Genomic DNA, 144,179 nt, shown 5'->3' with positions numbered 1-144,179 from the left:
ACGCCTCAAAATTATCTTACAAAACCATGCCCTACCCTAGAGATTACATAATATTATACATCTGTGCAAACCTTTAACAATGTTTCAGTCAGGAGACTATACAGACTGAATCAAATTTCTGTGTACTCTCCCTGGGGTCAGTGACAAACCAGCAGCTGCTTGTTTCCATCAATAATATTCCGTCTGCTTCTTCTACTACAAAAAAGACAAGTCTGAATTCTTGTGATTCAGATCAGGCGAGGCAGTGGGGTAGGTGACTGGGTTTACAGATTTTAGACCAGGTGCATTGTTGTCAGCTAAGCAGAATGGATGGTGTTGATGCTTAATTTTTGTGTACTTGCATAAGTCACAGATCACAAAGTAAACAGAGGAAGAAAGATTCACAAGGTAAGTTGATCTGTTTAAAATTATCTATATAGCAACATTGTCTGGAGATTAGAAAGTTTCTAAGTTTAGATTTGTGCTGCTTTACGAAAGCTACTGCAGCATTTGATTTCTATATGATTTTCTGCAATGTGGTTGTATGCAAGAACTTACTAAGTTGCCAGCCCAGGTAAAGACGAATGCATTAAAAATTTCCAATGGTGGTGATAATAATATATACTGTTTCTCCTTTGGGGAGTGAAACAGTGGGAGCTTCCAGAAACCCAGTTATAGTCCTTCAATTCTCAAGGGAAAACTTCAGTTTTAATAATTTATAGCAATCTAAAGAGTAGCTTGCTAGAGTCAAAGTGCTTTTCTTTCCATGCTTTTCCCTGTTCTTTGAACAGCTGCCTGCTAGGAGCTCTCAGAAGGGGTACATGGCTCTCCCACAATAGTGACATTTCTGCATGGACAGCCCAAAGTGAATGTCATAACACAGCAATGTTCCAACAAAACAAATAATACTGTAAATAATCTTCTACAGATATTTATCATAGCTCAAGGGGCTTGGATACATTTTTTAAAAAATGATGTATAGCATCCTTTTATTAAATATACTATTCCATATTACAGATAACTCCATGCATTTTTTATTTGTGTTTTTGTTTGTTTGTTTGTTTGCTTGTCTGTTTTTAAATAACATCTTTTACAGTCAGTCCAAAGCCCTTTTATCTGGATGGCTTCAGAGATTCAGAATAAGAAGTTTAATAAGATTCCAGTCAGGTTATGGATTTCATTCTGCTATCATTACTAGAGAAATCTTATTATGATTTAAATTTCATATATTTGGTCTTTAAATAGAAAATTTTTAAGATCTCTTGGACAAGATGTTTTCTGATGCAAGACTCAAAAAGGTCTTGTCTTGAAAATACTGTTCAAGAAGTATTTTGTGTTTTATGTAAAGCTCTATCTAAAACCTGACTTGACCTAGAACAGTTGTATTAAATTTATTGCCAACGGAAATGTGGTCTATGAAAAAAAAATCCAAATAACATGCAAAAAGTAACACAGAAAAAAACTTTATTATAGATAATGCCACTCCGCAAATGGCTTCCAATCTTTTTTTGTTGTTGTTGAAGAGTGTTTAGAGTTCTCTGATAAACAAGATTAAGAACTGATGTAGCTGATAAAGAACTGATAAAGCAAGATTCTGAAGAAGTCTCTAGGAAAATTTAAACCTATGATACTTCTAAGTGGCTTCAGGCTCGTAAAAGCAAATATTTCGCAAGTTGCTTGATATGTACATTTGATTTACAGGATGTGAAATCCATCACAAAGCTTTGATGAAGATACTGAATTGAAATTAGAGGCATTTAGCCCTATTTCAAATACCTAATATCCACTTTCTGTTTCATTTGAGTGAAGGTATTCCTTAAGTCTACCCCTAGACTTTTATAAATGTTTGCGATACCACTAGTTTTTGATATTACTAGATCATTCTCGATGTCATTTAGAATCTAATAACAAAGTTTATAGTTTATTTTAAAAAAATAGATTATTTTTAGGTAATTAAGTAGTACAAACATTTAAATGTCAAGTGGACAGGTAATCTTAACTTCATACTGATCAACTTACTACAATTTTTTTTTAGATGGCAAAAACACTACATCATTTAATGGGGGGGGGAGAACATGAATCTGAACAGTGAGTCTGACACCTGAGAAGTCCTAAGCATAGATCCTAAGAAGATATAATTTAAATTAAACTGATCCAAGCTCTAGATCTACTCACATGTTACAACAGAGGAAAGGACAGTTCATCTAGATCTAAGCAATGAAGGCATTAGAAGTTCAAAAACATCTCTTAACTGCAAGTGCAGTTATTTAACTTTTGTATGTGTTCACAGTAGGATTTCCTCCATAATATTTAGGAAACTGCATTCATAATTTCTTTTAGCTTCCAAATGATGCACTACTTGAATCAGCTGTGTACTCTTGAAGTGATGAATGCTAATACCAGACTGCACTCACAAGTTATTTTCAGTTGATCAAGTAAAGTGCATATTTCCCTAACACTGACACTTTTGAGACTTCAGCTGAAGAAATCTGTCCAGTTTGGGGCCCCCAATATATCAAAGTTGTTGACACAGTGAGGCAAATCCAGAGGACAGCAACCAAAGTAATAAAGGAGCTGGAGCTCATGAGGTGTATGGAAATGCTAAAGTCCTTAGAAGGGTCCCAAGAAGAGAAAACAAGAGGAGTCTTCGGGATGTCTTCAGCTGCCTGGAGGATACAGAGAAGGTGGAACCAGTTTCCTCTCAAAAGTTCAAAATAAAAGGACACAAGTTATAATGAATAATATTCCACTTAAATATTGGGGAGGGGAGGGGGGGTAATAATTTGACTCTCAAATAAAAGGTGGTAAAACATCACACAGGTTTTCCAGGGAGGCTATGGAATGGTCCTTCTTCAGAGACATTCAGAACGACTATATATGACTCTCAGTAGCCTGATCTAAATTCAAAGCAAGATCTAACTTTAAGGGTGGCTCTGCTTTGAGCAGGGACTTGAACCAGATTACCTCCATAGGTCCCTTAAAACCTAAGATGTTCTATGACTCTGTGATATAGAACTACATGCTTCCCAGTTCAACTTTGTTTATAATCTCTCTCTACCAGAACTCCCAAATGCTTCTCTAGACTTATGAAAGACCTCACTTCCTAGCACAATAACTCATAGCAATCAAAAGTTTTACATTTTATGTCTCACAAAAATATCCCCCAAACTACTTTCTTTGCTATTTTCTCTTTTTTTTTTTTTTTTTTAAATATATTAAAAAACTGAAATACTCAGGCACCTTCTCTTGTCAGCGAAAATACCTACAAGCTGTGTTCAATATGTTTCTAGATAAGGTCTCTGACTCCAGACAAGACGGCTGACCTGGCTACGTTTTCGACCTAATTACATGCTCTAATGTCCAGTGTGGATCTTTTTCTAAAACATGTTTGATGGGATATGGATTTGTTACCTCCTCCACATACAAAACATGGAAATCAATGTGCACGAAAATTATTGGTCTCCTAATAGCTGATAATAAAGAATGACAGTTCAAAATACTGACCATACATTCATATCTATTGTCCAAAATGTGGTCTGTGCAGTGTGGAAGAGTCGTAGAAGGGGACTGAAAGTCACTTGTGAATTTCGAGGCAAATCATCTGCTATTTATTAAAACATCCTTGAAGTCAATAGAGCTATGAAAATTTACAGCAGCTACAAACCTGTCCCTTCTAAGTCTTAATTTTCCACATTTTAGTTTATTTTTGAATCAAAGCACATTAAGAGTCTTCTTTGGAGCTCAATCAAAGCTCACTGAGGTCAATGAAAATGTTCCCAGAAAAGGCAAGGAGCTTTTGATCAGAACTATTACATTTAAGTTACTTTCATTACACTTACCTCAAGTCTGTCAAAATTAATTTACATATTTGGAAATATATATATATATTCAGGAGCTCTGGAATATACAAAGAAATTATTTTAATAAATATTAATGAAATAAACTAATAGAAAGATTGAGTCAAACGTCTTTGAAATTTAAAGAATCTGATGTCATTAGTCAGGATTTGATGCTTTCTGGAAATTATAATGTTTCTTTTTCCTCTCTTGGTCACAATATCCCAATATATAGCTTTTTCCCCTCCACACCAGCATCCTTCAGCCTTTAACATTTTTTTTCTTGTTGCTTTTCTCTGTTGTATGGTTTGTTTGTTTCCTTAAGGTCCAGTTTCTTCAATTAAGTTCTAGTGGACATGTATTTTGATAGCAGCTTTATCAGCCAAGTGACATATTGGTAGCTGAGAGGCAGTTCAACATCTCACCGGAAACGATGTCTCACAGAAACAGGAAACAAAGTTCTGTCAGTGAAGCCATTCCATTCTGGGTATGGATAATGGAAGAAAAACAATATTAAAACATGTATTTTTCTTGTACTGTTACAGGGAATATCTCTTACAGCCTATCTCATTCGTTTATTTATTTTCTTTTAATTATTAGTTAGATGTCAAACTTGAACAGCTTCTCAGGTAGCCATAAGGAAAGGAAAGATGGGATTAGAGAGGAGTGAGTATTTCAGTTTTCTGTTGTTGTTTTCAAGACCAATTACACTTTAGTTCAAAATATTTTAAAATGTTAAGTAATAAAACTACCACATGAAAGCTGGATATGATACTCCATAGGACCTTCTCTGACAGTCCAATTTTTTCACCATATCATAAATATTTGACACTAATTTAACACAAAAGAGTCGCGTCATAACAGAAATAGTATTGGAATTCGTGTTCAGTCTGCTCTGATGATGCATAACTATTAAGAGAATGATAGACATGTAAAACAGCATGAAGGGGAAATGAAAATTTATTTAAAAATATATATATTTTTTCTGTCTAGAGAAGTTCTGTCTCATTATTCATACTGTTAGAAATATTTATATAAATAAAGGCACATTTTTAAATTTCAAAAGACAACTTTTCAATTCCCTTCATTAGAAGAAATCCCACATGGAAGCAGCAATTGTCTCCTCCACAATAGCTTTAGATATTGGAATAGTTTCAAATTGTTGTTGTTTTCTAATAATAAAAAAAAAAAGACCTTGTTAAATGTAATGAAAAATGAACATTTGGAGCTGTCTAATTTCAATGGGATTATTCTCAAGGACTAATAATGTCTGCAGTATTAAGGTGACAATTTATTAGCCCTTAACGTAGGATTGTGAAAGAAGTTTCTTGGCTGCTAGAACTTTCGCTACTACTAAAACTTCTCTGCAATAGATTATGGATATATGTATATTTTTTTAACCATTGACCATTTGTGTTGTGTACATTTCTGTAATATTGCATTACAGTCTTGAATAATGACAGTTTTAATGAACAGCTTGTATAATAGATATAATGGTCCTTTTCTAAAAATTGACTCTTTGTTCTAATATTGATATACTATATAAAAAATATCCAATTAATTAACTAAATTTATTAGCAGAGATATGAGTTCAAGATGTCTGGAACAAAGAAGGAAATAAGGAAGTAATTTTTATTTTTTTTTAAGTTACTTCTTTAAAACTTTTAAGGTAGCTTACAGATTCTTCAGGTATGATTTCAGCTATATTTTGTTCATGGACAACCTTGTAGGGAAGATGGATCCAGTCTGCTGTTCAGTACTGCCTGTAGAAGACCAGGTTCAGTTTCACTGGCTTGGTATTTTTTGATAGCAGAGTTCAGATATCCTGAATTTGTAAGGGTTGTGCTACATTTTTAATGGTTTCCTTTTTTCAACAGTGTAGGACAAATTATTGCATTTGGAAGGGATTTATACTCAGTTTCCTATTCTAGAAGGTCAATGTAGACAGGAAGCTGATGCTGACTAGCTGGTGTTACCACTGATAATATTTTAGGTTCAAATGTGAACAAATAAGACAGAAACCTGTGTTCTTCAACTGTGGTAAAGTCTGCCTGATGCAGAGCACAGTGACCAAAAGTGTCTGATTTGTGACCAAAAGTGACTGATTTGTACACATTGATCCAGAGAAAGATTTGAATCTGCCTATTGAAACTAATGCCAGCTGTCTGCAGCACCCCTGGGACAAACATGCCAGATGGAGTTTGCCAGAAGAGTATAACCATGTCCTTTCACTGCCAATATGTTCCTTTACACCAGTGGGACTTGGGGAAAACATTTGAGCTCACCCTGTCACAGGGGAACTCCTCAGCTGGGGTTTTCTTATTCCTTGATCCAGGAGATGGAATGGAAATAAATATACAAATATACACACAGTTATATGTATGAAGCCAGTGAACACATCACTACATCTTCCTAACAATTAGCAAATTATCATCATCAAAATTATGGCACAATAGTATTGAGGATGGCATTGCAAAGCTGCAAACATGTTTCCACTTGGTTCTTATTCTGACATTTTCCTTAGCATTTTATCACTTAATGTAGAATTTCAGTGTGCTTCTTATAGGTTGTTTGTTGTGTCAAAAAATAAGGCTGCAGTTTGGTCTCAGTACCATAGCCTGTGGTTTTATTTCTTTCAAAATCCTTTACATATGACTTTTCTCAGGACTTAGCTTTCTGAATTTCAAAATAGTTCCACTTGAATTGTACTTGATTTCCAATTCATCAGACAGTGGTTTCTGTAAATCCACTAGTAAATGTGGTCTTTCCCTATTCCTCTTCACTTGTATGTACCTCACTTTTAAAGGCAATGGAGCTGTAGCACAGGCTAAAGAGTTATGGACAGACAGATCTCTTTAATGCTCCTTAACCAGTGATGGGATAGGGCTATCATGATTGTCATTTGGTCTGGTTTAATAGAGGTGCTGTTAACACAGTCAGACCTAACTCAGTTTTAAAATACTTCATACACGTTCAGTTCTACTGTGTCCTTCTGGGACCCTGGCTTTCCACATTTCTAGAAGGGTTCTTTTAAATTTGCTGTTCTTTGGAAAGCATGGATGTTGTTTCTTCTTGTCCCTGACATGGGTACATGGGAAGAGGTAATCTAACAGTGTGTTATTATGCTAAAAATTGTGCTGTCTGCTTCTTAGGTGCAGATCACAAAAAGACTAATCCTGTATGGATTTTCCTGTTTGTTATCAGAGGCATAATAGAAGTCCAATATTCAGCTGTAAAAAAAAGTGTTTTTTTCTTTTTTTTTTTCTTTTTTTTTTCCTGCATTCTGTAGGGTGTGAGAGAAGAAGTGTATGTTACTTTGATAGGAAAGAAGTAATTTAAACTAAAAAAATTTGCTTATAAATTGGAAAGTCATCTGTCTTGCAAGTTAACTGCATTGTGGCTGAGATGATGCTCTGCATTGCAATGCTTTCAGAAACAAGTTATCGTTTCCACGTAACTGAGGTTACCTGTTGTCCATCAATGGTGTGTTAAGTTTACTTTTCTTACTTTTTAATTATGTATTCTTACAATCACGTTGTACTCTGTTATCCATGTTTTTGTATTTTACACACATTTGTTTAGTGAACCTGCCTTTACCACATCTTACTGTGAGTGTTAGAAACCTTCCACCAAGAGCAGAGACCTTTATGAGGAGATCATGGTCCCACTGCTCCCTTCTAGATGGAGACAAAGCAGCTGGGAGCTCCATGGGCTTAGAGAGATGTACATAGGCAAAGCTTTAAAGGCTCTTGGGGACCGGCAGGCAGCTACTGACCTCCAAGTAGCAAGGAATGGCCATAGATGGAATATTTTTATATTTACCATTTTCTATCAATTTTCACATTTGTGTGAAAGACTTTGTTGAAGTTCTGCATTCTCACAATAAACCCAGCTGCTGTTTCAAGGCAAGAGACTGCATAATAAACTCAGTCTCTGCTGCAGGATCCTTATAAGTGATTATTCATTACTGGAAGTGGTATTCAGTTGCACAGCTAGTGTCTCCCGCCCTATCACAATGATTTTTTCCTACCTTGTTGTAAAACAATAAATAAATAAATAAGAGTAACATCAGTTTCAAACAGTAAAGTATATCATGGTGACTTCAGATTTTGCACACTGCTAGGTTTTTGTTTCCTCCCTGCCCTCCCCCTTAATGAGTGGTAAGCTACTGGTGATCTATCTGGATTGTCTGGCACTCTGCAGGCTATTTCCTATTACTTCACTTTTCATTTTGAAAAATATGCAAACTTCCATCTGTTTCTTGAATACAATCCTTCTGAGATCCATGCATGTATGAGTTTTTTGTGCTGAAGAGGCAGGTTTCTTAGGACTGTCATTTTATGTAAATGCATTTTGACATTAGTTTTCTGTATCCACAGTCATCCTACTGAATATTGTGTTTTAGGTGCCACTCAAAGTAATCACTAAACTTCTATAGTGTTCATAATGCAATTGGACAGAAATGTTATGTACAAGTGAGGGCAGACCTGATCAACAGTAAAATCTCAGGTTTCTGTTTTTAGCCGGGGTGTATGTGCTGGTCCTCTACAGCAGATGTTTCTGCTTTTGACACAGCTGTAATGCCGAGCTATTTTAAATTATTCTACATGAACAAGTAAATTCATAATTAATTCTACTTTCAATTTTTCAAGACTTTTTTTTTCTTTTTTTCTCACTGAAGGAGAATGTGTTACTTCCTAAAACATAATCCCTGAGAGTTTACATAATCCTTGTTTCATCAGATGATGTTTCAGCAACAAAGGATAATGTGTTCTGACCAGAGGTGGCTTTGATTCATACCTAACACTGCAAGGTAGGGCATGAGGCAGATAACTAAAGACTGTCACTATATAACTTAAAAAGTGCATATCAGCCAGACTCTATTAGAACACATTACCTAAAAATTCTGTATCTCTCTGAGATGGGTGATAGAGACAAGACTTTTCTCTCTGCTGTCTGTCCATATAAACTGTGTTTATTAATTAAGCTTGGGAAGAGGCTTGCTTTGTTTGGAGACCCTGATCATGCCACATCTCCTCAGAACTCTCTGCCAATTTCACTGAAGTTTCAGGGTACCATCTCTAGGTGAAGAGAGGCCACTCTGCTGAACAGAAATAAACGATACTGGCAGCTCTCTGTATGCACTTGGACCTTTTCTGAAGGGATGTTTTTATGGCATATCCTGGTGTGGTAAATGAGTTGTTGTGTTGACTTGTGATAGCACGTGCCTGTTCCGGTCTTCTGGAAGGAAGACGGGGGAAACTGTGGAACTGCAAAAGGCATTATCATCTCTGGAGTGGTTTAGTGTTATGTCTTGATCCAAAATTAAAAGTTACTGGTCCAAATGAAACTCTGTAGATTTTAGGCAAGTTAGCACAGGTTTGAACACAAACAGATTTAGATAAAATTTACTGAATAGACACAAACAAAAGGAAAAAGGCACCTGTGAGAGTGTGGAAAGAGCTGTCTATTCAGCAAAGACTACTGAGATGCATCAGCCTCAGGTGAGCTGATATATCTATATAGCTCTGTGCAGTGATGTCTGATTGTATCCCAGGGGCACCAGGGTGGCACAGGGAGATGTCGGAACAATTACCTTTGTCCTCTAGGATCTAGGACATCTCTTGGATGTAGGATATCTCTGATCCAGAGGTGTAGGTCTTAGTTCAAGCTGCTGAGTGAAGTGACACACTTCACAGATATCCTATGACTTGAGATACTATGTTCACGCTATGTTCACATCCTCACAACTATTACCTTGCCTTTTTCCTTACCTCTGGGATGGCTGGAATTTTATGTATTATTATTGTTGTTGTAGTTGTTGTGTGTGTGGTATTAAAGTGATGGGATCATGGTTTTTTTGTTTGTTTGTTTGTTTGTTTTTTCATTTAAGGGTTCTCAGTAACCAGATTATAGTATTTGTAATAACTATTATAGTATAAAACTAACTAGAAAAACAAACAAACAATCAAACAACAACAACAAAATTTAACCTGAAGAATATGGTCTCTTGGATAAAAATACACCATTGAGTAAGGCAAAGTAAGTTTTGGGTCATGAAATAGCTTCTTTTTCACTACTTCAACATAATCTAGTGGTGGTGTACAGTGTTAGCAATCAACCCTTAGGGAAGAAAGGAACAATCATTAATGCTGACAGCAGGAGCAATTGTTCTGCATGGCCTTGTGGATTTAAATTTCTTTTTCCTTGCTCCGGTGTGTATATTTACATTGTGCTTATTCTTGAGGATTTGCATGTAGGAGTACAAATGGATCTTCAGACAATATAGTAACATTTTCTGATAAAGGATTGCTAAAGCATAAAAGCTTCTACAGCTAATATATTTTATCTTTTTATATTCTACAATGAGGGGAGAGGTGGGGAGGGAAATTTGAGATTTTATGGTTCTAATTCTCTTTCATGTAAGTCTGTATTGGGTTTTAATGGCAAGCCTTTGGTAGCAGGGGGGCCACAGGGGTGGCCTCTGTGAGCAGAGCCCAGCAGCTGCCCCGGGTCAGATCAGAGCCAGCTCCAGCTGGCTCCAAAGGGGACCTGTTGCTGGCCAGAGCTAAGCCAGTGGGCGATGCTGGGTGAGCCTCTGGGAGAGCAGACTGAAGAAAGGGGAAAAATCTGCAAAACAGTAGCTGTACCCATGTTGGAGCAGTTTGCTCCTGACGGGTGGACCCTATGGTACGGACCCATGTTGGGGCAGTTCTCGAAGAGCTGCTGCCTGTGGGAAGCCCATGCAAGATCAGTTCGGGAAGGATGGCATCCCATGGGAGGGGCTCCACGTGGAGCAGGGGCAGAGAGTGACCGTGAAGGAGTGGCAGAGACAAAGTGTTAGGGGCTGACCGCAGCACCCATTCCCTGTTCCCTTGTGCCGCTCGGGGGAAGGACATAGATCAAGTTGGATGGAGGGGAAGGTGGTTTTAGTTTAGTTTTCACTTCTCTAGCTTGTTAGTAATAGGTAATAGATTTCTTCAGTCTCCCTATGCCTGTCCTTATCCTAACCCTTGAACCCTTTTCATCATATTTGCTCCCTTTTTGCTTTGAGGGGAGGAAGTGAGAGAACAGTTGTGGTGGAGTTCAGCTGCCCAGCTGGGTAAAACCACCACAAAGTCAAATGTTCTTTTTCAAATAGATATACCATTTTTCCATAAATGCTAAGGGAACATTGTCCTGATAATCAAATAAAAATTATATTAGTTAGTTTCAGGTCCAAAGTGGCAGAACAGAAAGTAACAAGTGAGGTGAAGAAGATGGGGGATGGTGGAATAAAGAAACAAAAGCGTTTTTTGAAAACACAAACTGTGTGTCAATTGACTAAAGCAGGAAGTGACAATCAACTATATTTTATTAAATATATATGGAAATGAGCAAACTTATAAATGCTGTGTTCACATAGCCCCAAGTCAATGAATGACTCAGTGTCAAAGACTTTGTTTTTCATTTCAGGAAGTGATGTCTCAGACACAGGCTAATTCCTGGAGGCAGCCATTTATCTAAACAGAATTTGTACATAAAACCAATGGCTTTTAGTCCATAATAGCAAAGAAAAATAAAAGTGTGTGAGAATACCAGATTTCTTCTCTTTCTTTCTTGAATAAAAAATAAAAATAAATTAATAAATAAATAACTTTTTCTTTGACTTGCCTTTATTAATTGTCTATGGAATTAAGTGCACTGTCAAACTTCTTGTCCTGACTGCTCAAAACACTATTTGGTCAAGCTGGCAGCTATTATAAAAGCCTTTACTTGAGTCCAAATCATCTTTTCATTGCTGCTGAAGTACCTCAGAGAATATGAAACAAAAGTGAATGTGTTGCGTTTTATAACTATTAATGAGCCTTCTTTCTAGATGTGTAAACTGTCAAAAATGGTAAAACATTGTACAAAATCTCTGCCTATTTAATATTTCCTAACATTGCCAGATCCCATCATTTTTTTGACAATCATTCATGTTATGTCAGTTTTAATGCTTTTGAACATGGTAAAGGATTTCCCTTGGCTTTAACCTACTTTTACTATTTATGTGAAGTAATTTTCCTTTAATGTAAATGACAGCACCTTCTTTTCAAATGTTTTGTAACTTATTTTTATTTTTTTTTCAGATACAGGTTATATTGTAACATTATTTTCTACTTACTTCTTCAGTAATTTATTTTGAAAAACTTGAATGAATTAATTTGTAGCTGTTAGATTTATATAAATAGAATCTAAATTAGTTTGTGCAAAAGGCAAAGTCCCAATTCCAGAAATTTTGTGAAAATGTCCTTAGATCAAAGTACTTAAGACCTACTTAAGTGCTATTCATTCCTGTTCACATCCTTGGTTTATATGAGAATTTAGCTCAAGTTTAGCTTAAGCTTCGCTGTTCAAAAATCATGATCTAAAAATGTGGCAAAACAAGCCACCAACATTTGCATTTTTGTTGCGTTTTTTTTTTTTTCCTTCTGTTTTTATATACTCTGATAATATTTTCAGATTTTTAACACGGCTATTAAGACTAACAATATGCTTAGCAATTGTAACCTAATAATTAAGCAAGCATAACTTCTGGAAGCTAGTTCTTTAAGAAAACCAGGAGATACGCAAAAAGTTACAGATGCTCTCAATGTTATCTTGAACAAACTACTTGATGTTGAATTATGGATTATATCTGATAGCAAAATGAGTAAGCAAGTGTTTTAACAGACTTCTTATGCCAGGCTAGCTTTTTCCCCAGGCTTCTGTTTGGCTGGATATGAATCAGCTCTGGTCCAGGAACTACATAACTATGTCTGTGTGTTGCTAATTTGCTCTGCTATGTCTCACTTACTGTCTCCCTGGCCTGGGAGGCTGGTGGGTCTGCCCCCTCTCTAAAATGCCATAACTAAAGGTTTTCATGTTTAGAACACTTAATCTGAATATTTTGGTAATTCACATTTATTTCCCATTATTTTAAAGCTGTTCTGGTTCTCATTAAAACATGTAGCCTATGTTGCGGTTGGTATTTTTTCAACAGTGACTGTTTTGAATTGGCTTCTTTTTCATTACAGTGGGTAACAAATCACTGTGCTGAGGAGTCTCACTAACTGTTAATGTTTTATAAATACATGGTCATTATATTGCAGTATGTTACTTTAAAAATAGCTCTTTTCATATTATTCTTATAGTACAAAGGGGAGAATAAAAGGTAATTATGTGATGCTTCACAAATCTATATTTAAAGTGATTAAAAATTGGGATGATGTTTTCCATTGTGAGTCTTCTTAGTAATGACAATTGATAATGAAAATGCACAAAGAAATGGAATTAAGTATTCTGCATTATTTTGCATATCCTGTTTTTTTTTGTTTTTGTTTTTGTTTTTTCCCAAATGTCTAAATAATAGCTTAGTTTTTGAATAACATTTTTTTCATGTTTATTTCTCTTTGTGTTGTGGTTAATTACTTTTATAGTGATCAAAGAAGCTTAGGAATCTTGATTTACAAGTGCTAAGCTAGAAGTTTTGTTTCTCACAGTTCTGATTCTTCTGTGATTAGGGTTTATTAATGTTGCCAAAGACTTAAAAGTGCTTTTGAAGCTGTGGCTTACTTTCAAATAAAGCAGAAGCTGTGGGAAGTATTAGAAAGAATGAACAAAAGCAATTAAGTTAAGTTATTCCACTAGCATAGGCTATAACCCTATTGCTACATTGTGTTGGTTAGTGTCTTCAGGACTGTGCACATCAGCTAAGCATTTAAGTCAGATGTTAGCAAAGGGCTCCTGCCAGTTCTCCTTGGCAGTACTGCCTGAGGGTGGGATTTGTTTCACCTAACTCCAACTGTCAGAAAATCGGGTGTCTAAAAAATATCAGTCACCTATTGTGGCACAAATGAGATAAATTCACATGTGTAGAGATTTATCAGCAGGTCCATAGCTGCCGGCATACATTGACAGTTGAAGTTAGATTTGGGGGGGAAATAAAAACAGAAGAGAGAGACAGGAAAGAGAAAGGAAAAATCATCCCCAGTGGGCATAAGGGGAGAAAACTGACAAAGTCCACAGCTGAGCGCCCCATGGTCCCAGCTCAACTCTCATCAGAGCAGGTGTTTCCCAGCACACACACACAAGTTTCTCTAGTAACTATCTTCCTTCAAGACCTCCTCAAACATCAATTCATTTGTAGGCATAGAATCATGGAAAAGACCTTCAAGACCACCAATCCCAACCATGAGACTCGGCCTGCTAAGTCTCATCACTAAACCACGTCCCTTAGTGCCGCACCCAGACAGGGACTCCAACACTTCCCTGGGCAGCCTGTTCCAATGCCTAACCATCCTCTCCATGAATAAATTCTTCTTATTATCTAATCTAAACCTCCTCTGGTGCAACCTGAGTCCTTTTCTTCATTTCCTGTCACTTGTCATCTGAGAAAAGAAACCAACCTCATCTTAACCTCCTTTCAGGTAGTTGTAGAGAGTGATGAGGTCTCCCCTCAGCATCCTCAGACTGAACAGCCCCAATTCGCTAGGTCAGTCATCACGAGTCTTATTTTCTAGTCCCTTCACCAGCTTTGTTGCTCTATCTCTGCATATACTCAAGCAACTCAATATCCTTCTTGTAATGAGTGGCCCCAAACTGAACACAGTAGTCAAGGTGGTCTCACCAGTGCCGAGCAAAGAGGGGCAACCAATTCCTTAGTCCTGCTGGCCACGCTATTTCTGATGCAGGCCAGGATGCCATTGGCCTTTTTGGCCACTTGGGCACACTGCTGGCTCATATTCAGCCAGCTGTTGACCAACAGCCCCAGGTCTTTTTCTGCCAGGCAACTTTCCAGCCACTCTTCCTTCAGTCTGTACAACTGCATGGGTTTGTTATGACCCAAGTACAGGATCTGGGTCATAACCTTTGCTGAATGTCATGCAAATGACATGATGTTTCTAGCACTGACAGAAGCACACCTTGAAGGACAAGGGGTATGCTTTGGTTAAGCTATGTGTTATGTGTGTGCATACATGTTACTGTGTGCACTGAGTAACAAAAAGGTATGTGGAAGAAGGGTGATTCTCGCACTGGTGGAAGTTGTTTCCCACAAGAACACACAATAACATTTTGTGAGCTTAGAGATGCAAAGATATGAGAAAAATTACAGGATAATACTGCCACAAGGCTTTGGAAAAACACTGCCATGGGACGCGACTTATGTGAGAGAGTGAAAGGTTGACTTCAGAGTTGCAAACAGAAAGCCATTGGCAATAGAAAACCCAAAGGTATCGTGTTGCACTAAGTAGGGAAGGAATGGGCACCCCAGGGGAGCTGCCTGTCTCCTCTGTCTGCAGACAGGCTCCCATTACCTACCTGAAGTTTGTTGCTTAGCTTTTTTTTACTGAAAGTTTAATTCTATTCCATATACACCTGACAAAATGGCTCTTTCAATGTAAAATGCTGTTATATATCTGCCTTCAGGAATCTTCTTACGTCATGCTACTGGTAATACTATATATATATTTTTGTTGTTGTCGGTATGCTTATAGCTCTCTTTAACTTAGCAGCTTTCAGTAGAATACTTTAAGTTATATCAAAATGAAATATTGTGTAAGGAATTGACACTCTTCTAAAATAATCTGAGTAGATGGCCTCATCCACGCACACCAGTTATAGCACTTCAACTCTGTCTGGAAGCTAAAAAAGGCTTGTGTGCAATAACTGAAAATGATGCTTAAATATTTCAGAAGCTCATGTTGTTATGTCATCAGTTATATCTTACTTATCCATGCCTATTCTCAAAGGTTTTAATGAACTGCTTATACTGGTAGTATTTCAGTCCCATTAGCAGCAGGAGAGGTAAAAACAATTTCAGTGGAAGGAAGCCCTTCCATCATAGAAATAGTTACACAGGCACAATATGTCATGTAGAGCAGGGCTAAGAAACCATTGTAGGATGATTTACTGACTAAAGCACCGTGTTGTTTTTTTTGTTTGTTTGTTTGTTTTGTTTTGTTTTGTTTTTTAATTCTCTTCCCTGTCTTCCACCACCTGCTGTACCCAGTGTTTGAGTTGGATTCTTCCTTTGACAGAGCATCACTCATGCAGATCACTGTCCTGTTACAGTTATTCTGATATATTCCCTTTGTGTGACTGTGTCTCTGAAGATCAGACCCTTCACCCAAGTCTTCCAGGTTGAACAGCTGCCTGCTGCTCCAGCTATGATCTCTAGTTCAGAAGTGAAAGGAATAGCAGGAATAAAACTAGTCCCTGGACTTTTTAACATGCAGTACCTCCAGTACAGTGAACTGGCTTATCTGATCCCAGCTCTTGTACTACTCATCTCTGTTTCAAGCAGATACTGTTATCTTTCGGTGGGTGCTACATTAATCTGAAGTTCACTCTGCACCATCACACACCTACAAACACATGAATGCCAACACACACTGCAACATCCATGACAGAAGCTCTAACAGTCAGACTGATAATCAGTAATCCACATACCTATAATTTTTATGATTTGGTGGCAACTTCTGCTCTCAAGGATTAAAGATATTCACTATTTCTATCAGCAGTAAGACATGCACTTGATGACCAGAAAAGGATAGTAGTAGCAATAGCAATAGCAATAGCAATAATTAGTAATAGTAATAGTAATAGTAACTAATAGTAATAGTAATAGAACATATAACACAAATGATGCACAATACAATTGCTCACCACCTGCTGACAGATGCCCAGCCAGTCACTAAAGAGGGACTGTGTCGCCCCAGACAACTCCCCCCAGTTTTGTTCAGCATGATGTCATACGGTATGGGACATCCCTTTGGCCAATTTGGGCCAGCTGTCTTGGCTCTGTCCCCTCTTAGCTTCTTGTGCACCCCCAGGTTCCTTGCTGGCAGGGCAGCATAAGAAGATGAAAAGTCCTTGACTCAGTGTAAGCATTACACTGCAACAGCTAATACATCCCTGTGCTACCAACATTATTCTCTTCCTAAATCCAAAACACAGCACCATACCAGCTACTAGGAAGAAAATTAACTCTACCCCAGCTGAAACCAGGGCAGCTGGTTTGTTTGAAATATGTATATTGTGTCTTTAGCAGTCAGGTAGTAGCACTTTTTAAAAGGTTTTTTGACAAATAGTTACCAGTTTTGCAGGTATAAAACTTTAACAGAGTAATGTTTTTTTGACAGTTTAACTAAGAAAGAAAGCATCAAGCATCGGCACTCAGATAATGACACATGCAGGGATGTTTTTACTGCACTAGATGCCAATTAAATTACTGATTTCATAATTATAAATCAGCATGTTGCAGTGGATAATTAATGTTGTCACACTCAAGCTGAAAAACGTTATATAAGCCTAAGCCTTTCCTCTGTTGATTTGCTAATTCAGGAACCAGAAAATATTGCATATCATCTTTTAATATTTGAATACATATCTTTTAGGATTCCTGTTCCTGCCTGCAGCCAGGGTATGACACTCTGGCATTTAATGGCTCAATTTAATGAGTGCGGACAGTGTTCAGAAGGGACATAATGATCTCTAGAGAGAATAGTGTTCATATAAAACTAAGACTAGATTTGAGTGGGGGAAAATAAAAAGAAAGAAAAAAAAACTTTAAAATAATTGACAAATTTATTGTTTTACCTATAAGAAAACCTGTTGGAAGGAAAGGCAGTTGGCAATAGCAAAGACTTGGTACAGAAAGTTTTATCTGTTAATGTGGAATTGTTCTAAATTATAAATGAGAGGGTGGAGAGGAAGTCCTAGAATGAGGACTTATAGTCCTTAGACTTAGAACAATGAAATATAATGTCCTCAATTTTCTCATCTAATTGAACATAGTTGTGGTCAAGCTGATGGGTTTTCCATTGATAAGTCACACTAATAAATCTATACAGATCTTGACCAAAGAATACAGGGTAAACTTAAACTATACAGTAAAACACTATTGTCCATTTTCAAGCAGATAATAGGGTTTGATAATACATTTTGATTTTTTTTTTTTCTCGCAAACAAAAAAGCAGTGGTTAACCACTCATCAGCATAATGCTTCTAGTTGTAACCACAGATGTGTTCTATTGATTTGGTCTAGGAAGTGGGAGGCCAAATCTCAAGGCCTTTCCTGTTGTCAGGGAGTTTAAAATCACAGCTGCCCCCACCAGGACAACACTGACTAATGGACTTTCTTCCAACTCTCTCTTGAAATTGGGCCAGTGTGAAACTAAGAATGCAAAAGTGGTGAGCTTAGGAAAAATACTTCAAGACATTATTTCTGGTTTACAATTGAAGACACTCAATTTACATTAGCCAGATATGGGGTTCCAGCCTCTTTGAACTGTTCATGCCCAAACAATATTGCTGTATTAAAAATATACTATAATTGCTCTGCCATTATAAGGAACGAACCTTACATGGGCCCATCCAAAACTGCACTTTCTGGGTTGCTATGGGATCAGGCATGCATGGGATCAAAATATAATCAGAAGTTTCCTTAGCCACCATTTGTCTTCACCATCTACTGTTTCTAAGGCAGTAGAACAGTAGAACCCTGCAGCACGCTTTCCAATATTCCTTAGTATTGCTTTAGTTTCTTAGCTATTGCCTTTTTTGTTTGTTTGTTTCCCTTCTTTATCAAATTACTGAATTCTGTTCATAAAGTAGAACCACACTCCTGACTGCTACACTGCTTCCTGAACCTTTGAAACATTAGTTTTTAAATCATGGAACACACATAATCCACAACTTTTGCAATTGAAGACTGAACATATTTTTCTTTATTGGGACAAAAACAACACTCTCGTTATAAATACGCATATATACCCAAAGTTAATCAGTTCACTGTTCTGGAATTAGCTGACTTGTTTGCCTTGGTGTGTCGCCAATTAACAGAAACCCAGGGATACTGTCAGCTGACAGCTGGAAAGAGATCCCCAGCTCTGCAGCATACTGTTCGCTGTGTTAAACAAAACCCTGAGCTGATGGTATTAATGCTTTAATATTACTTATTAGAATTTTCATCAGCAATCTGTCTGCTACTTTTTAATGAGCAGAACACACTGATAGAACCCTGGAAAGAGCTGTTCTCCTCAAAATCATACTTATTTTAGTGTCTGAAATGCAGCTTTTGGGTTGGTATAACTAAAAGGACTTGGTGACAAGAAAAACAAAGCTAGAAAAAACACAACAGATAAATAGAATGGAATGACAGGGGGAGGAGGAGAAGGAATGTTTTTTGCTGTCCAGGAAGTTGTATAATTCAGACTGTTTCCTGAATAAGAACAACTTCAGATTTTTAAGTTAAAAGGGTTTATTCAGAGCAATATAGTTTTAAAAGAAAAATATGTACTTTAAGAATTAAATGTTTATTATTACTTAATGAGGTTATATTTTTGAGGTCTAAAAGTGGATTCAAATATTTTCCTCAGTAAACAGTTGTGAATGGTTGACTTTTTCTGATATAGCATATAAATGCATAAATATTTTACTAACATAAAAAGTGTGATATAGAAACACAGTTTGCTTCTGTTAAGATTTAGAATGAATCGTAGTTATTTTCCAAATGTGTTTATGCTTGAAGGGCTGGATAAATAAAACAAAATCATCTTTTAGGATCAGAAAGTTAAGCCCCACAGGAATAAGCAACACTGAAGAGACATTATTTATTTTCCATCCTTAACTTTATTCTTCTCTAGAGAAGAATATATTCTAGAGAATATATTATCTATATATCTTTATATGTACTTATATATAGAGAATACACTTGTATATCTTATATAAGCCATAAAAGCAACCATAATGTTGTATGCTCCCACAGTCACTGCCATGGCTCAGAAAGCACAGCCAGTCAGAACCTACAACTCAAGATGTAGCTGAAGTTATAAATAAGAGTTCTGTGAGAATTATACATAAACAATTCAAGATTAGTATTGATCTATTTTTGCATTATTTACAGTTGCCCTTGAGTCTGTGTGCACAGTTTTAATGGAGCTTAGCTGTGTTAGGATTCAAGCTAAATACCACATTAGAAACCCCCCAGGGAGAAAAGCTTTTTGAGTACAGTAATAATGGAAAACACATATCTGTGGAGTGCTAAAGACAACTATATAACCCCCTGTGTTGGATGCTACATGGATTAATGCAGCTGTATAAAGTAATAGATATTTGTTGATAAAATAGGAGTAATATGTGTAGTTAATGGCCTAAAATTAAAACGTCTTGCTTTGTCTATAGAAGTTTAATCACTGAATTAAAACATTAGGAGACTAAAATAGAAGTGAAGGAAAACTTTTTTTTTTTTTTCCCCCCGTGGAAATTTGAAAAAAAAAATGTGATGGGAGTGAGTGACCTTGCATGTTCCACAAGCTTAAAGAGGCTCCTGCTGGCAACATGCTGTTGAAGGGCAGATAACAATCCCACTGTTATCATTAGGGATTGCAATCACTGTCACAGAGCTTGTCATGTGCTGTCTGCAGGAATGGCAGCAGACAAAAGTGCAGATTTGAAATCAGCATTATCTGTCAAGAAAGAGATTTCTTGGTGAGTTGGAGTGTTTTGAAACACATATCCTGCATTTGTGTTTTGGCAGTTTGAGCTGATCCATGAACAGGACTGCTATGTCAGCATTTTCCCTGAAAAAGCTGCACAAAACCAGTTACATAGAATTAGGAAAGATGTGTATAACCTATGAAAGGAGGAAGTGAACAGGTATGGGGGTGCAGCCACAGAGAAAGTAGTGTCATGTGTGCAGCAGCAGTTTAAGATCTTGCATTTTGGCAAGGCAGGTCAGCCAGTCTTTTTGATGGGATAACTGGAGATGTGGTATTGGCACCTCACCATTTTCCAGGTGTACTCTGCTTTTTCAGTATGCGAGCTGCAAGGGTAGCAGTCAGCAGAGTAGTCTGACTCCACCATAGGATGTTTTCCCTTGCGTGGGACAATTTTCTAAAGGTATGATAATTTTAAGGAGCAGTATATGTGTAACTAAAAGCAGCTCCAGCTTCTGAGTTACAAATATAAGAAAAAGGCAAGTTCATTACTAGGTCAGAGCAGAAGACTTGCTAGTGTGGGATTTGTTAGCAATTTTTAATAATGAGTTGCTACTGAACAGATGTGTAATATATCTACTTTTATATAATCATAACTGAAAAGCAAACAGAAGACAGTAAGCTGAACACATAAGTTATTTTACTTGGTACCATATCGTGGTTGTTGTGAGTGTTGTATAATGGCATCCCCTGCTTAAAGCTGAGAGCCTTATCTTTCTAGCCCTATCTGTTTGTTGTACTTTTACAAATCCTTGTAGCTTGGGATCTTGCTCCCTCCAGCTAATGGATCTTGATGCATTTATATTTCCTGAAAATTGGATAGCTATCACATAGAATCATAGAATCATCTAATCATAGAATCATCTAAAGATCATCTAATTCCAACCCCCCTGGGGTGGGGAGAGACGCCTTTCACTAGCTGGTTGTCCAAAGCCCCATACAACCTGGCCTTGAACATGTCCAAGGATGGGGCATCCACAACTTCTCTGGACAACATGCCAGTGCCTCACCACCCTCATAATAAAGATTTTCTTCCAAATATCTAATCTAAATTTAACCTTTTTTTTTTTCTTTTTTTTTTCTTTTTTTTTTAACCATTAGTCCTTGTCCTATCACTACACTCCCGGACATAGAGTCTCTCTCCTGCTTTATTTTAGTCCCCCTTTTTAGGTAGAAAAAGGCTGCTATAAGGTCTCCACAGAGCCTTCTCTTCTCTAGGCTGAACAACCCCAACTCCCTCAGCCTGTCTTCACAGGAGAGGTGCTCTAGCCCCTCTGATTTTGGCCCTCCTCTGGACTCATTCTAAGATGTCCACATCCTTCTTATGCTGGGGGCCCCAGAGATGAATGCATTACTCCAGGTGGGGTATCACAAGAGCAGAGCAGGATGGGGAGAATCACCTCCCTCAACCTCCTGGCCATGCTTCTTTTGTTGCAGTTTTGTAGTTTTGTTGGCTTTCTGGGCTGCAAACTCATCTTGCTGGCTCATGTTAAGCTTCTCATCAACCAACACCCCCTGGTCATTCTCCTCAGGGCTGTTCTTAATCCATTCTCCACCCAGCCTGTATTTATGTTTGTGATTGCCCTGGCCCAGATACAGGACCTTGCACTTGGCCTTGTTGAACCTCGTGAGGTTTGCACAGGCCCACCTATCAAGACTGTCAAGGTCCCTCTGGATGGTATCCCTTCCCTCCAGCGTGTTGAGCACACCACACAGTTTAGTGTCATCAGCAAACTTGCTGAGGGTGAGCTCAATCCCACTGTCTATGTCATGGGCAAAGGTGAGACCAGGACGTCAAGAATTTCATGACTTCTTTTTTCACTTTCATTTTTAACACAAACTTGATGACTCTGAGTGAATGTGGAATTTAGGTATTTTCGAGAGTGAAAGCTATATTTAATATTTGGTCATTCATGGGCATTGGGTTGCTTTGAAAAAAGATTCAGATCACTTTTCAAACAACTAAATTTAGGCATCCATACATATGTATTCAGATGAAATAGATTTCCAAGATCTCGTTATTGTCAACAGGTCATTAGTGAAAGGCTTAATACAGTCATTGGATCCTAGAGAGCTACCAGTAGATATTTACAGCAGCCAAAAGCATTATCACTGGTGTAAAAATACCCTCTCTCTGGCTACTTGGCCTATTCTAATGATGCTGATTAAAAGTTTCCCGCAAGACTTCACCTGATATCAAAGCCCTGAGGAACTAGCCCTTGCTTTTTAGGGATACAGGTGTTTTTGTTGTTGTTGTTGTTTTGTTTTGTTTTGTTTTGTTTTGTTTTTCCAGATCCAATAGAAATTACTAATGAAACTTAGCCATCTTAAATAGCATTTATTGGGTATCTATTCAGCAGAAGAGCTATACTGTTGAGATAAACTGCTGCAGGCAAAGAAATTGCATTAACATACATGTTCAAGAAAATGAACTGTTTATTCTAAAGCTTGTCTAGTACAGAAACACTTTTTTTTTTTTTTGGTCCTATTAAAAATTAACTAACTGCTCAGAAGATTTAATCATATTTTGTGAGGTTTGAGTGTTTGTTCATCTGCAAATCTTCGGTGCTCAGCCTTCAAAGAAGTAGTGTAGTTGCATGTCATGTCACCCAGTATTTGGATAGCAAGAGCACTGGGACAAAAGTGAGGTGCCTAAGAGAGAGGGGTGGTAGAGGAAGAAAATAAAAGATGTGATGGGAAAGATAGTCAGAAGACTCCTATTATTTTGGGGTAAGAGTTTTGTCTTCTCTTTGTTTTCATTCTGATCCCAGATGCCTAAGGCCCTGGTGAAAGACACTGAAGGGGAGAAAAGCTACAGAAATTTATATGGTGGTGATATCCTATCCTTGAGTTGAGACAATGCATTGCTTTTCAGCAATTTGGACATTCTGTGGAAGGCACATTTGTGCTAAAACTAATACATTCTGCTAAGCAAGCCTGACAGCACAGTCATGACTACACTGTTCCTTGAGACAGCTCTAATGCTTCTACATCATGTAGTCCAGCACATATGGCTCCAAAATTATCTTTAGACAGACAGTGGAGCAGAAAAGGAGTATCTATCTGTGCCCTCTGCTTAGGAAAGCCCTTTAATGTTATGCAGGTTTTCCTTTCTGAAAGGCATACTAACATTTTACTGGCTACAACATCCTAGGGAGTTATGGCAATGGAATCAGCCAAAAAGTCCTTAGGAAGTCAGAGAAAGGTCACGAAAGACTAACATTTTTCCATCACCATTGACCCTGCATTGTAAGTCAGGAGAGCTGAGACTGCTTGTTGCTGACCAGTTCTTCTACAAGGCAGTAAAGTATGTCAGATTGCAGGGAATGGGTGCTGCAAGACAGTGTTCAATAACGGCACCTCAAACATATTTACTATTATTTTTTTCTCACAGTCTTCCTCTCCCTCTCCTTGGAAAGATATCTGTAAAATCTGTGCTTACTAGTAGTTTCTTCTAAGACCACTTTAGTTCTTTCATCCTTTGTGAACAACACAGTGGAAATTCTGTGTAGGAGAACACTGCCAAAAAGGGAATGTTAGGTGATGTGTACTGTGTCTGAAATGTCATTTCTTCTGTCTCCTGGAAATGGTCCTTTGCTTCCCACAACACCTCACAACTCCCAGGGTACATACTCACCATCAGCATTCATTTTTATGTTCTCTGAATGTGATATGGAACCTCAGCTGAAGTTCAGCCTTCCCCCACTAAACCAAGGATCCACTTTGTCAAGAAATCTAGCTGGACATGGTGGTAAAATGTGAAATGTGTTTGTGAAATGAGCATCTCTAAATAGGAAGACCAAAAAAAAAAAAATGTGCCAGAAATAATTGTTAAAAATTGTTAAATTCATTTTAACATCCCAACATATGCAGATATCACTTGCATTTTCTGATTTGTTTTTCCAGCCTCGATGCATTTTTCTAGCATCTGTTTTTATTGGTCACATCTTGTTGTATTCCCTTCTCATTTTTCCTCAGTGCTCTCTTCCTTGTAGGCTCACTGTAGTTTATTGCCTATATTACTGTGCTTTGCATACATCCCTGCCACGTGCAGGAACTTTTTATGGATGTTTTCCAAAGATTGTACTCCTACTTTGTCTCTAAATATTTCTTTCACCAGTAGGCAGGATCTAGTCTTGCTTTCTGTACAGTTTTCCCTATTTAACCCATTCCCTATTTAACCTATTCCCTATTTCTGGTGCTTTTAGTAGGAAGATTGTTACATATATTCTGAAAATGAATATCACAGATCCAGTGTTCTGGGAGAACACACAATTACTAATCAACAGTTAAAGAGTAATTTTAGCATTAATTTACATCTAAGCAGAAACAATAAATTCTTGCACTGAATTAAGTTTTCTGTGGGATGCAAAACACCCAAAGTGTACTTCACAGTTGGCATTTCATGCCGTAATTATTATTTTGTAAATATGCAGTAACACTTGCTAAGTATTACATAAGAAGGCATTAGGGACCTTAAACATGTGTAATTGATATCATCAGATGACATCACCAAAACTTTGACTAAGATTGTTTTTTAAATTGATCCTTAGCTCTCTAAGCCTAACGTCTGACAAAGCAGTTCAGTTCAGGGAGATGCCCTGTTTAGAAGATATCTTTCATTAGATGATTGACTGTCATCACAGGTTTTGAGGTTTTGCACTTATGATATTCCAAGCTCCACAGAAATTCTTTGAAGAATTCATCTTAATATGTTTTCAGATTGCACTAGAAAACTATAACGTTACCTTCTGTCTTTAAAAAACATCAGGCAACAGATTTCTTTCAACAAATTTTTAATAAGGTGGTGCCAGGACAAGGGAAACAAATAGCTGCCTACCAACTGATCTCATAAGTCTGTGTTCACTGTTTAACTACTTGCTTTGTAGAGCTAAACCAGATCTTGCAAAAACTCCCAGCAGATCCATGAAAAAGGAATATATTTTGACTTATATATTATTTACTACTGTAAAGCTTCTGCACTTTTCATAATAAATTAGATCCTAGTTTATTTAAAAAAAAAATCAATAACGACTATTTTTTCATTACTTAGTTTTATCATTTAGTTCTGTCCTGTATGCAAGTGTCATATTAGACAAGCCAAACCTTCAAATAATCATGTTTCTAGAATGTTTCTACCAGCTGGTCTCAGAGCTGAGGTTTCCCTTGGGAAAATGCCAAAGAAATCCTAGGGGTCCTTCATGCAGTTACTGATGCACCTGCTGGATCAGTCAAGCTCACACAGCCCATGGACTGTATGCGTGCGTTGCCATGCAGTTCTGTTTTATACCACCCAGCCTCTTTGGAAACCTTATTTCCTTTTTGATAATAGGAATAAAACAGTTCCCCATTTGTTGTAGCTTTACTGGTGGACAAAGTAGAAGATTGCCTATCAGTACACAGCAAAGAATTTAGCTGATTTATCTGTACAAGCTGCATTTCACTATAGTAAGCCTGATATACTGTATTTCTAGATCCTACCTATTCCACACACAAGTGTCCATTTTCTTACTGAGGAGAAAAGTTAAAATAAATAGAATATTGTTTCCTTAGTTTTTATCTGTCTTCTGAAGATATGAAAGCATGTTCAGAGAATATAACAAAAAGGTAGATAAAATGTGAGCAATATTATGGAACTATCACACACACACACATACACACACAAAAAAAAAATAGAAACAAATCATTGATTTCTAATCTTTAAATCCAATCAATTCAGCAACAGTATTGAAGGAAACATGGTTTAGTTGTTTTTTTGTGTTTTTTGTTTGTTTGTTTGTTTTGTTTGTTTTTGTTTGGTTGGTTGTTGGTGTGGGTTTTTTTTTTTTTTTGGTCTTAATATTTTCTCCAAAACTTTTAGTAATCTTAAAGGAAAAGAGTACAATTATTGTTCTTTTGAGGACAGGTACAATAGGACACTAAAACAAAATAAAACAAAACAAAAAAGTTTTCTGTATTATATAATATTATTCTGATAGAAAAAAAAAAAAGTAGGTGGTAAAAGAAGTTAAATAGCTTTAAGAAAAAAAAAATCATGATTGACTACTCAGAAACTCTTGTATTACTTGTTACAGGGACTTTTTTATGATGATTCAGAGCTTTGACAATTCAGCCTATTGATATCAAAACCACTTTGTGCAAGTGCTGTGTGCTCCTTTGTTCCTCTGACAATATGCAAAACCTTTCTTATACCACTCAGGATGTTTTACTTTTTGAACTTTGAAATTTCTAGCTTCAGTCACATATTTAATCCTTACATTTTATAAAACAACAATGCTTTAGGGTTGTTTTCTGCTGTTCCAGACAACACTAGCATAAGTAATGACAGTATTTTTGTGGGTTTAAGTTTAAAAGTGTGTTTTTACTGTCTGTTGCTGAAAACTACAATTATATTTCTTCTGTGTTTACATTCTGGATATGTTACAAAATGACTATAATTATGTAGAGAAGAAAGTGATGATTATATGGTCGGCTTTTTACATTTCAAAACTATTAAAATTTTATAATAACATTACATGTCTGAGTTACTCTTATTGAAAATTGAAGGGTTCTAGCCTTAAATCAGGCTGTTTGTGGTATATTTAATATCAAGTTCCAGCAAGTACCGCAGTGTTTCAGTGTCTACATGATGAGCTCAGTGGATGTTTTAGGCACCTAATAGGTGTAAAAGCAAAATAACTTCGAAATATGACTTTTTTTTTTTCTATTAAAGATATTAACTTAGCAAACAACTAGACACTGATTTTTTTTATCTGGCCTGACAACCAACATCCCATTCAAATTTCACCCTCAGCTGGATTTTGATCACTGACAAATTAAAATAAGATTTCTCCTTTGTATTATTGGTTAAGAAATAAAAGCATGGAGGCAAATTGGGTGTGTGCGTATTATTAACTGGTACCTGGACAGGCAAATTAGTTTCTCTTGCATAAATTACTTTCATAGGTTGCTCTGTTGCATAATAATTTTACACATGTTACACTAGGGAAAGAATTTTTAAAATGAAAAACACTCTTTCATCTGACCATGTTATAGGTTCCAGTTCAGTCAAGGTGCAAGGTTATGACCAAGGAAACAAACACTTAGTAAAATGTTTTCTTTAAATACAGGCACAGCCATGACTCCTAGTCATGGCAGATTCCCAGCTTCTAAACAAAAGAAACTCAGTGCCTCTGACAAGAGGCAGGCAAGCACACAGGGTGCCTGGGACTTTGTTCTCTTCAGTGAGGAGAGTATGTGAGACTCTCTGTTCATAAATTCTATGTTCTGGATTGGGCAGTAGTGTCAAGCAAGTAGTTCAGCAAATGCTTTGTTTGGGAAAAGGAACCCAAAAGGAAATTTCAATAGCAAGAGAAAATTGTGTCTTTAAAAGTGTTCTTTTTATTTTTTCCATACTCTTGTATGGAACCTTTTTTTCTTTTCTTTTATCAGCTTAGCTTTCCGTGTAAGCATAGAGTTCAAAATTTAACTGGGGAAAAAATACAGAAAAGCTTCTTTCCTAATGTCAAGATAATCTTTTAAACATAAAACCCAGAGGATAATTATAGGAATGTTACCTCAGAAACTGGGTCACTCACCACTCTTCTTAAGAAAAGTTGTATGTTATGCTTCTTTTTAAGTCTAGAAGAAAAATAGAGTACTTTGATAAGAGTAAATGAATAAATAAATAAAAGAATCCTACTAAAACAGCAGGATAGATTGAAAATTATTTTAATTATTTCATCTCACCTGGTTTTCTCTGGTTTTCTTTTGAAAACTTTTTTTTTTTTTTTTGAGATTGAGCCAAATAAACACTTTTTCGTTATTCTTTCTTCCTAAATGTTAATGATGAGAAAATAACTTTATTTGTACCTGGAGTCATATAATAAAACTACATAACTTGTTTCCCAGTTACTACCATAGGTTTTCTAAACAACAGGATTTTTTACTTTTTTTTTCCAGAACACTTTCTGTGTTGTTCTTTCTTCATGTCTATGACAGTGATTGTCTCAATCCATAGTATGGAGAGGAACAATTGTGAATTTCTTATGTCCTCCTCTTATACCCTGCCTAGCTCAAAGTATAGATGCTCATTTGCTAATTCAATACTTCTGCTCCCCTGGAGAAAAGCTAAATAAAATTTGAAAGAAAAAAAAAAAAAAAGGCATTTCTTTGGTAAATAAATGCAGCATTTTTTAGGTCAGACCCTCATTAGTGGAAATCAGTGTATCATCATTGACTTCCATGGAGCTATGGCAAATTACATCAGCTCAGTCTATATGGAGTGATGATATTTGTTGAGGCTTTGAACAAGAGCTGTAACGCTTTCATATGGAACAGATTTGTTGCACTGGGAGTTCTTAAGATATTCTGTTTGGAGTGTTTGGAATTTGCTCTTTTTCAGATTCTCAATAGTTCTACAGAGTATCTTATTACTTGCTCTGCTGAGATTTCCTAATTAGCAATGCTGAGAAGGAATTATTTTGAATGTAGTAGAAACTGCTGCACCTCTGTCCATTTTACACATTTTAAAGTGAATTTTTTTTGATCAGAAATGTGTCTATGGAGAATAATTAAATGACCACATCTGTTATACCTGAATTCTTGAATCTAAAAGTTTGTCTATGCAAGTACTCATTTGAGAGATACAATTCATTTGCATAAATATATTTGTGAATAAGATTATTCTTTTGTCTTTTCAGCAGTTTGTTTGAAAGGTTTAAGATTTTGACCCCCAAAATGTAGAAAAGTATTTTTCCTAAATGATTTTCCTTTTTTTCACTATGTCTAATTTTAAGCTTATTTTACGGCTAATCATCATTGACCATATGAATAACCATGGGGCTTGTAACTGGTGAGCAAGCTGAGCTTCAGAAAAATGTGAGTGGAAGTTATCTGCATGCTGTGACAGTAATAAGCCCAAAAGCACAGCCTTCTGTTCTGGAGAAATAAGGTTTAGGTTCTTTGAACCACCTGTCTCTTTAGAGAAGAATGTAAAAAAATAAGAAAGCGCTTTTTGACATGGATCTTCTCAAACATTGATTTAAGAATGATTTTTTCTGCTTCCTTCTGAAAATGTTCCTCCCAATAAATTAAGTACTCCTAAACAGAATAAACTTAGTAGAATAGCCTCTTTCTCATATGTCTGTCACTTTGTACATGCACTGAGACCATACATGGCCATAACTACCTGAGCTCACTCTTGAAGTCTATTGCCACTGCTGCAGTATTATATTAGGTGCTGGTAGTGTCATTTATACCTGCTGGGCTATGGGACTTGGCTGCAAATACGTCTATGACTGGACAGTATTTAATTCACTTCTGACAGGTGACTTTCTCTTGATGCTTCAAGATACTAGAGGTAGAAGTGGAAGATTTGCTGAAAGTCAGTAGTGTCACTTTAGCCTGAGCGAAAGGGAGTTAAAAAAACAGCTGAGATTTTGCTAGTCCCACAAAACTGTTCCCATTTGCTGGCATCCAGCTGTCTCTGATATCCATTGTGGTCTTTGCTGCTTTATGCAGAATGGTTACTGATGAACTTTTTGGGTCACACAGTGGCAGATCAAACCAATCTGCTGATAGCTTGTGTTGTGTAGTGCAAAATTAAATTTAGGCGGAACTGTAAAACAAAAATTCTCTCTCCATAAACACTTGCTTTGAAAAGATGATGTTTTGCTGATGAATAGTTTGTTTTGTGTTTATTTTCAGTGTTACCAGTGTTCTTGATTTGATTGTAAGTCCTTATTTGATCATAAATGATCATAATATGATCATTTGATCATAAGATCACAGTCCCACATGACATCCTGGTCTCCAGATTGGAGGGAGATGGATTTGATGGGTGGACCATTAAGTGGATAAGGAATTGGCTTGAAGGTCACACCCAGAGAGTGGTGGTCAATGGCTCTATGTCCAAGTAGAGGCCGGTGATGAGTGGTGTCCCTCAGTGGTCTGTCCTAGGACCAGTATGGTTTAATATCTTCATCAACGACATAGACAGTGGGATCAAGTGCACCCTCAGCAAATTTGCAGATGAATGATGCAGTTGATGCACCAGAGGGAAGGGATGCCATCCAAAGGGACCTGGACAGGTTTGAGAAGTGGGCCCACATGAGCCTAATGAGGTTCAACAAGTCTAAGTTCAAGGTGCTGTACCTGGGCCAGGGCAATCCTGGACATGAGTACAGACTGGGAGAAGAACTTGTTGAGAGCATCCCTGCAAAGAAGAACTTGGGGATTCTGATGGATGAAAAGCTCGACATGAGTCGGCAGTGCACGCTTGCAGCCCAGAAGGCCAACTGCATCCTGAGCTACATTAAAAGAGGAGTAACCTGCAGGGCAAGGGGGGTGATTGTCCCCTTCCACTCTGCCCTTGTGAGGACCCACTTGGAGTATTGCATCCAGGTCTGGGGCCCCCAGCACAAGAAGGATGTGGGGCTGTTAGAGCAGGTCCAGAGGAGGGCCACAGAGATGAACAAAGGGCTGGAGCCGCTCTTCTATGAAGACAGGCTGAGAAAGCTGAGGCTGTTCAGCCTACATAAGAGAAGGCTCTGGGGTAACCTCATTGCAACCTTTCAGTACTTGAAGGGGGCTTATAAAAAAGGTGTAGAGCAACTCTTTGCTCAATCAGATATTGACAGGATGAGGGAGAATGGTTTTAAACTAAAAGAGAGGAGATTTAGATTAGAGGTTAGGAGGAAATTCTTCACTCAAAGGGAGGTGAGGGACTGGAACAGCGGTTGCCACGAGAGGCTGTTGATGCCCCATCCCTGGCGGTGCTCAAGACCAGGTTGGATGAGGCCCTGAGCAACCTGGTCTAGTGGATGGCGTCCCTCCCTGTGGCAGGGAGGTTGGAACTAGATATCTTTGAGGTCCCTTCCCAAACAAGCTATTGTATGATATGATTCTATGATGAGCCCAATGACATTTTGTGATCTGTTGTGACTTTTGTATGGTCACTAAAGCACGTAGTCAAGTGAGCATATAAGAACCTCAGCTTTCGTTGAAGAACAAATTAAAATTTACCTCCTGTTTCAGGAAAATTAAAACCTAGAAAGCATGCCCTGTTTGCATGGAGAAGGTTTGATCATCTGAAAAGGACAGAAAATAATGCCTGTTTTGTTACAAGGTGGTGGGAAATTCTGTTCTCTTTTTATTTTAATTCAAACTTTTTTTTTTTAATCCACACATTATTTTATTTTGCTACAACAGTGGTGAGAACAGGTAGGAAAATGTGTATTCTATGTGTCCTTAGAGCTCATGGGTACATGAACTTGTAGAACACATGCAGATCTAAATCAGTGTGCTTTATGTCCAGCTTGAATGAGGGCTAGCAAAGTCTTACACTTTCTTACACTCCTTTTGCAAGATCTCTGTGCAAAGTATTCATATTAATGTAAGTGGAAAGGCTTTTACTGCAAAAGGTATGGTAGGGTTGCCTTTAAGGCTTCTTGGCACCGTCATGTAACTTGCAGTTTAACAGATTAATTAGGAGATGCTATGGCTGAAAACTAAAGCTGAAAGAGCAGATTTGTTGACCGAGCTTTGTGGCCAAAAAACCCTTCTATGCATCTGCAGGAGCTCTACCACACTTCTGAACAGCATGCTGAAACATTATCACAAGTGGCATTATTTCAATATATTTACGTTCTACTCATTTCAAGTTCCTGTGTTGTTCTTACCACACTAGTACCTGAACACCCTAAAGATATACATTTAATTTACAAAACTGACATGCATGAAATGTAATATGGTTACTTACTAACACTAATTGGCTTCTAAAAACAAAGAAAGAAAAAAAAAAAAACACAAAAAGTGTTTCAGATGGTCTTGATCATATGATGTTTAATGGAAAATATTCACCAAAGTGGGAAGAAAAAAAAAAAAAAAAAACAGCGACAAAAACCACCTTTATTCAAACATTCATCTTCCTTTCTCAGTGAAGCAGCTTCTGTCACTCACTTCCCTTTCCTTGACAATCTTCATTTATCATATCCCTCTTTTTCATTTGTTTTCCCAGCCTTCCTATCAGTTTCAGCTGATGAAACACCACAAGCAAAAGGCAGCAATCAGTGGTGGTCTGTTCTAGAGGATTCATTGTTTTTTACAAGAACTGGTAACATCATGTGAATAGAAATAAGACTGGAAGTGTTCCCATTTGGGGAGTGTTATCAACTGGGGTGAGGTTAAGATGATGCTTTCTCAATTTTTAATGAGAACTATCTCCCTTTTTCTGAAGGAAAAAAAATATATATATATTTCTTAAGCAGCATTGGATAAAGAAGATCCAGTGCTTTCTATTGCTCTCTACAACTACCTGAAAGGAAGTTGTGGGGTTCTGGGGGTCAGCCTCTTCTTGCAGGTAACTAGCGATAGGACCAGAGGGAATGGCCTCAACTTGCGCCGTGGGAAGTTCAGTTTGGAAATTAGGAGACATTTCTTCTCAGAAAGAGTAGTCAGGCATTGGAAGGGGTTGCCCAGGGAGGTGGTGTTATTACTGTCCCTGGGGGTGCTTAAGGAAAGTTTGGACATGGTACTTAGGGACATGGTTAGTAGGTAGTACTTGTTGTAGGGGAACGGTTGGACCAGATGATCTTGGAGTTTTTTTCCAACCTTACTGATTCAATGATTCTATGATTCTAAGATCATATGCGTATGTGAAAATGAACAAGCAAGTTAGCTCAGTATTTTGCTGGATTAATACTGTTCTCATTCTTCCAGGTAACCACAAAGAACAGCAGGCCACCTTAGAGCAGATAGTTATTTATTAATTGATTAATTTTGCATAAGACTGGATGGTATATTGCAGCTGTCTGAGCAAAGTATGTATGTATGTATGTATGTATGTATTTATTTATTCATTTTGTATTCTTAAGTAAAGCAAATATGAGAATGGGGAAGAACTATTGTATCCCAATAGGCATGATGTTGATCTTTTTTGTACCAAAGTAAATCAAGAATATTTTTACCAATGTCAGTACAGCCACATCAGTAAAATTCTAGTGGGAGTATAGAATATGGCACAGTATCTCTGTAAAGAATAATGAAAAATTGCAGTGGGAATCGATGTGCCTTAGTATCTCTGCAGGAAATCAGTTGGGTTTGGTATTTTAGATAGTTGAATAAAAGAAACTTCTAATCTTAATTAATAAAAACTGAGTTAATTAATTTGACATGTGACAGGAGAACACTGTGAAACTTCAACCATTTCATCTGAGACTGGACTGAATACCTCTGGTCTGGAAAGGAAAAACACTTTTCAAATCTGCTGTTAATATGATAATGGTTGGCAGTGTTTGGGCAGGGATGGGAACTGACATAAAAGCAAATTGGAAATAAAGACTTCTGCTCTGTCTCAAACATGGCTGTTATGTGGTATAGAGCAATTCTTCTGTGTGTGTTTATTAAGGAAACCAGGAAACAGCAAGATAATTCTGTTAGCACAGGCAACTTTTCTGCATTCATCATGGCTGACAGTGTTTCAGTGTAAAATTCACTTGTGAAAAGGTGGTCATTTTGGCTGTTTAAACAACTGACTGGTTAATGACAGGCTGTTTTAATGGTTGTGCAGATACACAGTGCATACATACCCACAGCACTACCTCATGCACCTGGCAGTTGTCCTTTGGCATGCCTATGGAAAACTCCTGCCTCTCCACCAGCTGCAGACATTGCATGGGGCTAGCTGCAAAAGCCAAGAGAGGAGGGGTCTGCAGGCAAGATGCTGAGATCAAAAGACACTGTCTTTGGGCAAGGGGTATTTAATCAGATCCCAGGAGGTTCTATACAGGATTAGATTGTTTTTACTGCCTGTCTGGAAACATAATAATACCATTCCCAACCAGATACATAAAGGAGAAGTGAAGCTGATGAAAACACGGGTGAAACAAATAAGTCATCCAGTCAGAGAAATTAGAGCTAGAAAATATAAATTAATCTAATTTATATGCTCAGCAGCTTAGGGAGGGAAGGTGGCAAAGGAGAGCCATTTAGCTCATTTTATGATTGGCTTGTGCTTAGCACAGTTGCATCCCCAAATGAGAAAGAAAATTTAAATGAGCAAAGGTGCTGAAAAGATAAGCCATAATGATACTTGCACTGAGAACATATTGACTGCTCTCTAAAACCTGTACATCTTTGTGAGTCAGCTCAGGTCTGCAAATAGTATAGTTAAGTTTGCATGAGGTTTGGGATTTCGAGTACTTCACTCAGAAAGATAAGAAACTCTTTCCTCTGTAGAAATACCCAAGATTTTGTGGGAAGCAGTTCTGCAACAGTGTTTGATCTGCCAGAGAAACTAGTAGTTCTGCTCAGCAGAATTATCTGTGGGGTAAGATGCCTCAGGTAAGAGGCCTTAGGGCATCTCTTGTCCAACCTCCCACTGAAAGCAGATAGCTCAACCTTGTCCTGCTGAGCTTTGAATATCTCCAAGGATGGAGATTCCATAACCTGTCTGGGCAACCTGCTACAGCTTATCACCTTCACAGTGATTTTTTTTTTCTTTTTATTAAGGCAAAATGTTCTGTGCCGTAACTTGTGACCAGTGTTTCTCATCTTGCACCTGTGCACCTCTGAGGAGGGTCTGGTTGCATTTGCTCCACACCTTCCACTTACATGACTGCAGTCTATGTCTCCCCTTGGCCTTCCCTTCGTAAAGCTGAACAAACTTTGTTCTCTTTGTTTTGTTTTGCCTTGTATGTCCTATGCTCCAGTAATGGATCTTCTGTTGTTGTTTTTCTGGACTTAAAAAAAAAAAAAAAAAAGAAAAATTGAATATTTGGAAATTTCAGTTAAGAAAATAGAACACAGGACCAATTATACAAGAACAATTTACACACCGCCTAACATGATAATAATAAAGAACTTGCCTGTGACCTTGAACTCATGGGTCAGGAAAGACAGGGTACTAATGGCATAGCAATGAAGAACCCCTAGTACTTTTTTCTGCTGTTCTCTTCCACTTGCAGGCAGTATCAGGTAAATCTAGTACATGGCAATATCTAGGAAGTCAGGCTGAAGAGATGGAGCAGCAGATATTAATATTTGTTCAGGCTTTGAAGGGAAAAATTTCAGTAGTACTTATGATAATATATACGGACTTTACACTCATCATCTTGCCCATAAATAATTAGTGTTATGAATACATGTATTTGAATGTATGTGAACATAGGAATACATTATTATGAAAAATATCTTCAAAATAAATGTGTCTATTTTAAATATAAGAACCTAAACTTCATTCATGAAATCTTTGAGGTAGCTTGTCTGTTTGTAGTGTGCTGATGGGTATGCGCGAGTCCCACTGACCATCTTCCTCAACTCACTGTCACACAAAGCTGCCAAGGGTCAAGGGTCATCAGTTGCAGACTCCCGTTCCCAGAAAGTGTGGTGTACCTCTGCTGCCAGGGCCGTGACATGAACAGTGTCATAGTTCCATCTAATCCTTGTGCCCTTTTACACTGTTTCTCATGTTAGTGTGATAGAAAGGCATCTCCCTGCACACAGGTTTGGATGCTGGACCACTGGCTGTTCCTTTGTCTGACTCACATGGAAAACAGTTTTCCTGCTTAGCAAATCTACATTGGTCTTGTGTCTGCAGTGGTGTCTACTCCAAGAAGATGTTTTCTATTTATTTCCTCCATGAACTAGTGATCACCTCACAAAACTGACTCATTTCTGTAGGTCATGTGCCAGTTCAGCTTCTGTGGCTGGCTGTACAGTTGTGCTGCTGTGCTGAATTTACATTAGCAGAGCAGCTGCTCTCATCCCACGTAGTAAGTTGCATTGAAAAACTATTTCAGAGCTGGTGCAAAAGAAATCACATAAACTGTATGTGATACATGTGTATAGTATATGTGGTGTACATATAGAATATGGTGTATTAGAGGTATATACATGCTCTTTTGTGGTACTTTGAGCTGAACTCGGGTATAAATGAGGTCTTGCTTGTTGTACATACCTCTCTAGGAAGGTGTTTTGAGAAAGTTGGTCCACGTATGTTTCATGTTTGTTTTTATTCTTAAACCACACATTACATCCTTGCTATTTCAAACTACTTCCTCGAGATATTTACTGCATATTTAACTGTTTTTAAAGTACTTTTAGTCTAGATTTAGAATTTTGTGACTTGTTATAAATGTCTTATGCATAGAAAGACACAATGCACTAGGTTGACACTTTAGGAACAAATTACTCAGCATGGTATGCTGACGTCACTTTTTGAGTGACAATTAAACAGGAGCAACAGGAGGTTTATACATATTTGAAATTTCAACACTTTAATGTAGTGCATTTAGCAACATGTATTACACATTCATGCAAATAGTCCAAGCCAAGTCACACTGAATCTGTGCTCAAGAGGAAAAATGTATATTTTTGAAAACAGAGGTTGCTAGTATTTGGCTTCTTGCTGTGTTGCTTGGAATTCATTCCATTCCACAATCAAAATTTAACTTGGAACTGAAAAGCTAGTGATGAACATGGTGCTGTGGTGATCATGATGACATATCATGGCTTCACATGTTTGTAAAACATTTTGAATAACAGCTGAATGTGTACTAGGTGGCATGTCAAAATTTGCAAGAATAGAGGATGGTTTCCCTTAGAATAACTGTGCTTCACCCATATGTGGCAAGTGGAAGAAGCAACCTATAGAAATTCTTCTGAGATTTCATCAAGAGTTCCTTGACTGTGTGCAGTGAGCTCTGCAGGTCTGTGCTGGAGGGCTTACCAATGCTACTGCCCTAAGTCAACCTGTCAGAAAAGTTTACCCCAGAGATACAAACACTGGAAGCCCCGAGTTCTTAAAAGTTAGGGCAGTCTGACTGTCAAGGTTGGACATTTCTAGGGACATTATTCTGAAAATGATTTTCACTGATCAGGGAGCAACCAGGAAGTGGAGATCTGTGCAAGCAAGCATCACAGATATTTCAGATATTTCATATTTCATTCTCCTTCGTCCTCAGTCCCATTTCTTTAGTTCTCTGTATGTGTTTTTGTGGCGTTCATGGCAAGTTCATCGCTTTTGTGGAGACCAGCTCTGACTGTGACTTGAGCCTCTCTGAACATCCCTGATATGTGATGCCAGGACAGCCTCTTCAATGCCAGGGAAGAAGCTACAGCTGTTCTGTGTGCTGTTTTCACAGCAGTGTCTAGAAGGAAATGTAGGCAATTGACTGCTTTTTATTCACCTGAACTGTTTCATAGCTTCCAGTTAAAATACTGAGATGTGAAATGTTTTAGAAAGATGCACATGAACTATTCTATTATTAAATTATAATTTCTAGATGTGGGTTCAATACAATACTAAAACCTTCTAAGTATTGTTCATTTGGTCTTAGACCTTAGGTTGTTACTATTGTAAGTTCATAGTGATAAGTAAAAGAAAAACACTTCTATCCTTTGAGATCTAGTGCTTTCTGTCCCACTCTGTTGAGGCAGCATGTATGATTCTATCATGGTTTAATCTAATGCATTTTGTTTTACATTTCAATGAACTAGGCATATGCACATGATCAGTTTTAGTGCATTATTTGAAGCAGAGTAACTTTGATGTGTGGAGAAAGGTCAGTTCTTAAAATGTACAATTGTTTAGTTGCTTCCTATTTTCTGAACTGAAAAACAACAACAAAAACAACAGAACAAACAGAATATTTATTTTTAAATACTATATTTTCAGAATCAGAATACTCCAATATTTTCTTATGTTTTATAAGATTTCCTGCAGAGTGCTTTCTTGTCCTTGAAACAAAAAATAAATAAATATTTAAAAAAGTGAAACTAGCAAGTTCCGAGAAGGAAACCAGTAGGTATCCATTTCAATGGTTGGAGTCCACAGAACTAGATGCAGGTGCAGCCACACCTGTAGCTAAAAGAGGGGAGATTTAGATTAGATGATAGGAGGAAATCCTTCACTCAGAGAGGGGTGAGGTACTGGAACAGGTTGCCCAGAGAAGCTGAGGATGACCCATCCCTGGGGGTGTTCAGGACCAGGTTGGATGAGGCACTGGGCAACCTGATCTAGTGGGTGGCATCCATGCCCATGGCAGGGGGGTTGGAACTAGATGATCTCTGAGGTCCCTTCCAACCCGAGCCATTCCATGATTCACACAGCTTTGTAGAGTTACCACTCTTATTAAGGAGCCTGGTGCAGGAACCAGCTCAGCCTTGTGCAAATCTTTATGTACTGTAGGTGACTCCTATTGAATAGTTTCTGAGACAATACCCTTTGCTTTCAATTCATTGAGCTTTTGAAACGCTTTTAAATCATTAAGTGACTGAGTGAGGCTTTGCTCTCTTGATAGAGAGCAGTGATACATTTACACCAATTGGTTATTTTCTTAGTTTGTCTCTTCTCCTTTCTGTCTACTAAGTGAATGGAGGAAAGGCAGGAATTGTGTCATGAGGGCATGTGGAAGTGTGTGAAGACCACAGCTGGCTGGGTTATGGTAGAACAACTTCGTAGGACAGAAGATGTCAAGCCAGACAATGTCTTGTCCTTATCACCCATAGGGAGTGATGCCCAAGAGAACTAGGGCCAGTATGAAGCCTAGGTTTCATGGGAGGGGGAACCAATTGGCTCCTTCCTAAAGGGGTCCCTGGAGCAAAATAAGGTGAGGCAGTGGAAATGGTCAGAGGACCAGGACCCAGCAGCAAGTCATGGACCAAAACAGTACCTGATTCTATCTGCACAGGAACAGTTTGGATCCCTAAAAATTTTTCTTCTTTCCTACTGATAAAGCCCCTAGATATGTCTGGGTGTGTCTAGTTTTTAAGGAAGCCAGCTAGAAGGTTTTTGCGTAACAACAGTGACAAAACTTACTAGTTAATAATTCTGGTACTAATTCTAACACCCTTACAAGAAAAGCAGTCAATGTGTTGAATGGAATCCTACTCCCATGGGGAAAGAACTAAAAGTGGTTGGGGCTATCATGTCCTTTTGGCCTTCTGTGAGAGACCTTTATGGATTATGGACGTGGAGTCTGAAAGAGATACATAGTGAAAGAGTCTAGTCTTAGGTACAGTGTTTAAATGCACATTGAAAATGGGCAGTCACTAAAAAAGATATGTTGTTATTTCATTAACACAAAGAGTTCAATGAAAAATAAATAAATAAACAAACAAACAAAAATTAATGATGTTCCCCCACCTAATTTGACTTTTTCACTTCATATATATTCATTTAAATTGTTTACAGTAAAAAAAATTGGTGACATTTGTGATCACTATATATAATTACATACATTGATATTTGAATATATTCCACAGGTTTGAATTTTGGTCGTTATTGGTAGTTCTGTCATTCCTGGAAGTTATGGTTTATAATCAATATGATATTTCATCACATAACAGAGGACAGATACTATTGCTACATTTGAAAACAATCTATTCTTGGCAGAATGTGTGTTCATTTAAACTGAACAGTATCCATTTTATAAATAAGTCTACACATTGTTGACTAGTCTCCTTAAGGTTGATGGGAAACCAGTCCATTCTTTAATTATAGATTGATTATAAAATGATAGGACTTTCAGAAACATTATTCTTATGGAGATTGAGTGATGCCTCAGAAAATTTTAAGCTACTTAATTCATATAATATCTTTATAGGAAAGAGGGGTAATGTACATTTGCAGCTTTCATTTGAAAGGGTTATCAAATCCCCCCCATTTTCTCTAAGATCTCAGGGATAATGAAGATTGTCAAAACATTGCCATTGAAATGCATTTTATTTTCTTTGTGATTAATTTAGCTGAAAATTCTGAAACTCAGAGCATGACTTACTTGTGATAAAGCAAGAGAATTTGAGAGTACCCTTTTAAGGGGGTGATCACGTTTCCTTCCCTCAATGTCTGTGTCATACATATGTGCAATGGCAAGCACTGTTTGGATCTAATGCTATAATCCTTATCTCAAAGTATCACGGATATCAATGGAATCAGATCCTTCTGATTTCTGAAGCCCCATTTAAACATCTAAGAGAGGAGTGTATTTTTCTTCTTCATGTGACTCTTAAACTCATTTCCAGAGAGAATTTGTAAACTTAACTTGCAGGGAATTTTTGCAGGCTGCTTTTGATGCTGGTGGTGGTGGATTCTGTTTGTTTGTTGTTGTTTCTTTCTTTGCTTTTGCTTTTGTTTTGTTTTCTACAGACAGCCTATTAGTTTTCAAAGACACTGTTCATGAGGTTGGTAGGATTTCACAGAGCAGTAGCTGAGATGTGTTTTATTAGTTATTTGTATTGAACATTTATTCTATGAAACAGCTGTCAAAAGAGGGCTTTGGGGACATTAACAGTTTGGTTTGATGCATGAACTTATATTACTGTATCATCATAACACTGCTTGGTGTCTTTTGCCATAGATTTACTTACTATTTTTTTTTTTAAATTGCTCAATCAGAAAACATTTATCTGATAAACTGTTAAAAAATAAAAGTTTCTGATACATGAACAAACAATTCAACATTGTAAATCATGTATCATACATGAAACAGCAGTCAGAGGTAAATTTCTATTAAGCAAAGTAATTTATGAAATGTAGATGGAAATTATGTAGGGAAATAAACACTTCTCATTAAAAATATCTTCTTTTTTTTTTAAAAAAAAAAAAGGACATTTTCTAGACTTATATTGGATTCTTCTGTTTCTACATTGTACATTTCTACAAACATACATTGCACATTTCTAAATTATTTTGTTGGTGTGCCAAACGTCAAAAAAATTAGTTTTAAGTGTTCAAAGGTACTTGCACTTGTTAGACTCCAACCATACTGAAAAGAGCTCATCTGGTACATTCTTCCTATTGTTTCTGTAGAAAACTTTTGATTTAATTATGTTTCTCCATTCAGAAGTGTTGTTTTCCTCTCTAACAAAATAGTTATGGAGTTAATGTCTTTTGGCAGGTCATGTTGACATCTATGATTTTGAGGGTTTAACTGTATTCCAAATTCCTTGTGTCCTGGTTTATTTTGAAAGAAAGTAGATTTGTTTGTGCCTAAAATTGGAAACTGTAGTATCGGGGTAGGGGGGTTGCAATTAAATACCATACTTGCACTGGACTGGTAGGAGATGTGGCTGTCAGGAGCTGTCTTGGCAGTGACCACGAAATGATAAGAGTTCTCTGTTCTTGGTGAAGTCAGGAGGGGTGTCAGTAAAACTGCTACCTTGGACTTCCAGAAGGCAGACTGAGTTGTTCAAGACACTGGTAGCAGGGTCTCTTGGGAGTCAATCTTGAAGGGCAGAGGGGTCCAGGAAGGCTGGATGCTCCTCAAGAAGGAAGTATTAAAGGCACAGGAGGAGGCTGTCCCCATGTGCCGTAAGATGAGCCCGCAGGGAAGAAGACTTGCATGGGTGAACAGGGAACTTTTGCTGAATATCCAGGAGAAAAAGAGTTCATGTCCGATGGAAGAAGGGAGAGGCAACTCAGGGAGAGTACAAGGAAGTTGCCAGCATATGCAGAGAAAAAATCAGGAAGGCCAAAGCCCAGCACAAGCTCAGCCTGGCCACTGTGGTTAAGGATAACAAAAAAGGTTTTTACAAACATATTAAGAGTAAGAGGAGGGGCAAGGAAAATCTCCATCCTTTACTGGATGCAGTGGGGAGCATGACTACTGAGGATAAGGAAAAGGCTGAGCCTTCTTTACCTCTGTCTTTACTAGTCAGACTACTTAACCTCGGGGTACTCAGGTGGCTACCTGACCTGGAAGTCTGGGATTGGGAGCAGAAGAAACCTCCCACAGTTCAGGTGGAAGCAGTTAGAGACCTGCTGCTCCACCTGGACTGACACAAGTCCATGGGGCCAGATGGGATTCACCCAAGGGTGCTGAGGGAGTTGGCAGATGTGATTGCTGGGCCACTTTCCATCATCTATCAGCAGTAATGGTCATCTGAAGAGGTCCCAAATGACTGGAGACATGCTAATGTGACACCCATCTATAAGAAGGGTCATAAGGAGGATCCGGGGGACTACAGGCCTGTCAGCCTGACCTTAGTGCCAGGAAAGGTGATGGAACAGGTCACACAGAGCATATGCGGGATAACCAGGAGATCAGGCCCAGTCAGCATGGGTTCATGAAAGGCAAGTCCTGCCTGACTAACTCCATCTCCTTCTGTAACCAGGTGAACTGCCTGGTGGATGAGGGAAAGGTTGTTGACATAGTCTACCTAGACTTCAGCAAAGCCTTTGACATGGTCTCGCAAAGAATTCTCCTGGAGAAGCTGGTAGCCCATGGCTTTGAGAGGTACACTCTTTGCTGGGTTAAAAACTGGCTGGATGGCTGGGCCCAGAGAGTGGTGGTGAACGAAGACAAATCCAGCTGGTAACTGGTCACCAGTGGTGTTCCTCAGGGTTCAGTGTTGGGGGCCATCCTCTTTAATATCTTTATTGATGATTGGGATGAGGGAATTGAGGGCACCCTCAGTAAGTTTGCAGATGACACCAAGCTGGGGGGAAGTGTCAATCTGCCGGAGGGTAGGAAGGCCCTGCAGAGGGACCTGGACAGGATGGGTTGATGGGCAGAGGCCAATGGGATGAGGTTCAACATGGCTCCTGCACTTTGCCCACAACAACCCCATGCAATGCTATAGGCTTGGAGTAGAGTGGCTGGAACGCTGTGCAGAGGAAAAGGATCTGGGGGTGCTGGTTGATGCATGCCTGAACATGAGTTGCCAGTGTGCTCAGGTGGCCAAAAAGGCCAATGGCTTGTATCAGGAATAGTGTAGCCAGCAGGTCCAGGGAGGTGATCATCCCCCTGTACTCTGCTCTGGTGAGGCCACACCTCGAGTACTGTGTTCAGTTTTGGGCCCCTCACTACAAGAAGGACATTGAGGCCCTGGAGTGTGTCCAGAGAAGGGCTATGAAGCTGGTGAGGGGTCTGAAACACAAGTCCTATAAGGAGTGGCTGAGGGAACTGGGGTTGTTGAGTCCGGAGAAGAGAAGGCTCAGGGGTGACTTTATTGCTCTCTGCAACTACCTGAAAGGAAGTGGTGAGGAGCTGGGGGTCAGCCTCTTCTTGCAGGTAACTAGTGATATGACTAGAAGGAACAGCCTCAAGTTGCGCCAGGGGAGGTTTAGGTTGGAAATTAGGAGACATTTCTTCTCAGGAAGAGTAGTCAGGCATTGGAACAGGTTGCCCAGGGAGGTGGTGGAGTCACTGCCCCTGGGGGTATTTAAGGATAGGTTGAATGTGGTGCTTAGGGACATGGCTTAGTGGGTGATATTGGTGGTAGGGGTATGGTTGGACCAGATGATCTTGGAGGTCTTTTCCAACTTTAATGATTCTATGATTTGTGTCTGTGTTCCATTTCTTCAATATGGAAGTATATTTAGATCATAAGTACCTATAGTTTACAGAGAAAACAGGAACAAGACAAGAACGGTCAAACAATTCTCACTAAATACTGTTAACATTTTCTAAAGATGAGTCTGGCATTATTCTCAGTATGAAAGTAATTTTTCCAGTGATTTACAAAATGGCAGAAAATTTCTGGTCAATGTCAAGAGTAAAAGGCAGCAAAGTAATAGTAGTATACACAGTATTTTCCCTCTTGCTAGTAAAGATCTAACATTCTTTTTTTTTCCTGTAGCCTACTTAAAAATATGTATAATTTACAATTTTCTGTTCTTGGGAATGTTTTTTGTGTGTTTGTTTGTTTGTTTGGGGGGGGAGGGGGGCTTTCTGTTATGATACACTTGTGCTGTAATTTTCCTTCCCTTTCACTTTCCTCCCTAAAATGTCCTCCAGATTCCTGTCTGTCAATATTTGCAAGATATCGAGACAGTACTTTCAAAAACTTGAGCAGGCAAGTACTACCTGTGGGGCCCTGCTGCACAAGACTTCTTTTAGGTCTTAAAGAGAGAATCCAAGTGTTTATTTATTATTGATGTCATTAATTATTTTCAAACATGTAACTAGCATCTTCTCTTTTCATACAGGCTCAGCGAGTTGTATACCATTTCAGCAGAGATGTTTGATTTTTCCATCTGCATATCTGGAGTTTCTTTATGCCTTCACCGGTCTTTTCAGTAACCACTAAAGACTTCTTGGGACTGAACACTGGAACAGATGTGTTAAATTCTTCCTGAATGTTCTTCATCAAAAGCTGATGTACTAGACTTTCTGGATGTGCACAAGGACACAAAGGTTAGTGTACTACTTAAAAGGCTAAAGTTTCAGGACTGATTCACTTACCATTACCAGCTCAAAATATGTTTCCATTTGTGGCTTACACAAAGGCACAGATTGATAAAATGGTGAATGATGTCACATATATAGTGGAAACTATGCTTTAAAATGCCAAGGAATAAATTTAGGTAGTGATCTAGTCCAACTTACAGCATTCTATACGACTTGCTAGTAGACAAGAGCAAGCTCTATGCATGCTCTGAGCTTGATTACCATCAACCATTTTTGCTATATTTTTTCTGAGCTTGGGTTTGGTCCATGGCAATCACATTCATCTGATTAATGACTGCTAAAATGGGAGGAGGAGAGTATTCTGCTTATCTCTGTTCACATGACAGCCCTTGTTTACAGTCAGTAGGAATGTGGGGGTAGATGTTTTTCTGTGTGTATACTTAGTTCCTCTAGCTGACATGTGGGAGACAGGGGAATACTGAAAGTATAGATAATGCATCAGGAAAATCAAAATTCTTTCTCATATCAGCCATACATTTCCTGTAAGTTGTGAGATTTTATTAAAATGCTTTATCTCTTTGTTGATTTCTGTTAAAATATCATATAATCTATGGGCATTAATCTATCACCTCTTCACTACTGCAGGAAATCACCCTTGATCAGAACAATTCAGTGACATAATGCTGTATGACTGAAAATGTGGAATAAACCATTGTGCAAACACATATATGCTCAGAAAGGTGATGGAATGTGTGTGTGTATGTGTGTGCACACCAAGTGATGTCTTAGACACATAACTGACAAGGAAAGTAGCAAGATCATAAAGATACATGAGGACTTTCAGCACCATAACCTTATGGGGGAAAAAAGGCTATGTTTATAATTATGTGGATAATGATATGTACCGTAGAGAAAAAAGTGAACAGTCATGTAACCTTGAGTTTATCTATGAATGCCATCTGTTTTTCATCTTTCTCAGAATATTCTTCAGGATTTGCTCTACGTGGGTAAAAGGGAGAAAAATCCTTTTCAGTCTTTTTATGTTAACCTTACCTTATTTGATTTGTTTTGTGTTTGTTTTTTGTTTGTTTGTTTTTCTAATAATTAGTTTTACAAATATATTTTGTTCATATTCAACTTCAATTCCAATTCAACTTTCTCATTTTTTGTGGAGGGATTCTAGTGATATCATCTGAATAATAGCTTTCTAATCTATCTCATTCTGTCTGCTACTCTAGCTAGCATTTCTGTGTGCATTCTAAATGCCTACTCCCTCTATAAAGTAAATAGAAGATAAAAATATCATCCTTCATCAAAAGGAATTGTTTCCCGATTGACACCAATTGTCTATTCCAGAAAGAAGAGGAAAAAATGTAATAATGCAGTTTTGCTTCATCTAAGTTCTACTGAAGTTACTGAGAGTTTTTGTAATGGTGTTCAGTAGAAGCAATAACATGGATATAAAAATATAGATTCCATTTAAAAGCAGAAGGTTAAGGGAGCTGCAAGACTTTGCAAAGATTCCCATATGGAGGAGTGCTATGTAGTGCCCTCACTGTGGTGCCTAAATATTTCCCAAGAAAGTCAAATTCATAGAGGACATCTACCTATTGTAGCTTTAATGTGTAGACTGATTTTTTACATCTTTTATGTGTGTGTATGCACAAAACATGTTTGAAAGAGGTGAATATCTCACACAGTTACAGGTCAAATGTCAAAAGTGTTGTGAACTCTATTGCATTGCACTGCATGTGTGTTTGTACTTTTGTTTGGGGAATTGTGTAATGTGCATTTGTGTGGACTGCTAATTATACAAAACATACAGAATTACATGCTCTTCAAACTCAGTACAACTATTGACAGAACCTTCCTATATTAGGACACGTAATGCTGAAATATCCTAGGTATCCTTAATTTTGCCTTACAGCGTTGCTATTACAGCACACACTCATTAATACCAATATATAAATTTGGATAGTAAATTATGCAAATAAATGGTTTATTATTCATTTTTATTGATTTTGTAGTTCATGCTACTACAGACATTACAAATGTTATTTAATAGACCGGAGAACAAACTTTCTTTGATAGGTAATGCATATGTCCATTTAAGCAGTGCAAATCAAAACGAATGAGCTAAATTCTCTGACTGGCTACAAATTCAGTGGAGTTTCACCCATCTGAATTTTCCATGATGAATTCTGCTACTGGCTTTTTCATTTTGCAAGAATATAAGTGAAGCTAGGGTTATTCACAAAGCCCCGCAGAAGCTTAGGTAACAAACATAATAAATTACCTTGATTTAAATGAAAAAATGATAGATATGCTGAAATGAGTACCTAGCTTACTAAGTTAAAAGAAACTGGGCATTTAGTGAAGAAATGCGCACACACACACACACACAAAGATATTATGGCTCATGAGGTGGGGATGTTAGGCATAACCCCACATTTAAAACGGATCCTGGACATTTTCTGCATATAGACTAAGTCCTGGAGGCAACAAAAGCCTCCTGGAGGATGAGAGTATCATCCCCTTACTTGAGGAAGACAGATGTCACTGTCATGGGAGGTTGACCTAATGAGCAGAAAAAGGATTTCTACTGTCAGCTATATTTATTTATTTATTTATTTATTTTTGTGGGAAAAACAGAAGTGATATATCCACCATTTCAGAAGTAGGTCAGATATGTGAATCCTAATCCAAAACAACATGACTGCAACTCAACATAAGATGCTTTGAGTTCCAGAAAAGGAGTTATATTTAAGCTATGTCTCTGCCCTTGTCATCACCTTTGCCTGGGTTGTGACTCTCCTGAGAACCATCTTTCACACCATAATAACCACATCTTCACCTAAACCATTATGTCTCATCAGCAAACCTAAACCTATATATTTGCAGCAGCAAAACAGGCCTTGGACATTAGTTTGAGCCCTGGCGCCTGTTCATCCATCCCATCTGTTCACATGTTCCCCAGCAGCATTTTCCCACGCAATCCCATGCAACTTCAGGGACCAGTATGGGATAGGGATAGATTCCAGGAAACAGATAAGAATACAACTACCTTGTTTGGGGATGGAGAGACAGGATCACCTGCATACATATATGTGTTTATACATGTATGTATATGTTTTAGCTTACTGGTGTGTTGAGCATCATACCCATTAGTTGATTTTGATGAAATGTTTATATTACAATTTCCTTTGTACAAAATAAGAAAGTTGTCAACATTAAATTTATTTCAGTGATATATAATAGGGAGATATAATAAGCTTTATCAATCTAACAATTAAATAGTTAAGATCAAAGTATAAAACCATGAATTCTAGATACTTCTGTCAAAAATAACAATATCAAACAGCTTTTACTAGAGGAAGTGAAGGGTATACAGCTTTCTTTTTTCCATAATTTTAGTCACATACGATTTCAAAATTATTTGACTTAAGAAAATGTGGGCATTTTTACTCACTTAAAAAAAAAAATTTAAACAGCAGGATGTAATTTCAGACTATTTGCAGTCAAGAGGCCTCTGCTGAGCAAAATACTCATTCAATTTAGGAATGCAGATTATAATAATTTTCCTATCTCTCTCACAGCAGGATTCCTGCCATCATTCTGCAAACTCATAGGTTGCAGTATTGAAAGACTAGCTAACTTCAGTTCCAGGTAACACATGCTTCAAGCGTATTCTCATTAGCTCAACTTAGTTATAATGCAAAGCTGCTTAGTTTCACCAAGCGAAATGGGATTCACTTAAATTGCCTCATCTAATATAATACTCCTTAATACATGCCAAGTGGTTTATGATGGCAAAGCTTGTAGAGCATGAAAATCGGCAGGGAAAGTAAGTTTTCTGACTCAGACTGTCAAATAGAAGTCCTATTTTGTATCATTTCTTTTTTAAAGAGGTTAAGAATAAGTCAGGAGAGAATGGAGTAAGAAATAATCGGTCTAGAAAAATGTAAATTTAGTACATTAACCTTTTTAATACATCAGCTCTACTAAGCAAGAAAATTGTAAAGTAAAGCTGTTATTTCAGTAATGCCTTCTGTACCATAAAATTAAATGTAAAACACATAGTGGCCAAAATATATTGCAGTAAGAAACAATATTCTTTATTCTGTTTTATATTGTGTACCACGTTTCCATTTGCTAATAACATTAATTCGGCTTCCTGTAGTTAATTTGCAAGGACTTTTTAATTTCAGACTTTGATAAGGAATTATTTATCTTTCTTCTTCCTTTAAATGCCAAGTGAACATATTCTAATCTTGTATACCTTGCAAACACAAAACCTCATTCCACTAGGACCCAAAAACAGCAGTGGTAAAATTGTTTTTTCTTACCAATATCCTGCACCTGTAGCCTGACCACAGGGCTATAAATCCTTTTTATACACCTCTTTCCAATGCTTCCAGAAGACTGTTCAGAGAGGGGCTAAGCTGCTGCAGGCTCTGCAGATGACACCCAAACCTATATCTCATTTTCCACAGATGCAACCAGAGCCATCACAAGGATGTTACATTGCCTAGAGGAAAGTGGCTCCTGGAGAAGAGCATCTGGCTTAGACTGAGCTTGGGTGAGATCCAGACAATACTATTTGAAAGCCAGAAATGATCTAGACAGCCAGCGTAGCAAGATTTCTAGGCGAATGCCTTTGAGCATTAGTTTCCAATGAGACTATTCATATCCTTGGAAAAAGCAGGGTTAAGAATGTTGCTCAGCTGCGGCTCCAAAGAATGAACCAAGAACTCTTCCCAGTCCAAACAGAAGTATCTGCAACACCGGGGTATTTTTTTTTTTTTTGGTATTTCTTAGATTTTTACCAAGTTTAGAAAATGAGCCAGCAAAAGTGACAAAGTCTCGAAAACTCTTCTGTGCCTCCAAGACATAGGCCTCTATCAGTAGAGAACTGTGTACATGTTGTAAGGATTTGATCTAAATCATTGTGTCCAGGGCTGGTGCACTCTACAATATAAGAATATTGCTCCTGAATTGCAGTGTCTCTAAAGTTTCCCAACTATTTGCATAATGCATCTCTTCTATTTATTCAAGTGAGTTTTTAGGGTCTGTATCCACTGCAGAGTACTTTGGACACAGAATTTTTCTTTCTGAAGTTCTGTATATCGGCTAACATCAAGCCTTCTATACTTTATGGGAGGATGGTGAAAGACAGGTGACTTAAACACTGGGAGGTCATACAAACATCCCTCATCTGTGAAACACGACACAAGAGTAGGAACCTATTGAAATTAATAACTGGCCAGTAGAGGTGAAAACATACATGAAAGCTTCTAGTAAAGTATAGAATCATAGAGTCACTGAATTGTTCAGGTTGGAAAAGACCTCTGAGATCATCTAGTCCAATCTTTAACCTAGTGCTGACAAGTCCACCACTAAATCACGCTAGTCCATGCTACTAAGTTCTACATCTACACGTTTCTTGAAAACCTCCAGGGATGGTTACTCAACCACTTCCCTGGGCAGCCTGTTCCAATGTCACACAACTCTTTCAGTAAATAAATTTTTCATAATATCCAACCTAAACCTCCCTTGATGCAACTTGAGGCCATTTCATCTTATCACTTGGTGTTTGGGAGAAGAGCCCAATCCCCTCCTCACCATAGCCTCCATTAAGACAATTGTACAGCACGATAAGGTCTCCCCTGAGCCTCCTTTTCTCTAGGCTAAATAATCCCGGTTCCCTCAGCCACTCCTCCTAAAACCTGTTTTCTAGAAAGTACTAGAACTACTCCCCAGGCAAGACCACAGTTGGAGGATGTATACATGATTCATTTGGGCATCAGTGAAAAGTTACAGGCATCTTTAAGGAGGACGAATAACTGCAAAACTGTTGGTATGTGGTGGTTTTATTCAGGTGGGCAGCCAAGTTCCACCACAACCGCTCTCTTACTCCCCCTCCCCAAAGGAAAAGGGAGAGAAAATACACTACAAAAGGGCTCAAGGGTTGAGATAAGGACAGGGAGATCACTCAACAATTATTGTCACGGGCAAAACAGACTCAGAGTAGGGAAATTAAAGAAATTTATTACCTGTTCCTAACAAGATAGAGAAGTGAGAAACAAAGAAAAACTAAAAACACCTTCCTCATCCACCCTCTTCCACCTCCTCCCCCCAAGCGGCGCAGGGGAACAGGGGAACGGGGGTTATGATCAGTCTATAGCGCTTTTTCTCCACCGCTCCTTCTTGGTCACTCTCATCCCCTGTGCTGTGGGGTCCCTCCCATGGGATGCCATCTTTCCCGAACTGATCCTGTGTGGGCTTCCTACAGGCAGCAGCTCCTCAATAACCACCCCAACATGGGTCCGTACCAGGGAGTACATCCCCCAGGAGCAAACTGCTCCAGCACGGATCCCCCACGGGCAGCAGCTCCCCCCGACCCAGCTCCTGCGTGGGCTCCTCTCCACGGGCTGCAGCTCGGGCCCAGGGCCTGCTCCTGTGGGGGCTCTCCATGGGCCACAGCCTCCTCCAGGCCAAATCCGCCTGCTCCACTGGGGGCTCCTCCACAGGCTGCAGAGTGGAGATCTGCTCCATGTGGGACCCATGGGCTGCAGGGGGACAGCCTGCTCCACCAGGGGCCTCTCCACAGGCCGCAGGGGAACTGCTGCTGCGTGCCTGGAGCACCTCCTGCCCTCCTGCTGCACCGACCTGGGGGTCTGCAGGGCTGGTTCTCACTCCTCTCTCCCAGCTGCTGGTGTGCAGCAGTTTTTTTTCTCTTTCTTAAATTGGCTCTCACAGAGACGTAAGCAGCAGTGCTTCTTGGCCCAACTGGCCAGCGGCGGGTCCCTTCGGAACTGGCTGAAACTGGCTCTTATCTTACATGGGACAGGTTCTGGATTCTTCTCACAGAGGCCACCCCTGCAGCACAGCTACCAAAACCTTGCCCCATAATCCCACTACATTAATATTCATTGTCAGAATCTTGCACCGTCCACCTGGCAGCAAAATCTTTGCTTTACTCAGTTCCCCCAACAGGAAAAAAGGCATTCTGGGGTTTCACTGGTGAGGATTTTATTGGTGTAAATATGGTCAACTTCAGTATGCTTGTTTATTCCCCTGGATATTCTAAGGTCTCAAAGCGACCCAAGTAAGATATGTCATTGTTAATATTTTTCTTGTATTTCCTCCAGTTCACATTTGAGAGTAAGCAAGAGTAAAATGGTGGTACAAGTCATTACCTTTTAGCTTTTCTTACTGATGAATGCATGGTTTTGATTTTTTGGTAACGATTTGTCAGAGAAATTTCTGTCCCAAAAGTGAAGATATTTTCAGACAATATTCAAGTCATCCTATTTATTACCAGCGTATATATTCTGTGTATGTGAACTGGAGCACCACACTTAATTGGTTAATTCTTGGGCCCCATAATTAAAGTAGTTTCCTGGAATATTTTCCTCCTGGTGATTCCTTCCTTGCAGTCTCCACTGACTCACCAGCTGTACTGCTTATCACAGCTTCATTCACTTTCCAAAAATTATTTAAAATGTTGTCCATTAAAAACTGTGTAGAAAACTCAGTGCACATTTGTGAGGTACTTTGTAGGAACATGTAGTTATTGGGAGGAATAAAGTAAAAAATACAAAACTACTATTCAGTTGGTATGTGTACAGCTATGCTGTACTTATTGCTATCATGAATAAAGCATTTGTTTTTCTAAATTGTGTGTATATTCCTAGAGGGGTACTTAACAGACAGAGCTTGTTAGAGGAGGCATGGAAACAATGCAGAATTTCTCCCATTTCAGTACTTGAACCATAAGGGATAATCATAAATTCTGACTGCAGTCTGACCAGCTAAAGGGACACAGGGGACACCTCCTGAAATCTGGCAATTCCTTTTCCTTGACCATTTGTGTAACCCAGGTCCTTTGAGGACTGAATGGCTAATGGATCTACTTTAGCGTCCCAGCTCCAGCAAGTCCCAGCAGAGCCCAGAGCTGTGAAGACCCCAAAATTCTGCCTGGTCAGCCTGGTCAGTCTCTGACAAAAAAAAAAAAAAAAAAGTGTCTTTAAAAGCCAGGGCTTGAGGTGTGAATGCTTTTCTCTTGAGGAGCTGTAATGAGAGCTGGTTTGCTTTGATCTGCTAGGAGATTTACAGGAAACATTTCCATAAAGTACTGGGTTCCATGGGGAATTTATGTTTGGTGATCTGCTTGGTTGTCTTTCTACATTTCTAACTGTTATTTTAAAGCCTAAGTCCTCCTTCCTTCCCTAAAATTGGATTACAAAATCAGCCGCAAAATGTGTATGCTACAGAATACCAAAAGCTTACTGGGTCTTTTCTTGCTGTTCTGGCAGGGGATGGCATTTTCCCTCATTATTATGTTGATATCTTCCCTGAGATCAAGAAAACTACTATCTTAATGGGCCTGTAAAACTTGTTTTGACAGCTATTGTGTATTGCTTCAAATACTATTTTTAATATTTCAAGTATACAAAAATTATGTACACATTGCTTACAAATATTTAATTGCAAGTTTCTTTTAAGTCAGTAATGTAAGAGGGAAAAAATATTAAAATAGCTCTCTTTTTCTTGCTGTTTTTAATTGTTCTAGCTAACATCACTATGTGGCACAAAAAGCATTTTCTGATATATTTTTTTTTCTCCTCACAGATTAATATGCATGGAAATGAAGTAGGAATAATATTTTCTTTCCATAAAGCAATTCCTTTTACAGTTGTACATATTGTGTGATTCCAACACATGGTAATATGCACATATTACTATGTGAATATGTGAATATCCATTGCAGCTTCATTGAAAATGTCAGCTGTGCCCTCATATGAAGCTTACCATAAACAAAAAGGAAAGAACTTTCTGAAGTAATATTTTTGTCCAATGTCATGTAAGACTATGTTATTCTAGAATAAAAACAATGCTCTTCAGAACAAAAATCAATGTTGTTAGATATGTTTCTGGATTATTGGCATGATCCTAGAAGCATGTAGATGACTGAAATAGAGTGCAAACGAAATTTAGATACAGAAACCTACCATTGTAATTCCAGGGGGGTTGGGTGTTGGGGGGAGAAGAAGAAAATAATAATACAGACTCTCCAATGCCCGCATAATATTTGAAGATTCACAAATATCTTTGTTTGCAATAAATATTGTCACTTCAAATCTAGTGATAACATAAAAAAGAAGCATTGCTGTACCAGTCGTGCTGAACACTCATAGAATCATAGAATCATTCAGGTTGGAAAAGACCTCTGAGATCATCTAGTCCAATCTTTAACCTAGTGCTAACAAGTCCACCACTAAACCATGCTACTCCATGCTACTAAGTTCTACATCTACACATTTCTTGGAAAGCTCCAGGGATGGTTACTCAACTACTTCCCTGGGCAGCCTGTTCCAATATCACACAACTCTTTCAGTAAAGAAATTTTTCTTAATATCCAACCTAAACCTTGCTTGGTGGAACTTGAGGCCATTTCTTCTTTTCTTATCACTTGGTGCTTGGGAGAAGAGCCCAATCCCCATCTCACTACAACCTCCTTTAAGGTAATTGTAAAGTACAGTAAGGTCTTCCTTGAGCTCTCTTCTCTCCGAGCTAAACAATCCCAGCACCCTCAGCCACTCCTCATCAGACTTTTTTCTAGACCCTTCACCAGCTTCGTTGCCCTTCTTCAGGTAACTTTTGTATTTTTCAAGCAGTTCAGATCTCACAAGCCGGGTATCCTCCAAGATCTTGTGTTCTGTATTGACCAGACACTGAAAGTTTCTCAGTAACTTGGTGCTACTCACTTGAGAACACAGACAAATTTTGCCTAGTTTGAATACTTAGGTGACTTTAAGTCAGTTCGTTATTCAGACCTTCAAACCAAACTTCCTGTTTGAGTTACCAGATAAACAAGCTTTACTGAAGCTGGACAACTTTGCTACCAAAAATAGATGAGCAAGTCCATGCTTAGTGAGGACATAACAGAGAAAAAAATGAAATACAGTTTATGATGTCATTTGCTTATACCATTTTTATGGTTTTATTTAATTTTTTGTTCTCTAATGATTGCTTTTCAATTTAAAATTTGGTACTAATTGGGCAAAAAAAAACAAAAAGAAAAAAGAAAAAGAAACAAGGACTGGATTCTAGAATTTGCATGTCCCTTGTTTTCAGAGGTACCGAACAGCAAGTCTGCTTCCCAACACCAAATCAGCAGAGGTTGTGAAGCCACAGGGTAACATACAGAAAATGTATTTTCTAAAACACTTCACTGTTCAATTTTCATTACCTTATGTCCCTGAGTTTGTATTCTTATGCTACCATGGAATACATTGTGGCTCAGATGCAAATGTTCAGTTCTTCTCAATTTGGTGTTTGAAAAATGGTATGGATCTGAAGACTATTAAAAAGAGAGGGAGAGAGAGAGACTTTATATCACTGGAAAGATGAGTATGCATCATCTAAATAGCTATAGCTTTCATCAAATATATCAGAGATTTTAAGTCATTTTCAGAAGATATTATAGCTTCATCTGATCCTCTTATTCACAGTAACTCTTGGAACCTGGCAGCTCTGTCAGGTGTGAAAAAATCTCATTTTTCTAAGCACTCTAAATATTCTGGAATTTGTATGCTTTTTTTTTTTTTTTTTTTTTTCAGTGAATATATGGCATGAAATACTTTTCTATTTTTTTAATCTATATTCAGTCCAATATTCAGTCCAAGTATTACTTACAGATAACAGTAAATCAACAGAGAAGAATGGAGAATGGAAATTTGAAGACCTGCATTGGATCCTTTGTCCCTGTTTCTAAAGATCATGAATCCTTTATTTAGAATATGACTATAACTCAAATATAAGCTAAAAATAAAATAAGGAATGTTTTATTTTTATTTTTTTTAATCCCCTGACTAACTGTGTAGATCTCACAGGCCCAAACTTGAATTGTGCAATCTGTTACTTGGCCTCATTGGAGGGACTGAGGAGTTTTCCTGCCTAGAAGCATAAGCATGGAGCAGAAGTCTCTAAATTGAGAACTTGCTCATTTTAAGCTGATTCTGTAATCAGCAGCCCAGATCTGAATCACATTCTGGAAGCATTTGTTTCTTGGAATTGATTACAGGGGGAGTTTAAGGTGACTTCATCTTCCAACTTAGGCACTTAGAGGCATCATAATGAAGGATGAAGGATAAATCTAGACCCTCAAGTTGCCACAATCCTACTCTCATTCCTATATGAAATCCTGTTGTAGCCGAAGCTGATGGGAGTTGTGTCATTGACCCCAGGCTGCTAGAAGCTCTCCTTAGACTCTCCTCAGATTTAAAACTTGTCAGAATGTTTAACCTTGGAAAATAAGGATATATGGATATATTGACACAGCCTTGAATGCTCTAACTCAAACATGTCTGCAGTAAAATGTATCAAGCTTGTAGCTTTGACACAGGAATGGGATGACGCACAGCTCAAAGAATACAAGAGGTCTTTTCCTTTGAAACTCCAGGCAGCAGTGTTCTCTCAGCAAAGCTTAACAATATATTGATATATCTTTGTCACTGTCATGAATGCTTGTTTACAAACTCTTCAAGCCACAGAGTTCAGATAAAAATTGACAGGTAACATTATAATTGAAGGCCCATGCATATATGCCACAGTGTTTTTATTTGTGCAGTGTTGTGTTTGGCTGTGCCAAACACACTGAAGAAATGGCACCATTGCAATCATTTTAACAAGTTACTTGGCTGCATGCATGATGTGATTTGCTTCTGGGTCTTGCCAATGCATTCAGCTTTATTTGTTAACCTAGCAGAACATTATTTATTAATGAGTTCTTAGTGCTTTATTAAGCCTAATGTCAAAACACCTCTGTGGGACTCTAGGCATGTTCTCTCTTTGTGTTAAAGTGTTCCAAAGAAAATGAAAAATTATGCAGCAAAGCTGCAGATAAAACCCAGAAGATATCAGTTCAATTACTCTTTCTTGATCCTGGCAGATGACGTTTCTGAATATTTGTGAAAGCACAGCATCTGATTGTGTGCTGGCTTAAATTAAAGCATTCTGCAATCTCAAATGTATGTAATTAAGGCGCCTTAGTAACCTAACAAGGCTACTGTGGTCTCCAAAGCTGAGTGGAGCACTCAGATAGCAAAAACTAACAAGTTCACCATGGAAGTATAATTCATGCTTTTTTCTATGAACTGATGTTTCATATCAGAGGGGGACGCTTCTTCATGGGAAAATTAAAATGATTGAAAATAGTAACAGGGTGAATTATCTGTGATTTTCTGTAATTTGACAGGACTGTTATGGCTCAGGAAATTCATAGTGGACTTCAACAAACTTTTTCACCCTTGATCTGATTGAACACCTTATTTTGTAGCACTGACATAAAATTCAAATCAAGTAGTTCTGCATATCTTAACCCATAAGAATGTTCTAGGACATATATCATGGCTCTTCATATGTGAATTGGTATTTATCAATGGTTAAAGAACAGTAGTTTTTACACCACAGAAACAGAAACAGACTGGAATAAACATGATTTTATGTAGTTGAAAAAAATGGCAATTTCCAGAAAATCAACATATTCCTCACTTATTTACATGAAATTGATATATTTTTTACACCTGTAAGAAGCCTTCAGATAAAGTTGTTAGTTTGCTCTCACCTTATATTTGAACAACAACAACATTTTAAACATATTTTCTGTAAAGATTTTGGTTACCAGACTCAGCGATGGCCAATCAGGATCCCTTGATTTGTCATAATAAGCAAAATATTAATCTATAAGAGTGGGGAAAAAAAAAAAAAAAAAAAAAGTTGAAGTCAGTTCATTTTATGAGTGCACAAAAGAACACATTTAACACCTGAAGAGACAGACAATTTAGCTGTTAAAATGTAAGTTTTTCACATTTGAGATGTCATCTTGCTTTCACAGAAGGCAGAGATCTGTTATAGGTTTTAATGGAGAGTACAAATAAGGCATAAAGCTTTAATTTTACTAGTAACACCAGGCTACATTTGTATAAAGCAGCAAAATCTAGCCAAAGATATAGGCAAAAATGACTGGTTCACTTTCAGACCCCAGCAACAGAAATCCATAGAGAAAATATCCTGGAGGGAATTGCACATAGATGATTTGGACACTGCATAATCACTGCTACTTATGAGGAATTTTTATTTCCTATTTTCTGTTTGTAATTACTGCCAGTTATGAATATTTTATGCAAGCTTGTTTTGAGCTTTTCCTTTTTCTTTCATCTTGTGTCTCTCATCGTCTTTCCCAACATCTGAGAGATCAATGTAAGGCAATGGGATGGTAGAGGAACATACCATATCTTTACCATATCACAGTAAACATAAATAATTGGGAGAATAGAGTGGCTGTGAGTAGAAATCCGTAGGTTTCGGTAAAATCTGGCTGGTTAGTGACTGTAACACTGAGACCTCTTGGCATAAAGATTTGGGTAACATCAGCTGAAGATCACCAGGCCCTCCTGCTGGAAGGTTTTGTCCTATTTGCTGCCAAGTGGTCACTGGAGCCTGGTTTACCTCTTTCTAAGTGGGTGCCTAATCATCAGAGAAAGAGCTCTGCTTGTCTGGTGTGTGTTTTTTCTCTGGCGCTAACTACAAAGCTGTGAAATAAACCAGGGATGGTAGAGGAAGGATCTGTTCTTTCTCCTCTGGTTATCTTTTACGATAAATAATAGGTATTGCTACAGATGTTAGTCTGCAAACCTCAGTGGGACAAAAGCACCCTCTGCTAATTCACACACACACACACACACACACACACACACACACACACAAAAGAATTACAGTACAGAGAGGCAGGATCAAAATCTAAGATACTTACTCTCCATTGGTGCTTCCTATTGTTTAACTTGGTTAGCTGTATATGTCATTTTGTAGATTTTTTTTTTGGAGGGGGGGGGATTGTTTGTTTGTTTATCTGTTAGCACAGTTATGATGGATTTTCTTCTTTTATTTTCTTTTATCTTGCATTGCCTATATATACTATGTGGAAGGCAGAGCATAGATGATGAAGGGGTATAAAGGGCATTGCAGTGCTGTTCTGGATCTGGCTCAGGAGTACTTGGACTATACAAAGCCCCAAGGAAACAGGTACCTTGGCTTCCTGAAGGTCATAAATTAATGCAGACTGGACACCAATCCCACTGCAGTCAGACACATCAAAGTCATTGTTGTTTTAATGGACAATATTTGTGAGCTTTACACTGTTGGTTATGTATGATTAGTCTTACACTAAAAGAAAATAGATCACACTGGAGCATATATATATATATTTAATTATTTGTTTTAGCGTAAAATAGATATCAATAAAAATACATTTGACTCAGAACCAGCTAAACATAATTTGTCACTAAAAACTAGAGTCCAGAAACTCAGCAGTAACTGGTCTTAGACCAAAGGGAATCTGTTAAGAGCTTGTTATGTCCCTGTAGACTACAAGGGAAGCAAGAAAGTCTGCCTTGTGCAGTCTTCCCAGGAGAACACAATTAAAAATCATCCTGTTCAGGAACTGATTTTTATGCTTTTGTTTTTAATAAAGCCCTTTGAGACCAGGAGCAGTGTGTAATATTCATCCAGCTTTTGGTCTGTGTATGGTCTTTATGCTGCTCATCGACAGAGTCTGCCATGCTTTCTTCTTAAATGTTTGCTGTTTAATGAGCAAACTTCTGAGTAAGTGGAAAGGTTATCTGCTTCTTTCGCAGCTTTGGTCTAAATGCAGCATGGAGAAATGTTATTTCATTTCTGTGTTTTCTGGAAATACAAATCCATCTGATTAATGTGCTTTCGTGATATGCAGGTTCCTGAGAATACATCATTTCTGCAAAATACACGTTGTCTGTTTACAACTTACAATGGCTCTGTCTGCAGTAGCAGAGTCCCGGTAAGCCTAACTGGCTTTAGCCATGAGCTGATTTTGGTACAGACTGCTGCTGACATGGTGATTGGCACACTGCTGTAACTGTCTGTGCTCTGTTTGTGAGAGCTGGCATGGGATGATGTGGCCCATTCCTGCCTGTGGAGGTGTTTGGAGAAACCTGCTATGGAAGGACCTGTTGGCTGTGACAGGGCTCTGGTGAAATCGAGATTCAGTCCAGACCTTTGAGCTTGTGAAGCAAAGGGCACAAAAAGCCTTGCATCTTCCCTCTGTGCAGTTACTGGGACGTTTGTTCTGGAAATCATAAAGAGAGCAAATTTGCTCAAAGAGACTGAGTTTTATGTAGTGTCATCATATGGCAATTTCACTTAGTAATTTCTACCATTTGCTATATAAATGTGCAGACCATCATCCTACATTACACAGTAAAATATGACCTATTACATGTGCAGTAATGGGAAGGGAAACTTTCCAACACATGTACTGTTAATGCTATAATTGTAGGACTTTTGCTTTGTTTTGTTTATGTTAAGGAGAAAAGCGTATTTGGAAAGATCTTCTATATCCTCAGTTACTGCTGCTCCAGGCTATTTATGCTGTTCTAACAATTCTGATAAGCCCACAGAAGAGAATCGCCTTTTCTGTTGATGACACATTTGCTACTATTTCTGCAGCAGTGCAGTCTTTATTGTGTATTGCTGTATTTTAATAGTCAATTAAAATTTTTATTGAATTGACAAAATGGACTGAGGAGTTTCTGAAGACTATTCGCCTAAAAGTATTCATGAGACTGTTCTGATAATCACTGCCACTGCACTATTCAAAATGACTCAAAACCCCAACTTTATTACACCAGAAAAGTAGAGGCAAGAGAAAACATTTTAAAAATGGAATGCTGTTGTTGAATTGAATCTCATCACTCTGCTCTGCTTGTCTCTCTCTTTTTTCTTTTTTAACTTCTCCAACCCCACCACCACGTTTCTTCTTCCTTTTGTCCATCTTCCCTGCTTCATCATTTGTTGTTGCTCTCTCTCTCTCTTTCTCTCTCTCCCCCCCCTTTCTGTTTTCCTTTCTCTCTTGTGTTATCTAATAATAACAAATGGTGCATTGCCTTTGTGATGAGAATGGAAAGGTGATAAAGAGTCCTGTAGCAAGATTTCAGGGACTTCGTACAGAGTTTGTGTAATTTTATTCTTTTCATAATAAATGTGTTTACAGCCTGAAGGTTAAAATGAATGAAGGTAACAAAGAATACATAAGATAAACTCTGTACTAGTAAGTACAACACCAACAGAGAACAAGGCCTGCAAACACATGAATCATTCCAGCTCCTCCATTGCTCACTGCTGCCATGCCCATAGTGTTATCTTCACTCTCATGGTACTTGATGGGTTTCTTAATGCCTCAGCTCCTGGAATCCCGTAGTGCTTGAAGACCTTTGCTTCCATTCAACAGGTTTCTCAAGTGTCCCAGTTTCACTAGAGGATTTTATTTATTTTTTTCTAGATGTCATCAGTAAATATTATTTTGGTACTTTTATGATGATTTCCTTAGGGCCTTCCCCATACAAAGAGGCAACAAACTTATGTAGTGTAGTGTGCTGCCAGATGTGTTGTGGGATCATGCTCATAATATCAAGCAACTCTTGCAATTGCTCCACAGAGGATGTGTGTTCCAGCTTTTGCAGTCAGACTCTGCAAGCAAGGCAAATGACAAAACTCTGGAAAACCTATAAATAGGTACCTCACAATTTAAGACACAAACAAATCCATAGAGCTACAGTGTTAGGAAATAATAATAATTTTAGCCTTTCAAAAGACAAGGGCAGACTCAACTGCAAACAACATTTCAGTCTTCCTCATTCTATTGCCTCCAGCCTTTTGCTTCTTCAGTATAGTGTGTAAATAAAAGTGAATTGGTACTTTCAGATGTACTCCTGTAACCTTACAGATGTGTTATTAATGTGTATTTTTCAAGTTTCAAGACACAAAAAGACAGTAATTGAATTATATGAAAGCATAAATAGAACAGACATCTGCTTAGAGGGCATTTCCTTCTATTATTTACTACAAATTGTGAAAAATCGTCTTGAATGGAGATGAATTTGGGGAGAACACTCAAACAAGCTTTTAAGGGGAATAAAATCCTGGAGATGATAGGCAGGGGAGAGTGAAAAGGGTGGAGTATGAGGAGTAGTCAGCATGGATTCTCCAAGGGGAAGTCGTGCTCGACCAACCTCGTTGCCTTCTGTGATGGCATCACCAGCTGGGTAGATGGGGGGAGAGCAATGGATGTCATCTACCTTGACTTTAGCAAGGCTTTCGATACTGTCTCCCATGACATCCTGATAGCAAAACTGAGAAAGTGTGGGATAGAGGAGTGGACAGTAAGGTGGGTTGAGAACTGGCTGACTGGCTGAGCTCAGAGGGTGATGATCGGCGGCACAGGGTCCGGCTGGAGACCTGTGACTAGCAGCGTTCCCCAGGGTCAGTGCTGGGTCCGGTCTTGTTCAACATCTTCATCGATAACCTTGATGAGGGAATAGTGTCTGCCCTCAGCAAGTATGCCGATGACACAAAGCTGGGAGGAGTGGCTGACACACCAGAAGGCTGTGCTGCCATTCAGCGAGACCTGGACCAGCTGGAGAGCTGGGCAGGAAGAAACCAAATGAGGTTTAATAAGAGCAACTGTAGAGTCCTGCACCTGGGAAGGAACAACCGGATATATCAGTACAGGCTGGGGGACGACCTGCTGGAGAGGAGGTCTGTGGAGAAGGACCTGGGGGTCCTGGTGGATGACAGGTTGACCATGAGCCAGCAGTGTGCCCTCATGGCCAAGAGGGCCAATGGTATCCTGGCATGCATTAAAAGGAGCGTGGCCAGCAGGTCAAGGGAGGTGATCCTCCCCCCCTACTCTGCCCTGGTCAGGCCTCACCTGGAGTACTGTGTCCAGTTCTGGGCTCCCAGGTACAAAAAAGACAGGGATCTCCTGGAAAGAGTCCAGCGGAGGGCCACAAAAATGATACGGGGCCTGGAGCATCTTCCCTATGAGGAAAGGCTGAGAGACCTGGGTCTGTTCAGCCTGGAGAAAAGAAGACTGAGAGGGGATCTCATCAATGTGTATAAATACTTGAGGTGTGGGAGACAGAGGGATTTGGCCAACCTCTTTTCAGTGGTTTGTGGGGATAGGACAAGGGGTAATGGCCACAAGATAGAGAACAGGAAGTTCCGCACCAACATGCGAAAGAACTTCTTCACTGTGAGGGTGACGGAGCACTGGAACAGGCTGCCCAGGGAGGTTGTGGAGTCTCCTTCTCTGGAGATATTCAAGGCCCGTCTGGACACCTACCTGGGCAGCCTGCTCTAAGGAACCTGCTTTGGCAGGGGGGTTGGACCCGATGATCTTTCAAGGTCCCTTCCAACCCCTTCAATTCTGTGATTCTGTGATTCTGTAATTCTGAGTTCACAAATGTCAGAAGCCATGAAGCCCGTGGGAGAATTGCTGCCAAGTGAAACAAGGGTTTGCTGAGGGCAAGTGTATGACACAGCAGCAGAAGGACAATCAGCAGGAACTAAACTCAATGTTTTTTAGGTGCAGCATTTCTTTGTAGTGTAATCATGTGTTCCCCTGGTGAAGTGTTTCCTTCCTTTTCACCAGTGGGGCCTTCAGAAAGTAGTGTATGCTCTTAAGGCAATGAGAAAAGACTTATGCCAGTAAAACCACTTGGGGGAGCGGTCTGGGTGCTCCCCAGCTCTCTGATGACCCAGAGAGGCTGCTGTGTGCTCCAGAGCACTTCACAGCACTCCCATCCAAAGGGGAAACCACTATAGTATCCTTCTTACATACAAGTCCAAGCTCTCTGCCAAGAAAAGACAGGGTACATGGAGAAATGACAGGCTTTTGTTCTAAAATGCCTCCAATGTAGCAACCAGGGGATCAGTGCAGCCCAATGCAGCTCTAACTTGCTCCTCTTGAGTGTCTACATTATAGTGCAGTCTTTGGTTCATTATTATATACTATTTGTTTCAGATCTGAGCTTCATTCTCTGCACAGGAGTGACTATGCACTGAGAACAAGCCAACAATACTCAGAAAAAATATGCTAATCTCTGGAGGATGACTGTCTCATACATGGCAAAAATGGGAGTTATATGACAGCTAAGGCAGGAAAATGCAGAAAGAAAAAAATTACAGCACCTGAGGTTTCCAAAGTAGGTATAGCAATTTTAGCAGTTACTACCCAACAGCTGTTCCTTACTATCCTTTAGCTGGAGGTTTCAGCCTCCACAGGTGGTCTGTATTCAAAGCTGGTTGTTTAGAACAAGCCTGATGCCTTTGTACCAAAGCAAATTCAAACCCTTGAGGGTATTAAAGCATTAAAGGTATTTAGTTGTGGATGTAGTAACAGCAGGGGAGGGCAACTTCTTAAACTGCTTCAATGCTATCCACAAGAAGAAGTATACCTCTGCCTTGGTTTCTCCCTTCCTCTGACAGAGGCTTCCTGGTGACAGTGGGCAGGTGACAAAAATGTATGTTTTCACAACTAACCACTAAGTGTGTTTTATTCACAATTCTCTACCTGTGGCTAACCGAAAGGCTAACAGTTGGAGTCTGACTGATAGAAAGAGTGAACAGCCCCCAAGTACAGCTGCAGTCAATGGATACCCTTCCCTGAGAATTCTGGTAGAGTGGGGCCAGGCTGCAGCCTTCCAAATTGTCTTTCAAAGTAGCTGATACTTCTTACAATTTATCTTGAACCCCTACGGATCTGTTTCCTGTCTTGTAGGAATGCAGACAATACTCTCAACTCATATGGGCATTATTAAGGTATATCCATTAGTGCTTGTAAAGAACTTCATTATGGAAACTCTTGGTTTAAGAAAACTGTCATTCCTATTAGAGGTATAAAGTGAAATGTAGCCCATCTGTTGTGTACCACTGTCCGATTTTATCTTTTTCACTCACACTTGTAAAATTCCTGAATGTGACAAAAAATGATATTTTTTTAAAAAGTTGCCCTTCGTAGCATGTGGCAAATGATGCTTGGATATCCTTTTCACACTTGCAATGTGTGAGCGAAAGGATGTATAGACAGGCTTGTCTGTCTTTGCTTTGCTTTTATTTTTACTTTTTTTTTTTGGGGGGGGGGGGGGGGGGTGGTTTTTGTTCTAGCATAGACAGCTTCCTCTCAATATTACAGATTGCCTTTCTGTATGTGCCCTGTTTTCACATTGTTTATCATTATTCTATCAACTCTAAGTAGTGTTGACTTGGAAATTGATATGGTTACTAGCAAACTATATTTCATGTGTTGATTTCAGTCAACAAGACACATTTTCTCAATAGTAGTTAAGCTGATAATGTAGTAAAATACATGGTTAATTTCTTTTCAGGAAATTTGCCTTATATCATCACTATATGTTACAGTTGTGTGCATTCCTATGATCTGATCATAATACGGTGAATGAAACAAGACTCATTGGCTCGGTTGTTTTCCTGTGTATAGCTTAATAGTGACTCTGCATTTGGGATGAAGAAACAGCAGTTTGAAATATCCCCTACTGATAGTGCCAGAAGAAAACTGGAAAATCTCCAGAACTCTCTCATTTTAAAAACATTGCTGAATTTCATTGTGAACATATGAATATACATGTCTTGCTTCTTTGAGCAATGATTTTTTTTTTCTCACTTGACTGTGCTTTCTTCTTATAGTCCATATTGGTTCAGAAAGAGATGAGAGCTTACCCCATGTACTGAGGAGGGTGAGAGGTGGGAAAAATTTAGTGTTATGCATATTAAAAATAGGAAATCTTTATATATATGTATATGTATATCATTTTGTAGAGAAGGGGAAAGTTGGAGAAAAGCATACACTAAGTATTAAGCACAACTGGATTGTCACAGTTACTGAATTGTTCCAGAATTAAAGTATAGTTGTTTAAACTGGGATATTGATTAGAAAACTGATTAACAAGGCTGTAAAAACAAAGGGCTTGGTTTCTACAAGAATTGCAGCTCTCCTGTTTGAACAGAGACTGAAGAACAAACTGAGAATTTTTATTTTTTTTTTTTGTATGCAAATTCATGTAGAAGAATGTCTATACCCCTCATTAGTTTAGGTGACAGTATGTATTTTTTTCTTCTGATAACGGACAACATGCCAGAAGGATACCTCAAGCTTTGGCCAGAAGCACCAGACACTTGGATCCTGTCGCTGCCTTCCACCAAGAAGCTGGGTAGGAAGGATCTCTGCTGAGCAGGGCTCAGCCTGGATTTACCCCTGCCAGTGGCTTCATTTCAACCTCTGTCATTGCTCAGGAGTGACAATCATAACCAAAATTACAGCAGAACTTAAAATGAAAAAAGCCTGAGGGTAATGGGTGTGAACTTGGGAAGGAGAAAACTTCCTCTTTTTCCTCTGATGCTGAGCTGTCAGTCAACCAAAAGAAATCATAAAGTCAAAGTTTTGGCCCGTGTGAAACCACTAAAAGGAGGTACATTAGAAATGCCCTCTCTTTTCAAACCCAGGTGAACTGGATGCAAATTTAACAATGTTATTGCTCAGTGAGGAGGATTTCTTAGGGATAAAAGGCAATAAGCACAGAAATATCTCTGGGCAAGTGTTAGTCTCTAGTGTGACCTGAACAAACTCAATTTTATTGTGAGCCATGTTAACAAGGAGCTGAGCTCATAAGCCTTGTAATAATAACAAAAAAGCAATTTATGCAAAATGGGGGCAATCCTCATCTCATAGTATCTAGAGAATATGCAGTTTTATAGGTGATTAACTTAAAAAAAAAAAAAAAGAAGGAAATAAAAAAGTCTTGCATAAGTTATTTAAAAGCCTTTGAGTAGACTGTTACTGGGGAAGTATTAAGAAAAATATAAATGGTGTAACACTTGAGGAAGCAGCAAAGCATTTGGGGAATACAGTATGAAATAAAACAGAATTCATTTATGTAATTATAGACACAATAGTTATATAGTAGCTAAAAGTTATGCTATTAGTCCCCAAAGTAAACTAGTCATCATGAAAGTTTGGGATTCTTCATCCTTTGTCTTTTCTACCTGGCATTTTTATTGGAAGTAGAATAAAACTAAATGCATTAAAAATAAATAAATAATAATAATAATAAGTCTATTTCTAAGGCACTCTTCCAGGTTCAGAGTTTGCTTTTTTTTTTTTTTTTCTTCAGAACATCTTCAAAATGATTTAATCTAGGCATTGCAAGCATAGCCATTCTGAAAGAACTGCCTGCTGCTACCTTTATGTATATTAATCAGTGAGTTGAAAGACATATAGACTTACATTTTCAAAAACAGTCAGTAATTCACACCATGAGAGCTTCATTTGATATGCATAGAAAGAAAATACTGAGTATTAAATCAGCATTTAATATCAGGTTTCTTTAAGTGTGTAAACTTACTACCTGACAACATTAATCAATTTTGGTAACTTATGCTGAAAATATTTACATTTGTTTTTGAAGTAATAAACAGTCACATTTGCTGTTGCCATATGAAATATTAGTTATGGTTAAGACTTTCAGAAGAGCTGCAGGAACTATAGACACCCTGCCAGTCATTACAGCTAGAAACAATAAAGGACTTGGAGTGAATTTCAGAATTCACCTTAAGACTTCAACACCAATGTTATTTAGAAAAAAAAAAATGGAAAAGGAAATCCACATTTATGTTGCCACTTCTGGATGCTGAAAGACTTTCTGTAGCTGTTTATTTCAGTTTGTAAAGTTCTTGATTCATTTTTAATGTTTCTGCACAGGCACCAAAGGACTTTGGCCTGAGAAGGGAATTTAAATATTTCCTCTACACTGGAGAGTGCATTAACCACCAACCTCACTTGTATTTTGCTGTAGCCACAACACAATCAGCAGAAGTCTCATATATCTTACACTAACTATTTAAAGCACTAAAATTAGGAAAGCCAACCTTCAGGTCTGAAATAAAGCAGCATCTTTCCATGTTTTTAGTGAGTTCAGACCTAACTGATATGCATTGGTTACTGGTACACATCTCATTACTCTCCGAGTAATTTTTCTTAGTTTTTGTTTCTTAGTCCCGGGGTTATGGAGATAACTACTCATCACATGAGCCAGCTCCTGAGCCTGAATTGAGGCCAAGATTTTACACATACACCTGGGCTTGGTGTTTCCTACTGTTTTGCTCTAACAGCTCCTGTTTCACTTGCTACTATGCCCAGGCACAGAACACCATCTCTGTGTTGTAAGACACATATTAGATCATCCATTAGATTTCTGACAGTATTGTGTGCCCAGCATTGAAATTCCTAACTGAAGCAATTATTTGCCTATGAAAATAGGCACAGTATTCACCATGTCCTTCAGCCAGGAGAGGTTCCCATCACCCAAAAAACATACAGACTGATAACCACCCTTGGCATGTTGAGCCAAGCTTGCTTCAGGGTACACCATGATGGGTGCAGTGCCCAGCACTGCCTTCCTGCCTCAACAAGGCACTTTCATTGCTCATCCTCTCTTCTCCAGTGAGCACCATGCCTCCTAGCATGGCTGGTTTCTTACTGCTGGTCTCACTACTCTGGGAGAAGGAGGTGGCATGTGGTATGATGGGGAGAAGTAAAGCTTGTGAAAAAGTTAAGGCAAAAGCCTGCTGCCCTCAGCTCTACCGTGGGAAAAAAAAAAAAAAAAAAAGTCACCAGAGGATCATTTTCTGTATTTCATACCTGAGAAAACAATCACCATATTTTAACTAAACCCTCATAGTTAGACTTGATTAAATAGTATGCTGATAGTACGATTAAATACTTTTGGTATATATATGTAAGCAATATTTCACTCAAATTTTACAGTTTACAGAGAAACTGGTGATTGAACATTAGAAATGTTCCGTCAGAACATGGCTATCAGTGAATTAAATTGTAGCAGCCTTTTAAAAGCCTGCTTATGTTTTCAAGACATTTTTACATTCTAAAATATTTATTCCAGACTATGGTTTTAGAACAAGAGCAAATTATCTCTGCAACTAAGTAGTTTATACTTTCCTTTAATTTATTCCAACTCTGTCACTATACTGTCCTTGAAACTATTTTCTGTCACTGTCAAACATGATAGCCTCAGGACAGAAATGAAAGTGTGATAATATATCTCCATGAGCTTTTCTGGTGAAATATTTTTGAAAGTTTCTAAATGCAGACATTTGGATTTAAGCAGAAAATGGAAGAACAATGAAGCTAGGGCATTAAAGGAACAAAAGCAATTATTTTAAATGTTATCATTCTAACATTCCAAAATTAATCCTTGAACACTGTTATAATTATACCAAATTATTTATATAAGTAACAGGAAAATTATTTTATGTTACTTCTCATATTCCTCTGTGAAGAATAACATCTTCTTTGTCAGTCTGTTTTCTCTTAATTATGATTCCCAGAAGTGTGTCACTGTGACATTTTTTCTAAATATGGTCTTAATCAGAGGCTTAACATTAATGGTTTAGTGCCTTAAAACTTTCATAAGATTATCAAACCGATTCTTAAAAACATAATATATTCATTTTCAGAAACCAATGTAAGTCCAATGTGTGCTATTTTTCATTTCAGAGATAACCTAAATAGAACAAGGAAATCCAAAATGCAAGACTTTCACTGTTGAAATAGTGTGTGGAAGAGCAAGGGGAAGAGATTAGACAGATTCTTTCACCCTGTTTCTTCTGTGTATATTATAGAATTTATCTTTTTTTTTTTTTTCTCATATGCTATCATTTTAAGAGATTAATTTTAAATGATTTTTTTTTTTTAACTGTGCTTAACCATTAGTACATTCTTTAAACTGGAACGTCCATCATTTGTGCTTTAAATTCCCACAAACTGAGATGCTGAGAAGCAGGGTTAGGGAAGCCATGTCTTAATCTGCAAGAAACACGATTCAGAACTTATTGCATTGCTTTAAACTTTGTAATGGTTTCTTTACATAGGATTGCCTTTGCATATTTGCCTTTTTTTTTTTAATTTTCTCCTTGATTAGCATTAACAAATTCATTGGTCACTAGGGGGAGGGAGATGGGGGGAGGAAGGGGGGAAACACAGGTCCTACTCCAAAAAGTCCATAAAACAGGCCCAAAGAAGAGATGTTCCAATGAAGGAATGGAGGAGAGGCTATATAGATGTTTCAGTGCTTTAAATTTCTTCCAGTTGTCAGCTGAACTGAGACTTTCCTGCATCCTGTTATTTTGATACCATTTTTGATGAGCCAGAAATGAGAATATGGTAAATGGTTTATATCAGATTGGTGAATTTGTGTAGGAGCTGAGAGCATAAGCCTTCACCCCATCCCCAGCAGCATCCAGGACAAGGCAGTTGGTTTGTGTAGATGGGATGGGGAAGCCTATTTATTTTGTTGGTTTTACCACAATACATTTTCCTCATCTGAAGGGGCCTTCAGTATACAATGTTTCTCTTAGATCATCCCTTTAGCCTCTTCACAATTTCCTTAGAATACTAGCAAGTTATCTATTTTTTCCTGAAGAGAGTTTGTTGAGATACATGAAACATGGAGCATTAATTCAGATTGTCTGTTACTGTACATGACTCAGCTACTTACTCTTCAGCCAGCTAATACACATAGTGGGAGGGATATTATATGAGTGAGTGTATACACACATACTTTGAAACAGAAGAAAGTTCTGGTGATGCTCTACAGTGTTCAGACATTGCTGGTTTATTTGTCTTAGACACACATATAGACACAAAGACAACTAAATCTATCTTTATATAAATACATGCGTATACCTATTTGTGCATAGACAAGTCTTTTTGTACATATTCACAAACAAGTTTTTAAATTCAAGTGCATAGGTTTAAAATTGCAATTAACTTCCATATATTAAAGTGATTGAGAAGGCATAAATAAAATACAGCCAATAATAATGTTGAAAGCAACTGCTGTCTGTGGAAGCACGCTGACATAACAGGGAACTGCATTTTTCAACATTTTTTTACTATGACAAGATTTTATAAATCACTGGCAGCAAACATGCATGTTCTATATACCAAAAAACTGTTTACCCACACAGATGGATGTATGACACTGAATCACACTGAAATAAAATATTTTTTCATGAAGGAATATGTAAATATTAACCAGTATTTTTCCAACACTTTTCCCAGTAATACAAAAAATAATTATACCAGCATTCTTATAAAATTTGCTTTAAAGAGAAAGAAATTCAGGCAAAGGCATATTTATAAACTGCCAATTACACTCGGGTAGCTCAGGACCTGGGCATCTGGCTGGGAAATCCTGCCTTGTAGGAGCACCTGTAGCTGTGACTGACCAGACAAGGTATTGGGGTGCTTCGTGTCATTGAGACAAACACAGGAGAGGCCATGAAAGAGGGATTTGTCAATAACAGGTTTAGAAAGTGCCAGCAGATGGCACGCGTGAGTCCATTGCGATGTGTGTTTTTTTTTTTTTTTTTTTTCTCAAGTTTTTGAGGGGGATGGTTTTGAAACAACAAAACTTTCTTGAGTACCTCAGATGACATGCTGTGCACAACTTCTGAATGCTACTCTGAATATTGAGATTTCTGAAGGTGTTGTGCTAGGTAATAGAGGAAGAAAAATAAAAATAAAAAAGAACCCCGAATTGATGAATACATTTGGGAATGTCTTTGTCTCCATCGTTAAAAAAATATATGCATCTACAGTACTGAGAAAGCTCAGTTCCTATTACAGATACAGATTAAAGATGCTATTTGTATGCAGTTCTTCTTGATCTTCACACTTGTCTTCTTTGTTGGAGTTTTATAAAAACACATTAAAAACATCAGCATTGCAAAAAAAGGATTTAAAAGCAACTCATCTTCTGGAAAATGTTTGTTTCACTGATGTTTGAGCTTGCACAGAAGGAGTAATAGAAACTGCATCTCTGATCACTGGAAAACGGATTCTTGTCAAAGGCACTAACTGTCCTAATAGTGTGATGCTATGTCTTGCTCTGTCTCACTGTCGGGCTCAGCTATAGAAACAGCGTAATTATATGAGTAGCAACAATTCCCTTATCTAGTACAAACACTTGCTACTGCTAACCACATTTCAGTGTGCTGAAGATGGAGCAGAGAATTAAAATTTAAGCTGAGTTTGCTCGGTCTTTTAATCCAAAGGAGGTTGATTATATATATATATATATACACACACATATATATACACACACACACATATATATAAATAAATGACACCTTTCAAAATCTTCCCATTTTCAAAATCTGCCCAGGAGCAGGTGATGCTAGCACACCCGTAACATCCCCAGCTTCTCTTGCCCAGGGCATGCTTCCTGCCCTTGTTTGTGTACAGTTTGCTTCTTACCCTGTCTTGATGAATTTCTGTTCTGCATGACTTCCTGTGCCACTACCATTGCCATGACCTCGGGTCTATGTCATTTGAGAACTAACTTTTTCAAATAACTTCAGCAGAGTATTCTCCATTTCTGTGTATCATTGCCCCATATTTATATTGAAGACATTACTACCAAATCAGTCTAGATACCCCCATGTTATTCTTAAAGATAGTTAGCCAATTATTGGCACAAGAATCCTGATCCAAAGCTTATTAATGTCAATGAAAGTACTGCCAGAGAGAAGTCTGAGTGCCATAACAGGCAACCAGAATAAACATTTTCTATTCGACCTAACCCATGAAACTATATGGATATTGAAATTACAACAGTGAAGTAGTTGTAATGATATTAAAAATTAGTGAACTTTTTATATGATAATATCTAGTTGCATGAGTGTAAAAAGCAGTTATTTCCAAAGCATCTCACACAATTGCTGAAATAACAAATACCTCTGTAGAAAGGGAAAAAGAAAAAAAGAGAGAGAAATTTGAGTTAGAGTAAGGGGAGCTAAGAATGATGACTCAAAATTCATTGTATATCGAACAACCAAATGACAGTGATTATGGTTTTTGTCATCACAGAGTTGATGAATATTTTGCAAATCAAATGGAAATTTCCATTGTAGTTGTCTAATATTGCTGTATATTAACATCTCAGAGCACTGCAACAGTGTCAAATATAAACAGATTACTGTAGAAAATCACCAGCCAAAACCAACAAAGAAGCCAGATTACATCTAGGCCTTCTAATGATCAAAGACTTAATATGCTTTATATTCTGTTTTATAAATAATGAATGTGAAATAGTTGTGACAGTAACATCAAGGCTTACATATTATTGTAATAATTATTTTAAAATCAAACATAAGTAAACATATTTAAACCAACTGTACCTATTAAATACAGAGCCTGAAGAACCGAATACAAATAAATAACTAGGAGGCAATTTATCATCTGCAGGTCACTTGTATTCTATTTGTAATGATTACTGCTATGAAAAATAAAAACAAAACACTGACAAAAAAAATAAAAAAGGAAAAAAAAAAGAAAAAACCTTCCATGATTTCATGAAAGTGTCATCTAGCAATAGACAACCATTTCTTTGAAATGATTTCCAGTTTGTTGCAGAGCTTCAGCTTTGCTGTTTTAAGTATTTTGCTAGTCTTGTTCAAATAATATACCATCTTCTGCAAAATAGAGACCTTTTCAGCAGTAACAATACTGCTATAATAAACTGTTCAAACTGGAAATACACAGAATTCCTTATTATTTAACATGGCAAAATAAGCATCCTTTGCTGTATAAGCTCTATAGGTAAATAACATCTACATTTGAACAGTCAGCTTGCTCATGTTATCTTTGCCTGTACTTTTAAGAAAATTAAGATAAATTTTCAATGCCCTGCCAAAGAAATCCAGGTGAAGGTTCAGTAAAATTAACCATCCTTGCCATACTAATGAGAAATTAATACTCAAATCATCTACATTTTATACACTTAAGATTCAGCACTGTCATTTAAACTTTAAAACTGCAAGATTTATGAGAGCTCTCAAGTCAATATTGATCTAATGCTTTCAGTTCAATGACAATGTCATTTTTTTATTTTTAAGATAATACAGGAAGTACCTATGCTCTTTGCAAAGATATATGGCAGTAAGGTCCTCCCATACAAATTGAAAAAAAAAAAATCCCGATTTTTGTTTCCATTGCAGCTGACTCAGATTTTTAACTCAAATTATTTATAGGTTTTCCTAAGGAAAAAATAAGAAACAACTTCAATGCATAACCTTTAGACTATTTAAGGAAATAGATTTAGGCTTTAATCAAAAATCCATTATCATTTTCTTTCCATTTTTATGGTTGGAACTATTATTCCTTTCCTATTTTTTTCCTTTTTAGTATAGTGTACCTTACCTATTACTGGCCAGTGCAATATCTGCTGTATTCCATTCAAATTCAATACATGAAAAGCCATCACAAACCTTACATTTGGACTTTCTTCTTTCTGTCTTTACGGGGAAAACACAGTGTCACAGTATCACATACCTATATCTAATGCTACACTAGAGGGATTGTTTCCAAGAATATGGGTGAGCACAGCACAGATGTAGTGGGTCACTGCCAAAGTTCCCCACTGTTCTTCTACTGCTTTCTCAACCTGCCTTCTCATGTGGTCCATGAGGCAGGTCAGATGCCTTCTACCATTTAGAAAGACCCTTAGTGGGTGTTAACAGAAAACCATCTGCATATTATTGTCCTATTTACATGTTGGCAGATCTGCTACACAAAACAGGTTTTAATTTTCAGGTGTTTGTTATAACAGAACAAAAAGGTGTTGATTGACCCATTCTACAGAGCCAAGATTTTTTTTTTTTTTTTTTTTTAATGCTTACTCTGAGACTGTGGTCTAAAACAAGTCCTCTGGGCTGTAGCTGTTCAAATTTGATTATGCATTTATTAATATAATACTTGTGATAGTTATAGCAAATCTGAAACAAAGGATAGTTCTGCAGATAGTTTTTACCCAAACTCAAATTGAATTTCAGTATTGTCTTCTGAATGAGAATTAGAAAAGAAACAAAACTATTACCAGATTGGATTTGAAGAACTTTTAATATGAAGATTTTTAAAAATTTCCAGTACAGGAAGTGGCTGTTGCTGCAGGAAGTGCCACTGTAGCTCTGTGCTGCTCTGGCAACTCCATGGGGGATTTCTCATGCTGCCCTACAGTACACCCACATCATTGTTTCCTAGTGGCCCTTTAAATGAACTTTTCTCCTGTGCACCGGGAGTGCCTCCAGAGCTGAGGTGTCCATACCCTGGCTTAAACTTCTTGCTCCCAGCCTGCCATGTGACACCTCCTGTTTTAAAATGTCTTTTTCAATGAGAACCACTGAAACATAACACCCAGCCTGTCTTCACATACTGGAAAATAATGATTGAAATGAGAGTCCACACAGGACCCTGAGGCAACCTATGAACATTTAAAAGGTGCTATGTCCAGAAACAGGGGCCTTTCTTGGAGGGAAAAGACCATGCTATCACTTCCATCACACACATCAAGAGCTTGGGCATGTTGAGCCTGTCTGACAGTGGGGAATAAAAATGTGGCTGGTCCTTGCTGTCAGCTTTTTAGCAATACAGAGGATATATGGAACTGGCTTCATATTTTGTGTATCATCTGTTTGTTTGTTTGTTTATTTTTTACACAGATGTGCATATTGCTTTTAAAACCTCACAGCTGTTGTCTCCCCTTGATTCTCTACTTCACCAGCCCAAGGAAAAACAGCTCTATTCAAAATTAAAATGATAATGCATTGAGAAATGTCAGCAAAAAAAAAAAAAAAAGTCTTTCTCTAGAGGACTCTTGCTAAAATTTGATCCAAAAACATACCACCACAACAAGAATCAATAATGCCACACACAATATATCTAAGTAGAAGGTGGCAACACCTTTAATGGGACAATTTAGCTATTGCAAAACTTATGTCCTTAAAATCTCAGCCTGCCAGAAGAAAACAAGAATCACTACAGCTGGTCGTTGCTTCCAGTCTTCCACTGACCTTTGAGTTCCTCTGAAAGAACAGCTTCTGCGTATATTCAAGTATCATGGGTATGGGTGTTCTTCCAATCAGAACTGAACTAAACTAAACTAAACGAAACTAAAATTAAATTAAATTAAATTAAATTAAATTAAAATTAAATAAATAAAATGAAATAATAAAATCTCCTAGCAGAGTCCCCCGTTGGAAAAAAAAAAAAAAAGTCCTGAGAAATGTTGCATAATTAAAACTGTTGGAGGAGAAACTTAACAACTTCTTTACAAAAGATTAGAAGTTAAGATTTTATTCTGGAATTTTACAAACAGAGGAGTTCTGCCTATCTGTTTGTTACATTGAAAAGAATAATGTCTCGTATTGCTGCATATGATCCCATTTTAACCACTGTAGGTGGAGGACTGGTTCACCTGCTTAGACATAAAACTTTTCCCAGCTGATAAGTGGAATGATTACTCATGGGTTTGTTGAAGATTAGGAAGAACATACCCTGAAATTAGGTAGTGGAGTATAACTAATAAAATAGATGATCCTATCATCCATGTATGTTGGGATCAATTAACACAGAAAAGAGCAAGTTTCTTTAATATTGTTAGGGAAGGATTTCATGTGTTTGTTTTCTCTATTTTGCAATAGATGTCAGTGTTTTATAGTGATCACTTCACTAATAATTCATTCATTTGCTCATTTGATTGTAAATAACACAAGCTGTTGTCCTGTAAATCATAATGGGAAGCATCATCAGGAAGCAGTCTCTGGTACTGAGTGGTATGCACTCCACACCAGGGAATTAGCAACTAATTAAATGTTGGCCTTAAAAATTACTATAAGAGGGTTTCCCACTTCTCTGACCCTGGGTCCAAGAAAGTACCTGTGGAATGCAGGCCAAAGGCTTTTGTTCATCAATAGTATAAACCCAGACAAAAAGCTGTTACCTTTACTTACATCAAAGTGCAGGCCTGATTAAGTGCTCAAGCAAGGAATGCAGTGAGCAACATGGACAGCTTAGATTCATTTCAATACTTTCATCCAGACCAAGCCAAAATAGAAAATGAAAGGATGGTGATCATGGTAACACCTTTCACCTCTAAGATTAGGTCTTTCCAAGTGTTTGCTCTTCATGAATAACTGAGACGCCACCAATTTGGCAAATGAAACATTTCTATTGTCAGACCAGCAATCTTTGTTTCTAGCAGCACGCATAAGTCAGAAATTAAAAAATAAAATAATAAAATAAATAAAATAAAATAAATAAAATAAAATAAATAAAATAAAAACTATTGTTTTTATCTGCTTGTTTCCCATATAGAGTGTCTATTTCTAAGGTAACTCTTGCTTTAGAAGGTTGTAGCATACTGTCATCTCTGCTAGACAAAACCTGTGTCCAGTATTGGCAACAGGCATATTTCTGGTTTGCCTTTGACAAACTTGAAATTTCTACTAGTATAAAAATATTCTTGGTGACTGTTGATACCACCACTGCTATTTTCCTTTCTGCTTGACTCCAAGGCCTTCTCAGTGCCTTTTCTTCATTTTATACACTGACTTAAGTACTCCTTGCAACAATTTTTCAAGACTTGATGTCCCCGAGAAGCAGTAATATGCAAATGACCCTCTTCCTCTCATGCATAGAGAGTCTCATGCCTATACTTAAGTGAATTCATGTGGAATTCCTATCTCCTAATTTTTATCATAGTATGCTAATGGATTTACATTTGTTTTACTTCTTTCTCTGGAGCATGGTACATGTATTAGCAACATGTTCTTATACAATTCTCCAGTCACTTGATTACAAGCCTATGCTTTGTTCACTTTCTTTAGAAATGCTTCTTGGGGTGAATCTACATTAAGTAATAATGTGGGTGACTATATCCCCTTCTGTCAATTATTAACTGTAATTATCAATAAACAATATGTTGTGAGCTGGTCATTCAGCTGCTGTATCCAAGATACCAAAAAAACAAAAATGGACATCAGTTAATTACGGGCTAAATGTTGTAAACTATTCTTTGCAGATAAGCTTCTGTATCACATGGAGACAAAGTAAAATCTAACTATAGAACAGCAAGACATACTTCTGCATCCTTTGCTTCAGTATTCTATGAAACAATCTGTAAATAATTGCACCTAATGCTTTTTAAGTTACAGAATCTTTTAGCTGAGTAGGAAAAACAAGAGATTTAAAGTACAGCAAGTATTATTGAATTGACTGGATCTGTAATAGTAGCTTCTATAATAACATATCTAGAAAACTGATATAATCTATGAAATATATATATATGTCCTTTTATTGTGCTATTTTGCTTACTATGTCCTAGTGGAAGCAGAATACAGAGATCCATCTCTGACATTACCTGTTTAATGAATTTATGACCTAGACATGCTCAAAAATTGTTTTATGTTTTTGTGATTTTTTTATCCTGATGCTTAGATCATTGTTCTTAAGTAAGCCTCATATATGAGCAACCAGTGTATCTCATTTTAGCTTTTTCATAGAGAAATGGAGAAGAGTCTTTTGGAGAATAACTATGTGTAATTTTGCTAATGAGAAGATGCATGTTATGCACACCATTTCCCATGGAAGGATGTGGCTGCTCAATCAGAACTTAATGTAATAGGAACTGTTCCCACTATAGGTACATCTGCCCTGAACAATCTTGGCTAGCTAGTGTCTCCTTTCATTGTTTTTATTTGCAAATTTCTTCCCAGTCCTCATCTGAATTTCTCACATCAGAGAAACAAGGTGTTGGGTAGGACATTACTGTGCTTCTTGCCACAGACCAATCTTTACTTCAGATCTTTTCCCTTGTGCATGTTGTGGCATTCTGGGCTGGAATCTCTGGTAGTTCATTGGTTTTAGTGACCACTTGAAACAACACTTAGAACTTACTGTTTCATTGACAGTCTCTTCTTTATATACATATTACATCTGAGCTCGCCACTTTGTGGATAATGGCAACACACTTATCAGCCTTGCAGAAAGCTTTGTTTTCTCCCAAATGCTGTGCTACCCTATATCATTCTATTTATAGCATTAAGTACATTGACTTCAGCTGGCTTAAAAAAATAAAAAAATAAAACTTACTCTTTCTAAAACACTCCCCTGATCTCTAATCATGCCAGAGGTTGTTTGGATAAATTTTATAAAAGCAAAAGCTTTGGGAAGATGTGCATCACACTCTTTGAATAGGTCCTACATCTTCACAGGGTTACAAATTGTGTATTTTTCTGTCTGAGATTAACATTCCTTCTTCTTTTAGGCATATTTTTGGAGAGAGAAAGGCCTTCAAAATTACCATAATATTTTAACGTCTTTTTGTAGACAGGGAAATGAGTTCTGGGGCAGATCAATTCTAGCAGAAGTGGTAACTTTTAGTGGTTTTACAATTTCATCTCTCCTACAGACATGAGATTTTGTCTTTCTGGCACTTTCTCACTCTCTTAATCTTTTAATTTCTTTCAACTAGAAATTCAGTGTTTTTTTCAATGGAATATATTCAGTGGTGTATAAAGAATATATATGTATATTGTATTATTTTAAAACCTCAGCCCCTCTCACTAGCAAGGAACATAATTTTCATAACATTTCAACAAAAAAGTATGCTAAGTGTATTTTGTTTGGAGGAGATTCTTAAATATCTATTTCATAGATGAAAGATAAAGGAGAGAAGGAAGTGCTGCTTCATGCAATATGGTCTGTGAAGCTGAACTGTTGTCATAGCTGGTATTTCATTTTAACTTTGCAGGTTTTGATGAAAAAGGATCTGAGTTCAGTCAGTTATTGAGCGTATGCTCCAGTGACTGCCAGATTGATGCTTCTGTCATACAAGAATGTGACAATAGTTGCTATGGGTTTCCTGATTCACTTAATTAGATTTTTCCCTGTATAATTAGCACATCTTTAGTCTGAACTTCAAACTATGTCACCAATTTATTTTGAAATTAGAGAAAGTGTTGGAGAGGACTTTATACATCTCATTTCTTGTAAAAGCCTGTGTTAAGACCCACTAGGAATATCATAGAGCAAAATTATTAAGAGGTCAGTATGTGATGTGAAAACAGGCTGTTTGACCTAGTTTTGTCTATGGCTGAGACATCCGAACTGACTGAAATGCAGCTGTGGGGAGAATCTCTTTTTGTTTTGTTTCTCAGGAATGAGGTGAAGCTGGTGGGAAAGAGTAAAGTGGCTTTGCAATAAAATATCAATTCAGTTCTGGGGGTCATCACACGCAAAAGTATTATTATAGCACAAGAAAATCTGGTTCACCATGCTGGGAGGAAAGGAGGAAAGGAACATTGTAGAGCAAAGAAAGGTAGATACACAGTATGAAACTTTGCAAGTCGTTTTTTTTTTTTTTTTCATACATGCAATCACAGGAATTACAAAGCTTTGGATTTGTCTAGTAATGTTTCTGTCCTTTCATGGGCTCTTGAATAATAAATCACTTTGTTCAGACAATAAATTGCTGAACTATTGTAAAACTATCAAAAGGTCAGTTTAAAAAAAGCCTTGATTTCACACTACACAATATAATACACAATTATACAATAGGGTTGTGACATTCCCCAGTATGACCTCAACCAACATTCAACAGAGGCTGAAGCATCCTCAGCTCTCTCTCCAGCACCATGGTCTCATGGGCCTTCCGGTGTCCCTGCAGTAGCTGTCTTCTGTGCCACTCATCCTCCTCATATCCAGCTGCTTTCACTGCCTTTAGGAAGAACACAGTCGACTGAGCACACCTTTTCCTCCGTCTTTTTGCTATGGAAGCACCAAGCACTTAGGTTGGCACTTCATAACGCACCACAGGTAGACCTTTCAACAGAAAGTGAGAGAGAAGTGACATCTGCTTAAATGTGGATGCTGCAAAGCAGGCCAGAACACAACAATCACTCTTTTGTTGTTGTTTGTTTGTTTGTTTGTTTGATTGATGTTTTTGGTTGTTAACTTGAGCTAACATTTTTTTCCATTGCAACACAGCTCCCATACTGGAGAAAAAAGGATGGCAGTAAAGATCATTCTGCCACTACCAAACACTTTTTAGCACATGTGTATGCCACTACAGGCTGCTCTTACAGATACCACTGACTAAACTTTCATTAATCCAGAACTATGATTTCAAAGCAGAAGCACTGGAACTGACATTGTTTATATAAACACAGATGGCTTTGATATTCATTTGGAAAAAAAAAAAAAAAAGACAAGGGATTTGGGGAAAGGCAAAAGGTAAAATAAGCTGACAGACTTAGGATGGGTTACTTTTCTTAAGGAAGTTGGTTCCCATGTTTGCCTTAAAACACATTGATATTTTCAATTTTAATGTTATTGATTTAGAATCATGTATTGCAGTGTAATAGGGAGCAGCCTTTGCTAGTTCTTCCTGAGAACTTCAATTCCCAATTACATTCTTCAGCTATTTAGTTCCTAAGAACATCTTCAAAGTTTGATAACAATTTATGCTGTCAGCCTACAAAGTCAATTTTACAGAATCCAACACAACTAGTGCCTACTTATGTGAAGCCTGGAGCCTACTTTGGTTCTCCACGAAGGCCATTTGATATCTGCCACCTTTTATGGTTGACCTTGAAGGAGAGTTCAGTTTGGTAATTTATGGCAAACACCATCCAGGAAGACCCATTTGCAAGATTCACTGTCACTTAGTGCTAAACGATCGCTCCCAACTCTGAAGACAATCTGAGTCCCTGACAGAGCAATCCCATAAAAAATATTGCCTGGCCGCCCAGGTGTCTTTTCCAATTATCTGGAGTAGAAATTAATACTTTTAAAAGCTGCTAGTTTTTGAAAGGTTATTACAATTTATTCCAGCAGTTTCTTTTACACATTATGATGAATTGGTTTATTACGCTGTTATTTTCCATGTCAGCTTTTTTAGAAGATTGAATCATAATGTTGAAACATTAGAGTGAATGGCAAACATATTATTTTACAGCTGAGTAATATATTTCCTCTAAAAATTTGTGCTATGTTTTTAATAACAGGTAATTTTATTATTACACTGCTTAATACTGTTGTCCCACATTATTTATTTCTATGTAGTAAGGATTGGAGGACTTCCTTTTAAGATGCCAATGATATCTTGGTCAGGACACAAAATATATGAATGTGCAACAGCCCAAACTGTGAACTGTGCTTGGAAGCATAACAATTCATGGCTTCTCAGTATCAGTTTAATATATGGAGCAGCTCCAGGGAGAATAAATGGTTAGAATCACTTTAGTGGGCTTCTAAATTTAGAAACAAAAGGTATTTTAATCTCATGTATTCTTCTTTGATTTTTTTTCTTTCTGTGATAATCTCTGGTTTTGGGTGCTATTTTTGTTCCCCGAATCCTCTCCAACCAATCTATAAAAGGATGGTAATTAGCATTTTAATGGGAATAGTTGAATCTCGCTGTTACCCTGCAGTGAATGTATTCCTATTTATGTAGAGCTCAGCAATACTAAAAGACAAAAGAAATTCAACATTTCATTTCTTTTTTTGGAAGCAGTTTGGGGGAAGGGAGAAGATGTAGGAACATGAAGGCTTCCACCCATTTTTGACACTGTGTCTGCATATAGAATAGTTTATTTTTTCAGCATGAATTCTGAAATTTTGGCACTTGATCATCAGTTCTGCAGGGGGCTGAGTACTTTGAACTCCCATTGACTTCTCTCACAGCACAGTAAAATTTCCATCCTAAGGTGCACAGCAATGCCCGCATATTTTTTTAAATTGGAACAATTAACTTAGAATGGTTTAGTATGAAGTACTGTTAAAAAAAAAAAAAAAAAAAAAAAAAACTTCCTGTAGGTAAATGGTGTCAATTTAAAAAGTTGTAGGTTACTGCTAATGAGGGTCTGACACTATTTTTCAAGCAAGCACATGTATAGATAAAGCCTAAATGTTTAGAGTGTATGACAACTACAGCTCAGATAGGAATATAATGGCATTGAAAATAATCTTCCCTCAAAACCAGAACTTACCATTCACTGTTAGAGACCCTATTTATGTAAGCATGAAGGGCAACCTGTCGTTAACTCTGAGAACCTCATAGATATTACTGAATTTCATTCTCCATTTCATTAGGCTGGTTTGTATGGCAGCACAGAGGGTAAGGCCCTGATGAACTTATCTTCTGTATGGTGTAGAGAAGTTATTTAAGTTTATAATATGCAATGCTTGAATTCTTGCTTTATGCCTTTGAACAGGTTCTGTGCAATGCCACAGTTCACAAGAGATGGAATGGGTTTATGGATAAGAACAAATTATATTACAGGAGAGCAGGTCCTGGCTTAGATGGGAGAAGCTCAGGGTGCTGTGTGTGAGACCATGGTACTGGACTGCCTCTGAGCCCCACACCAAGGTGTCTATTCCAGCCTTACCCAGACCCCAATGTGGGAGACCCCAGAGTCCCTCCACATGGTTCAAATATGGCCTTTGTGAATATTCAAATGATATTGCTGAACAGAGCTGCTGTGTGTACATCATGAGGTTCCTGTTTCTTACCAGACCACAAATCAGTAAATCTGTGGCTATGTTGATCAATCTGTTCATTCTTAAAAATAAATGCTTCCTGACTGTATTCAGCATATCCCATGTAATGCTGGTGAAGATGAGTTAGAAAAGACAGTTTTCCCAGTCCTATAAATATTTTTTCCACATTATCATATCAATCTCAGTGAAAAAGATGACATACCTGAAATTCACATCCATGCAGAATAGATTTCCAGATATTTCTGGTAAAAACACTGAGACTGTAAATAACTACATAGCAGTCTCTCATTTTTTCTGAATATCAAGATTTATTTCTCCTCAAGATAAATATTGACCTTGGCTTTAAATTGGTCAGAATTAATCTTTCTAGTCAATAAATCTTGATGTTCCCTTCCACAGAAATCAATACCTGCTTAGTATATCGGATTATTGAATGGAATTAATAAATATAGCTCTGCATGAAGATTTTCATAAATGGTAAATAGTCCAAATTTAGGAGCTTTCAAAGAGGCTCACAACATGTGAGCTATATAGACAATTTCAGTTTAATGTTAAGAAACTGCTGAACAGTGCATTAAATAAATTACTGTATTGCTAAGAGAGTTACAGTAAGGTCTGTTAAGTACTTATTTAAAAACTTGGCAACAGTGAACAACAATAAATAATTCAAGTAACACCTCTAATTTTACTTTTTTTCCTCCTTAATTGGTTTTACACCATTGTTTTGACACCCTTGAATTTAAAAACATGTGTATGTGTATACACTTATATATACTCACAAAGAAGAAAATGCGTGCTATGCACTAATCCAGCTGTCAAATTGTAACTTATAAATTGATGTATCAGAGCAGCGGAGTAATTCCACTCTGTCGTCAGAGCTGGCAGAGCCCACTGTGGGTGTGAAGCAGAATGAGTTTCTGGTGTTGCAAGAGAAAAAAAAAAAGAGAGAGAGAGAGAGCAAGAGAGAAAAGAGTTAAGACTTGTTTGTTTATACAGATGTACATGTTCAAGCATAAGGTTATTTTTAAAATATAGAGCTATTGTATCATCATCTCAGTGAGACTCCAGAACAAATACGCAAGAGGTTACATCTGACCCATCACCTAGAGAGGCAACTAGATGCCAAAAATTTGCCAAGAAGGACTGTCAGATGCAGAAGATGTCAATAGCTGGAAAACTCCACACTTAAAGAAGCAAAGCCAACACTTTTGCTGACCAGGTTTTCACAACCTGTTGAGATCTCTGGAATGACTCTATACTTCAGGTTTTAAATTTAAAGGGATTGTTTCACGATGATTTAACTCACCTTTTGAAACAGATAAATAGTTGTTCTTTGTTTTTTTAATTGTGTACAGAATACAAGACATAGTTGGCTTCTGCCAATTTTTCAAAATTTTGTGTTTATTTTCTTTTAAGCAATATTTTCATTCAAAATGAAAATGCTTATGGCAGGATTTCTTTCAAAATCCTTTTTTTTTTTTTTTTCTTGAATAGGAGAATAGTGAAAGAAAAGATATTTTAATTTCTTTGCATTTAAATTTTAGTATTTACTTTTTTGGAGGATATGCAAGATATGTTTGCATGACTCTGTGTGGGGATGTGTGTAGGTAAATAAATAGAGCACAAGATGTAAAACTACATTATACTGGCCCATTTTGAGCAATGTATAAATATATGCAAAGCACATAGTGATCCCCAAATTGGTAAAAATATAGCACATACCGCTTTCAGATAACATATTGGCACCTCTTGGAACTTCAGATGGAAGTATTAACACTTTTGTCATGTGCATATCACCTCCATGCATGATGAAATATCTATGCATTTTAAGTCTTTTTTTTCCTCTAACAGTAACGTATGTTTCTGTATGTGCATCCACAATAAAAAATGGCATTTTCCAGCACATGCTTCTCCTTCTTTAATTTCAAGGAAATGGCTGTTGTTTTGTTTTGTTTTGTGATTTTTGTTTGTTTGTTTTTGACAGCAACATTCTTATTTTTAAAGATAAAGCAACTGTTAATCAATGTAAAATTAAAGTGTTTATTTTTATTACACAAAGAAAAGTGAAAAGACTCTTCTCACTTACCTGCAAGTTCTCATGCTGCCATCCTTCCTTTTAACAGGATGTCATTTCAAAAAACTGTCTCCTTTGTACATAGACCATCAAGTTGTTTCCAGTGTGCAGAAGCCCTGCAATAGCTCCCTAGAGAGATATTCTACCGAGTAGTGGAAGACTGCAGTAAATGTTATATATTCGCCTCTGACAGTACTGAATTTCCTCTGTCTTCATTGTGATATTTGGTTGGGGTGATGCATATTCACACCTCCCCAGTGAGTCCAGACACTTAAGGTAAAACCTACTGCTCTTATTCCCCATTCAATTTCCTACATTTGTCTATCAATAAGTGTCCTTGTGAAGTTTAATATTCTTACAATATTAATTTGTTCACCTGTATTATCTATATTTAATATTTGACTCACCATGAAACATGAAACCAATCTAATTAGTTCCACCTTTGTTCCTAGCCAGGTTATTAGCAATTAATTATTAGGATAAAGTAGCTTTCATAAACAGTATTTAGCCATCTACAAGCAAAGACTGCATTGCTAGATCTGCTAATAGCTTTACAAATGAACTGGGGTAAACTCTTGCCCCGTTCCCTCATCAGGAAAGAAAAAGATTTAAGATGAAGTCCTTCAGAGACTCTTCTGAACTTTGGGGAAATAAAACCCTATACATTTTTAATATCCATATTGCAATTGTGCCCCAGTAGAATAACTGGGTGGGATTCACCTCACTTGACATTGGCTGAAGAAGAACTAAGTATCAAGCCTGAGTCAGATGGTTAATCATTAAAACTATCTCTCTCTACAGAGAATGATAACCTTCCACAAGTAAGTCCACTATCTATCTTAAAATAATATCATTGGCAGAAATGAAAGGCCATTGGGAAGTACTTGTTTTTCTCCATTGACTGCAGAGAGAGCCTCTATAGCTAAACACCTGGATTTATCTTCAAATTTTTGTTGTTTCATGTAAATAAATATTTTTGTCAGTCCATGTTATGTATATTCACGTTAATATTCTTTGCTATTTAGCTTTTTACGTAACAGAGTCAGTCATGATAGTAGGACTAAAACAATGTCGGAGTTAACACCCTTAAAAAATTATTCTGGTCTAATCTGATTTCATTTCTTTTTTTTTTTAAGAACATGTTCTGTTTGTAAACGTATGATTTGTTCTCTAAAAGACTCCTTTTTTTCTAGAATGAAACAAAATAAAAGGGTATTGATCTACTTTTGCACTTTCTAAGGCCTGTCTACCTCACAAAGACAAATTGTTTGGGAAAAGGAGGTGACTTCTATTTTGTAGTTTGGCAAATATCTGTTAACATCTTAATTTCATAAAACTGCAGACTGGCCTCCAATTGACCATGCAATTCATAAACTCAGATGAAGAGTTAGGTAACCAGATCAGCTACCACTCAAGAGAGAAAAAGCAGTCATCTGACCAATCTCTTAAATTCAACAATAGATAAATCATAGAACTATAGTTTTTGGATGTGGCTTTAAAATGAAACCTGGAGAGTGGGAGGGGGTTGCTTTGCCACTACATTAGCTACATTCCAGGCACTCTTTGGTTTGGACAACTTTGCCATTTCCTTGAATTTACAATAACCAATCTAACAAGCCTAGTTCTCATATCCCTAGAAAAACATCATATTGGGAAGTTCATTTTCTCAGATAGTTTAATTCAGCTCCCATTAGCCAATGAAATTACTTTGTTGGCTTAAATGAAGTTTGAGTTATGTACTACATACAGAACATCTGTACAGAATTGCTCAAAAATGCATTTAATCTAGTGTACCATTTCTGGCAAGAATAAATAAATTGTTTTAAGGAGAAGACTAAGAAACAAGACAAATACAGAATGATACTTTAACATGTACCTTTGCTACTACCAGCAATTTGCATTTGCGAGACTTTGTGAGCTGTATGTTGTAATCACATCACTCTGTTTAATAGCTTTTGAAGGATCTTTCACTGAAAGTTTTCAATCTACCTTTGAATCCACTTATATTTTTGACATTCACCATGAGTTCCACAACTCAATTATGCTTTATTTGAAAAAGTACTTTCTTTTATTTATTTTAAATCTCCTAATGATAATCTCATTTGGTTCTTCCTAGTGCTGAAAAATAATGGATAATCAGTCCATGTTCAGTATCTCCATGCAATTTGTGATTTTATAGACATAAATCATATTCTCCTTCTAACAATATTCCTTTTAAATCTGGAAAGTTCTAGTTTACTTAATTACCCCTCCTAGGGAGGTCATTGACCAACCTTATTGTTCTTCTTTGAACAATGTTTAATTCTACTTTGTCTCTTTTGAAGTAACATAAGCAGAACTATCTGTAGAATTCAAGATGTAGGCATGCCAGGAATGCACACAGTAACATAATGATGTTTCATCTCTTATTGTCCTTTTCTACCATTTCTGTGTTATTTTAACTACCCTGAGCACTAAGCTGACATTTTGCATAGGGCTATTTGCATTCATTTCTTCTGATGAGTGAAAGCTGATTTTCATGACTATGTTTGAGTGTGCATGTATACTTAAGGTTGTTACTACCAACACACACTAGTTTGACTTTTTGACAAAGTTTTGTCTGCCATATCATTTTCCTGTCATTCAGTAACATGAGATTCCTTCTGTAATTCTTCTCAATCAGTTTTTGTTTGGAATAACATGAAAATTTTCTCATACCAACAGTATTAGTATTCAATCTCACTATTCATCTCAGTTTCCAGGTCAGTTTTGTCTTTGTGAGACAACACATTACAGCAGAGACTTTTTCGTTGTATTCTCAGTTATCAAATCAATGCAATGTTTCCTAAAAGAAAAATAAACTGCCGTAGTGTAATTTACCATAAATCTAGCAATATGTGTAATCAGAAAGATTACATAACTAATGACTTGAGATTTTTCAGGCAGAATCAAAGGTGTATACCAATTACATAGCCAAAAGAGGATTCAAGGGAAAATCTATTTAGAAGTCATGCTACAGTTGACTGGAAAATGAAATACATATTCAATATTTTCCTTGGCCTCTATTTTTGTTTATGTAGGCTATAAAAATTATGTTCACATAACAGCTGCAAGTACAGATATTGGCAAAAGTATGTTTCAGGTCAGTTTTTCACTCGTGATTGTTGAAATGTTTACAATCTTGAAATACATACAGTGTCCAATTAATATTTCCATTTACTTCACAAAGACTTGAACGTCAGCTTGAGACTTGAAACTATAATTATTCAAATATGCACTTAATTATTTTTAGACACGCTATACCTTTGAACAATGCTCATTTCTTTTTGTCTCTTGTTTTGTGTGACAGTAACACTATCAAAGCTTATACAGAAACAGTTTAAGAGTATTAAAAAGCAAAGTTTGAGTTCTTAAACAACAAAAAAAGCAGTGTTATTTTATTTTATTTTATTTTATTTTATTATTTTATTTTATTTTATTTTATTATTTATTTTATTTTATTTTATTTTATTATTTATTTTATTTTATTTTATTTCTGTGATAGATATAGTTGTTGCAGGAATTATGAATTTAAAAGAATTACGTGGACACCTTGTCACCAGGAATATCTGCCCTGAAACACACAATATAATGTCTGCCCTATGAAATTGTTAAGCTAATGATGATGTTTCTGCTTCAGCAATGTGGAGATCAATTATGATTCTTTTAGAAAAAGATAATGGGATGTTGATAATTTTGTTGTGTAAATTTTGCACCCTTTTTAAAAAAAAAAATCTTTATTGGTTGACTGCAGTGTGCCTTCTAATAAAATATTGCAATGACATAAATGAAATAATCAAACCTGAGAGACCTGAAAATTATATAATCAATAATATGAATATTCTGTTCTTTGGGTATTTCTTCAAGTAGCGTTAAGGACATTAGTTGCCCACTAATTACACTTTTGAAAATACCTCATGATTATCACAGAATCGTCTAGGTTGGAAGAGACCTCCAAGATCATCTAGTCCAACCTCTGTCCTAACACTAACAAGACCTCCAAAATCCGCGAAATCGTCAGCGCTTGTTCTCGTGGGGGACTTCAACTTCCCAGACATATCCTGGAAGCACAACACAGCCCAGAGAAGGCAGTCTAAGAGGTTTCTGGAGAGCGTGGAAGATAGCTTCCTGACGCAGCTGGTTAGAGAGCCTACCAGGGGAGGTGCCCCGCTAGACCTTCTGTTCGCAAACAGTGACGGACTGGTGGGAGATGTGGTGGTCGGGAGCTGTCTTGGGCAGAGTGACCACGAAATGGTAGAGTTCTCTATTCTTGGCAAAGCCAGGAAGGGGACCAGTAAAACCACTGTCTTGGACTTCGGGAGGGCTGACTTTGAGCTGTTCAGGACACTGGTTGGCAGAGTCCCTTGGGAGGTGGTTCTGAAGGGCAGGGGAGTCCAGGAAGGCTGGGCGCTCCTCAAGAAGGAAATCTTAATGGCTCAGGAGTGGTCTGTCCCCACGTGCCCAAAGACGAGCCGGCGCGGAACTAGACCGGCCCGGCTGAACAGAGAGTTGTGGCTCGAGCTTAGGAGAAAAGGGAGGGTTTATAATCTTTGGAAAAGAGGGCGGGCTACTCAAGAGGACTATAAGGATGTTGCAAGGCTGTGCAGGGACAAAATTAGAAAGGCCAAAGCTCATCTGGAGCTCAATCTGGCTACTGCCGTTAAAGATAACAAAAAACGTTTTTACAAATACATCAACACAAAAAGGAGGACTAAGGAGAATCTCCATCCTTTACTGGATGCGGGGGGAAACTTAGTTACAAAAGATGAGGAAAAGGCTGAGGTGCTCAATGCCTTCTTTGCCTCAGTCTTTAGTTGCAAGACCAGTTGTTCTCTGGATACCTGGTAACCTGAGCTGGTGGAAGGGGATGAGGAACAGGATGTGGCCCTCACTATCCACGAGGAAATGGTTGGCGACCTGCTACAGCACTTGGATGTACGCAAGTCGATGGGGCCGGATGGGATCCACCAGAGGGTACTGAGCAAACTGGTGGAGGAGCTGGCCAAGCCGCTTTCCATCATTTATTGGCAGTCCTGGCTATCAGGAGAGGTCCCAGTCGACTGGCGGCTGGCAAATGTGACGCCCATCTACAAGAAGGGCCGGAGGGTAGACCCGGGGAACTATAGGCCTGTCAGTTTGACCTCAGTGCCAGGGAAGCTCATGGAGCAGATTATCCTGAATGTCGTCATGCGGCACTTGAAGGGCAACCAGGTGATCAGGCCCAGTCAGCATGGGTTTATGAAAGGTAGGTCCTGCTTGACAAACCTGATCTCCTTCTATGACCAAGTGACGCGCTTGGTGGATGAGGGGAAGGCCATGGATGCGATCTACCTTGACTTCAGTAAGGCTTTTGACACCGTTTCCCACAACATTCTCCTCAAGAAACTGGCTGCTCATGGCTTGGACTGGCGTACGCTTTTTGGGTTAAAAACTGGCTGGATGGCTGGGCCCAAAGAGTTGTGGTGAATGGAGCCAAATCCAGTTGGAGGCCAGTTACTAGTGGAGTCCCCCAGGGCTCAGTGCTGGGGCCAGTCCTCTTTCATATCTTTATCGATGACCTGGATGAGGGGATCGAGTGCACCCTCAGTAAGTTTGCAGATGACACAAAGTTAGGTGCGTGTGTCGATCTGCTCGAGGGAAGGAAGGCTCTGCAGGAGGATCTGGATAGGCTGGACCGATGGGCTGAGGTCAGCTGTATGAAGTTCAACAAGGCCAAGTGCCGGGTCCTGCATCTGGGGCGCAACAACCCCAAGCAGCGCTACAGGCTGGGAGATGAGTGGTTAGAAAGCTGCCTGGCAGAGAAGGACCTGGGAATACTGGTTGATAGGCAGCTGAATATGAGCCAGCAGTGTGCTCAGGTGGCCAAGAAGGCCAACAGCATCCTGGCTTGTATAAGAAGCAGTGTGGCCAGCAGGTCTAGGGAGGTGATTGTCCCCCTGTACTCGGCTCTGGTGAGGCCGCACCTTGAGTACTGTGTTCAGTTTTGGGCCCCTCACTACAAGAAAGACATGGAGGTGCTCGAGCAAGTCCAGAGAAGGGCAACGAAGCTGGTGTGGGGTCTGGAGAACAAGTCTTACGAGGAGCGGCTGAGGGAGCTGGGGTTGTTTAGCCTGGAGAAGAGGAGGCTCAGGGGAGACCTCATCGCTCTCTATAGGTACCTTAAAGGAGGCTGTAGAGAGGTGGGGGTTGGTCTGTTCTCCCACATGCCTGGTGACAGGACAAGGGGGAATGGGCTAAAGTTGCGCCAGGGGAGGTTTAGGTTGGATATTAGGAAGAACTTCTTTACGGAAAGGATTGTTAGGCATTGGAATGGACTGCCCAGGGAAGTGGTTGAATCGCCATCCCTGGAGGTCTTTAAAAGACGTTTAGATGTAGCCCTTAGTGATATGGTTTAGTGGAGGTCTTGTTAGTGTTAGGACAGAGGTTGGACTAGATGATCTTGGAGGTCTCTTCCAACCTAGACGATTCTGTGAAATTATCTTCTTATCACCTATTGTAAAACAAATATTCACACATGGCAGTTCACACAAACATTATGTATTACAAGCAGTGTAATTGGCAGAACTTATTAAAAGTCACCCACATACTTATAGGCGCAACAATAATCTTAATATCTGCAGGATTTACATGTTGCCCATTATTCTGTAAGTACTATATTTTTTAGTTCCATTATGCTTATCCTTAGTCCTTAATGTTACACCAGATACAGTCACTGGAACCTGCTGAGTCAAGTAGAAAAAGGTCTGTGTTGTGTTCCTTTTAGGTAAGAATATCCAACAAAGTTCTGCATACCAAAGAAACTCGGAAGTGAGCTTGGAGGAATGGTTCTCACAGTTATTATTGCATATCCTCACTGTATATCACTAGATTATATATGACATCATATGAAATACGTGTGACCCTACCCATCCCTCTCCATCACAAAACCTTTCCTACAGAAAACCTCCAGTTTCTGGGATGTTTTAATTGATGCCAAAGTATTGGTGCAGAAGCAGAGGGACTGTGGACATCCTGGTACTGGAGCAAGGATAAATATTCAAGCTATATATTATCCAGGGGAAAACAGACTGTTTAATTATATTCTATGCCTATTCTTTGTAGCTATCATGTGTACTAAATACAGTCAAATATAAGGTTATAGCTCATTAGTGATTAAATCTGTTCATTAGAAAGAACAAGAATTTTGATGTAGTTCTTGTGCTGAAGCTTTAGAATGTGCTGCTCCACCTGTTTGTGGAAATGCATCCTCTGAAAGAGTCCCTGTGTGAATTCCACCTCTTCAATCCTTCCTTTTTCCTGATACTCCCTTTCTCTACCCCTTTCCTGTTTAAACAAATGCCTCTCCTGTGACAGATCTACAACTGCTCATATGCATTACCATACAACAGTATTAGTTTCAGATCAAAACTTGGATTACACAAGTATATTTTCCTACAAGGTATATGTACAGCCTGTAGTGTAGGCAAAAGAATTTTTCTGCATCTATAGAACTACCTAAATAGTTAGTTCTTAATACAAACCCCATGGAAGTTCAAACAGTAATCTAGGTATATAAAGGAAAATGGCATATGTCAGTACAAGAAATAGTAGTCAAGGGAGGTCAGGTGAGGCTGAATCTTGCTTCCTGTGAAGGATGTCTCCATGATGCAGGACAAATTATAGAGCTGAATCTCCTGAGTTAAGGAGTTGTGGAATAAACAGTAGGAAAACTCAGTTCTGGGCTTTCTAAAATATTTTAAAACACTGGATAAAGCTTTAGATATGAATATGAAATCATCAAGGGTTTTAAATAGAAAAAGTGAGATGTGAAGTAGCAGAAGTAGATCTAGCACACAACATATATTACTCGGTGAAAAAGCACAGATATATTAGGTGCATCCCTACAGGAAGCTGTGACAACAACAAGCCCCTTGAAGTTAAAATGTTATCTAACAAGCTTTAATCAAAAGCCATGTGGACCTTTTGGATGCTCTCTTCCATCATTGCTGTGATTAACATCATCTGTTCTTTTTGGCAAGCAAATAAATAGATAACTAAAACATGCTCAGATGCTCTTGCCTGAAATGTGACAAATATGCTTTGCCAGCAGATGAGAAAACATCTCTTTCCCAAGGATGGACTAACCTCAAAAAGTTGTGAGGCTTTTTTTAGTTTATGTATGCATGTGAAATTTGGGAGTATAAAAAATGATATATATATATGAGTATGTCTCCTGAGCAAGAACTGATACCACACATGTCAGGCTATGTGAATTAGTAAATGAAATCAATGAAATTTTTCACTTTTTTTCTCCCCCCACCCCCCCCCCACCCCGAGGAAAATGTGTTTTACTTTCATATGCTTCCCATATTTGTCTAGAAGGCTATTAACTCTTGAATCCATTGACCAAACCTGACGGAAGATAGAATACTCAGCAATAGCTATTGCTTATGAAAATAAGCAATCAGGTGGAGAAGACCTTCCCAAGAAGAAAAAAATCTGAAATACGAGCTTACTCCTTTTAGGTAGCAGAGATTAGGTACTAGGAGAAGTCTGTCAGTTTACATTACTTAGATACATTTAAAGGATCACAATGAATGACATGGTGTGGCCCAAAAGTAGCTTACTGAATTGCAGTTCATCCAGTCGAACCCTTGTTTTTCAACCAGAGAAGATGTCTCACATGCTATAGCCTGCTCTGCCATTTTCTTCCTGAGCTCCTGCCCTGGCTTCCAGTCTCCCTCAGGGTCACTGCTTCCACTGCAAGCCCTAGCAAACATGGTTGCCTCTTTAGTCAAGACCATGTTTTTACTGCATATTTATGGCTTTTCCTATGGCTACATCTCATCTCCTAATACTTCTCTCTCACCTGAATAAGACTTGTTGGTGAGTCTTCAGCTTGCACCTAAAACAAGTCTTACTTATCCACTTGAAATGCCTTCCAGTGGCTTGTATGCTATGTGACTTCTTTATGATTCCCTCTTACGATATTTTTAGTTGAGCTAATTTATACCTTCCCTACCTCCCGCTGACTTAAGTAGGGGTTTCGTGATGCTGCAGATGCTGATTCTTCTCTGGTAATTGTCATGGTTTTGGCTTGGATAGAGTTAGTTTTCTTCATAGAGGCTTGTATGATGATGTGTTTTGGATTTGTGATGAAAATTGTGCGGATAACAGAGGGATGTTTCAGTTGCTGCAGAGCAGTGCTCGCACAGAGCCAAGGCCTCTCCTGCTCCTGGTGCTGCCCGGCCAGCGAGAAGGTGGGGGTGCCCCAGGAGCTGGGAGGGGACACAGCCAGGACAGCTGGCCCAGGCTCCCCAAAAGGATGTTCCACACCATGTGGCACCATGCTCAGCAAGAGCAGCTGGGGGAAAGGAGAAGGAAGGGGGAACGCAATCTCCGACTTCAGTGGGCACTGTATTCCATCACACAGCAAGACTTACCCTTTGGAGAGTGATTTCTAGAGCACATTCTCTGTTGCTAATGAAATAGTCAATCATGTAATCAGTTCTATTAACCTGAGGGTGTAGCCATGTTGTGGGTAATTGCCATAGAAAAGAGAGATGTGTCTTGAAATATCTGTCACTGAATGTTACGCAAGAACAAATGTATAGTTGTAAGATGACTGACTAACTTAGAAACTATTAATGGTGAAGGGACAACAGTTTCTTCTGACAGATATGTATGGGTGCTGCCCAATACAATGGAGCATATTAACAACATAATTAACAGAAAACACTGCTTTCACAGGTATTTTTACAGATCCTTTCACGGCAAACCTTTCAGATATCCCTTCAGATAACCTTCACTCTTTTAGAATGCTTTTCCTTGGAAGTAAATATTAAAATTATTTTCTCTCTCTGAGAGTGCATACTGAGGGAAATGATTTTGCTAAGATACAAAGTCAAGCAAATACTCCAGTGCAGATAGAATGTGTTGGAGCAAAAGAAGGGGATTTCCCTCTGTAATGAGGGAAGGAACTCGGCTTCCTGTATCCTGTCGAAGAGAAGTATTTGTCTTTAACAGTTTTACACATTTTTAAACAGAAATTTTAAATACTTCCTTGTGTTTTCCCAATTTTTTAGACCTTAATACAAGAAAATCAATTCATGGTTCAGAGGTTGGTGTGGTCTACATATCTGGAGTTCTCCCCAGGATATCTGAAATCATTCTGAAACCTACTGAGTGGTTTGCAAACCTCTAATGATTTTCACTTTCGAGAAGCAAGTAATCATTACCACTTCAATAAACTTGATAAATTGCATAGATTTAGAACAAAGACATGTTCTACTAGCAAAAGAAGCAATTCTTTAATGTTCTTTTGAATGTATCAGAAAGAGTCAACAATGAGACAATGCTGCCTTATTCCCTGCCCTTTTGCAGCTTCAAGTCACCTTGCACAAGTTTGATAGCAGACTGCATGAAATAACTCCTAGTCATATACTACACCCTGAAAATGGTAACACAATCAATTTTCATTTTATGAGCATCCTAGCACTCAATTCAGGTCCTATCCTTTCCATCTGTGCATACTTATTTCTCTCATACTCTTTCTTTTACTCTCCTTTCTGGCTTCTATAATTGTGCCCCTTTCTCTGTCCTCTCCATCATAACTTCCTTGTGCTTCTTTCCTTCTTTCCTTTTTTTTTTTTTTCCTCTTTTAATTTTAAAGAGTCATTCTTCAATATTGGTTCTCTTCTTATTTTCTGAAACAGATGAATTATTGACTATGAATTTTCCATGCCCAAAATGCAGCCTGAAAAAGCCACCACACATGGAAAATTCAAGCCTATATCTTCAAAATCTTGGAAAGTTTGAAATCACGAAATGCACAATCTAGTGCTAAGAAATATCAAGATTTTTTTTTACTAGGGTCAGCCAAATTAACCTCACCTTTATTAAATCCTTTCTTGCTCCATAGAACAGGGTAGGTGCCTAAATAGAAGGGTCATGTTCAGGTGCTTGAAATGTATATTGGTTGGACAGAAGACCAAGTAAAACATATTCATTTCATTGTCTGACTAATGTCATGATTTCATTTAAAATAATGTCAGGCTTGTGATGTTGAATTACTTTTATTCATATTGAGTTCAAAGGGGGCTAATGACTCTCAGCCCTTTGCACAAGCAAGAATTAACAAATAAGTTGGCCAGGCAGAGGTAGGACCTACAGGATAAATACCTCTAGACAAGGTGTCCAACTCTTTGGAGCAGGAATGGGTTCCTCAGGGCTGGCAACCTGGAAAACAGCTGTCTTGAAAAGCGGGAAATGTCTTTTTAATCACAAGCTTCAGTGTCAGGCCAGCGATGGGGTTGGGGGAAGTTTTATGTTTGCATGTTCTCCAGTATCTGAAATTTCGAAAAATTTTTAGTAGTTAAAACCCCCAAATGGTCTGTCTTATCACTCATTTGTAGATGGCAATTTGAAACAAAGTTTCATACACTATTTAAAACCTTGTACATTTATTATTTCCTTAAGGCCTTTCTAATTTCAATATGTATTTCTGTCTGCTAGAATTTTCTCAGGGTAGTTGTTTTGAAGATTTAGGTTAAAAATAACAAGTATTTCATACAAATAGTAAAATGTCAGAAATTGGTAGATGAAATTCAGAAGATTCTTAAATGTTAAAGCAATGTGGAAGGCTGATGCAGATTTTAATTTCCAAAGACTTCAAAAGTGTATATCCACATTCTGAGACACTGCAATGTATTATCATTAAAGGAGTGCCTTGTTAAGCAAGTGTTAATTTTTAAAACTTCCTTACAATGATAAGGCCACATGATAAGACCTTTTAATTTTCACACAAAATGGGTGTATGCAGTGCAAAAGGAGGCTCTTGCACACCCCTGCAGCACTGAGCAATGCAGAGCGGCTGTGACCATGCTGAATGCCTGAAACAGTGCAAGTAACCACAGTTAAAGGTGTTTCTGCCCTGTGGTTTTTCACATCTAAGAGTCTGGTTGGGTATACAGGGAATTGCATGTGGGTTTGTTTGTTTGTTTTTCATGGAAAGTCTCATGTTGTATAAGCAGGACATAATTTACCCCAGTTAACAATAATATAATAGATGAGGAATCTAGAAATATTGCTGTCTCATGTACTTTAAGGTTAAAAAAAAAAAAAAAAAAAAAACTTTACCTCTTTACCTTGATACAAGGCAAGTGAAAGACCACTGTTGCCCAACTTTGAAAAAAAGAGGTGTGGTAAGCACCCCTGTGGTCTCCACTGCCTCCCAAAAGGCACAGTAAATCAAGAACTCTGCAGATGTAAGGAGGAATCACTCATGAAAAGGGGAGCTTCCCAGCATGATTTTCTGCAGCTGCTTACCACGCTGGGGCTCTTCCTTCCTTCAAAGACTTTTTATTTGGTCTATATATAGAAGAAATGCAGATGTCTGTTGTGAGGGGGTGGAAGGCACTGTGGAATAGTTGCTTTCCCAAGCTGAAGATGTTAAGTTGCTTGTAATAATGCACTTGATTCATCCCATACTTGGCAATGAATTGGTGTCTGAGAGCAAAGGAGAGGCTGCATGCAGCAAGGTCAAAAGCATCTAGTGATTATCAGCCTGACAATATTAATAAGCAAGTACATCTTATTTTACTCACTTTAGGAAAACCATTATGGGAAATGGTTATTCAGGAGTAAGGGAATTCTAACCACTATTCCATTATCAAATTAGTGTCATGCAATGGGAAGAGGTTGTAAACTGGGGTATGTTCTCCAATGTCATATCTGAATCCTGCTCTCACTACCATGGCTTATCGGATGAAACAAGCAGTGCCATTCTGTGGATGCTCCCCAGAGTTATGCTTCTGGATTGAACGAAAAGCAAGGACACAAGAAAGGCATGGCTCTTGGATTTCTGTAAAACAGTTGTTGGTTTTCATAATTTCTAGCTCTTAGAAGCTTTCTGTCTAGAGGATTGAGTTTGTTTTTTACAAAAACTGCACACTTTTTTCAGCTATTAACAGGGGGGACCTAAAATGGCCTTGAAACAGAGGTTAGTGTTTCATTTCCCACTCACTCTTATCCATATGTACCTGAATGTCTATTTGACTTACGATTAGATATTCTAAGATGCTTTTAAGGGGATATCACCATTGGGAAACTTCCTATACTAACACCGAAGTTAGAGTACACAGCAGACTCTTAGCTCTCCATTCAGCTTAGTTTTATGCAAGGCAACTTGAGCTGAACAGAAATGCTTCACTAGCCTACTGGGAGAATCAGGCCCTTAATATTTTACCTAGAGTTTGTTGGAAATTTTTCATATGAAAAGATTTTCAATAAAAAAGGGACATTAGTGATGAAAATATTTGTGATTATAATCTAAATTATGAACTGCCACTTGGAATAATTGTTTATTTGTTTTTGATGGTGTCTGTCCAGCTGGCTAGAGAAAAGTAAGTAACTTTCAGATTTTCTTTCCTTTTTTGTTTTTTTTATCAGTCTTGTAGTAGAAAATACTGATGTGGGAAAATGACAACAATGAGGAATAAAGCAGCATTTTTCATAACACTGCTTGTTTAGAAAAATGCTCATTTCTCACTGTTTGAAATTTTAACAGCTCTAATTCTTATGTATACATGAAAAGAAGAGAAGAATTGTTCCACTAACTTGCTCCCGTAAGCAGAAAAGCTTACCCATATGTCTTTCTTGCTCGTGGCTTTTAGCCATTTTCATCATATTTTGCCCATTTTCATTTATTCTCCACCCCTTTCATAGACCAATGTCATTTGCAGCACACTTGCAGGTGCTGTTTATCACCGGTATCCCCCTGGCTGCTACTCTGCTACCATGACTGCTTAACGCAGCATTCTGGCAGGAGTCCACCCAGAGCCCTCGCCAAGATTTCCCCACTCTCCCTTTTGGTATACAGATGAGTGCAAAATAAACTCAGCAAGAATTTGCATTCAGGCTTACATGACCATGGAGCTTGGGTGGACTGACCAAACCTAATGTCTAAGTTTTCACTTCTCTTTCAGTCACAGGTTAAAACATTTTCAATTTATATATATGTAAGACCTGCATACAGTTAATGAAAGTCATAGGAGCAGTTCAACTGTGTTGTTAGGCTCAGAGCATGAAAGATCATATATCACTGTAACCTACCTAACCTTCCCTGTACTAAATGACAAACTGCTGGAAATAGCCTTTGGGTCAGGTCTCACATTCACTAAAATACTTGTCCTTCAGCTGAGGACTCTGTTGAACTCATATATCATTCAGCATCTTAAATCACAGAGACTTGCATAAATGCTAAATACTAATTAAGATTAAAAAAATAGTGAAAGGTAAAGTCCATGAAGCAGGTCATATCAAGGCCTAATTACTTTTAGAATGTATCTTTTTTTGGTGACCTTAAGATATAAGACTGCAATTTGTAGGAGTTTATGATGTTGCTACTGTACTTTATTCTGCAACTCAGATCACCTTTACAGCCCATTCAGGCTGCCCATGGCAACATGTCTGCGTTCATGGGGGCTTGGCAGATGTTGAGAAACTTTTCAATTTTTCCTTAAATTGTTTGATTAATGGCTCCCAACAAGCCATTCTTCAAAGGTTTTATTTCACACACAGGGCATCATTTGCTGAGAAAATGCTGTTTCTTGAAACGTTTAAAGCATGGATATAAAAATGTATTTTGGAATAAAGTGGGAACTATCAGTGGTGCCTTATGCATTTAGGTGCACAATGATGTTGGCAATTATTACTTAAGCACCACTCTGTGCATGCTAAATGCTTTCTGAGCAGTGTTTCTGCCCTGAGGAACAAACATGCTGAAGAGACACAAAGGCAGCAGGCAGTGAAAAAGGGAAGACAAGAGAAAATTTATGTATCAAATCAGTCACTTCCCTGCAAGTAGCATGGCAGAAGTGTTTTTTTTTTCTTTTTTTTTCTTTTTTTCTTTCCTTCTTTTTTTCATGTGGCAGAAGGCAGGGAAGTAGCAGATCTGCTCAGGGAGGTCGGACAGTAAATATGGAGCTTTTTAGGTGATGGAGCAGCTGACAAACAGGCTGCTTTGATGTGAATTGGATTGCATCAGGGTTTTCAGAGCTGAATAATATGACTTTGTGTAGGGCACGTGTTATAAATAATGAAAAAGAGAAGGAGAGCAGTATACTGAGTCATGTTTTGAGATAAAATGCAAGTTACTGGCAGAGAGAAGAAGGCTCTATTCTGAGCACCACTGCAGAGAGGACTCAGACAAAAGAGTGGTGACAAGGAAGGGGAGAAGGAAATGCATTGCAGTGGGTCAAGAGGAATTACATACACGACAAGCACTTCAGCATTTCAAAATGCACCATTAGAAAAGTGAATATATTTGAAAATAACAATATAAATGAGTTTGTTCCTGTTTTCTGCCCATTTCTAGAAATCAGACACAAAGGGTGGCATGGCACTACTTCAACTTACTGTTTGTTGTACTCCCTTCTATACCCAGGCTTCCGGAAGGTCATTGTTATTCCTAGCCTTGGAGTCTAATTCAGCATCTTCTGATGCAGAGGTGCAATCCCCTCTTGCCCACACACTATTGTGTGTGCAGTGCTGTCGTAGTCCACAGTTGGGTAGTCCCTAGGAAGCTATTACCAGCCAGTGGAGTATAGAGAAGGTCCAAACTGTTTTAAATTACACCCCAGATGTGACTAATGGCAGAACACAGTGCAAACTGAGCTTCTGCGAACTGCAGGGCAATGTCATGCAAGGCAAAGAAGGAAAGAGTCACGGCTAATTTTTCCCTTCTATCGTTTAAAATGTCACAATGTATGTGCAGTTTTTAAAATCCCAGTTAAAAATAATTCAGGCAGAATTGTGATTCCTGTATGTTTGATATGTCTTCTGATCAGTCTTTGTTGGAATTATCTGTACTGCAGAATAATTATCTTTACACATTTCCTTGTATTAGCATTGTAACATAATCACATTTATATAGCTTTCTGTCTGACTTTTTTAATTGGTTCCGTAATAGCCTGAGTGTAAAAACAGCAACCTGAAGTGATTAGTCATTCATTTTCCCTGTCTCTGAGTCAAAAGAAAAAAGATGAGCTAATCAAATCCATACCACCATGCAGTCTTTTCCAGGGGTAGCTATAAGTGACAGAAGTTGCTTTTACAGTGCAGAAAATCACTTCAGTTCTTTCCCCAAATGGCTGCAAAAATTCAGTGTGGAGTTCATGCAATAACTTCCTTGAAACTGCTGTGGGTTTATTTACATCAGAGAGAGAATTCATGTTTTTTTGTAACACAAAGTCTTATTTAACTGAAAGGAGAACCATATTCCTTTTATGTCCAGCACTATCTTATTGACAGGAGGTCTTTTTCACTAGATTAATAAATGTTAGAAGGTAAAATATGGTACTAGTCAAACAACATAAATGATAATAATACATAAAACATTTATAATGTGCAGATAATTACCCTGGCTTGTATTATGAAGTGAGATGAACCAGCAATATCTTGTGAAGTTAAATACATTATGGCTAAACATCTAGCCATGTATCTTGGGACAGAAAAAGGATACTATATGTAAAATTTATTGTTTTATATTCTTAATTTCATATACAATTTGTTACATATGTATAATATGTATTTTGAGTATTTTATACACATGACAATATTTCCCCTTTTATATAAATTATGTGCCATTTGAATGTATCATATGAAAACATTATTTAAAGGTATAGATGACCACTATTAGAGGCTAATATTATTGAAGGTATGATGTCAGTATTTAATTTACTAGTGCAGATGTAGCCAGTGCACTCAGTACAAGAGACCTCTTTATGTTAATCATTGTAGATAGCTAGAGAAAGTCCCTAACCTGAACAGTTTGAATCTAATTTGATGAGATAAAGAAAGGAAATATTTTAAGATATGGTACTGAGGCACAGATAGACTTAGTCACTTCCCCAATAAGATGATAATAATTAGGTAAAAGGGGAAAATGGACTTGGATGTCCTGATTCTTAATAAAGTATCTTAAATGCAATGACTGTCATTCCCTGCTAATTCCCATTGTATTCTGTTATTCTTCTTTTCATCTTATTTTACACAGTGCTGTATTTTTTTTTTCAGCCAGATTATATAGTGGTTAAAGATAATATTTGTGCCAAAAGATAAAACTTACATTAACAAGCTGATGATGTCAGATGTTGTTATCAATTTATTTATTTAAAACTGCAGATCTGTCAACAGAAAACTGCAAGGGAACTTATATTTGCCTGAGTCATCTCCAAAAGATTTAACAACTAAGCCACAGGCATCAAGCTGGACTGATGTTATGCAAATGCTGAAGAGCAGTTGCTCAGCATCTCCATGGGCCCAGTGCTTTGCAGCTTTTTCTTTCATGGGATCCCTCCCAATGGTCAACTCACCTCCCCTGCCCAGTGGCTCTATGGGATGTGAACTGGTGAAGTATCCTCTGGTGCCAGAATTGAGGAAGAGGCTTCACTGTATCTTCTTTTGCTCACAACATTACCATGTCAAGCCTTTCACATCCACAGCCTGTTGAATAGCTGCCTTCTGACATAAGATTTACTTGGACTCAGTGAGGTCAGACAGAATATCTAGTGAGGCCTCAAAAATCATGATATTGCTAAAATCTATTTTAAAAGATTGTCTTTCAACATTGAGCTTTACTTCTGGAGAATAATTCAAAAATGTTTGCAACCTGTTCTCCACAGCCATTAAATCTGGTTGGTCGGTTACTGATATGTTGAGTGGGTTTATTTTATTCTGTTTCTCCAGTTTAATCACATGCATCTAGGAAATGAGGTTTCATTTTAAATAAAAGCAATAATAATAATAAATCACTGAATATTATCAGATGTATCATAAAAAGTTGACAGTGCACTACAGAATGTAAAAACATCCCTTACTGAAGGCAACAGAAAATATCACCCTTGTAAGGGCAACAGGCGTGGTTCGAAGGGAGTTGTCACCTTTACTACAGATTTTTTTTTTTCCTGTAGAATTTATAAAAGAAAGGCATTATTTCTGAGCAATGTTTTATCCAAATACCATTAATCTGTTCTATCCATATGATCACAATATTAACAGATCATAAGGTTTATATGTCCTGTTATCAAGACATCACATTTTCTTCCTTGACTGGACATCTTTTGTCATTTCAGCTAGTAACATTTGGCATGTTTTAAAGCTAGGAACTACAGCATGTAAATTTCTCACTGTGATTTAGATGTCCAATTAGTGTAAGCACAAGTCATGTCAGGAAGTACAGCAGAAAATAAATACAAGGAGGCAGCAGAAAAAAAAAAAAAAGAAAGAAAAAAAAGTGTACAATAAGTGTGAACTTGAAGACTGAAAGGAGAAAACAGAATACCTGCCTTGTTATTGAGTTAACAGAAGCCAAAACTCTACTACATTTTTTTCTAGTAAGATGTATATATTTTTAAGATATTTTAAATGACATAAGAGATAAAGAAAATATCACAGCTTGAAATCTTTCAACATGGCTTTAGCAGAGTTAGTCATTTTAGATATAAGAGCCTTTTTCTAGTGTTCCTAGGTACTGCTACATGTTAAAAATATTAATTATCCAAATTAGGTGATAACATTGCAATGGATCTTGTTAAGATATAGGGATGAGGTATCTCCAGAACTCAATAGAAACAGATAAAATTTTCTAAGCAAATATTTTAAAATATATACAGATCTTTCCTTACGTATGTCTGTGTATATATATACATACATGAAGTCCTTTGTGACCTTCCTACTTTTCATGGAGGAAAAACTCTAGGAATTTGAACTGTTACAAATCCCTAATCTCACTCTCCACTACACTTATATATATATATATATATATATATATATATATAATTTTTTTTTTCTTTCCCTGATAGGAAACAGTTGTCTTCTGAAAATTACAATCTGTGGACTACATTCTGTACTTGCACACATGGGTTTCTCTATTCCGATTGCCTTGAAGATGGGCTATAAAGGCAAGCATCACAGGGGGACTCACTGAGGTGTTGTCTGTAGTGAGACTGGTGTACATCTGTGATCACAGAGAGGGACAGAACCATAATAAACACACAAAGAGGAGCATTAGAAACTGGATATCTGAATTATCTACAGTAAATTTCCAAATTCTCGTTCCAGTTGCAATTTCAAGAGTAGGATGAAACAGAAATGGAAGACACTATTGTAAAGAAACATCATGGTAAGTCTGTTTGAAGGAGTAGTTTTCCCTGCAAGAAGCAAAAGAAAGCAGTATCCTTGTGTGCTGAGGGAAAAGCAAAGTATGAAACTACAGCCCCCCAGGGTGCTGTCAGTGGAGCTCCTTCTGCTGGCCCAAAGTGCACATGCTCTGCTCTTGATAAAAGCTGTAGAGAGCAATGATGCTGCTGTAACAGTGTCAGCAGCTCGGCAGATCTGCAGCTGGTGTGCTCCTGAGTGGCAGCACAAGCTGCCTCCATTTAGCAGCTTCTGCAGCATTTTACCCTAACAGCCCCATTTGCCTCACTCTGTTCCACACATATGTGGTAGTTTTGTAGCTTCACAATAATATTTGGCATATTTTAATACCAATATGAAGGGAATGGCTCCTCATTTACATCTTTCTAACATCTTGTATGTTTTCTACAACCAGGATATATTAATACAACTCTGTAATAATAATAATATATTAAAAAAATCATAATATTAAAAAAATAATCTTCCTTCTTCAGAAATAGGTGGGTAAATCTTCTGTCAATAACTCTTTAAAACTAAATTGGACATTTTGTCAAAAAGTGATTGCTAGAAGAAAGCCTTCATAGGAAATATAAAAGTAAACTAAAATGTCACTTTAATCTATTCTTTCTAGAGAAGAGCTCAATAATTGAACTAAAAGTATCCCTGCCTTTCACAAACTTATTTCCTATAGAAACATATTTGATGATTCTCAACTAGTTTGCTTCTAGGTCTGGCAAACACAAGAGATTTTTTTTTTTATTTTGTGGAACTGTAATACTGCAAAACTGCAACCTTTTTTTCTTTGAAGGGATCAGTTTCATGTTTATTTATGCTTATCTGATACATATAAACAACTGATGCCCATTCACCAAGTCACCATCTGTGTACAAGTAGGCAAAAAAAATATGAACCTTTCAATAAATCAATGCCAAAAAATAGTAGTACAAAGTATTGTAGTACTTGGTACTTTTAGTATAGTTCCTTCAGGCAAGAAATGAGCAGAGAGGTGGATGGAAATTTCATTTCTTTTTCTCTCGCTCACCTTCCTCACCCCCTAGATTGTCTGATCTCAGTAAAGGTCCAAGATCTCAGTGAAGGACTCAGACTGTTTGCTGGATGGTCATTGAGAGGTCTTTAGCATAATATGATCATGTGAATGTTTATCTTCAGCATATGGTCTTTCTTATCAGTGTAGTCCTCTCCTTTCCCACAACCTGTTTACCCCCAGTATTCCCAGTCCAAGACTAACTTTATTTGGGAAAGAAAAGAAAGTTTCTGTCTGGGAAGGAATGTCTGTTTTACAGCATCCCATCCTCATGAGGAAGCCTTGGGGATGAACCCAAAGCCACCAAGAGCAGGCAACACCAGTGGAAGTGAGGGATTGTACGGAGCAGAGCAGTCCTGGGCAGACAAGTACGACAGGCTGCACCTACATCACTAAGTGCCAGGACAGGGGCTCAAGCACTATCCTTCGGTTGTTCACTAATTGCTAGTGTGCTTTCCGACATCCACTTGGGTTCTTGCCAAGTAACATTCTCTAAGCCAGTGCCCCAGCACCATTCCAGCTATTCCCAATAAGAAAAAATAGATGAGGTCACCTCTATTTAAAAAGTATTTAGCTGTATGGGTGAAAACTACTTCCAAGACCACAGACTGCTTTATTTATTAGTCCAAATGCAGTGGTGGATGCCACTCGATGGTAATAGCATTTTGTGACTTCAGCATCTTTTGGCACCATGTAAATACAGCTCTGTAGAACTACTGGTGTGTGGAATAGCTTGAAGGAGTTGTGCATCCAGCCACGTGTGTAGTCATGTGACTGGTATGAATATGCTGGAATAAATACTCGTGTTAAGACATGTAAGCCTACACTCTTTATAGTGGACAATCCACCTCTCTAACCTTATGTCTCTAGAGAACTGTTTAAAAAGTTTTTTTGTGCAGTATAAAAATGCAATATTGTACTCTCTAATTCTTAGGTCTGCTTGTGGCAGGAAAATTGTTCTCTTAATCTCTCACTCCTGAGAAGCATAACAAAAATAAAGGCATCATTATTAGTGCCTGGACTCTGAAGAGATGTCATTACATTTTTGTCACTATTCTACAGAGAGCTCTTAACAACATCAGATTTTTAATTGCTCTGAACCAATGCAGAGTTCAGTTAATTGTGTGTCTTTTAAATATTCCCTTCCTGCATAAAAGTAAGCTAAAATATTACCTTAATATGATCCCCCTAAACAAGTTTTTATTGCTGGGCAGACATGTCTGCTATCCTTACTTTGCTTTGTAAGTTTTACCCAAGCTAAAAGGACATAGTTATCTCATCAAATGTAGGATATGCAACATTCATCTGTACCTTTGCACCTACTTATCTATTTCTATATCTATTGAAAACACTCGTATAGACCTGCTTCCCATCGTGTGTCTTCATCAGGGTAATAAAAATAAAAAGATGGGTTCTTGCCTGGGTTGTCCAAAGCAGATGTCTTCTGTCCACCTCTTCCACGCATGAGGCAGCAACATCTCAATGGAGGGCCATGCTGCTGGCAAGTCAAAAAGAGGGATGCTGCTGATGAATATTTCTGTTACTATGCTCCTGTGAGCATGCAGGCCTTGTTGAGCAGCAAAGTATGGCCCTGCAGAGAAGGACTCAGGGGTTCTGGTAGATGAAAAGCTCAACATGAGTTGGCAGTGCGCGCTTGCAGCCCAGAAGGCCAACTGCAGCCTGGGTTGCATCAAAAGAAGAATGGCCAGCAGGTGGACAGAGGGAATTGTCCCTCTCTGCTCTGTCCTTGTGAGGCCCCACTTGGAGTACTGCATCCAGGTCTGGGGCCCCCAGCACAAGAAGGATGTGGAACAGGTTACCCAGAGAAGCTGTGGATGCCCCAACACTGGAGGTGTTCAAGACTGGGTTGGATGAGGCCCTGAGCAACCTGATCTAGTGGGTGACTTCCCTGCCTATGTCAGGGGGGTTGGAACTAGAAGATTTTGGGGATCCCTTCCAGCCTGAGCCATTTTATGATTCTATGGCAGCTTTTCTCATGCTCCAGGACTCAATATGTCACACAGAGCTTATCACTAGTTGATACATGTGACCACAGAGCAGGGAAGGGGCTGTTGCACAGTGCTGTGAACAGGCGATGTGCCAGCCTGGCTGGAGTGGAAAAAGGGGCAGAAGTCAGTGGTAGACACCTGATGCTCAGGTCAACACAACTGTCAAATGTCCAAGATTGCCTACGTCTCAAACTCAAATTTAAATCAAAAGCCCTCACAAAAGCCTTCTCTCTCTGAAACGTTCTGATGCCTAACTTTCTATCCTAACTTTCGATGACTAAATTTCTATCCTAACTAGAGCCCATGGCTTCGCACAAAATAAACCTGTTTGTAACACCAAAGTTAGTCAACTGCAAAATTTTGAAAGTTGAGATTTCTTTAACAATAGTAAACAAAAGAAAAAAAGGATGCTCCCCAAATTCTTTTCCTTTAGCTGTATCTTGACTACCATTGGATTCTGTGGTCTCAGGGCTAGAATTATTTCATTTCTGACCTTTAAAGCCAAACCAGAGAAGTCATCATCAGGACTTTGTCTTGGGTTTTCTGACATTTCCACAGAGGCCAGAAATGTTCAGCTCTGCAGAGGTTTCTGCTCAGTCCACTTTCACATCTGTACAGGGATCAGAATGGTTGAAATAGGCATTATTATTTTATTTTTTTTCAATTGCATTTCAGTGTTAATGAAGACAACACCTGATCTGATTAATAACCATGGTGTTGCAAGCCCCAGCTGACTCAGGAATAAATAATTAGCCAGTGAAGCTCGTTGTCAAAAGAAATGGTTGAGAACATGAACTGAATAGGATTAAATGTTTTTTACATAAGAATTTTAAAGCATGCTAGCCCGAAAGTGTCATGTATTGAGCATAAAACAATCAATGACTGACAGGATTAAGAGCTAACTTATCCGTCAGACAGGTTCTTCTAAAAAAGTACACTTTGTTTTTATTGTCTTGTTTCTTGTTTGTTTTATACCATTCAGTTCCAGGGACAGGGAGAAGGAGTAGAAAGAAAAAATCCAGCAGGCTTTGGACTCCATTGGAAACTGCTGTGAATAGTTTGGCACTGATTCTCTCAGTGTTAGGGGAAATAACAGTCCTGAAAACAAGGGTCTGACCCTGCCTGCCTGGAGGCAGAAAAGCCAGTGTTGAGTCAAGCATGATCTGTGAAGGGACAGTAGCATCAGGCAGCAGGATGTACCCGAAGCAGGTTTTACAGTCTTTAGTCTTTCATTTCAGGAAATGTGATTTGAAAGAATGGGGCAGCCTATAATGGGGTACTGCATTGGAAATTAGCCTAAGTACTACCTTGGGTCTGGTCATTTGCAAATATTTTTTGGGTAGTGGCTTATACTGAATGGCAACTTATTCTGAGAATTATGACACACAAAAATCATCTGCCTCTGTGAACAATCATAAGGCATAAAAAAAAATGTAATACTTGAATCCTGGAAGTGAATCCTGGAATTGCAACCCCAAGAGAAAATTTTCTTCTGCAGATTGTGTGCCAGGCCTTTTCTGAATGATTATCGCAGATGGTGAAAAATTCCCATGGCCTTATCCTCATGTTCTTTTCATTCCAAATGCAGTCCTCTGTGAAATACCAGCCTGACTGCATATGTTTGAACTCTGACTGTCCACTTAAACGTATGTTGCACTTCAGTGGTATGGTCTCCAGAAGAGAATGTTAGGCTCTGTTTCAGATTTAGAGCAATTTAGCCTCACCCGAATGCCATTGAAACTTTGCCTAGTATTACCTCTGTTAGATTACACTTCTGAACTAGGATAGACAGAGTTGAAATAGTCCATCATGTTGAGCTTAATGCAATAGACCTGGAAGCTTCCAGAAGACAGCTTCAGTCTCTCCCTGTCCTCCATACACAGCTCCATGTGCCCATCACCTCCTTCAGCTCTCCCCTGAGCAATTAGCTTCTGTCCTGGGAAAAGTTTTTCAATGCTAGTCTATTTCTCAGTAATTAAGGAGGAAAATTCAATTTAAATTTAACTGACAAGAAAGCCAAATTTAAATTTACTTTGGTGATCTTGTATCTTACAATTTCTTCTATCAACAGATATATAATGCTCATTTGATATTTTATATAGCATGTATTCAGAAAGAATTTTGAAAGTACATAACACCAGAGATGTATAAAAGCAATCACAGGAGCTGTAAGTATTCTTGTAATAGATGTGAAATTTTATTTCTGCTATAAATTTGGCATAAAAGTGTTTCTCATACTTTGTGTCTAAGTAGTCGGCGAATTTCAGAAGGTGTGGGGAGGAAGCTGAGCAAAGGCATTGCAATCGTTGTGGTGTGCCCACTGTTTGTCACCTGATAGGGAAAGAACTGGGCTGCTGAGCAGTGCTTGGGTCCCAGCCTCCCACTGCTGCTGCCCTGTAGCACAGCGCTGATCGCTGTATTGTGCACTGTCTGCATTTCTAACTGTTGTGTGATAGCCAATCCCACTAAATAGGGGTAATTTGCCTCAACCCCTCTTGGTGAAACAGTGTAAAACAGCTGGAGTGTGCTTATGGACTTGACATTTAATGGGCTTTCTGGTGAGTAGCAGTACAAGCCTTCTGTGTCTGGTACTAGTACATGGTGTACAAGTCATATCGAAACAGATCTGTTCCACAGGAAATGTGCCTTTATGCTTTCTAATTAAGCAATTAATACGAGTTTTTCCTACTATTTTGTAAATGTCAAAGGACAAAGTTGAGAACAAGTGCATGTTGTTATTTGTATGAAGAACTGAGGGCTAAAGAATAGTGCAAAACTGATAGTATGCAGAGCTGAATTCCAGATTAATGTTCAGATACATTGTAATTGGACAGTTATTTTTATTTGTTTTTCTTCACTGGTTTGATATAATATGTTCTTAACACCCCTCTCCCAAACAAATAAGAATACAGACTTAAAGAAAGCCTTTCTTATCTTCTCTCTGTGAATGTCCTTGAAAGTCCTTCTTTATTCTTATTACAAGTCTGTTCTTTTCCACTGGGAAACACATGTTGTCCTGTAACTCTAAACTCCTAAGAGACAAATGTCAAGAAAACTTAGATTGTCAAATATAAATTGATTTGCATGGTCCAAGACTGACAGCTGCTTCATAATTTGGGCCAGACAATGGAAATTTTGAAAAATTCACAACTAAAAAAATCTGTCTCAAGGAAAATATTCTCAATGTGTTCCATTCAAATTATACTAATTTTATCCATTCAATAAGCTTCGGTTCATTCACAAAAGAAAAAAAAATATTTTGCTTAATAAGGTGGTCAGAAACTTGTTCAGTATGAACATATACTAATTTATTATACATTATTTTATTGCTATACATATCTATGCATGTACATAATTAGGGAGAAAAAGAAAGAAGACAAAGGGTCAGCATTGTGCTAGGTGTTACATCAGTTCTGCACCACTGAGGATTCACTTTATTTAAGGAGAATCCCCAAAAAAGCAATGAAATCAATCAATGAGCAAATTCATACAGTACAAATTCATACAAACAATGGGAATTCTCTCGTCATGCATGTTTAAAATGTTCCATTAAAAAAAAAAAAAAGTCATGATTGCCCAATTTATGGCATGTTGTACTTCCCACAGAGTCTGCTTCTAGCAAAGAACATTTCTAAGGTATTACATGCAATAAATGTATCCTCTAGGCTGTTTTTTGGAGTGTTGCATGCACTTCTCTAGCATGGAAACTTCTGTGGAGGCTTCATGAGCTAGAAATACTCTGAGTTGATGTGCTGAGACTTCAGAAAAACATCTGATTATGTTGTATCTCTGGGCATCTGTACTCCTAGTCTATCTTCAAAATTTAATGTATATTAAAGACGTGGTTTTAGAAGGTCCACTGTATGCAGCTGGCTATTAAATATTAATGGTAGCTTAGGCAAACTGGCATTTGTTAAGCATATGGGTAGTATTATTAGCATGACATATGCCTGGCATTTGAATAACAATCATCAGTCTGGCTGAAACAGGAGGTGTCTGCTTCATGGGTCAGTTCTCTGCTGAAATCTGGACAGTTGAATTGAAACTAAGTAGTATTTGAACCCAGCTCAATTTGGAGAAACTATCTGGTCTCTTCATCTCCCATGCAGAACTGAGCTTGAAGAAGTTGCAGAGCTGATTGAGGAGACTTATTCAAGGAAAACAACTAAGATGATATAGATGCCTTCATCATGCAAATAACAAACGTGTAATAACAGCGCATCTGCAGTGTGATAAAGTGCCCAGAGTTTCAGTGGCAGCAGCTCCACAGGCTGTGTAATGTGTATTTTGAAACTAAATCTTTCTTCCTCCTATTGACTTCTTGCCCTCTGGTACATTGAGTTGGCTGCTTGAGATGCTTTCACTAAGTACAAAGTCAATTGACTGTAAGTGGTGATGAAGAAAACATTGTGTGATTAATATTACAGTTCAAGCTCTTCTGATCAGTCACAGAAAAAGCAGTCAAATAAACTCAACTTCATTTTGAAGAACCACACTGTGTTAATGGCAGAGAGCCTGCCTTGAGCCCAAAGGGAAGAACAAGTCACTTGAGGCAAATCTCTCTTCTTTTACATAGAGCAAACTAGTTGAACAGTGTTAAAAGCTGCTTATTGATTTGTGCCCAGACTGAAAGCCATGCAGGGATGTAAATGAAAATGTGTCAAGAGTCAATATTGATTTTTTGTTCTGTTTCTTCTTCTCTCTTTTTTTTTTTTTTTCCACAAGACCGCTCTCCACCCCCACCCCCTGGGACATACTGTTAGATATACTTCTAGACTTGTCAGTGAGTGAAGTAAGACCCCTTTCCACAAGACTACACATGTCCAGACATCAAATTTCCTTCTTTCACTGAAGTGGTATGGACACCATGCTGCAAGCAGCAATGTTGACAAAATTTATTTTTTGAGAAAATAGCTAGGTGAGGAAAAATAAATGACAAAGAGAAGAAATCAAATGTTAGAGAAGACAAATTTTCCAGGCTGAGCTTGCAGTCTAATACTTGCAGAGCAAACTCAATTTAAAAAAAAAAAAAATCTTTGCTTGCAATAAAAATGTGTACTGATATAAATTGCACTCAACAAGAACCAAGGAGAGGAAAAAGGCAGAAAGGGAATCCTGCTATCCCTGGGGAGGCATGCACTCAGATGGAGTAGACATGAAAAGAAATTTCCCTTTGGAAAGTTGCAGTCTACAGCAAGAGACCACACAAGATCCTTTCTGTTGGGTGAATGCTAACAGAAGAGAAAGGGATGATCCCAGAGGGGTAATCCAAATATATATTTGTTGAGTTTGCATCATCCTCAGCTAGGGATATACAAAATAGTTTAGGAAAATACAGAAAACAGTTACCTCTCTTCTCTTCTCTTCTCTTCTCTTCTCTTCTCTTCTCTTCTCTTCTCTTCTCTTCTCTTCTCTTCTCTTCTCTTCTCTTTTCTTTTCTTTTCTTTTCTTTTCTTTCTTTCTTTCTTCTTCTCTTCTCTTCTCTTCTCTTCTCTTCTCTTCTCTTCTCTTCTCTTCTCTTCTCTTCTCTTCTCTTTTCTTTTCTGTTCTTCTCTTTTCTTTTCTTTTTTTTTCTTTTCTTTTCTTTTCTTTTCTTTTCTTTTCTTTTCTTTTCTTTTCTTTTCTCTTCTCTTCTCTTCTCTTCTCTTCTCTTCTCTTCTCTTCTCTTCTTTTCTTTTCTTCTTTTCTTCTTTTCTTCTCTTCTCTTCTCTTCTCTTCTCTTCTCTTCTCTTCTCTTCTCTTTTTTCTTTTTTTCTTTTTTCTTCTCTTCTCTTCTCTTCTCTTCTCGTTTCTCTTTTCTTTTCTCTTTTCTTTTCTTTTCTTTTCTTTTCTTTTCTTTTCTTTTCTTTTCTTTTCTTTTCTTTTTCTTTTCTTTTCTTTTCTTTTCTTTTCTTTTCTTTTCTTTTCTTTTCTTTTCGTCTCCTCTCTTCTCCTTTCTTCCCCTTTCTTTTCTTCTCGTCTCCTCTCTTCTCCTTTCTTCCCCTTTCTTTTCTTCTCCTTTTTACTTTTTTTCTTTTTTTTTCTTTTTTTTTCCCTTTTCTTTTTTCTGCAAAGAGTCAAATACAAACTGCAATTATCACTTCTCTCTAAATCAATGTTATAGCTTTTTCTACTGGATTAAAAACTGCTACTAGGCTCTTTTGACTAAAATTTCTACCTTGCTACCTCTTAGCAAGCAATATTCCTCCAGGTCTTTGACAAAGAATCCTGCTTGTGAACTAATTATTTATACCTTGCTTAGAGGTGACAACAGGATGTGGCAGACAGTCTATTGCAGCTCAGATCTTCTAAGAATCAAGAAAGGACAACAAAGAAGGGTTGTATTTAGTGTGGAGGCAACCTTGAGAGAGATGTTTTTTACTTAATTGGCATTTCTTCAAGGCTTTAGATACTTTGACAACTTTTAGCTTGCCCTCTTGGAATCCCTGCAGGCCATACCTCTACCAGGTGCCAGCTGCAGAATCTGGCACCATTCTCACCTCAACTGTTGTTTCCCCAGGACGACAAAAGAACTATTTCTGACTGAAAATAAATATAGAGAGAAATGATATTCTAAATTGTACAGGAAAACAGACCAAGTACCACAGAAGTAACCTGGTAGTCTTCCAGCCACTAGGGGAAAAGTGTGTCCCCAAACAAGAAAAATTCTGGAGCAAATTAAAAGTGTAGCCCCAAATATGTTTCGGTGTGTGGAAATGCTCCTATCGATTTCATATTGATGTGGTTCAGGTTCCTGCTGATTAAAATTATTTAAAAAAAAATCATTTTTATGACTCCAGCAAATTGAATTTGGTCTTCTATTAAAGTCTGCAACTGATTTATAGATAGATGCCCAGTTATATGGGCTGATGAAATAAAAGCAGTTGAAAGAAAAGTGTGCACATGGCTCCCTTTCATTTTTCATCACTTTAAACAGCTTTTAGTCCCTTTTCATTTCATTTACTTTTTGCTGCCAAACAAAATGAGAATCATAAATGCAGGGGCTTTTGTTTTTGTTTTGTTTGTTTTGTTTTGTTTTAAGAGAAGAAACAAGAAGGTAACATCTTGTACAAACTTGGTGTAATTTGTCACAAATCAGGAAAGGATGGTGATACTCAGATTTTTCATGCATTCTAGTTTGTCAGGCAGGTTGCTTTCAGTTTTGTATTCATAACTATTCAGACCTATTATTATTAAAATTCAGGCAGAGGGATATGGAAGAAGATATAAAATTATTTTACTGCTATGTAAAAAATGTGCAGAGATAATCACTCGGTGGAATTCTACAATAAAATAAATTAACAAAAAATATGAAAGGCAAAACACTTATGAATTGGATGCATTTTATAAATCTATTTTAAAAATGCATGAATGGGAAAAATCTGACATTAACTACTTTCCAAACATTTTACTTGTCTCATAATAATGTTCTTTGCATAACTGATTTTATTTTGTCAACACAACAATTTCCAGTGCTGTCTCACACTTCTGTTTTCTAAGAACAATGACTGAAAATAATGTGTATGGTTTCATCCAACTTTGGAAACACCTGTTTCTTCTATACATCTTAAGAATTAAATAGAAGAAGGGACATAGGTTATACCTACCTAGATTCAGGTAGAAGACATGTACTGACATGTAGAGTATTTAACTAACATCTCCTGGAGTCCTCAATCCCTGGTGCAGTACTCCACCTTGGAACTGCACAGGAAAGTACCTAGACAAACCAGGAATTAAATGAAGAGGAAAGAATCATTTACCTCTGGCTGGAGAGACATCTTTCTCTCAATATTCTTGGACATAAATTCTGCCCTACTGCTAGGTGACAAAGCCTTCCTTCTATATTTGATGAACCAGACACATTTCACATATTTCTATGACATTTCATCCATTCACCTAATGTGAATAGAGAATTATGGTTAATTATTTGTTCTGGAGCATGGACTTGAATCTTGATAACCCAGCTAAGTGACCTAAGAGTTGGCAGTACTCAATCCTGTAACCCTTAACTCCAACCTTAGGTACGTTCTGAAGGTACTTCTGTGAACCAGCATGACTAGGAAAATGGGTAGACAATTGTTTTGTTTGAGAATTCACCTTTGGTTTGTGCTAGGACTCTTACCTGGGAAACTAGTGCTATCACTTTTCTTTAAGCTTGCCCAAAAAGAGATACTGGCATAGTTTTACCATCTCTTCCACCCTGTGAGAAGAACCAGTCAAACACAAGTGCAGCAGAAAAGTAATACAGCTGTAACTGAGTCCTGAGCTTTCTGAGATGTGTTTGAATTTTGTGGTTACCCAATGAGGCAGTGACCTGACAAAATCATGCCCTAGCAAATACTCAGTGCCAGAAACTGCCCCAGTGCAGCAGACTAGAAAAGACTTATTTTTCTGGGATGTACCTAACCAGTCACCTGGAACATGAGGGCTCACATGCTTCATCAGCCAGGCCAGGGGCAAGGACTCAGCTACGTATTTAAATTAGAGCAGTCACTGATTTAAATAACATGTATTCTTTGAAGCAAAGAACAAAAACCAGGTGTTTCCTGTCCTTGCTGAACATCTTAATTGCTGCCTCTAGTCATGCTCTGTCCTGCTCTCTGGCCCAAGTAATCCTTAATTATTTAATGTAAAATAAAACAGCTTTCTTAGAAGCAGTGCAGTGTTCTGTCTGTCCCTCTGTCTCTGTACATTTGCACATGTATGCACATACATAGAGACACCAGCCCATAAATGGAAAGGTTGTAATTCTCTTGGGAGGTGAGATATGTGAGTTTGAATCCTCTTAGGCTGGAGGGTAAGGGAGGATTAATTTTGTGGGTTTTTTTGTGTGTTTTGTTGTTGTTGCTGTTTGTGTTTTGTTTTGTTTTTGTGTTTCGTTGTTTGTTTTCATACTCATACTACAAGAGAGTTTTAATGGAGGTCTTAAAGGAGGATGGTAGAGTGACTTTGGGAATATTGCATGCCTTGTATTTTGTTGAATAATAAATTTTTGAAGGGGAGAGAAGATGATAAGTAGTGGGAAAGAGGCAAATCAAGTTATCCCAAAACTTTATTGGTGAAAATAATCATTTAAATGATCTGGTGTGGGTGCTTTATTAGATGCACACTTTGATGTGTAAGTCACTTGTCATTTTTACAGATGCAGTGCTTTGAAGTCAGTGTAATGGTATATCCCATTTCTTAGCACAGGACATGGAGAGGAGACATGATAATAGCTTATCTGTTTTCACTCTAAAATGAATCTGTTTGAAATATCTTCAAGATGGAAAAAAGAAACAATAATATGGATGAAATAGCAGCTGAGAGAACATTTCAAAATTCTCTGAGAAATCTTTAAGAAAAACATTAACAGTCATGCTGTTTAATGATGTATTTTCTTATTTAGGTGTTTATTCAGGAGTGAATTCAGTGTGTAACATAAGAGGCTTTACCTGAGCTTCAGAATATATATACACATATATATATAAAACTCGTGTTTTTGACAAAAGGGGGAAAAATATTACTCTTTTTTATCTCCTCCCAACTAACACTTTAACCCTCATTTAATGCTTTTCTTGTTTTAAGCACATGCTCCTGTGCTATTGAATCCAATACAGCATGTTTAGTTTTTAACTCCTGGAAGAGTATGAGTTTCATTGCTTTGGGGCTGGACTGAGGGACAAGAGGAAAATCAGAGATTCGTGTTTTGTGTAGATGAAAAAGAGGCGGGGGGGAAGGAAATAATATGTGAATAGGAAAAAAAGATTATGCATTCAAAAGCCTTTCACAAATCCAATCCACCTTCCTTCACCCCTCTACCCACCCCATGAAATTATTGTCTTTGATCCCATTTTTTGCCCTCTCCCTTTGTTCAGTGACACAAGTATTCGACCCATGCCCTGAAAGGTAGCAATTCCCATTTCCTTTCCTTCTCAGCTCACATAATGAAGAGGAACTTTTTGAAAATAAATGTTTATGAAATTGCTTTTTTACTGTGAGCTCAGTACATTTGTGAATATTCATGCCAAAAGAATCTAACATGACTGATTACTTAGAAACACAAACAAATACAAATAGACTGGGAACACAGTTAAAATTTGATTTCTAATTTGTTGTAGTGGTTAGGAGCATATTTTAACTCAATTTCCCATGCTCTCCATGATTACTGTAGGCTTGTTAATAAGAAAAACTTTTACCAGTGAAATATCTGGATACTTGCCCTTAAATAAAACAGTATTGTTTATGCCTTCTAATCAAGGATACTGTTTACAGGGCAAATAATAGTTAAGTCTTCTTTACATTATTGACTATATGATTTACTTCTTTTTGCAACTGCATTTAGAAGTGCTAAAACCTCTCTTCACTCTTTATCATCTCATCGTCTTGCTGCAGTGCGTGAATGTAGCATCAGTAGTCATATAAGACAGGTACAGATCAGAGTCCAAGCCACTGCTTGCCTGCAACCAACGGCTGTGGCACTCTTTATATTATTTGTTTTCTGTTCTGTAGCAGAGCCTGGAAAGATGCTTAGGGAATAGCACATTATTGGACATAGGCATAAAGACTTCATCAACTTAATGGAACAATTAACTCAACTATTCTGTTGCTCTTGATCTGCAGAATTTTACTTCAAGATTAGAGTGATAAGGTGAAGATTAACACCTCTGGGTCAGTGGGACTGATGAGACATGATTTATTAATCCTCAAAGAAAACCTTAATTGGACACTGGAGCACTCCTTCCTTCATCGTTAAACACTGCCAATTCCCTCGATAATTGGGGTAGATGGTGAGCGTGATTGAGGCTTATTGTAATTAGATGCACCAAAACCAAGGTAATGATTTTTTCCCCTGGGAATACCATGTGTTATTTTCTCCATGTAAATCAGCAGTGATGTTTGCAGTCACCTGAAAAATGTCCCCTACATATAGCCATTGAAGACCCAAATATAACTTACAGAAGAGAGGAGAAAAACGGTATTCATATTAAAAAAAAAAAAAAAAAGAGATTTAAAGGAACTGTCTTAAATCTTGGCTTTCAGAGCACAGAGGATTTACTCTTCAAGCAGGTTAATGAGCAGGTTGATTCATTCTTATTTTTTTTAGCTATCATTACTCATTCTCTCATCAGGTTATTTCCATTAAGAGACATTGATTTATAGGAATAAGCACTCCTCTAAGGAGTTTGGTTGGTTTTGAAACTAAATTTTGGAAATACTTTCTTTTTCAAAGAAATGCCCTTGTGCAGGCAATCTAAAAAATGTCTTCATTATAACGCAGCTGAAGATGGGAGAAAAGACCGTTGGAATACAATCCTAGCTACTGTACCCCAGGCTGAAGAAACAGAACTGCATGACTTCAGGATTCATTAGGAAGCTTGGTGTAGTGCAGAGCTGATGAAATAAGTTAACATTCTCATTAGGGGACTGGAGCAATCACTTGGAAAAAGCCTCCTTTGCTACGTTTGTTTACTGTGTCACAGGAAACATGTCCTCAGTCAACTGGGATAATCATTGTCAGTGTTTTACATAGTTACAAAGCAAACTAATAAGCCAGATTGTCGAATTATGTCAATCATGTCTAAACATCAACAAGCAAATTGCTGTATGCAGATGGGAAATTTGTAAAAAGCCTAGATACTCAGTACAGTGTGAACTGTGCAGACTGAGATAGTGATATAAGACTACCATCCAGGGGGATGTGACTTTCCACCATGTGTCTCTGAAGTCAGATTGCTGTCTGTATTAAATTGCTTGGTGACACTTTTGACATTTAGGGCACTGACCAGGGAGAACTTTTATCATTAAGTGTTATGTCCTGCTTCCCCTACCCCATCACTTTACCCACAATATTATCACACATAGTTGTTTTCTTGTTGCCTCCGCTGTGGTCCTCAGGATTTATTGCAGCTTCACACCTAGACTGGCTTCCCAAGGCTCCAGCTGAAAGAGAGATGAGGACCAAGAAGTGCTGTCAGAATATTTTCTGTTAAAGACAAAAGAAAATCATATATATTCGTACACAGTCCTGCTGGGGATTGGAGTCAACTTTTAGCCCAGTGTTCCTGATGTCAGTTTTCTGAGTGACAAAATCCTTTTGGCACTTGTCATCTTTGTACCAGACACTACCCTGGGGGGGAGAGGACCTGTTTGTGGCTGGTAGTTGCTGAGTGCTTGTGTGATTTCACCCCTATCCAGGCTGATACATGAGGGACAAAAGAATAAAGAGTTTAAAAAATGTTATAAAGCTTTCAGAATACTTAAATAGACTGAAGTGAAGAATGCACAAGAAGGCAAGATAAAAAGTAAGACATTAATCTGTGGAAAGAACAAAAGATCTATTAAATTAATCAATAGGTCTTTTACAGTGGCAAATATAATTTAGTTAAGGAAAACAGTGCAAGAAGAATATAATGAGTTTTCTACCCCTTTTACAAGCAAAGACTGAGAAGAACAGTTAATGACTGATAGGTATATTCCTCAGAGAGGAAAAGAGTCCTGGAGGGTGGGCTTGGAGCTCTGATGAAGTAACAGAGCCCAGTGCAAAGTACTGTCCTTTAGGAATGCAGCCTTGGACCCACAACAGAAAGATGTCATCTCATCAGGAAGACTGGAACATAACACACACCAAAGCCAGTTTCAGTCTTTCTTCATATTTTGAAGGAAATAGCAAGGAAGAGATATGTATTAATTCACCAGAAAATTTAACAGCCCTTCAAGAACATAAGGAAACAATGGGAGAAAAAATAATTTATACTGTAAACAGGAACAGCTGTCCATGGCTCTCTCTAATAGGATAACCTCTCTGCTACTGTAGATACCTCTGTACGTCACTCTTTCCATTAAGCAAGTGCCAAAGATTCGATGTTGGTTCTGCCCAAAATGTAAGTTGGATTGTTCAAATACAATGAAATGTGGATTTGTTTATTTATTTATTTATTTTTACTGTGGGGAACATTGTATGCCTTTATCCAGTTTTTAGATTCTAATACCAAAACCCCATTATTTTCATGGTCGTTCTTTAATGAATGACTGGCTTAATATTGATTTGTTTTTCCAAGGATTCACTCACAGTGCTGCAGATTTTTCACTGCTAAATGTCCTGTTGTATTGATTTCCACTGATCCATGATCATTCTTATTCGGGATTTGTTCGTTCATACTGCATAGTACAGAGTGCTTGCTCCATACTGTGTTTTTTTCCTTTACTAACATCCCCTTGAAATGCTGTCATGAGCTACCAAGAGTTCAGGAATTTGGAGACTCAGACTCTTACAACATCTCTTCCCTGTAGCATCAAAAGACTTAACTCCAATATTAGTTATATTTTTACAACTTCTCAAGAGTTTTAACTGTCACAGTCTGAAACAGGGTGCAGTGTCCCTTCTTCTAGTGTTGAATGTTCATGGCCAAATACAGGCAACTGCTATTCAACAACAGTTTCCTGAAATTTGGGCAAGGGGAATGCAAGCAGCACTAAATTAAACTATTAGTGCAACACACAGAAGGGGGGGGGGGTGAACAAACTTAACAACTGTATCATCCCCCATGTGACTGGAGTGCTGATGTTATTAATTTAAAGCTGAACCAGCCATCTGGGCTCTTTAGCATCCATATATGTTATGTTAGAGTCTGATCCTCAGAAAGGAGGAACCAGGGAAAACTTAATCTGCCATTCTGAAGAAAGGCGATGATATTTCCTTTTCTCAGTATGCAGCAGCCTTTGCAGAGCAGGAATTTAGGAGACCCATGGGGTCTGTATGTGCTAGCAGGCACAAAGGCTCATTTTAACTTCATCTGGCCCTTTGGGAGAGAGTAAACACACAGAGCATTTTTCTTTCTGCACAACTTCATAGTAAACTTCCAGAGGAGCATAAGCTTGACAGACCTCGCTGTGCCGTTCTAACTAAAATAGATCTTCCTTTAAACAATTGATTACATTAAAATAAATATTAAAAAAAAGAAAGAAAGCACAGTCTTGTTTCAGTTTCAATCTCATTAGAAAGACAGCTATCGCTAAGCTATTGTATCTTGTGGAAAAAAAAAATGCAACTCAATTGACTTTAAAATGCAATCAATGAGAAATCACTCTTGACTTTTTTGATTGGGACTTAATTTGATTTGGAATGGTTTTGTGTCCTTGTAGACTATTAATTAGAAATAATAATAGTATTGTTCTTCTACAGAAATTTCAAACACATCTGCCTTTCTATAAAGCAGATGGTTGGTACAGCTCAATGCACTGCCAGTCACAGCAGAGGTCTCAGCTCGATTACTTCTGTTAGCTAGCAGGGGAAGGATCTGATGGAAAAATGGTAACCCTGAGCAGAGGAAGAAGTTGTCAATGGAGTGTATATTTTCCAAGCTGCAACTTGAGAGGCAGCCATAGGCAGGAGGAGCTGTCCTGTTATCACAACATTGCAGCCATCAAGGCTTGGGACACTGTAGGGAAATGTATAGGAATGACACCATCGTAGCAGCAAGAGCCTGCTCTCGAATCCCAAGTATTAAATTGGTGTCAAATAATCTGATCCACAATTTTATCCAAAGCATTATGTTCCCCTCTGAATAGACCTTCCTTGGCCAAAAGCAAACTCAATTGCATTATCTTCTGTTTCTTCAAGGGATAAGCCTAGCAGCTTCTGTTGTTGTGTAACATTTATATCCTTACAGAGGCTGCAATAACAAGAGAAGCTCCGTCTGCTGGGGCTGGCCCCTGCAGTAACCTTGGAAGTAACAGGATGCACAGTGTTGTGCAGAACAGGCTCTCTCTGATAGGAGACAATTGGGTGGTTCCCTATAATTTCTTTTCCTTTTTACCTTTACACTGCAGAGTAGATCTTAGATACTAGTCTGCAGAAGTGCTTTCCATTAATATTCTGCTGACAGACTTCATTTCAAAGCAAGTGTTTGTTATTTTCATAGATGGAAAGAAGCTGTTAGTGTTCTAAGAGATAAAAAGATATTTTTTTTTTCTTTCTTGCCTGGTACATCAAAGGGTACAAACATGTTCATAGTTCTGTGGCTGGTTTCTGCAGCGTATGCTGATAGAGCTGTGAGGGCTTAGGACAAGGAGTGTGAACGTGCACAGAGGGTTGGTTTCTTTTTAATCATCCTTGTTCTTCACACAGCAGTGTGAACAAAGCCTGACGTTGGGCTGCCTGGGAGCATGGGCAGGTTGGGCAGAAGCCCAAAAGCTTCCCCCTGGAAAAAAAAAGGCAGCTGGAGAGAAGAGAGCAGGGGGAGCAGTGGCCTTACATCAGGGAAACATTTTTCTGCCTAGGAGTTGTGTATTTGCATAAAAAAAAAAAATTTTTGCTCCTGGAGTCCCAGCAGATATGGCTCTCAGGCACTGAACTGTTCCTCTGACAAGGTGTAGTTAGAGAAACTTTCTTCTGCTGAGGCTAAGGTGGCATCTCTTCTGCGAGTAGTTTTATCTGTCAAGGACTCTGAACAAGCAACCTTCAGAGGCAAAAACTATACCTACAAATTCAAAGGAAAAGGAAGGAATAAACGTTAAGTATAAACATAACAACAATCCTTTGCAATAGAAGAGAGCAAGGTTCTCTTCATATATAAAACTTCAACTCCATGGTACCTTTGTACCTACTGTATGTCTATGCTTTATAAAACACGTTAGAAACTTCCCGTGCTGACCTAACACAACATAAAGACATCTCTGCAACATCATAGTCCATAGATAACTATTAAACAGATAACAATAAGTTGGAGTGAGGTGGTACCCTATCTCTTACCACACTTTCCGGAGTTTGATTCTGTTGTTAACAACAATGTGGCCCCTGCCACCATCCCACCTTCTTGGATTCTTAATTGTTATTAAGGGTACTCAGTCCCACAGACTACTAGATACATTAAATTTGATCATACGCAATACAATTAATACATTTACAAGACTAAAAGTTCCTGCCCCCTCAAGAAGAATTGCTCAGGGAAGTAATACAGGACATTGATTTTTAAGAAAATAAATATTTCTAATGAGAAATAAGGTAGGTAACAGCAAGAATTTTCATGGAGTCCTGAGAGAAGCATCTTCAAAGACTGAAGAATTAAGGGAACCTGTAGGTCAGACTCTGCTACCTGAAAGAAATTGATGAACTAATTCACATCTGGTACTAGTACAATTATCTTAGGTAACACTATAATATTGCTTTCTTCTTCTAGACTGTGATCTTGCATTTGAGAAAGCGGTGCCTGTTGCAGAGATGCCAGGAGGAGAATCCTTCACCTGGGTGGCTGTCAGCACGGGGGAAGAAGCACATCACAGCCATCCATCCCCAGTCCTGACAGCACCCTTGCATGGGGATGCAGCAGAGCTCAGCAGAATCAGAATCAACATTTGTTTGTGAACATATTGTACACTCCGGTGGGGGGAAAAGACTAGTGTCTCTTTTACTCTCTTTAAAGTGAAGTAATCGAGAAGCTCCTCCGTTCAGATACTACTGCAACCGGGAGGCTATGAGATGAAATACTTCAAAAATTAACTTCCAGGAGATGGACTTGAAGTATATAAAAGAGGATCCTTCTCTGAACTTAACCATCATAGCACATAATTCACTAAAGCTTTAGTGGTGAATTTATGATGTGGAAAAATTTATTTCCTATCACATCTTCTCATTAAAAAAAGAGAGAGAGAGAGAAAGGAAAATAGAAATATTTCCCACATAAACTTCAGTTGCTTCTGGTGAAATGGCAGGATGAAAAGAGTAATTAGGATTCAAGGTCAAAATGGAATTCTTTTTCCATCCCAGTCCTTCACACATCATTCTGCTAAATGAGAGAACTGTAGAGAGGAAGAATTAACTGATTTCTTTTAAGGTTAGTAATTGTAAATGCAAAATGAATATCGTTCTGCAGACATGGTGCCAGAGGACAACGCGAGCTAACGAAATAATGGTAGGCCTGATAAATAATTTATGCACCATATCAAAAGCTGAATGAGATAAAGAAATGGAGAACCCATTTGAAAATTTAGAAATTGCTCAAAGCCCTTCTTCCAGTGACTCCCAAGAGGCTGAGCACAGAGCACTAATAAACTCTGTGACCGTGTATAATTCATAAACTTTCCCTCTTTTTTTTTTTTTTTTTTTTTTTTTTGATTTTCAGTGCTTACAGTTAATATTTAACAAAGGAACAAAGGATGGAAAAACCCTGGTAGCAGTTGAGAGGAGGGCATAAGCCAGCTGATTCCTCTGCTTAGTCTATTCATAAAGGGCATCTGTTTTCATCCCAAACTACACATATATCCACCATTAAACTTAACACTTTGAAAATGGGAAAAGAAAAGAAAAACAAACAAGCAAACAAACAAACAAAAAACTGCTCATATCCTCATGCTTAGTTTTTATTTGTGTCTTTATGCCCGCTATTACAAACTGAGATCACAGTACAACAGAAGCTATGTTGAAATTATTTTTATTAATGATATTCTTTTACAGCTCCTGGTTAAAGTTCAGACTGGATTTGTAAATGATCCCTTCAATGGCCATAAAGCAAACTCAGAGCAAACCTGTGGATTCTGTCTGAAGGCAGTGGGATGTTTCTGAATGCATTACACAGAAACTTCCAACTCACTCAGCCATATTAGAAAGATATTAATAAATATTACTAAATTTCCCCACACACACAAATCTAGAAATTATTTTCAAATAAGATTTGCCTTGAAATGATTTCAACTGTCAAAGTAACAAGCCTGTGAAGTCATATTTGAAAAGACAGGGTGTCAAGGGGGGTATTTTTAACTCTTTACATGTCAACACTTTGTCATGTGATTTCATGCACAGCACGATTCAGTTGCACAACCAGACTTTTAAAATCTGTTGTGGATCTCAGCAGCTTGACGATTTGCCCCTTTAAGGATGCACAATGAAATAGTTTAAGCTGTTAAGATTTTTTCTCCTGGATTATCTTGGAGTTTTACTTTTTATTTTTGCAGTCTGTCTGGAAATAAGGGGCACTGCCCTGTGGCTTTCTGAGGGAAACCCTCTGCTTCCTACTTTGCATGCACAAGCAGGGTGCAGCACATTTCTCAACCATGTGACACATTTCAAGCTGCTGAAGGGCTGTGATGGCACCTACAGCCTTTGCTAGCACGTGTCAGAAGCAGACGGTCTGCAGACACCAGCAGACTACTACATGAGGAATATCCAAGCTGCTTCCCACCAAAGACAGAGAAACCACCCAGCACTGTCAGGGCACCTTTGGTGATTTATTGGCCTTGGTGGGTAGATGGGAAAGAAGGTGTTTGCTATCAGCAAACTACAGAAGCAGCTACAGGGCAGCTGCACTTTGGTGATGTGCTGCATTGGTGCACAGCCTGTCATCAGGCTGAGGAGAACAAAATCCATTCCTCAGATCTGCCCTGCCTGGGTCTGAGAGCCTGTTCAATGTTATTTGAATATTGTTTACTTCATTAATTTCCTCCTACCATCAATTGATGAATAAATTATTCATAAGTAAATTTATAAATTATTCTACCAACTCTATTGACGATTGAATAATATTGACCAAATAAATTATTCACTTTTTTCCCCCACCAATTGACAAATAAATTATTTGTATCTTTTCCTTCATTATTAGATCAAATCTTCCATCTGTTGAGATATTTGTAACGTCACTCCCTGATGTCTCCACTAGTAGTAAAACACTGTAGAACTTTTTTTTTTTTTTTTCCCATAGGAAGTTGAATTAGTTTAACTTTATTTCATACATGTAGTGCAGTTGTTTTGAATACAAGGTTATTTTGAATATAAATTGACATGTGGAGGTGTTTTTTTACATTTCAAAGCCAATTAAACAAAGCATTGACATATTTTGCAGTTAATTCTCAGCCAACAATACATTTCAATATATTTGAAATTGTGCAAATTATTTTACAGCTTTCTATATTTCTACAAAATAATCAGTGTTGAGGCTACCACCAGCCCATAATCCCAATAGGCATTATAATGTAAGTTCTGTAAATGAATTTCAGGGGCAAATGTAGCCAAACCAGCCAGATATCTTGAATAACGACCACTACAAACGTGAACTGCATAGGCCAGAGGTTATTTCAAATTCCTGGATAAATCACTAGAGCTTCACATCTAGCTAAATCCATTGATTCTCTCTCTTCTTTCACTGATTCATGACTAACTTACGTGGTATGCAAGTGATGATCCTTCACTGTGGCATCATTTTTAACATATATTACCATGAAAGCAAAATTTGTCTACATCCAAAAATATGGATAGTCCATGTGGTGTCAGTCACTGTGTTAGGTCAGGAAAAAATAAGGTTAACTTTAATAAACGAATATATCTCTAGGAATGTGATGCTAAATCATAATCACCCATAAAGGAAGGATTAGATTCTCTCTGTTCCATGGAGCTAAACTTAGTCTAGCAAGCCAATCAAGCTGCATTAGTGTGAAATCAGGATAAGAGAAGGACCATGAATAGTACACCAAAAATATTCAAGTCGCTCTAAAGAGATAGATAGAGAAGGCATCTCCTGCCAGCAGAGGAGCAGCCTGCCTATGATTTTTCAGGTGTGACTGTGGTGAGGATCAGAAGCACACACCTCTCTGCTGGCATCTTTCTTGCCTCAGAGACCTACCAGTAAAGGATGTACAAAGAGGTTTTGGTTGACTTTTTTGTTTGTTTTGTTTGTTAGTTTGTTTAATTTAAAACCATGGGAAAGGCTTATTTGCCAGGCTGGATACATGCAAGAGAGTGAACACAGCCCCGAGACAACAGTTAATTCTGCAGCTCATGCTGCCCAGTGGGAGGAAGATGAATGGGCTGTGCAAGGGAAACGGGACTGCTTAGCAAGCAGAGAGCTCATTTATAGAGAACTCTCTGGCACAGTGCAGTTCTGTAACACCTGGTTGCTACAGACATGAGCTGTCTCTCCTTTTCCCCTTTTTTTCCTCCCAGATGGGGGCTGTAAGCTGTCACTCAGGCCAATATAGCAGTGTATTATTGGCCTTTAAAACACATGCACAGCAGAAAATCACAGCTCTTTTATTTTCAGAGAAAACTGTTAATAGGTCTCCCTTTCTCATGAAGGTGTTATAACAAGTCCCTGGTTTAACTGGAATTGATATTTTCACTTAGATTTCATCATTAAAATAAGGAGCACTTCTTAGGGAGATGTTATAACTAGGACTTACAGAGGAATAAGCATCTAGACGTTATATTTTGAAAATTAACTGAGTTGTCTTTGGGGTCTAGTCTTTAAACTCCTGTTCTCCCTGTGCCTCCAATACAAAACCCATGGAATACCAAGAAATAGATATATACAGAAAGGCATTGAGAGAAAGGGGAAAGACAGAAAAAAAGATGCCTAGACAAATGTGTGGTCAGAAACACAGGCTGTAAGAATGATTTTGGCAACATTGTCCAGAATGAGTGTGAACAGAGCAAAGTTATATTTGCCAAGGCCAGAGGAAAGACCACTGCAGTATTTAAGATAAAATGGTGATAGGAATCCATGGAAAAAAAAATATATATATATGTGTGTATATATATATATATACATACATAAAATTATCCTTTATACAAGGTTTTGGAGAGTAGTCTGAGCTGAAGATGGCTCAGACTAAGGGTCTGAGTAAAAGATTGACGCTACTGATCCAGAATGTGTGCTCTATACTAATTAGTGTGGTGTTTTTTCATCAGTAGTGGAGCAGTCCAGGATATAAGTTTGGACAAGAGAAAAGAGATGAGCAAGTGATCTACCTAAGGATATGCAGGTGGGCCAGAGAGAGCTGACTGCTCCGCAGGATACACAGGGAAATCTGCAGCTGCCGAAGAAGCAGATCACAGAGTCACAAACACAAATCTTTCACTCCGAAGTCCTTAAAGAGCTGCCAGCTCTGATCAGTTTCTTTGTCCCTAAGGACAGTGTCCCAGGGGATGTCATCCACTAGGTTAACAGCTGCAAGTTTGCTCTACCAAAGTTCAGGGTCCTGACTTTGCTTTTTGCCAGGCTCGTATTCCTTGAGATGACAAACTCAACTAGGGCTTGGTTACTGCGGCCCATACTGCCTCCAGTTCAAACTTCTTTCATGAGTTTATATGTACTGGTGAGGACCAGGTCCAGTGTGCTTCTCCTCTGGCTGGTTTGTTTAAACCCTGGATCAGGAAGTTATCCTTGACACACTCCAGGAGTCTCCTGGATCACTTACAGCCTCCTGTGTAGCTTTCTCAGTGAGGAGACAGGGGATTGAAGTCCCCCATCAGGATGAGAGCCTGTGAGCTCAGTGCTTCTTGCAGCTGAAGAAGGAAGGCCTTGTCAACAGGCTCCCCTTGATCAGGTAGCTTTTGGTAGACCGTAACCATACCTTTATTCGTCTGGACCTTAACTTTCACACACAAGCTCCCAACCTGTCTGTGTCTGTTTCTCAGAGGCAGCTCTTCACAATATATCCCTTCCTTAACACAGAGGGCAACACCATGCCCCTCCTTCCCTGCCTATCTTTCTGAAAAACTTGTAGCCCTTAATTGCTGTGTTCCTTTTGTTTGATTTGTCCCATCATATTTCCATGACAGCGACTAGGTCATGGTTTTCTAGTTGCACAGTGGTTTCCAACTCCTCCTGCTTGTTTCCCATCTGTTGTGCATTGGTATAGGGGCAAAATAGCTGGGCTATAGGCTGTATCACCTTTTTGGAGGAGCCCTCCCTAATTCCTTTGGGACAATTCACAGGTATTTCCCTGTTGATTCCTAAAGTGCCAATGTTCCCTAGTTCTTCTCTGTCAATTTTTGGTTGCAGTTGTCATAATGCCAACTGGAAGAAATGAGGCTGGCATTCTCTTTTGAAAAGTGTGAAATTAGTATCTATTGTAAACTTTCCACAGTCAGAAATCCAATTCCACAGGTTTTCTATCACAGCATCATCAGCTCCAATATTCCTGAGAAATGAAGCAGACAAGAAAGGTGCTCATTTCAGAAGGAAAGAAGGGAAGTAGCTGGGGAAACACCATTAATATGAAGAAAAGGGCTAACCCTATCAGATTAATCTTGTGCTCTATGAAGAGCAATGCAGGGTAATATACACCAGGATGCTGGCAAGGAGACAGGCATATGTATTTTGGACTAATGAAGTCCTATTAAGATCTATGTGTTTGGAAGTGTTCCTGGAGCACTGTAGCTAAGCATGGATCATGGCAGCCTAGTCATCTTTCAGCAGAACACAGCCGCCTGCCTCGCTGGCTCAGAGGCAATAAGGCAGTTTTCCTATGCAGATGTGTCTGAGACCTCAAGGGCATCAAAGAGTCTGAGATTCCTAACTACTCTGACAGTCTGGCAGCAGATCTGTTTGGCACAGGGCAGCTTTGCAGTTGTTTCTCTCTTTCGATTACCACTTTGCTCAATGTCTTTCATTGAGACTGAAAAAAAAAAAAAAAAAAAAAAAGAGTTTGGACTGAGAAAGGAATTAAAGGAATGAGACAATAAGAAGAAAAAAAGAAAAGACAATGAAGAATGAAACTACAGATAGGTGAGCACTGGGGTATCTAGACTGAGATGACCTATGGACAGTGGACTAAATAACTAGCCTCTACTGTTCTCTGTAGGCTTCAGAGAACCCAGACATCCAGGCATACCACCTGAGCCAGCCATGATGGATTTCAGATATGAATCACAAATGTTTTCCTTCAGCACTGATAGTGTGCTAACTTCTGTGAAAGAATCGCGTGTCTGTTTACCTAATATCTGCATACAAATGCTGAGTTTGTGGATGGTCTCCCAGAGTAAAACAAACTTTCTAGAGAAAATATATTACACCTTTGTTACACAAAGAACTGGCTTCAAGGGCGACTTAAAGGCAGTTGTAAATGTCAAAACTCTATAATAGCAGATAGGAAAAGGCATTTTTAAGTTATTGTCACAGCAGTGGCATAAGATTATAGGAAATCTTTATGTTGGAGTTTATCTGCATCCACTACTATTTTCTGCCAGCTTTGCTGACATTTTCTTCGCCACTGTTTCACTGTTTCAGTCAATATGAGTTATGAGGAGAAAAGGACATGTTTAGAAGGCAGGGACATTTATGTGAATCTGTGAACTTGCTCCCTGTAGTGAAAGGGTTTCCATCTGCTCTTCCTTCAGGTCCTGAAATGTGTACTAACATTACTTCATCCCATTTAATTCAGTAGTATTTAAGAGAGAAAAAGAATGAAACGCTGTAATTACTCATCTGAAATTAAATTGTTTTTTGATATTGCAAGTATGAATTACTAAGGAAGATTTTTGAAAAACTGAAATTGAAATTCCCTTTCTACAGGCTCAGACCTTTGTCCTTCCCACAGAAGATTCGTATTTTCAAAGCTTTCTGTTTTTATTATCTATTTTGTGGTACAATGTTAAAAAAAAATAAAAATAAAAAATAAAATAATAATAATTGTCAGTTCTTAGGCTATTAGGAATGAAAAATCCTCTCTCTAATGAAATGTCATGTTCTGCTTTATCATGATCATTGCAACTCTTTAGTGCATTCCACATGATGCGTTAGTATTGTTGCAATTAAACTGTCTAAGCAAAGGGTACTGGGAAAAATACAGAGGGTGTGTATCTTTTCCTTGCCACTGGCCTAGACTGTTATAAGTGGTGACCTTGCACAAAGGGAAGGAGACCTAGAGGAGGCTAAAGAAAGAGCAGGTGCATGACTGGCTATTTCTGCCAGAGCATGCAGATCATGAGCTGATAAGCTGATGCACACAATTTGAAGGATAAATTTCATTCTTTCCCAAACGCTATGAGTTTTCTAACCTCATACAAAGACTAAGTGCTTGATTTGTATGAATTTTACTCACAGTGAAAAATGCAAGACGCTGTAGTTAACTTTCTAGAAACATAATGCAGAAGCAAGAGAAATGGAAATGTGCCAAGTGGTCAGTTCCGTGACTTGTTTTCTCAGTCACTGTTTAAATCCCACATAAACACAAAGATATTTTTGCAATGCATGAAGACAAATATTTGTTGGTCAACAGATGACCCCTGCTGGTGTGCCAAATAATAAAAATAATAATAATAATAAATTTTTAAAAATCCAAATGATTGATAAATTCAATTTTAAAAAATCTTATTTATTATTTCTTCAGCCTCCTTTGTGCATATGTGTCAGTGGTTTGTACTTCACTTTGATTAGCACATCACATCACTCCATCAAGACTGTCTCTCTTCAACCTGCTTATTCAAGGATTGCATGTTGCCTTCCTTTCTTACACCTCTCTCCATAGTCAACCATGCTTTATTCATTTATCAATAGCATCTTCTCATCTCTGCCCCGGGGGTCTAAAAATTTCCCTCTGATAATTTTCAAATAACTTTCTGATGGTTTTGCTGCCTCATTGTCTGTTTATTTGGAATAGGTTATTATAGCAACAACTGGTTTCAGTGCTTCTGGAAATTTGTTATCAAACTCAGACTTATATCAGTGGTGGCATCATTGTTGATACGGTTTTGTTTTGTTTTCCCATTTTCACCCATTTGTGTTAGCCAATGGACTAAACTTTTGACTTAACCACTGAACCTTTCAATACATTTAGTCAATGATGTTGTATAGTGGCATATGGGGGTATAATTCCTTCCCTCTCACAGAGGGAAGGCCATTTGTTTCACTGCCACCGTGTTTCTGTCTTGGTACTCTGGAAAATTCTTAACGTCCTAAGTGATTTTAATTTCGTTTGTTGAAATATCATGGGATTCCTGCTTCTTGAAATTACACTTAGGGCATATGTCTTCTTCAATCTAATTGGCACCCGTTGTAATGTGCCTTATGTCACTGTCTTTGCTTTCTTTCTTCTGGGTTGCCATTTCAGGTCTTTAGCACAGCCACCAGAGTGAATGATGCTGTTGCCTGATCTTGTCAGCCCCATATCCCATAAAATATTCCTTTTGCTTCCACATCCATCTAGCAAGTCTTTATAAAGCTTCTGATTATACTTATATTTTACATCTTTAATTTAAACTTAATTTGACTTTGACGTAACTTGAACCTAAAATTAACTTGTGGGAGAGTTCACCAAAAATTTGCTCTATTTGGCCAGCACTTGCAACATCTTCCTCTATCCACAATCATCGTCTCCTTAGGAACAGTCCATCTGTTTTTCAGTTGGTATTATTATCATAGTTCTACATGGTCTTCCTCTGTCTTCTCTTGGCAATTCATTCAATAAACACCTTCTTCTCACTTACATTCTCCCATTGGAAATGGGGCTGAGTGAGGCATACACATCAATACACTAAATTAAGCCTCTTTATTTAACTTTTCCATGCCAATCTAACAGGTTAGGTTAGTTATTCATCTGAAATTCGCAAATCATCTTGATCTTCTTCTTCTTTTTTTTTTTTTTTTCTGTTGAACACAGTTTCATTTCTAGAAATTACATGTTCTAAATTGTGAATTATGTTGTTCTTATGCATTGTGGATATCCAGGAAATGACTTTCTTTGTGTATTTTCATATTTAACTGGATTGTTCAAGATAGGTGTCTGTGATGTAAGCCCACTGGAGATTTGCACCAGTATACTGTCATCTCATTTGGTAGGAGGTTCCACATTCAGCATCCAGCTACTAGCAAACTTCTGCCTGCTGCTTCCCCAAGCCTCCTGCTGCTGTTCAGAAGCTGGTGTTTGAGTTCAGTCATGGTCCCTAACAGAGATCAAAATTCCAAAAATAAAATCCTTATTTGCTTAACTACTAAAATCTTGTCACTTTGGATTACATTTTATCTTGCCTTCCAGCTTCTTGTTAGGTTTAAAAGTGCACATTCCCTACAGTAAACTTTGTGCAGCTTATAATGTGTCCCAGAATTTTTGTTTCTTCCATTTTTAAGTGTTGCTGTGTTAGTCTCCAACAACATTTCTGCCTTAGGGACCTTCACTTTAACCACATTCTGATTGCATTAACTCTGTGGCTTCAATAGCACTGTTTCTTCAGTGCTCTTCTCTGTCACATGGAGCTGTCTCAGTACATCCAGTGCAAGATGTAGCCTTTTCTGAAGCTGAGATATTATTTTTCAATATTTTGTTTTATGAAAACAGCTAACATCTGAGAAAAGTATTATAGTGGACACAGCCTCTCTAGAATAAAGCTCCTTCTGTGGACTTTAAATTAAATGCTGAAAGTAATAACAAAAAATACTTAAGCAAATAAATAATGTTACATTTGCATTTCTAGCGAGTGTTCAATACTTGTTATTCTGCCAAAAATGTTTTCATATGTGGAAATACACTCAGGTACATAGAAACACAGAGCAAACAGAACATTTATTTCTTTATTTTTTCCCATTGAATTTTATTGCACACATGAATATGGAACGAATAAGACCATGTGGAACTTACTTCCTGAAACAGCTTATCTTCAGTTTTGTCTTTAATTGATTTCATTATGGTCTGATGACCTCCATAGCCTCAGGGAGACCTGCAAGGAGGAATTAACTATAGTCCAAGAGTGTGTGAAGGAGGACATGTGGAGAGCACTTTTGTTTCATGTAGAGGGCTGTTTCTGAGAGAGGAAGTTCAGAACCAATTGTTGTAACACAGACATTATACTTTCATTTAGAGAGAGTAGCATTGAAGGATTTAAAACTGGAAGCCTATGAGAATTTGGTATCCTCATCATGATCATCATGTCTTTCTCCTTCCCCTTCTTTAATTAAATAAATTAGAAGAGTAATTAGCTGTAGCATATTAGCAGTGATAAAGTATCTGTGCATTTTTCTTAATTATTAATGTTCAGCTGTTTTTCTCTGCCTTGTTCAATGTCTAGCATTCCTCCTCCATACAGCATTTTTATGTCTTTTGTTCGATGTTAAGAAAAAGTATACTAAAAAAAAGAAATGCTTATCACATAGTTAAGGCACTAGATAGGAATGCAGGCACTTCACACTGAATCCCACTATTGCTACAGGTTTTCTCTGTGACCTTGAACAAATCACTTAATCTGTCTCAACCTTTGTTTCTCATTTATTTTTAAAAGGATTATAATACTCCTGTCTTTCTATTTACATTGCAAACTCCTTTTAGTCTGTTTTATATGATTCTTGTTGCAAAAAGAATCTTATTTGAAAGTTCTTATTATAGAGTTGCTTTTATCTATGTGGAAAACAATATGTTCTGTATGATAGGTTATACGTAGCTATGACTTGACTATTTAAGGAGTTACTGTTATTATTAGCTCAGCAGAAGTGTATTACAGACTCAGCTGGACTCAGAGCTCCAATGTTGCATGCAACAGATGATGGGTTAGAGTTTCAAAGGCTTTGTCTGTACCAATAAATTAAATGTGCTTCGGTCTGACTATACTACTGCCCTGAAGAATATCCATATGGAGTGACCTGCATCCCTACTATTCAGTTCACCTACACCTAGCACTGAGGCAGACAGGCTGCATGCATGCCGGTTATTGGGAGTGAATGGTCTCTGGCTTGTGCTAGCTGCCAAACCGTATCCTAGAATCCTGTGAGAGCTTCCTGGGCCAAAAATATAACAGTATGGTCAGGACAAATAAATATTTGCAAGCTTTTTTTAACAACAGCCAGTCACACCTTGTACTCTTACTACCTTTTGTGCTTCTGCATATAGTCATATACTTCTAATAATCTGTCCCTGTCTTGCCTGATGCAATCCCAAGGGTGGGAAAAAAATAAAATAAAATAAAGTGAATCGCAAAGGGAGGTTTAGTCACAAAACTTAAGAGGCTTGACATCAAAAAATCATTTAAAATAAGTTGTGAAAATTCAGAAGGAAAAAAAAAAAAAACAGCTGTTTTTGTTGAAACTGATCCACAACACATGAACACATGAAACATTCCCTGGTCTAGGGAGTGACAAATGAATGAGTGGTTTATGTTTATGTTTTTTTATATCAAGAGAATTAATTTGGTGAATAAAACATTCATCTGGCAGGTAGGAGATATGAGCCAGTGAGGGGACTTGTAACTTAAGTCTCCTGTACACTTATAAGAAAGTCCAAGACTGGAACAGAGTGAAGAACAACATCGTCTTTAGCTGTGCTCTGAAAGGAAGGACTGCTCTTTCTCTTCAGTTCTCAGTAACAAAGTATTTAGGCATCCAGTCTAATGAGTCTGCTAAACAGGTTTACAGTCCCAAGCACCAACTTAATTTCAAGCGAAGAGTCATGGGATATTCCTTTTGCCAATTTGGGCCAGCTGTCCTGGGTATTTTCCCTCACGGGTCCTGCTGTATCCCCAGTCTCCTTGCTGGCATGGCAGCAAGAGAAGTAGGAAAGTCCTTGGCTCTGTGCAAGTACTGCTCTGCAACAGCTAACACGTTTATGTTTTTTGGATTTTCATCACAAATCCAAAATATAGCACTCTATGAGCTAGTATGGAAGGAAGAAAAAAAAAAATCTTTGTCTCAACAAAATCAGGACAGTGGGCTTTCAGTAATCTTTGGCACACATCAGAAAAGGAAATTTAAGTCCATGCTTAGTTGTTCCTATAAGCTGGGAATGAGTAAGGACATTCTCAGATCAGAGACAACAGCTTGCATCCCACCAGGTCCTAAGGTGACAGCCAAGGCTGGTGTCAGGCAGATGTAGTGCTTAGGGGGTTCTCCAGCCAAAGCTGACATGCAAGGAGAGCTGACAGGATACGTCACACACTGTCGCACTGCTGTTGAAAAAATGTCCATGTGCCCAGCCTAGCTACATGCTTCTCAGGTCTGCCACCATGAACTTGCTGGCACAGATCAGGAAATGTAGTGGTTTAGATTTCTGTACAGTTAACATTCTAATAATATAATAGAGACACAGTAAACCTGCCCCACGCACTCTGTGCACAGGATCTTCAAGCCCAGTTCTTGATGCTATTACAATATAAACCTCTTACACAGCCAAGCCCTAAGCTGTGACTATTAGAGAGCCCTAGTGATGGTGGTTGTAGCTGAAACATTATTTACAGAATTATCTCCCTTGTCCAGATGCACTGCCTGGTGTTACTATGTGGGACAGAGAAACAGTAGCAAACAAAAAAAAAGTTTTAACTACTCATTTTGCAGTTTTGAAACATTTTTACAAATGTGGCTTAATTACTTGCAACAACTGATCAAAGGCCTGTTACGAAACATCACCCTGCATATTGTTTTCTGATGAGAGCTTTATATGTTCTTTTCTCTGCAGACTGAAGAAGTCCTGAAGATTGATGGAGGGCCATGCTATTCAAACAGCAGGCGTTGCTGAGACAGAAGCTCTTTGTGCTAGGCAGCCTTGCTATTGGAAGTCTCCTATATCTAGTTGCCAGAGTTGGGAGCTTGGATAGGTGAGTCGTTCAGTAGCTGCTCTCTTAATTGTAAATGTGCTCAGATTGTCTGAGCTTTTGTTTAAAAGGTCTGTTTTTTTTCCTTTTCCTTCCTTCCTTCCTTCCTTCCTTCCTTCCTTCCTACTCATATATAGAAAGACTGTCTATCCTAATACTGATTTTCATTGTTCTTTCCTTCCCTTTGGAGAACAGAGTAGAAAAATAAAGTTGCAGGTCATCCCTGTCAAAGTATTTCTGTCTGCCCATTTGTATTCTAAGCACATTGACACTTGTTTTCAGAGAAGAAATAACAACATCCAGTAAAAATGCCATTACGGTAGTTCATTTTTGTCTGCATGCATCTGTGTGTTGACCTCTACTTTCAGCAAAGCAGTTATGATGTATTTATATACCATCTTTACTAAATTTACGAGCTAGCAATTAATGTGCTACAGTGGTAGTTAAAATTAAGTATGAGCCTGCAGAGTAGCTCGTCAAGTTTTGAATATTATTTCACTTGAAAGATTGCTGCAGGGTTTGAGAATTTTAACTGTATTAATTAGCCAGTATTTTCTAGAGTTGAAAGTGCTAAATAAGTAAATTGTCTCTGCAAGTGATTTCCTGGAGAGCAATATAAAGTCCAGAAGAGGTAATCAAAGAGTATTTGGCACTTTTGACCAGGCCAATTTTTGGCTCGTTATTGACAGTGTAACAGTGGTGTTACCTACACCGACCATGCTGGTTCTGCCACCTTCACAATGGCCTGGGACTACTCTTGTAGGTGCTGCACAAATACAGTATAGAAAAAGCTGTTTTGAAGAAATGAATGAAACAAGACTTCAAGATTGCCAGAAGTTGGTAGACAGTTTGTGTCTTATTAGTGATCTTCTTTTAAAAAATGGAAAATATTAGTTGAGTTCAAACATGTGACACAACACTGAATAAACAATGCATGGAAAATTATTTGAAAATAGATATACCTAACATCAACTGAGTTCCATCTAAGGTCAATGCCTGCCTTCTTCATCTGCTTAACCCCACTTCAGAAGAAGAGGGAGACCATGTTCTCAGCTAGGACTAACTATATTGCAAATTAAGCTCCAGGATTTATCTTTCTTCCCCTGGTGGTCAAAGCATCTCTGATGCTCCAGAGGTGAAAACTTCACTGAGATTACGGTGATTCCAGAAATGGAGGCAGAGGTCCTTATTGGTCCCTGAAACAGTATATTTTATGCTGGAAGGCATGAAATCTAATTAACCTTATGCTATTGTCTACGCTTGCACATCTACAGGATTTACTGATGACCATAAAATTAACTCACCATAGTATTTGACTCATCGACCTCCTGTGGCAGTGAATTCCGCAGGTTTCTTATATAATGTTGCCAATGGCAATAAAAATCAGTTTCATTTTCTTGCATTACCCAATGTGGAAAATACCACACTGTGAAAACAAAGCCCTTTATTTGCACTTGTTATGAAAAAGAGAGAAAAGAATCACTAGAAAACATGAGACAAGGATTAATTAACTGGAAATGTTCCACCTCTGCACTAGGGCCCAGTCCAAACTTGAACAAGAGAACTGGGGATTGCTTATTTAACAGCCTCAAGAATTATTTGAGTTTTCTTGAGTCCCCCGTCCTTCAGATCCTGAGTGCATGGAGCTACTTCACTTGTAGAAATTCAAACAATTTTTTCCCCTGGAAGTTTTGAGAAAATCTGGATCAATCTTCACGTTGCTTGATTCTCTAACTGGCAGCATGAGGAGCCTCCACACTCAACTTCGATGCTCCAAATTGCTTATGCTGGAACCAGTCTCCTAATCTTCTGCCACTGTGAAATTTGTATTGGGAGCAAATTAGCCACTGTTTTGGATCAGGAGAGACAGTGAAGGCAGCAACACTACTTGTTAAGATTGCCCAGACTTATTTTAGCTGTTTTGATATCGTTGTGGTTTAAACCAGACCGCAGCTAAGCACCACAGTGAGTAGTTCACTCACCCTCCCCCCTCCCTCTCTGGGATGGGGGAGAGAATCAGAAAAATTAAGCCTGTGGGTTGAGATAAAGACACTTTATTGGGACAGAAAATAAATGAAAATAATAATAATAATGATAATAGTACTAATAATAATAATGTGTACACATAAGTGATGCACAATACAATTGCTCACCACCCACTGACTGATGCCCAGCCTATCCCAGAGCAGCCGGTACCCCCACCCCGGCCAGCCCCCCCATATTTATTGTTCAGTATGATGCCGTATGGTATGGAATACCTCTTTGGCCAGTTGGGGTCAGCTGTTCTGGGTCTGTTCCCTTCCAGCTCCTGCTGCACCCCCAGCCTGCCCGCTGGCAGGACAGATCGAGAAGCTGAAAAGTCCTTGGCTTGGTGTAAGCACTGCTCTGCAACAATTAAAACACCAGCATGTTATCAACATTGTTCTCATCCTAAATCCAAAACATAGCACCCTACTAGCCACTAGGAGGAAAATTAACTGTATCCTAGCCAAAAGACAGGACAGACATTTATCAAAAATATAGTTTTCTGAGATTATCTATGCCGGATTTTCTCAAGAAGAATATTTATGAAGTTTTACCATAGCTGTTTGAGAAACTGACTGTTTTGGGAGAGCAGCTTCAATGATACAATAAAGGTCACATATTCTTTCTTCACAAACAACTCTGTTATTTTAATGGGAAAAAAATAGAGAAGCAAAAATATTAGTATGGTAAACAATTGTATCTCAGAGTTCAACTACCCACAGCTGATGCCTGTTTAATCCCTCAATAGCCATGGTCTTTTAAAGAATATTCTTATTGTTTAGAGAGAGAAGAAGAAAGGGGAAAGAGTGAAAATACTGAAATGTAAAGTGTTGAGGAAGGACTCTTAACAACATCCAATCTTTCCCTTAGGCTACAGGATATCTAAGTATTTATTTACTTTAAAGGAAGCCACCCTGTTTGACAAGCTGTTGTGTTATGCTGAAGGCAGTGCTAACTGTCTTTTTGAGGGAGAGATAAAATTAGTTGAGATGGGTCTGGAACTGCTGTTGTGGAATCCTTTTTGCTTGAAAACAAATAACAACTACACAGAAGGAGAGGGAATAGAAGAACAGAGATAGCAATTGCAGCTTCTGTTTCTTATGTTTTTAATTGCCACCGTGTTGCAGCAGAAAGACTCTTACCAGCCACACCACAGTCTGACCAAATAATATCACAGTCAAGTTAAGATGTTGCTTTCAGGCAGGTTTGCATCCGTGTTGCAACAGTTTTTGTGACCAAGTCAGGCTCTTACTCAGTAGATGGCAGAGAGCAAATGAAGAGAACAGAAACTTAAGAAAAGAAATAACAGGAACTCACTTCTCATCACACTTTGTCATTAGTCTGCAGGACTTATCTAAAGCTCATGTGAACCCAGCAATTTCATCTGGGTTATTTCCTCAGCTCTGCCTGAACGGGGCATATCTCTCAGCATCTGGATAGCCAAGGAAGCAGCTATTGGGTCATGCAGAGGGATCAAACTTACTTTGTCCCAGCTATCAATTGTCCTAGCATCAGTGTCAAACAGGAGACCCCAACAAGCAGTGATGGATGGAAAAGCCACAAAGAAATAAATAATTCTGTCCTGAAAGCAATGTTTGAATAATATACAGTAAATGAGTGAGGGGCCACATGCTGAGGAACCAGAATAAATACTAAATACCTAAACAGCTATTAATGAGCATTACCCATCTGGTATACTGGCTGAGGCAGGGGTCCTGTGAAAAATAATAGCATGTGGTCATGTAATTTAAAAAACGTATCATAATATACTTGCACAGCGAGCTCATATTAGAATTGCCTAGGCAACCTTTGTTCTTAGATATCTTTAATTTTAGAGAGCATGGCTCTGCAAAATTATTAATGTTATTTTTTTTCTGTAGGACCTTGGAAGTTCTGCCTATGTACTGATTTCATCTTCAGTGTAACATTGGCTTGTATAAAGAACAAAGCACTGATTTGGGAGTGGAAATGAGGGATTTTTCAAGGTCCTGTAGGAGCAAAATTTTAATATTTTTCTTATCGACTCATTTCTTACATTCATTGACATCAAATACAAGAAGGAAGCAGTAGAAAAGTAGAAATTACATGAAATAATTGCAGGTGAATGTAAAAGAATAGCACAAACAAACAGGGGAAACAGAAGAAACACTAAAGCACAAAAGGTTGGTTCAGAGAGAGGATGCACAAATGATGATAAGAAAATCATAGGTATAATGATGCAATAAATGTATTTTTGAAAATTTCTCGTCTTGTTTTTTTCTGTTCTTCACCAACCATGCCTGATTCAAAACCTTGGTCTCTATGATTCTGTCCCAGGAAAAACAATGGATATCTTCTAAACAGGAGGGAAAATATTGAGAGTTGATGCCTAGAGAGCTGTTTTTAATTTCTTTTTCCCCTCTTCACTAAAAAGGCTAACTCTGGATCAGTAGCTAATAATGCAATGAGAAATAGAGGAAAGAATTCAGGCTAGAATAGGACTAGTGGTGGAAAGACAGTACTTAGATGAACTGGATTTTTGGATCAAAATGACCAAATAAAATTCATATTAGAATGTTTTAAGAACTGCTGAAGCAATCTCAAATTAATCAGTAATGTGGGAGGTGAGGTAAGGTTCAAGAAGCTCCAAGAAGAGTAATCACAGTGCCTATGCTTGAAAAGAGCAGAAGGGTGGAGGAATGGGTTATTCAGACAGATCATAGCAAAATACCAGAATAAATAATCAAACCATTTGCACTAATGCTAATCTCTGGCAGAATGAAAGAAAAGTTGAAAAACACCACATTGCAAAAGATTTCTATGAACTGTACCAAAATCTTGTCTTAAAAGCTGGCCTCTGTTTACAAATACATCTTCTGTTGATTACAGACTGCAGCCCCTTTGCCCCATCGATGGTCAGTTTGGACCCCGTGGCCAGGAAGAAATTGCACTGCGAGCTCTGCAGTTCAAGCGAGGGCTACTCCACGAGTTCCGAAAGGGCAATGCCACAAAGGAGCAAATACGACTGCACAATCTGGTTCAGCAGCTTCCCAAGGCCATCATCATTGGGGTGCGGAAAGGAGGCACCCGTGCGCTGCTAGAGATGCTGAACCTTCACCCCGCAGTGGTCAAAGCTTCTCAAGAGATTCACTTCTTTGACAATGATGAGAACTATGCCAAGGGGATTGAGTGGTACCGGAAAAAAATGCCTTTTTCTTACCCTCATCAAATAACAATTGAGAAAAGCCCTGCATATTTTATCACTGAGGAGGTACCTGAGAGGATTTACAAAATGAACTCGTCTATCAAGTTATTGATCATTGTCAGGGAACCCACCACAAGAGCTATTTCTGATTATACTCAGGTGCTGGAAGGCAAGGAAAGAAAGAACAAAACCTACTACAAATTTGAGAAGCTGGCAATTGATCCTAATACCTGCGAAGTGAACACTAAGTATAAGGCAGTGAGAACCAGCATCTACACAAAACATCTGGAGAGGTGGTTAAAATACTTCCCAATTGAGCAATTTCATATCGTAGATGGAGACAGGCTCATCACAGAACCACTACCAGAACTCCAGCTGGTCGAGAAGTTCCTAAATCTTCCTCCAAGGATAAGTCAGTACAATCTATACTTCAATGCCACCAGAGGGTTTTATTGTTTGCGATTTAATATTGTATTTAACAAGTGCCTGGCAGGTAGCAAGGGACGCATTCATCCAGAGGTGGATACCTCTGTCATTACCAAATTGCGCAAGTTCTTTCATCCTTTTAATCAAAAATTTTACCAGATCACTGGGAGGACATTTAACTGGCCCTAACCTAAACTTCATACAAAACTTTCTGTTGCACCTGAGACATGCAGTAATGTCTCTGCTAAAATATGCACTTTTCATAGACACGGCTATCAAAGTGACTACTTTTCATGCATACATGTACATACGCAGTGTGTGACCAAATATACAGTGGGATAAATTTTTTCTACAGAGTAGTAACTAACATAAATTTACCATCAACATATTTGTGTCTTTTAAGATATACTAATAAAGGAAAAGGAGGTATTTAGGGAAACAAAGTCAGACACCATTAAAAGGGTCAGTGTTCCTCTTGCTTGGTGAAGTGTTTGTGTGACATAATTATTGACCTAAGCGGAATGTTAGTTTATGCCATACAAATTCACGTCAAAAGTCTGTGAAGCTGTGAGAAAGAATAATATTCAGGCTATATTTGGTATGTGTATTGCTGAAGGAATACTGACACTTTAAATATAGTGCTGAATTTTTACAATGAGAGTGGATAGTACTATTTTCTTATTATTTGAAATGAATAACTTATCTCATACAAACTACATTGTTTTGGAGTTCCTGTGGTGAGTTTGCACTATTGTTTTAATGTATGGACCATAGTGTCACTTGTAGCATGTCAATCATGTGTCAAAGAAAGGTCAAATAAGTTTTTCTTCTATGCTTGTGTGTCAACAAAGATAAACATCGTGTGTACATAGTGTACAATGTTTGTAAATACTGGTTTCACACTAAGTAATTCTATTTTGTAAACTGAATATGGCTATTTAATTTATTGTGAAAATTAAATTTATTGTGGTATTTAAAAATGGAATGGATTAAAGTTACCTATATGTGCAACTGCTTTTTACCTTTGTTTGATGTACATCATTGTGGGGCTTTAGCCCAGATAAATCATGTGCACGTACATGTGAGAGTTGCATGTGTATATTTGGTTTCTAGACAGTCAAGAATACCGATACATGAATTGAAGCTGAGTTTATTAAAAAACTCGACCGTCTGGGAATCTGGTGTTATACACAGCTCAAAGAACATTATTGCTGTTCTGTTACAGCACTTTGCAATAATTAATTCAGTTGCAGTAGCCCATGAGGCTAAAGAATGACTGTAAAAGATAGCTATAAACAAGTATATCAGAAACACAGAACATCCATTGAAACCAATCCAACAGACAGACAAAGCAGATTAGGAGTTACAGAGATTTCATCACTGAAAGCTGGTGATGTTTCAGAAGTCAGGCAAAACTGTTGTGATTCTTCTGCTTTTATCTGATACCATATGCATCTGTTCAGAAAAAAACACAGAGTTGTTATTACCTGTGTAAACATATAGTTCATGTATCCATTCAGTAGGTTACAAGAAATTAATAGAGGAAATGAGTGTTTTAATGCTTTATACATTGTATTAGTCCTAAGGTGAAAAAAAAAAAATATATATATATATACACATACATATTTAGTATATTTTAAAATAAGAGGAAGGAAGGAAGGAAGGAAGGAAGGAAGGAAGGAAGGAAGGAAGGAAGGAAGGAAGGAAAGAAGGAAGGAAGAAAAAGAAAATGAAAGAAAGAAAAAGAAAGAAAGAAAGAAAGAAAGAAAGAAAGAAAGAAAGAAAGAAAAAGAAAGAAAGAAAGAAAGAAAGAAAGAAAGAAAGAAAGAAAGAAAGAAAGAAAGAAAGAAAGAAAGAAAGAAAGAGGAAAAGGAAAAGCAGTTTAAAACCAGCCCCTAAAGATTGATAAGGACACAGATTTTGGAAGGTATCCAGAACATCTGAAAATTCTGACCGATGATAGCAAAGTAGTTGGTAGTTCAGATTATAATAAGATCAAGTTTTCCCTGTGGGCTGTTTATCTTGCTCAGTGATTTGGAAGCATCAGTTTTCTAAATAAGTGATTTTTAAATCTCTTGTGAGAGATTGGTACTTGTCTGGCTGTATCTTTAATCATATGTGCTAGCACTGTGAGCAACGTGCCCTTTCTTCATGTGAGCAATGTGCCCTTTCTTCATGCTGATTCAGAGTCTTGCCAACACAACACAGTAAAGCATATGTGAAATTTTCTGCAGTAGCT

At 38.0% G+C, this 144,179-nt stretch overlaps 1 protein-coding gene across 1 annotated transcript; it reads left to right on the top strand.

Moving 5' to 3' along the window:
- Positions 1-44,345: 44,345 nt before the first annotated feature.
- On the top strand, positions 44,346-142,129 carry HS3ST5 (heparan sulfate-glucosamine 3-sulfotransferase 5). The gene is made up of 3 exons (XM_035538781.1): positions 44,346-44,436; positions 136,170-136,308; positions 141,199-142,129. Exons 2-3 carry the CDS (start codon positions 136,202-136,204, stop codon positions 142,127-142,129), a joined length of 1,038 nt encoding a protein of 345 aa, XP_035394674.1. The 5' UTR covers positions 44,346-44,436; positions 136,170-136,201.
- The last annotated feature ends 2,050 nt before the right edge of the window (positions 142,130-144,179 follow it).

The sequence above is a fragment of the Cygnus atratus genome, chromosome 3 (assembly GCF_013377495.2).
Source record: "Cygnus atratus isolate AKBS03 ecotype Queensland, Australia chromosome 3, CAtr_DNAZoo_HiC_assembly, whole genome shotgun sequence".
Taxonomy (NCBI): domain Eukaryota; kingdom Metazoa; phylum Chordata; class Aves; order Anseriformes; family Anatidae; genus Cygnus; species Cygnus atratus.
The sequence above is the reverse complement of the archived record's forward strand: the minus strand, read 5'-3'. Positions and strand labels throughout refer to the sequence as shown.

Bases quoted from the DNA above. Each gene is read 5' to 3' on its own strand.
- HS3ST5 (XM_035538781.1), top strand. From the start codon at position 136,202: ATGCTATTCAAACAGCAGGCGTTGCTGAGACAGAAGCTCTTTGTGCTA. The intron at 136,309-141,198 runs GTGAGTCGTTCA...TGTTGATTACAG, and splicing joins AGAGTTGGGAGCTTGGATAG to ACTGCAGCCCCTTTGCCCCA.